Below are 144,179 nucleotides of genomic sequence, written 5' to 3'. Positions count from 1 at the left end.
TGGCCCAGCCAGCAATGCTCACATTCCATGAATGAATTTAAAAGAAAAACACTGTCTACGTCAAGAAATCCAAACTGTGTGTGAGAACGGAAATCTGTGCTGTGTATTATGGGGAAGTTGACCCCCTGAAATTGGCAGATGGTGATGTTCTCACTAACAGGAGTAATCCGATATCCCATTGGGTTGAACACAACTGTGTGCTGTCCTCCTGTGAGACGGACATCTCCCGGTCTCTTGACTGTCCTGCTGCTTCCTGACATGGTTGGATTGGTTGGGAAACCTCAACATTTGAGCTCGAAAATGCCATTTGATTACTGATCAAGCAGAGAGGCATCCGCAAGGATAGAATTCCAGCTGAGTTGCTCACACACAGAAAGTCCCATCGGCTGTCGCATCTTCATGACCTCCTCCTCGGTAGTTTCATGGCCTCCTCTGTTGGGAGACAGGAACCATTCCACATGTGATGCAAAAATCATCACAATATGCAAGAACACCATTGACAGAGGAGATTACAACAACCGGACAACTCCTTAACATCTTTGGAAAGTTCTTCACCAAGGTCATGTTTAAAATACTTCATTTACTTGCAGACTGGAACATATGAACAGGAATGGGCCATTCAGCTCCTCGAGCCTTTCCCGCCATTCAATGAGATCATGGCTGATCTGTGGCCCAACTCCATGTACCTGCATTTGGTCTCTCTCCAGTGTACAGTGAGTTGAGATGATTGCCTGAACCCAGTTCCACAGTGAGAGCCTCTGAATGGTCGCTCACCAGTGTGAACACTTTTCTCTATCATTAGTTCCCTTGGTTTTTTTTAGCATTTCCTGCAGTCCAGACATTCAAAGGATCTCTCATCAGAGTGTTGCAGTAGGTTGGTTAAATTAACATATTCCTTCTCTGTCAGATCCTGATGAGATGTTGGAGTTTCCTGTGATTCCTCACATATCCTATGAAATTGATTTGAAAATAAAAATGGGGTTTGAAAGAACCCTCAAAAACACAAAGGCAGGTTGTGAAATTGAGCTGAATGAATCTGGTCATTTGTGGGGCCGGCTCTGGGAAAAGGGACCATGAAAACTGCTAGATTGTCAAAAAACCCCAACTGGTTCACTCAGGGAAGGGAACCTGCCACCCAGCCTGGATCCACATGTCCCCAGGCCTCTATGGGGAGAGAAAAAGTGAGAGTGAGGGGCGAAAGAGGGAATATCTATTTCTAAAACTAAACCAGAGGTTGACAGAATGTCTGAAACCTCTATCACCTGGAAGGACCAGGGTAGCAAGTGTATGTGAACACCATCACCTCCAGGTTCTTCAACTCACACGTTGTCCTGATTTGTATGATTTTCAATGTTGGATAAACAGAAATTTCTTCTGTTTAAATATTGGGAAGACTGAAGCCATTGTCCTCAATCCCTTCGACAAACTCCACTCCCTAATCATCCACTCCATCTCTTTCCCCGATAACTCTCTGAGGTTCGACATATGGAGCTGAGTCCACAAAAGATCAGCCATGATCTCATTGAATGGTGGAGCAGGCTCGAGGGGCCAGATGGCCTCCTCCTGCTCCTAGTTCTTATGTTCTTATATCATATTTCACCCGAGCCTCTGATCAAATATCACAAAGACCTTCTGTTCCCACTTCAGTGACATCACACAACCTTGCCCCTGCTCCAGTTCATCTACTCGGAAACTCTCATCCATTCATTTGTTAACCCGAGACTTCGCAATTTTAATGTGCTCCCGGCCAGCCTCCCACATTCAACCCCCAATAAACCAGAGATCTTCCCAAACTCTGCTGCCCGTGCACTTATACCGAGTCTTGTTCAACCACCACCACTGTTCTTTTATATTATTTAATGGGATATGGGTTTCTCTGGTTAGCCCAACATTTGTTGCTCATCCCTAATTATTTTTAAATAAATTTAGTGTACCCAATTCATTTTTTCCAATTAAGGGGAAATTTAGCGTGGCCAATCCACCTAACCTGCACATCTTTGGGTTGTGGAGGCGAAACTCACGCAAACACGGGGCGAATGTGCAAAGTCCACACGGACAGTGACCCAGAGCCGGGATCGAACCTGGGACCTCGGCGCCATGAGATTACAGGACTAACCCACTGCGCCACCGTGCTGCCCGCCCATCCCTCATTCCTTGAAACGGTGGCTGCTTTAACTGCTGGAGCCCCTGTGGTGTAGATACTCGGTCTAGTCTACATGCGACTCCAGACACAGAGCAATGTGGCTGACTCTTAATTGCCCTCTGAAATGGTCAAGTAAGTTATTCAGTACAAGAAAAATTAGAGATGGTCAACAAATGATGGCCTTGTCAGCAACCCCACATCCTATGAATAATAAATTTTAAATATCTGGCTGATGTAGAGTCTGTCAAAGGCAGATGAATAATAAATTTTAAAAAGCTGGCTGATGTAGAGTCTGTCAAAGGCACTATATAAATATAAATTGACATTGTTAACTTAAAAATCAATAATTAATAATCTTTATTGTCACAAGTAGGCTTACATTAACACTGCAATGAAGTTACGTGAAAATCCCCTAGTCGCCACATTCCGGCACCTGCTCGGGTACACAAAGGGAAAATTCAGAATGTCCAAATTACCTAACAGCACGTCTTTCGGGACTTGTGGGAGGAAACCGGAGCACCCGGAGGAAACCCACGCAGACACAGGGAGAACGTGCAGACTCCGCACAGACAGTGACCCAAGCAGGAATCGAACCGGGTACTCTGGCACTTTGAAGCAACAGTGTTAACCACTGTGCTACCGTGCCGCCCTTTAACTGTAGACTGTCTGCTTTCTGTGAGAAACACCCAGAATTCCAACGAAGGCTCCAGCCAGAATCACTTATGCCTCTGGTAAGACACCAGTTTGGATGTCTAATTGATATTTAAATTTATTACTTAGATTCAAAACTAAATGTTTAACCCTGAGGTCTGCCTGAAGAATTCACCACTCTAACAAAGACAGGACAATAATTATCAAACCCAATGTCTCCAGGTAAAAGAGCCCAGCTGCCATTTTACAGTTCTTACTCTTCGACCTTTGACTTCTTAGGTCAATATGGGCCATGTCTTGTGAATGTGAATTCTCTGAGGGAATTTGTCAGATTCTTAGCCCAGGTTTTCCTTTTATCTTATATTAAAAACAATAGATATTCACAACACCTTCCCATGGAAGAAATGTAAATGTATCACCCTTGTAATATCCCAATTAGAATATTATAACTTGCAACATGTTGTATATCTTTTTTTAAAAAAAAATTTTGAGTACCCAATTGTAATTTTTTTTCCAATTAAGGGGCAATTTAGTGTGGCCAATCCACCTAACCTGCACATCTTTTGGGTTGTGGGGGTGAAACCCACAGAGACATGGGGAGAATGTGCAAATTCAACACGGACAGTGACCCATGGCCAGGATTCGAACCCGGGTACTCAGCGCCGTAGTCCCAGTGCTATCCACTTCGCCACCATGCTGCCCTAACGTGTTGTATATCTTAACCACAACTGTGATCTTTTTATTCATTTATTTATTTTTTAAAAACATTTTATTAAGGATTTATGATTTTATAACAATAAACAATTCAATTACAAATATACACATAGTTCAGTGCGGAACACATCCCTCCATCTCCCCTTGTTCCCGCCTATTCTAAACACACACAAAATAGCCTAACTCACAGCTGTGATCTTAACAAATGGCGGAGCAGGCTCGAAGGGCCAAATGGCCTAATCCTGTTCCTAAGTCCCATGTTTTCCTATCTTCTAAAATGCAAAACGCACAAGAATCCCTCCAATGTCCATCTCAGGTCACAAGACCATATTGATAACAGGTGAATTCCATGTCCAGGAAACACAGTCCACTGAAGAAGGAATTTTACTGCTGCTGTGTTTTCTGAAAGTTTTCTTCTTACAATAATTATTCTCCAAAGTTCTTTCTGCGAGAGGAGAGTCCTCACTGCTGCTCAGATGTCATTTACAAGTTCAGTTTTTAGAACAGTTCATAGTTCACCTTTTGAACTTTATTTTCTTCCGCGTTGTCGTTTCTCCATTGTTCCAATCCACAGAGAAGATTTCAGTCATTTCCACAGTTAAACTCGTTTCTTCTTGCTCAGTTGTAGGTGGATCATCATTTTTTAGTTCATTTCTCAGACTCAAACTTTCTGAATTCTCTCCTTGAGACAGAAAGTTCAAAATGTCTTAGTTCTGTTCCACCAACTTGTTCCTTCATTGGTCAAAATCTTCTTTAACTATTTTCAGGTTTTTCATGTTCAAGTAAAAAGCTTCCAGATTCGCATTTGGAGCATATGGGATCTTGGGTTTAGAAACAGGGATATTGGGAACAAAAGCAGGGAGATTATTCTGATAGTTTATAAAGCTCTGGTGAGGCTCCAACAGAAAAGTGAGTCCCTTTCTGGTCACCACACTTTAGGAAGGATGTGAGGGTCCTTGAGAGGATGTAGAGGAGATTTACCAGAATGGTTCCAGGGAGGAGGAATTTTATCCAGAAGGTTAGGGTGGAGAAACTGCAGTTATTCAGGTTGGAGCAAAGGAGATTGAGGGGAAAATTGATAGAAGTAAAAGATTACAATGGATTTAAATTAGCTTGACAAAGAAAAGGTGTTCCCATTAGTTAATGGTTTAAGGGATCCAGATTGAAGATTTTAGCAAGAGATGCAGGGGGATGTGAAGGAGAATATTTCACACAGTGAGTGGTATTGAGCTAGAACTAACTGCCTGTGAGAGCGGTGGAAGCAGCACAATAAACAATTTACGAGGACTTCCGGTTGCGGCGATGCACCGCTAAGCCGCACGTTTCGGCACCTCCCGTTTTAACGGACTTTTGGGCTCTTATCGGGAGCCCCAACGGGAACTTTTTTCGGCCAAACCCACTGTGAGGTGATGAAGGAAGGAGTGCCCCCGTGGGTGGATGGAAAGGAGCGGCAGTAGTGGCCAGATTACGGAGGATCCTTTGGAGCAGCGGCAGAGAAGAGAAGGGAGAAGCAAGATGGCGGCCGAGGGAGCCCAGATGGTATGGGGCCCGGAACAGCAGGAGTTCCTCCGACGATGTGTGGAGGAGCTCAAGAAAGAGGTGCTGGCGCCGATGTTACTGGCAATTGAGGGACTAAAGGAAACACAAAAGGTCCAGGCGATGGAGCTCTGTGGAGTGAAGGCAAAGGCAGCCGAGAACGAAGATGAGATACAGGGCCTGGTGGTAAAAATGGAGACGCACGAGGCACTACATAAGAGGTGCATAGAAAGGCTGGAAGCCCTGGAGAACGGCTCGAGGATTAAGAACTTACGGATTTTAGGTCTCCCCGAAGGAACAGAGGGAGCTGATGCTGGGGCGGATGTGAGTACGATGCTCCATACTCTAATGGGAGCTGAGGCCCCAACGGGCCCCCTGGAAGTGAAGGGAGCATTCCGGGTCCTCGTGAGAAGACCAAAGGCAGGGGAAACACCAAGAGCAATGGTGGTGAAGTTCCATCGCTACAGGGACAGAGAGATGGTCCTGAACTGGGCTAAGAAGACACGGAGTAGCAAATGGGAGAACGCGGTGACATGCGTGTATCAAGGAGAGCGAGTTTCAATCGGGCCAAGGCGGTGCTCCATAGGAAGAAAGTCAAATTTGGGATGCTGCAGCTGGCGAGACTATGGGTCACGCATCAGGGCAAACACCACTACTTCGAGACGGCGGAGGAGGCATGGACATTTATTCAGGATGAGAAATTGGACTTGACTTGAGAAATTGATGTCTGGAGGGAGGTAGCGAGGTGGTGGCACAGAAATGTAAAGTGGGGAGAGGGGAGGGCTACTGTATAATAATGTTGGACGGGGAATTTTTCTCCCCCCGATGGGGGGGACACGAAGAAATGTGGGCGCCGGTGGAAAAGGGGACAGAGAAGGGGAATGAGGGAACTGCGCCATTAGGGGCGGGGCCGAGAGGAAAGCGCGGGTATTTTCCCACGCTATGGAAATTATAGCGGGAAAAGGGGCGCAGGAAGGAAGGGAGCCTCACACGCAGGGAGGTCAAAGAATGAACGGGGGAAGCTGAGGTCAGCCAGAGTTAGCTGACATCCGGAAGCAATATGGGGGGAGTAATCAAGCTAGAGGGGGATCTAGCGGGGAGGGGGGGGGGGAGGAGGATCAACTGGGTTGCTGCTGCTGAGGGTAAGGGGGAGCTGATACGAGACAGGGTGGTCGGGATGGGAGGGCGCCGTCTGGGGGACAGACGGGTGCGTGAGACCTGGGTGAGGAGATGGCTTAAAAAAGAGGATGGCTAGTCGAGGGGGGGGGGGGTAAATGGCCCCCCAATTCGGCTGATCACGTGGAATGTGAGAGGTTTAAATGGGCCAATTAAGAGGGCAAGGGTGTTTGCGCATTTAAAGAGACTGAAGGCGGACGTAGTTATGCTCCAGGAGATGCACCTGAAGTTGGAGGATCAGGTTAGATTAAGGAAAGGATGGGTGGGACAGGTATTCCACTCAGGGTTGGACGCGAAAAACAGAGGGGTGGCAATACTGGTGGGGATACGTGTATCGTTCGAAGCTAAGACCATAGTGGGGGATAGTGGGGGCAGATATGTGATGGTGAGTGGCAGATTGCAGGGTGAGGCGGTTGTGCTGGTGAACGTATATGCCCCGAACTGGGATGATGCGGGATTCATGAAGCGAATGCTGGGACGTATCCCGGACCTGGAAGTGGGAAACTTGTTAATGGGGGGGGACTTCAACACAGTGCTGGACCCAGGGCTGGACCGGTCCAGATCCAGGACCAGGAGAAGGCCGGCAGCGGCCAAGGTGCTTAAGGGATTTATGGAACAAATGGGGGGAGTAGATCCGTGGAGATTCGCCAGACCGATGGGTAAAGAGTTTTCCTTTTTCTCCCACGTCCATAAGGTATACTCCTGGATAGACTTTTTTGTTTTGGGTAGGGCACTGATCCCGAAGGTGGCAGGAACGGAGTACTCGGCTATAGCCGTGTCAGATCACGCCCTGCATTGGGTGGATCTGGAACTAGGAGAGGAAAGGGAGCAGCGCCCACTCTGGCGATTAGATATGGGACTACTGGCGGACGAGGGGGTATGCGGAAGGGTGAGGGGATGTATCGAAAGATACCTGAAGGTCAATGACGATGGGGAGGTCCAGGTGGGGGTAGTATGGGAAGCGCTGAAGGCTGTGGTTAGAGGAGAGCTGATTTCCATCAGAGCCCACAAGGGGAAACAAGAGGGTAAAGAAAGAGAGAGATTAGTGGGGGAAATTTTGAGGGTGGATAAGAAGTATGCGGAGGCCCCAGACGAAGGGCTATACAGGGAAAGACGAAGATTACAGACGGAGTTTGACCTGCTGACCACGGGAAAGGCAGAGATACAGTGGAGGAAGGCACAGGGGATACAGTATGAATATGGGGAAAAGGCGAGCCGGCTGCTGGCCCAACAGCTTCAGAAGAGGGGGGCGGCGAGAGAGATCGGAGGAGTTAGGGACGAAATGGGAAAGATAGAGCAGAGAGTAGGGAAAGTGAACGAGGTGTTCAAGACATTTTATGAGAGGCTGTACAAGTCGCAACCCCCGGAGGGGAAAGAAGGAATGATACACTTTTTGGATCAGCTAGAGTTCCCGAGGGTGGAGGGGCAGGAGGTGGCAGGTCTGGGGGCGCAGAGTGAGGTGGATGAGGTGATCAAAGGAATAGGGACCATGCAAGCAGGGAAGGCCCCAGGACCAGACGGGTTCCCGGTGGAATTTTATAGGAAGTATATGGACCTGCTGGCCCCGCTCTTGGCGAGAACCTTTAATGAGGTTATGGCCTCCTCGCTGCCCGAATGACTCCATGATCTAAATGGATCTTGAGCTGCTCCAGTCTCTCCACCTAACTGAACTGAAAGGGGGATATTACCCCCGACAATGTCGGAGGCGACGATATCGCTAATTCTGAAACGAGACAAAGACCCGCTGCAGTGCGGGTCATACAGGCCCATCTCCCTCCTAAATGTAGACGCCAAGCTGCTGGCCAAAGTGATGGCGACAAGGATAGAGGAGTGTGTCCCAGGGGTGGTACATGACGACCAGACAGGGTTTGTAAAGGGGAGACAATTGAATGCCAATGTACGAAGGCTGCTGGGGGTGATGATGATGCCCCCTCCGGAGGGGGAGGCAGAGATAGTGGTGGCGATGGATGCAGAGAAGGCATTCGATAGGGTGGAGTGGGACTATCTGTGGGAGGTGCTGAAGAGATTTGGGTTCGGGGAGGGATTCATTAGATGGGTTAGACTCTTGTACGGGGCCCCGGTGGCAAGCGTCGTTACAAACAGGCAAAGATCGGGATACTTTCGATTACATAGGGGTACAAGACAAGGGTGCCCCCTGTCCCCGTTACTGTTCGCGTTGGCAATTGAACCATTGGCCATAGCGCTGAGGGACTCTAAGAGGTGGAGTGGGGTGCTTAGAGGGGAGAGGAACATCGAGTGGCACTATATGCAGATGATTTACTGCTATATGTGGCGGACCCGGTAGAGGGGATGCCAGAGGTAATGCAGATACTCAGGGAGTTTGGAGAGTTCTCGGGATATAAATTAAATATGGGAAAGAGTGAGCTTTTTGTGATGCACCCCGGGGAACAGCGCAGGGGGATAGATGCTCTGCCGCTGAGGAGAGTGGCAAGGAACTTTCGATACCTGGGGATTCAGGTGGCCAGGAACTGGGGAACCCTACATAAACTTAACCTGACGTGACTGGTAGAGCAGATGGAGGAGGACTTTAAGAGGTGGGATATGGTGCGCCTGTCATTGGCGGGCAGAGTACAGGCGGTTAAAATGGTGGTCCTCCCGAGGTTTCATTTTGTGTTTCAGTGCCTCCCCATCCTGATTACAAAGGCCTTTTTCAAAAAAATAGACAGAAGTATTATGGGCTTTGTGTGGGCGGGAAAGACCCCGAGGGTAAAGAGGGGGTTCCTGCAGCGCAGTAGGAACAGAGGGGGATTGGCACTGCTGAGTCTGAGTGACTACTACTGGGCCGCCAATGTGTCGATGGTCTGTAAGTGGATGAGGGAAGAAGAAGGTGAGGCATGGAAAAAGCTGGAGATGGCGTCCTGTAAGGGAACGAGTCTAAAAGCGCTGGTGACGGCGCCGCTACCGTTCTCCCCGAAAAGGTACACCACAAACCCAGTGGTGGTGGCGACCTTGAAGATCTGGGGGCAGTGGAGATGACACAGGGGAGTGATGGGTGCCTCGGTGTGGTCCCCGATAAGGAATAGCCACAGGTTCGTCCCGGGGAGGATAGATGGGGGATTTCAATGTTGGCAGCGAGCAGGAATTAGGAAGCTGAAGGACCTGTTTGTAGACGGGACGTTTGCAAGTCTGGGAGCATTGGAAGAAAAATATAAGTTGCCACCAGGGAATGCTTTCTGATACATGCAAGTGAGGGCATTTACGAGGCTACAGGTGAGGGAATTTCCGCAGCTCCCGACGCAAGAGATCCAGGATAGAGTGATTTTGGGGGCATGGGTTGGAGAAGGTAAAGTGTCCGAAATATACAGGGAGATGAGAGATGAGGGGGAGGCGATGGTAGAGGAGCTGAAGGGAAAATGGGAAGAGGAGCTGGGGGAAGAGATCGAGGAGGGGCTGTGGGCAGATGCCCTAAGCAGGGTAAATTCTTCGTCCTCGTGTGCCAGGCTTAGCCTGATTCAATTTAAGGTTCTACACAGAGCGCATATGACGGGAGCAAGACTGAGCAGGTGTTTCGGGGTGGAGGATCGATGTGGAAGGTGCTCAGGAAGCTCGGCGAACCACACACACATGTTCTGGTCGTGTCCGACACTGCATGAGTTCTGGGAGGGTGTGGCAAGAGTGATTTCAAAGGTGGTGGGGGTCCAGGTCAAACCAGGCCGGGGGTTAGCTATATTTGGGGTTGCAGAAGAACCGGGAGTGCAGGAGGCGAAAGAGGCCGACGTCTTGGCCTTTGCGTCCCTCGTAGCCCGGCGAAGGATTCTACTTATGTGGAAAGAAGCGAAGCCCCCGGGCGTGGAGGCCTGGAAAAACGACATGGCAGGGTTCATAAGACTGGAACGAATAAAATATGTGTTAAGAGGATCGGCTATGGGGTTCACCAGGCGGTGGCAACCGTTCCTTGACAATCTCGCGGAACGATAATGGAAAAACAGAAAGGACAGCAGCAGCAGGGGGGAGTATTATCCCGTATTTTTGTTTTTTCTTTTTTCATTTGTTGTTAGTTTAATATATTATTTAAATAACGTTTAATGTATATTCCTTTATTAAGTTGTAAAAACGGAAAATTTCTGTTTGAAAAATTTCAATAAAATATATATTTTTAAAAAAAACAATTTACAAATGGAGTTGGATGAGGACCTGAAATAATTGCTGGTCTACAGGGATAGAAGAGGGTAAGGGGACTGACTGGCTATGTCTGCAGAGACCTGTCACAGAGTCGATGGGATGAATGGCCTCCTCGCTGCCCGAATGACTCCATGATCTAAATGGATCTTGAGCTGCTCCAGTCTCTCCACCTAACTGAACAGCCTCTGACCTGAAGTCCTTTCCGTAAATCTCCTCTGCACCCTCTCTAAGATTTTCATCTCATTCACAAAGTGCGGAGACCATATGTGGGATAGAATTGAAAGGCAGTGAGGAAATGGTCACCTTTTTAGAACCAGCCTTAGACTACAATGGGAGCACTGTCAACATTAGTGACCTCTATTTAGAAAAAGGAAACAGAGGCACTGGAGAAAGAGCAACAAAGATTCACAAGAACAATACCAGAACTGACAGCATTTAACCCTCACAGAATCCTTACAGTGCAGAAAGAGGCCATTCGGCCCATTGAGTCTGCACCGACCCTTCGAATGAGCATTCTGCCCATTTACAAGTGACTATCCCTACCTATCCCCGTAATGCCATAACCTAACCTACACAACCCTGGACATTAAGGGGCAATTTAGCATAGCAATCCACCTAACCTTCCCATCTTTGGGCTGTAGGAAGAAACCGGAGCACCCGGAGGAATCCCAAGCAGACATGGGGAGAACGTGCACACTCCACACAGACAGTGACCCAAGCTGGGAATTCGAATCCAGATCCCTGACGCTGTGAGGCAGCAGTGCTAACCACTGTGCTACCATGCTGCCCTATGGCTCGGATTGCTTTTCTCTAGAAGGGAGAAGACTGAAGGGTGACCTTATGGAAGTCTTTAAGATTATGAAAGGGTTCAACATACTAATAGGGATTTCAGTAGAAACCTCTTTATGTAGGAAATGTATTTACTTTAGATCTACCTGTATTGGCAGGAGAAACACTATTTACTATCCAGGATAAAATACATCTACTTCATCAGCTTCTGTAGATCGTTTCCATGGAAATGTATTCTCCCAGGCTCAAAGAGCATCAGCCCACTGAAAGCAGAGTTGTGAGACCGGCCAGTCCAGCAAAAAGAAACCCTCCGACCTCCCACTTCACCCACTGTCAGAATGAACATGGTTCAGTCCTGGATCTGATTAACAGCAGCAAAAACAGCAGAATTCAATCCCTGTGATCACTTGTGAACACGCTGGTGTCTCAGCAGGTGGGATGACTGAGTGAATCCCTTCCCGCACTCAGAGCAGATGAATGGCCTCTCCCCAGAGTGAACCCGCTGGTGTATCTGCAGGTTGGATAGCTGTGTGAATCCTTTCTCACACTTGGAGCAGGTGAATGGTCTCTCTCCAGTGTGAACTCGGTGAGTCAGAAGATGGGATGAATTAGTAAATCCCTTCCCACACTCAGGGCAGGAGAACGGCCGCTCCCCGGTGTGAACTCGCTGGTGCATCAGCAGATGGGATGACCGATTAAATCCCTTCCCACATGTCGAGCAGATGAATGGTCTCTCCCCAGGTGACCCCGTTGGTGCAACAGCAGGCTAAATTAAACACTGAATTATGTCCCACATGTTAAGCAGGGGAATGGTCTCTCCCCACTGTGAACCCTTTGGTGCATCAGCAGGTTGGATGAATCACTGAATCCTCGCACACACTCTGAACAGGTGAATGGCCTCTCCCCGGTGTGAGTTCGCTGATGTGACTGCAGGTGGGATAACTGAGTGAATCCCTTCCCACACTCAGAGCAGAGGAATCGCCTCTCCCTAGTGTGATCCCGCTGGTGCATCAGTAAGTTGGATGATTTTCTGAATCCTTTCTCACATTCAGAGCAGGTGAATGGCCTCTCTCCAGTGTGAACTCGCTTGTGTGTCTGCAGGGAGGATAAAGGAGCGTCTTCCTTCCTACACTCCAAACAAGTGAAAGACCTCTCCCCATTGTGACTGTGTCGATGATTTTCCAGTTGATATGGAAAATTGAATCCTTTACCACAGTCCTCACATTTCCACAGTTTATCCATGATGCGTGTCCACGTGACTCATTTGACAGTCAGTTTCAGCCTTGTCCACACGAAGCACCTGAATGTTCTCACCTCACTGAAGCTGGCGATGTTTTTTCAGGCTGTGTAACTGATTAAAGTTCTTTCACAGTCAGTGCACTGGAACACTCACTCGGGTGTGTATATCTTGCTGCCTTTCCAGTCACACTGATGTTTCCACAGTCAGTGCACTGGAACACTCACTCGGGTGTGTATATCTTGCTGCCTTTCCAGTCACACTGATGTTTCCACAGTCAGTGCACTGGAACACTCACTCGGGTGTGTATATCTTGCTGCCTTTACAGTCACACTGATGTTTCCACAGTCAGTGCACTGGAACACTCACTCGGGTGTGTATATCTTGCTGCCTTTCCAGTCATACTGATGTTTCAAATCTTTGAAGCATACAGAACAGACAAATATTTAACTCTGTAGATTTAAAAGTCAACATTATTCTGATGAATCAAATCTCAGAGCTCCACATGCCATTTGTTTTGAGATTTGTGACTTGAAATCCTCCTCCTCTCCTGATATTCTGTAAAAGGAGTTTACAAAAGTTAGCACTGTCAGTACGGCTCAGAAATTCAGAACTGACAATTCTAGTCTCTGTAGAAAATTAGTCACTTGCTCCCTCCATTCTTACTCTGTTGTGCCAAACATACACCCTCCCAATTCTCCTAAAGGTGCCAATTTATGTTGATTGACAAATCCATGTTCATCGCATCCTATTCAAATGTGTGTAATATACACCACTCATTACTTTGTGAGAGAAATGGTGAGATGTGCAGTGAGCCGGCATGATCTGGAACTGGCTGTCCACGGGTGTGGTGGTAGTAGGGGCAATCGAAGATTTGAAATTGAAATTGAGTGGGCACTTGAAGGAAATAATCTTGCAGAGGAACAGGGACATAGAAGAGGAATAGGATTGATTGGATTGCTCGACAGAGAGTTGACATGGACTCAAGTTGCACTCCTACTCGATGACTGGAAATATATAACATGGCTACAATACTGTGTTACAAGACTAGAAATAATAATGGTTGTATTTTATTATTGAACTGTAAATAACATTTCTGAGAAGGGTTTCTTTGACAGGATTTTCAAATTTGCTGATGACACCACCATAGTGGGTCGGATTTCAAACAATGACGAGACAGAGTACAGGAATGCGATAGAGAATCTGGTGAACTGGTGCGACGACAATAATATCTCCCTCAATGTCAACAAAACAAAGGAGATTGTCATCGACTTGAGGAAGCGTAGTGGAGAACATGCCCCTGTCTACATCAATGGGAACGAAGCAGAAAGGGTCGAGAGCTTCAAGTTTTTAGGTGTCCAGATCACCAACAACCTGTCCTGGTCCCCCATGCCGACACTCTAGTTAAGAAAGCCCATCAATGACTCTACTTTCTCAGAAGACTAAGGAAATTTGGCGTGTCACCTACGACACTCACCAACTTCTACAGAAGCACCATAGAAAGCATTCTTTCTAGTTGTATCACAGCTTGTTACGGATCCTGCTCTGCCCAAGCCCGCAGGAAATTACAAAAGGTCGTGAATGTAGCCCAATCCATCACGCAAACCAGCCTCCCATCCATCGACTCTCCACAATTCCCGCTGCCTCGGACAGGCAGCCAGCATAATTAAGGACCCCACGCACCCCGGACATACTCTCTTCCACCTTCTTCCATCAGGAAAAGATACCAAAGTTTGAAGTCACGTACCAACCGACTCAAGAGCAGCTTCTTCCCTACTGCCGTCAGCCTTTTGAATGGACCTTCCTCATATTAAGTTGATCTTTTCTCTACACCTTGCTATAACTGTAACATTATATTCTGCAGTCTCTCCTTCCTTCCCTATGTACGGTATGCATTGTTGTACAGCATGCAAGAAACAATACTTTTCACTGTATACTAATACAAGACAATAATTAATCAAATCAAATCAAAAAAGTATCATATAACACCAGACATATCTCTGTCCTAGATTATCTTATTGTCTCCTTAAAATCAGCCCTGGGGAAACCATTCGTTTAATTGTGAACATTAGGAAAGAGACCATCCTTTTTATAGATGGGTGAAGCTGAGGGAGAAAAGGATGTCAATATCTTTAAGAGAGAGAGAGACCTTGGCTAACCTTCTCAGAGTCTGCACCCTCCCTGGATTCACTTCCTTTCCCTTCAGTTCCTGCATTTTAACCCCCAGAATGAGAAAATAAATGGAAAGGGGAGAAAATAAAATGTTTTACTCACAGATGTGGCACGGGGGGGGGGGCGGGGTTCAGTCTGTGAGAGGCTCAAACTCGTAGAAGACAAATTCCGCATTCTGATTGGCTGGAGGACCAGAGAAAATTCCGGTCCTCCAAGTGATCCCATTGGTCAGCGCCTCAGCACAAAGGTCAAGGTGGGTGGCAACTCTTCTCCTTTGGACAGGCGCTTTTCAGGCCGTTGGATAGAGCGGTTTCCCCGGTGCGGAGGATTGTGGGATATGCGGCAGCCATTATTCAGGTGGAATCCCAGCTTCGAAACCGGCTCTGGGGGCGCACTGACCCAGCCTGACACAAAGTACAAGTGGGTCGTCACTGGATTTGATTTGATTCCCTTCGGAAACGTTTGTTGACTTCAGATGTAAAGATTTAGATAGCTGGCGGACATATTGACGATGACAATAGGTGACTGCAACTGAACCCGAAATTAGCACCTTGAGAGGAGGAGAATTTGGCAAAAGAAACAGGTGTATAAGAGGATTAACTGGCGCTATTATCAATAGAGAAGATGAGTGTGTGCGGGACAGAGATTTATAGTTTCAGAGCGAGATGGATGTTCAGTGACAAGTAGAATTGTCAGTTCTAAATTTCTATCTTCAAAGAATAATAGAATCTCTACAGTTCAGAAGGAAGCCATTCAGCCCATCGAGTCTGTACCTTTAAAAAAAATAGAGTATTCAAACAGGCGCCTAAGGGATTTTTACAGTAACTTCATTGCAGTGTTAATGTAAGCCTACATGTGACACTAATAATCATTATTATTATTAAAATTTAATATGGGGGAAAAGCAATTTGTTCCCGATAATTGCCAGGGGCAGGAGAGGAGGCGGGGTGTTGCTGTTCCAATTGGTGGGGGTGAGTTTGCACTATCTTGGGATATAGGTGGTGTGGAGTTGGGTCCAGCTGGATAAGTTGAAGGCGGACTTCAAGAGGTGGTATGTGTTGCCCTATCTTTGACAGGATGTGTCCAGACAGTGAAAATGATGTTGCTGCCCAAGCTTCTTTCTATTCGAATTTCAGAACCTCAACATCTTTGTTCCCAAGTCCTTTCTGAGAAAGGTGAATGGGATGATGTGTGGGTGGGGAATGCTCTGCGGGTGAGGAAGGTGTTTCTGGAAAGGGATTTGATGTGGGCGTGGGGGGGGGGGGGCGGGGGTTGGCTTTGTCGAGCCTGTTGAATGACTACTGGCCAATTACTAGGAAATGGGTGTGGGAGGAGGGGTCAGTCTGGGGACTGGATAAGATGCTGTTTGAGGGCACTGTTGTTGGCATCCATGCTGTTCTCGCTGGTCCGTACTCCACAAGACCGGTGGGGTTATCAGCGTTGAGGGTTTGGAACCAGTGCAGGCAACACTTCGGACTGAAAGGCATGTCACTGTGGATGCCAATATGTGAAAACCATAGGTTTGCAGCGCTGGACCCGAGCTTCACATGTGGTGGCAGGTTGGGGATAGAGTACTTCAGGTACTTGCTTCTGGGAAAAACGTTTGCAGGCCTGGAGGAGCTTGAGGAGTTGTATCACTTGCCTAAGGGAAACAGTTTTTGATTATAAATTTAGAGTACCCATTATAAATCTAGAGTACCGAGTGTGCAGGATGTGGGGGCGACGAACCATGTGCATATGTTTTCGGTGTGCCTGAAGTTGAGGGTTTTTTGGATGAAATGTCTGAAATTTTGGGAGCAAGAGTGGCTCCAAGTCCGGAGGTGGCGATATTCAGAGTATCGGAAGATCTGGGAGTTCAGGTGGGGAGAGATGCTTTGGCCTTTGTCTCCCTGATAGCCCAGAGACAAATTTTGTGGAGTTGGCGGGACTAGGAACAGCCAAAGACGAGGGAATGGGTGAGTGACATGGCAGGATTTCTGCACGTGGAAAAGGTTAAGTTTGTCCTACATGGAGTGGAAGGCGGATTCACCCTGAGGAGGAAGCCATGCATCATCTTCTTTAAAGTGAATTAATTGTCGGTGGGGGGGGGGGGGGGGGGGGGGGGTTAGTTAGGGGTGATTTGTTCAGAGGTGTTGGGAAAAAAAGGCAGGCTTGGGGTGGGGGTGTGGGGTGTGTGGGTTGTTAGCTTTGTTACCTGTTGCCGAGGTTTGGCTTTTGTATTTTTGTATATTGGAAAAATGTCTTCAATAAAAATATTTCTGAAAAATAAATTCTTTGCTCTTCAGGTTAAGAAAAATTGTGCAACTCCATCCAATCCTGATCTGAAATGTTATGTGAAATCTTGACCACAAATCGTCCCCTTCTGAGACCAACTATGTTCACACGTATAACAAAGCTGGAGCATGGTTCAGTCCTGGATATGATTAACAACAAAATCCAAGCACAATAGTTATTTGTGAATTCGCTGGTGTTTCAGCAGAGTGGATGAGGTAACAAATCCCTTCCCACAATCAGAGCAGGTGAACGGCCTCTCCCGATTGTGAAATCGCCGGTGTGTCAGCGGGCTGTCTGACTGAGTGAATCCTTTCCCACACATGCAGCAGGTGAACAGCCTCTCCCCAGTGTGAACATTTCACCCCAAGACGAGATTCCAACCACATATCCACATAACCAAGAGCGCTTAATTCCACCACAGTCACATCGCTTAACTCCACTCTTGTCTCAGCTAATCTGCTGCTGACACCTCATTCATTCCTTCTCACATCTGGATTTAACTCTCCGAACACAATCCCTGCTATCCTCCCAAATGTAACCTCCCCGTAATCTTGAGATTATCCATAACTCCACTGCTCGTGTGTTGACTCACACCAAGTGCTGTTTATTCATCACCCCTGTGCTTGCTGGCCTACAAAGGCTTCCAGTCAATAAACAAGTAAATTCCAACATTCGCAGCCATGATTTCCTTCATCCTGTGATCATCCCGATCTCTGTAATCTCCACCACCCACACAATCCTCCAAAATATGTGTTCATCTAATTCCGGCCCCTTCAGTATTCCTGATAATAATCACTCCACCATTGATGGCCGTTCTTTCAGTTGCCTGGGCCCCTTGCTATGGAATTTCCACCTTAAACCTTTCCATCTAATTTACTTTTTCCTTTACGATGCTCCTTACCTCCTACCTCGTTGACCAATGTTTAGATCCCTTGCCCTAATATCTCCTTTTGTGCTCAGTGTCAAATGTTGCCATGCAACATCTCTCTGAAATGCACTGGAACGTTGCATTGCATCGAAAGTGTGTTATAAATAGAAATTAATGTCATTGATTTGGACGTATATAATAATAATCACTGTTTCTTCGTCATCACTGGGTGAATGACCTGTAATTCCTCACCTGACAGTATTGTGGGAGCACCTTCACCACACAGAGTTCAGTGGTTCAAGGTCAAAAATCATCTTCCCCACATGCAACTAGCAATATATTATTTTATGCACGCGGAGACGCACAAAGTAAACATTTCAAGGTTTGAAGAATTACCAATAGGTAATAAAAATGCAAATTTGATTGTCAGAAGCAGAGGACAAATGGACTGCAGTGCAGGATAGAAATTGCCCCCATTCTCTCCTCCTGCTCCATGATCAATGAAGTAAGTTAAAGATAATTTCTCCTGAACAAATCCATTGCTGCATTTCCTTCCTGAAGCCACATTTGTCCACTGGGGCCCGGGACCGGGAGAAAGAAGCAGCTGCCGTTGTGTTGGGTGTTGAGGCGGTGCCGTTAGTTTGTTATTGGGGGTGTTGAGGCCTCCACTGGGTGTTTGTGAAGCCTCCCCTCCCACCCACTGCCCCTAACGCTGCCTCCGCTTATCCGCCCCTTCCCATCTGAAAATGAGACAAACAAGAGCTTGTCCCTCGACATGTGCCGCACTGCGCATGCTCCAGATCACAATGCCCGGGGAGTGATTGACGGACCAATAGGGAGAGGGCACGGGACTGGAAGACCAAGCGGGAACGGCTGGTCCTCCAACCAATCGGAGTTGATGAGGGGTGGGGCCATGGTTTGACTGAAGCATGCGCAGTGCGGGTAATGGCGACGGAGAGAGGCTTTCTCTGGGATCCACAAACGGTGAGAGATTCACCTGAGGAAGGAGCAGCGCTCCGAAAGCTAGTGACATCGAAACAAACCTGTTGGACTTTAACCTGGTGTTGTAAGACTTGGTACTGTGCTCACCCCAGTCCAACGCCGGCATCTCCACATCATGGTGAGAGAAATATCAGTGATGTGGGGAGTCACGGATCTGGCGGCTGGGTGGAGAGGCTTCAGAAACATGTTGTGCAAGCCCACAGCCGGATACACAACTCTGATACATGTCCAAATCAATAACAAGTGTATTTACGCAGCACGCTTCATGCAGTGGATCATTCCAGTGTGTTTCACTGGGATGTTACAAAGCAATATTTAACACGGAGCCACATAAGGAGATATTTGGGCAGATGGCCAAAGGTTTGGTTGAAGAGGTACGTTTTAAGGAGCATCTTATTAAGGAAAGTGATATGGAGAGGTTGTTCAGAGGAAATTCCACATTTTATGACCATCCTCGACTCTCCCTCACCCCCCTCCCTCCCTTCACCCATAGAAACCAGTGCCCTGTGTTGGCCCAGACCGGGTGGCAGGTTCCCTTCCCTGAAGAACATAAACGAACCAGTTTGGTTTTTATGACAATCCAGCAGTTTTCATAGTCACTTTTTCCCAGTGCCGGCCCCACAGATGACCAGATTCATTCAGCTTAATTCAACAACCTACCTTTGTGTTTTTGTGGGTTCTCTCTCACCCCCTATTTTCTGTTTTCAATCAGTTTCACAGGGTGTTCGAAGGATCAGATTTTCAGTCAGGAAATTAAAACTTCACATCAGGTACGCACAGAATTTCTCAACTTGCTGTAACGTGAATATCGGATTTTGAAGATGAAAGAGAATAGCCCCGTTCACAGTGGGGAGAAACCGTACACGTGTTCTGTGTGTGGACGAGGCTTCAGCCAATCATCTGGCCTGGCAAGACACAAGTGCAGCCACACCAGGGAGAAACCATGGAAATGTGAGGACTGTGGGACGGGATGCAGAACCCCATCTGAATTGGAAACTCATCAACGCAGTCACACTGGGGACAAACCATTCATCTGCCCAGAGTGTGGGAAAGGGTTCATTAACTCTTCAAACCTGCTGACACACCAGCGAGTTCACACAGGGATAAGACTGTTTAACTGCTCCGAGTGTGGGAAGCACTTCACTTCTTCATCCACATTGCTGACACACCGGCGGCTTCACAATGGGGAAAGACCTTTTAAATGCTTGGAGTGTGAGAGGTGCTATAAATGTTCCTGGGAACTGAAGTCCCATCAACGCGTTCACAGTGACGAGACCATTCAGATGCTCTCACTGTGGGTCTGGGTTCAAGACATTATCTGACCTCACTGTACACCAGCGAACTCACACTGCAGACAGACCGTTTGCCCGCCCTGACTGTGGGAAGGGATCCACTCGTTCACCCAACTTGCTGGAACACCAGCGGGTTCACACTGGGGAGCGACCGTTCACCTGCTCCGAGTGTGGGAAGGGATTCACTCAGTTGTCTAGCCTTCTGAAGCACAAGCAAGTTCACACTGGGGGGAGGCCATTCATCTGCTCCAAGTGTGGGAAAGGATTCACTCAGTTATGTACCTTGCTGAAACACCAGCAAGTTCACACTAGGGAGAGACCGTTCACTTATTCTGAGCAAGGGGAGGGATTCACTCGGTCCTCCAGCCTAATGATACACCAACAACTTCACACTGGGAAGAAGCCATTTATCTGCTCTGAGTGTGGGAAGGGATTTACACGGTCCTTCCACCTGCAGACACACCAGCGAGTTCACACTGGGGAGAGGCCGTTCAACTGCTCTGGGAAAGGATTTACTCAGTTATCCAGCTTGCTGAGACACCAGCGAATTCATCAAGATGAAAGACCTTTCAAGTGCCCAGAAACCAATGTCTCATCAACACGTTCAAACTGACGAGACCATTCGGGTTGAGAAAACCATCTGAACTCATTGCACACCAGCAGATTTGAACTGGGGAAAGGATGTTAAACTGAGTGTGGAAATGGATTTATCCATTCATCTGCCATGCCCTCGCACCAGTGAATGTGCACTAGGAAGAGAGTCTACCATCCACTCTGAATAAGGGGAAGGATTTGTGTAATTATCCAACCTGCTGAGTCACCAGCGAGTTCGCAAGTAACAAATTTGATTAGGATTTTGCTGCTCCTCGCATCCAGTACTGAACCATATTTGAAGTGGTAAATAACTTATTCACACCAAAGAGTTGAGTCAAGTCAATTTATTGGCAAAAGCTTTTGGGAGACAGCCAGGCACTCTGCAGTGCTCGTGGTCACCTTCTCAATTGTACAACGGCAATTAGCCTCTTTTATACACGTACACTTGGTTAGTTCCTAATTAGCTTGGGGGGGGGGGGGTTACATTAGGCCCCCCTAGCAACAATTAGCTTCCAATCACATAACAATTAGCTTCCAATCACATTCCTCTGAAACCATTCATTATCGAATGCTCGCAACTCCTTGTTCACAATTACAAGGATAACAGGTGTCTCAATCGTTAACGGTCAGTTTGTCAGTTACAGAATTACTCAGCAATTAATCGGAACATTGCAGATGTGTTAGTAGGTCAGTTAGAGAATGACTCGCCACTAACCGTACTTATCAGGTCATTGCAGAATTAGATTGCTGTGATTGTCAGTTACACTATTGCAAGCATAAGCTAGTATCGAGTGACTCAGCAGTCCACATTATTGCAGGCATAAGCTAATACTTAAACATAATAAAATGAAGAGATTAAATGAATAACCTCTAATGTAAATTTCCCTTTACAATATTTCTTGGCTAATATTAATCATCCAGCGCCCTTAAAGGTACTAATATTAAGGATAAATGTCAAATAAATCATCCTTGTGTTAGATGCAATGTAATGTGTTTACAAAATCTCTGACACAAATGTGCTCCTTTTGCCAGTATCTCTCATCCCTTGTCTCCTTGAGAGCATCCGGTCAGCTTCCTCTGCTGTTTCCCTAGCACTGGCCCACTGTGCCACACTGCCTCTAAAGATCCCCCTTAACAGACATCTGACCCCTCTAGATCTCTCCTATATCCCCGCATGCCATCTCACGTCTCATTATGACCATGAGACCCACCTCCTGTTCTAATCCCAGATCTCACAACTTCCCCATGTTTGCTGATACTGTTGATGGTTTGATCTCTCTCCCTCTTCATTTATTGTCCCTCTTGACTTTAAATCATCATTATAACCCATCCTCAAAAAGAATTCCTGATTACTACTGCCCTATTTCTAACCGACCTTTCCTCTCCAAAGTTTTGTCATCTCTGAAATCCATGCCCAGGAATTCTATATTTTGAATTCCCCAGTAAAATCCCTGCCTATGCCACAGCATTGCAACAACTCTTTATCAAAGTAACTTTCCAATGTGACTTTGACAAGGATAAGCAGTTCTTTATTGTTCTTTTTGGCCTGTCTGCACCTTTGACACCATTGACCAAACCATCCTCCTGTAATCTACTGCTGTCACGCTGGGTGCAATGATCCTCTCCAATTTCTTTCTTCTCAATACAGTTGTAGCCAGAGACTCACCTGCAGTAGCTATGATTATGAGTTACATTGTCACAAACTCACTTAGTTGGTCAGAGATCAGGTGTCAGTGCACTTGGAAACAAACATATTCCATAATCACTGTCACTGTATCTCACAAAGTTCTCTTCACCAAGCAGCCCTGCTTGAGAAGATCAACATGAACAGAGTAGAGTGAAGAAGTTAAAATCCACAACCCAAGCTCACAGTGGTAAAAATATCTGACAATACCCATTCAGGTATAAAGCATAGCTGAATGGCTAGCTGGGCCGGTTTAGCTTAGTTGGCTGGACAGCTGGTTCATGATGCAGAGCAAGGTCAACAGTGTGGATGGTAGCACAGTGGTTAGCACAGTTGCTTCACAGCTGCAGGGTCCCAGGTTCGATTCCCGGCTTGGGTCACTGTCTCTGCGGAGTCTGCAAGTTCTCCTCGTGTCTGCGTGGGTTTCCTCCGGTTTCCTCCCACAGTCCAACGATGTGTAGTAGGTTAGTGGATTGACCATGTTAAATTGCTCTTCGTGCCCAAAAAGGTTGGGTGGGGTTACTGGGTTACAGGGATAGGGTGGAGGTGTAGGCTTGGGGAGCATGCTCTTTCCAAGGGCCATGTTGACTCGATGGGCCGAATGGCCTCCTTCTGCACAGTAAGTTCTATGATCTATAATTCTCGTACAGAAGGCCAGCCTTCTCAACCTTGCCCCTCGCCTGAGTTGTGGTGTTGCTCAGGTTACATCACCACCAGTCAGCTCTTCCCCTCAAAGCGGAGAGCACCCGATGGTCATCTGGCACTCTACTGACTTTATTTATAGCCGAACAACAGTGTATTACTACAGCAGAATTATAAAGTCTGCACTGACACTCTGAAAGAGCAGGTAGGAGATGGATCTTGATGATGCTTATTTTACAATCGCTGTCGGCCGAATGTCATCCTCACTTCTCCAGATTCAAAGATTAATTGAGAATCGGGTCTGAATTGGCAGCCAGATTACCCACAGTCCCACGTGCCTCAGAAACCGCTGGTTAGCTCTGTTGCTTCACAGCTCCAGGGTCCCAGGTTTGATTCCCGGCTTGGGTCACTGTCTGCGCGGAGTTTGCACGTTCTCCCCGTGACAGCGTGGGTTTCCTCCGGGTGTTCCGGTTTCCTCCCACAAGTCCTGAAAGACGCGTTGTTAGGTAATTTGGACATTCTGAATTCTCCCTCTTGTGTACCCGAACAGGCGCCGGAATGTGGCGACTGGGGTTTTTTCACAGTAACTTCATTGCAGTGTTAATGTAAGCCTACTTGTGACAATAAAAGGGGGACGGTAACAAAGACAGACACTCACTTTGGTCTTTTCATCAGCACATCTGAGAGTTAAGAATGTGGGACATGATTTGGGGATACCGGTGTGAGTGTGCAGATTTGGTACACGTGAAAAACAGCAAGTGTAAATTCATGTTCAAACGGACTGAAGACCGGGTCCCAAACGCACAGCTACTTGAGACACAGCAGGAGATGACATGGTGAATGTGTCCAAGGGATTGAGACAACATTGTGACATCATCAAGGCATTGACACACACTCCAGAGAGAAACTGACTTTAAAACAACCAATGGAGATGGTGCTTCTACCCAGAATGCAATGGTAATGCTGCTGCACTTTGATACTACTGCTCAGACATTAGACTGTGTCAGCTCTTATTTATACTGAATAAAATCTAACCACTGCCACCAATAAGGGCTATCACTGTGAATCATTTCAGAGTTTGGAAAAGTGGGGGTGTTAAGGGTCAATACAAATTAGGAGTTGACCATTCGGCCCCTTGATCCTGCTCCACCATTCAATGAAATCAGGGCTAATCTGATTGTGGTCTCAACTCCTTTCCTTCCTCCACCCTTTCACTCCCTTGTCAATCAAGAATCGATCAAATTCAGCCTTAAAGCAGATTCAATGGCCCTGCCTCCACCACTCTCTGGGGAAGAAAGATTAACAGACTCACAGCCATCAAGGGAAAAACAATCATCCTGATCGGCATTTTAAATGGGAGACCCCTTATTTGTAAATGGTATCCCCTCGTTCTAGCCTCTGCCACAAGGGGAAACATCCTCTCAGCATTCTCTCTATCAATTCCACTCAGCGTCTCCAACATCATCTCTCATTCTTCTAAACTGCAATGGATACAGGCCCAGCCTGTCAAACCTTTCCTCAGAGGATAACCCCCTCAATCCAGGAATCCGGGGAGTCAACCTTCTCTCTACTGCTTCTAATGCACTTATCTCATTTCTGAAATACGGAGACCCAAACTGTACACCGTGCTCGAAATATGGTCTCACTAAAGACCTTGTACAACTGCAGTAAAACATCCCTACTTTTATATTCCATTTCCTTTGCAATAAACAATAATATTCCATTGACCTTCCTAATCACTTGCTGTACCTGCAGACTAACTTGGGATCGGGCACCCTGATCCCTCTGTAACTCAGAGTTCTGAAATCTCTCTCCATTTAAATAATATTGTTTTATTTAATACTTTCTGCCAAAGTGGACAATTCATATTTTCCAAAGTTATGCTCCATCTGTCATTTTTTTACCCACTCATTTAACCTGTTTGTAGTCCTTTGCAGAGTCCTTAAATCCACTTCACAAATTACTTTCCTACCTGTCTTTGAGGCATCAGAAAATGGAGCCGCCAGGCATTCATTCCTGTTATCCAACACATTCATACAGATTGTAAATGGCTGAGAGCCCAGCACTGATCCTGGTGACATTCCACTTGTCACATCTTACCCACCCAGAAATGACCCATTTATACCTACTGGCTGCTTCCTGTTAGCTAACCAATCCTCTATCCATGCTGATATGTTGACCCCACACCATGAGCTCTTATTTTGTGTAATAACCTTTGATGTGGCACCTTGGGAAATACCTTCTGCAAATCCAGACAAAGCACATCTACACGTTCCCCTTTATTGACATCCCTTGTTACTTCCTCAGAGAACCTTGATAAATTAGTCAATCACGATTGTTTCCCTGAACCCCATTTTCAAACACTGTGTCAAAAGAAAATTCAAATCTCCTCTACCCCTCTGGCTCCTTTGCCAATTACCTTAGAGGGACTCACTTTCTGTTAAAGAGCCTGTCAAACCCTCTCACCCACTTTCCTGAAAGTGAACAGATTTAATCAGTAAATGTCCAACAAATTCAAATATTTTCCTGTTAAAAGATTATTGACGAAACAGGACATGGTTAAAAAAAACTAACAGAAAATTACTTGAGGATCAAAAGACAACCAGAGTAACAGGATGTTCACAATGTTCTGGTCCCAAATGGTTTCCCTTCGGCTCCTCTGTACCCTGTTCCCATGACTCCCCGCTTTGGACACGTGGGCACTGAACCCTGGGGGTCACATCACCATCAGCCCCTGTGACCCTCGCCCCTGAATCCTGATTGGTTGGAGGTGCAGTTCCCAGTCTGTCCTCCAGCACGTTCCTGTCTCTATTAGCGATGCCCATGGCAGTTTCCCAATGCGGCACAGGTCCCGTTATTCGCAGCTAAATTCAGCCCTCAGTTCCATCACCTGGCTGTCACTGACACGAGCAATAGAGAAAGAAAGGTGCCTGAGGCTCAAATATGAAGACAAAACTTGTGGATTTGGACCCCCATAAAGTTCAGCAACTTCTTATAAAAAATTCAAATTCCCAGTCAACAAATTAAAGGATCACACGACGGGACTTCAAGTTTTATGAGTTTTAATACAACAAACAAACAAACTAGAAGCTACTTTAACTTGGAAACCTACACAGTAAACTATAAGATAGAACTTTGCCCTTTTATATAACCTATAATCACACTCCACGATTATAGTTACTCTGTCCTAGAAGTCAAAACTTAATTGTCTCAGAACCTGTCCAAAGTGATGATTCATTCCCGAGGATTTACTTCAGTTCTTCAACCAAGACACTGAGAAACAAAGGGAGAATAGAATAGAATGCGAACTAGCAAAATACATTAAAATGGACTGTTAAAGCTTCTGTGGCTACGTAAAAAGGAAACGTTTGGCTCAGACAAAGGTTTGTCCGTTCCAGATAGAGTCAGGAGAATTTAGAATTAGGAATAGAGATTTCTACAGCCACCTCGTTCAACACTCTGGGACGTAGATCATCAGCTTTTGGGGATTTATTCACTTTCAACCGCATTAATTTCTCCATACGACTTTTTCCCCAATACTAATCTCTGCCAGTCCCTTGGTTATCTGGTGTTTTGGGGACAATTTCTGTATCTTCCTCTGTGAAGACAGGCACACATTGTTTAATTTCTGTGCCATTTCTTCATTCCCCATTACAAACTCTCCTGTCTCTGCCTGGAATGGACCCATATTGGCCTTTGTTAATCTTTTCCTTTTCACATTCCTGGAGAAGCTTTTCCAGTCAGTTTTTATGTTTCTTGCCAGTTTGCTCTCATCAACTTCTTGGTCCTGTTGCTCTTATTAGCCTTAGTTTTATTAGCTCGGATTATGTTACCTTTGCTCACGAGTCGCCAGGTATCTTTCTGATACCGCCACGTGGCTCAAGCTCGAGTTATGATTAATAAGACAGCACACCGCTTAGTAAGATTAAAATCAACGGTCATTTATTATGTACAGCAATAAATACTTACACAATAATCCTACTTTCTATATCACTACCTACCACTACTGGCCAATACTTAACTTTTAGGAATGGCCCACCAGGTCAGGGAAACGAATGGTTCATCGAATTGGGTCTGGCCTGCGGGATTCAAAAGGCTGATACAGGTCGATGGCCAGGAGTCTCTATCGGGTAGCGATCGCTGGAGTCAAACTTACGGTTTCTGATCGATGGTTCATGCGAAGGTTGCGAGCAGGAGAAGAAGGTTCGATCTGAACTTGACCCCTCATTTTATAGGGCCCAGGGGCTTCCCGCCTCTCGGGGCGGACCTTGACCCGGAGTCCCAAGTGATTGGACTTGTTCCCAATCACTGGGTTCGATATGCTCCAATAATGGGCCGATTCCTTGATCGGGGGGTGGTCGTTCACCTGTCTTTGTCTCGGCCATTGCTGGCGCCGAGAGGTCTGGCCCGGTATTCAATTGCTAATATGTTGCAATTGTTCCCGGGGATAGCCGATTAAACTGCAGATGTCTGTGTTGATGTGCTGCTAATGGTCGCAGGTATCGATCTGGGCCGACTTCCCCAGAGCCGAATACGCTATTCTGTCTGCAGCTGTCCGTTTGTGCCCTGTTGGCTGCTTTTCCCATCAGCCTTTTCGGTTAGCCATTTTATATCGGGTTTTGGCCAAATTAATCGGGAATCAGCCATTTTAGGTGGCTACAGTCCCCCTTTGCTGAATTCTAATGGATCTTATGGAATCTTTAACTTTTGTTGTTCTCCACGGTTACATCACTTTTCCTGTTGGATTTTTGTTCCTGAAAGGAATCTATATTTGTTGTGTATATGTGAAATAAGAGTTGCAAAAATCCCAGAGGACCATCGGCTTCTCTCCCCTTTGACAGAGAGAGAGCTGACTGGAGGCGATTTAACCCGAGGGTCAGCACACCTCAGGCAAGGGGCCTGGTTGGGAAGGCGGGGCCTTCATGAATAAACTCAGCCAGTATGGGAGTTGAATCCTCACTGTTGGCCTTGCTCTGCATCACCAACCAGTCGTCCGGCCAACTGAGCTAACCGACCCCCTGACAAATATGTAATAATTCCTTCAATATTAGGTATTCCCTGTACCAATCAGTTTCCCAGCCCACCTCAGACAACTTGCCCCATATAACCTGATAGTTTCCTTCTGTGAGGAACACCCAGATAAATTAAACAAAAGAACCATGTAACCACCAGGGCCCATCTCCATGGTAACGTGGCATGCTTTGGGGGGTTTGAAACAGAAATGGAAACTAAATATCTTCAAACTTCAAAACACCCTTTCACTCTGTGATCCTTGTGCAATTTGAAGCCAGGTATTAGCAACAAGGCTCAAAGAGAATCAGCCCACTGGAGGCAAAGTGGTGAGACCGGCCAGTCCAGCAGAAAGAAACCCTCTGACCATCCCCACTGACCACCTGTCAGAATGAACAAAATGCAGTCCTGGGTGTAGAGCAGAAACAATAACAGCAGAATCCAACCCCTGTAATCGATTGTGAAATTGTTGGTGTCACAGCAAGTCCAATGAAACATGCAATCCCATCTCACATTGAGAAGTGGACGGCCTCTCCGCAGTGTGAACTCGCTGGTGTCTCCGCAGGTTGGATAATTGAGTAAATCCTTTCCCACATTGAGAGCAGGTGACTGGCCTCTCCCCAGTGTGAACTCGCTGGTGTGTCTGCAGGATGGATAAATGTGCAAATCCTTTCCCACACTGAGAGCAGGTGAGTGGCCATTCCCCAGTGTGAACTCGCTGGTGTGTCTGCAGGTGAGATAACTGAGTGAATCCCTTCCCACACTGAGAGCAGGTGAATGGCCTCTCCCCAGTGTGAATTCGCTGGTGTCTCTGCAGGGTGGATGAATTATTGAACCCCTTCCCACACTGAGAGCAGGTGAATGGCCTCTCCCCAGTGTGAACTCGCTGATGTCTCCGCAGGGTGGATAAATGTGCAAATCCTTTCCCACACTGAGAGCAGGTAAAGGGCCTCCCCCCAGTGTGAACTCGCTGGTGTGACTGCAGGTTGGAAACTTGACTAAATCCTTTCCCACACTGAGAGCAGGTGAATGGCTTCTCCCCAGTGTGAAGTCGCTGGTGTGTCTGCAAGGTGGATAACTGAATGAATCCCTTCCCACACTTTGAGCAGGTGAATGGCCTCTCTCCAGTGTGACTGCGTCGATGAATCTCCAGCTGAGATGGGGCTCTGAATCCCTTCCCACAGTCCCCACATTTCCACGGTTTCTCCATGTTTTGGGTCTCCTGACGTCGCTCCAGGCTGGACAATCAGTTGAAGCCTCGTCCACAGATACAACACGAATATGGTCTCCCAGCTGTGAATGTTATGTTTTTAAGGCTGTGTAACTAGTTAAAGCTCTTTCCACAGTCAGTTCACTGGAACACTCTCACTCGGTGTGTGTTGTGTGGGTCTCGGTGCTTTTCCAGTCACACTGATGTTTCCACTGTCAGTTCACTGGAACACCCCCACTCGGGTGTGTGTTGTGTGGGTCTCGGTGCTTTTCCAGTCACACTGATATTTCCACTGTCAGTTCACTGGAACTCTCTCACTCGGGTGTGTTGTGTGGGTCTCGGTGCTTTTCCAATCACACTGAATGTTGAAACGTTTAGCTGACAGTTCGGGGAAACATTTCTCCTTCTAGATTCAAAGGCCGATGATATCCAGGCTCTAAGGAAAGAAGTGACTGTCAGATCGAGACGTGACGTTTGAGACTTCTGTCTGTAATTCCTCCTCGTCTAATATCCTGTAAAAACAATTTCCAAAATTCATCACCGTCAGTACAGGATAGAAACTCAGAACAGACAATTCTAGTTTCTATGTCACATTTTTTCCTCTCTCTTATTCCCCGAAAGCTGTAAATCTCCTGTCCAGGAGATCATAACAAATATGAGCTGCAGTTGGCCATTCGGCCCATCGAACCTGAAACATTCAATGGGATCATTGGCCGAACTACCTCAGCACCGTTTTCCGACACTATCCCCCATATCCTTCGACGTCTACAATATCCAGAAACCTATCAATCTGTGTCTTGAAAATACTTGATGACTGAATCTCCAGAATCCTTGGGGGTAGAGAATTCCAAATCTTCACCACATCGTCGAGTAAAGAAATCCCTTCTCATCTCAGCTTTCTGTCCATTTACCTGCCAGTTCCCCATAACGCTCGACATCCTCATCAATCAGAAATCTATCTGGGGGTGGGGAGGTGTCAGGCATGTGATACGGGTGCGGGAGTAGCTGCTTTTCCGCAGGTTCTGGTGCCACTCACCTATAATCTGACACTTATCCTGATCGCCCGGCACTCATCTACCTAATCCTTGAATTCACATTTGTTATCGTGTCCCTGGAAGACTTCAGGGTTCGGTCTGGTAGGATTATGCTGGGAAAAGTGAAGAAATGCCTTGATAAAACAGCGCAGGTGGATTCAGCAGGAATGGAGCTGCCTTTTCAACATGGCGGCCTGACCCTCAGGAAGTCTCTCGACCCCGCGCTCTCCAGGGCTCTGGGAGGCGGTGAAAATGATGACTGCCGACATTATCCGTGTTACTGACCAGAGGCTGAGTGTGCTGACTCAATATCTGTGAGCTCATGAGGACCAGCTGCAAAACGCCATGAAGAGGCCTGATGATCCGGAGGAGAGAATCCTGAACATTCAGCAAGATGCCTCCTCGACGGAGGAATGAATTGAATCCTTTGAAAACCAGCCGAGTGGCGTGGCGGAGGTCCTGGAGGACTGAGGGTCGGAGAAAGAACATCCGAGTCGTCGGCCTATCAGATGGTCATCATAGAATTTACAGTGTAGGAGGCCACTTGGCCCATCGCGTTTGCACCTTGGAAACAGCACCCCAACCAAGCCCAAATCTCCACCCCATCCCCGTAACCCAGTAACCCCACCGAACCTTTTATTTGGACACTAAGGGCAATTTATCCTGCTAATCCACCTAACCTGCAAATCTTTGGACTGTGGGAGGAAACTGGAGAGCCCAGAGGAAACCCACGCAGACACGGGGAGAATGTGCAGACTCCGCACAGACAGTGACCCAGCCGGGAATCGAACCTGGGACCCTGGAGCTGTGAAGCAACTGTGCTAACCACTGAGCTACCATGCTGCCCATAAATTATGCTATTTTCTGTCCATTTAGTGTGGAGGGTAAGGCTCCCGTTAGGTTCTTCGAGGACCGACTGCCACGTTTTCTCAAGCTGGATGGGAAGCCTGGGCATTTCAAATTAGAAAGGGTGCATCGGTCTTTGAGGCGGAGGGATAGTTTTCATCCCAGGCCTGTAATCATTCACTTCCACAACTTGAGAGAATGTCCTGGAGAGGGAACGGCGAGGTGGCACCTGGCTCCAGGAAGGAGTGAGGATTTACTTCTTCCAGGACTTTTCGGCAGCAACACAAACGAAGCTTCGAGACTTTGATGAAGTTCAATGGCAGCTCAAGGCTGTGGGGAGTGAATTACATCAGGCTTTATCCTGCAACCCGAAAAATGGTATCCAACAACTCCGTCAAGTCGTTCAATAATCCAACTATTGCCTTGGCCTTCATTAAATCCATCTATTGCCTTGCCCTTCATTAAATCCATGAAGGGCCAGGATCTGGAGGGATGGTTTGCAGCTCGGACTAACTCAGGTTCTAATCCGGATTCTTTCCCTGTCATAGTATTGTCTGAATTTCAGAATCACAGAAATACCCATAGGGACAGGAGTAGGCCATTCAGCCCCTCGAGTCTGTCCTGCCATTTAGTGAGATCAGGTTGATCTGTGACCTAACTCCATATCCCTGAATATCTTTGCTGAACAAAACTCTACCTCAGATTTAAACTTAACAACTGATCCAGCTTCACCTACTGTTTGTGGGAGAGAGTTCCAAACCTCTCCCACCCTGTGTGTGAAGAGGTTCTTCCCAACATCTCTCCTGAATGGTCTAGTCCTGATTTTTAGACAATGATCCCAATTTTAGAATCTCCAACAAGTGGAAATAGTTTATCTTTATCTACCCTGTCTTTCCCTGTTGATATCATAAATACTTCAATCAGATCACACCTTAATCTTCTAAATTCTAGCAAAAACAGGTATAATTTGTGTAATCTCTTCTCGTAATTTAACCCCTGTATTCCAGGTATCATGGGGTATCGTCTTAGTAAACCTGTGTTGCACTCCCTCCAAGGCCAAAATATCCTTTCTGAGGTGTGGTGCGCAGACCTGCTCTCAGTTCTCCAAGTGGGGTCTTATATAGCTGCAGCATAACCTCCAAGTCTTTATACTCCAATTCTCCAGATGGGCGGCATGGTTGCACAGTGGTTAGCACAGCTGCCTCGCAGCTCCAAGGTCCCAGGTTCAATTCCGCCCTCGGGTGACTGTCTTGTGTCGAGATTTTACTTTCTCCCCGTGTCTGCATGGGTATCCTCCAGGTGGTCTGGTTTCCTCCCACTGTCCAAAGATGGGCAGGTTAGCTGGATTGGTCATGCTAAATTGCCCCTTAGTATCCAAAAGGTTAGGTGAGGATAGGATGGAGGTGTGGGCTTAGGCAGGGTGCTCTTTCCAAGGGCCAGTGCAGATTCGATGGTCCGAATGGCCTCCTTCTGCATTGTATATTCTCTGATTCTATGTAATTGCCAGCATTCCATTCGCCTTTCTGATTACTTTCTGTCCTTGTTCCTGGCAGTTTCGGGGTCTATGAACCTGAACCCTCCAGGTCTCTTTGCCATCCACTGAACTTAACCTCTTTCCATTCAGAAAGTCCTCTTCTATTCTTTTTTGGTTCAAAACAGATAACCTCACACTCAATTACATTGAGTTCCATTTGCCACAAATTTGCCCATTCAGCTAGTCTGTCAATATCTCCTTGCAATTTTATGCCATCATGTGGGTGTCCATCATGCCATCTAACTTTGCATCATCAGCAACAGTGAAGAGGCCCTTCTGCCCATTGAGTCTGCACCGACAGTCGCAAAACACCTGACCGACCTGATTCCATTTGCCAGCACTTGGCCTTGAATGTTGTGACCTGCCAAGTGTTCACCCAGGTTTTTAACCCACCTCTACCACCCTCCCAGGCAGTGCATTCCAAACCGTCACCACCCTCTGGGTAAAAAGGATTTTACTCAAAATCCCCCTAAACCTGCTGCCCCTCCCCATGAGCTTGTGTCCCCTCGTGACTGACCTTCAACTGAGGGGAACAGCTGCTCCCTATCCAAGCCCCTAATAATCTTGTACACCTCAATCAGCCCCCCCACCACAGTCTTCCTGGCTCCAAGCCTATGGGATAGCCCAGAAAATTGAAAGGAAAATACAGGATAATCCAGGAAACTACAAGCGGTGAACTTTACGTCAGTGGTAGGGAAATTATTGGAGAGGATTCTTCGAGACAGGATTTTCTCCCATTTCAAAGCAAGTGGACGTATTAGCGAGAGGCAGCAGTTTGTGAAAGAGATCACAATCACTAACTTGATTGGGTTTTCGAGAAAGTGACGGAGATGATTGATGAAGGTAGTAAGCCCCTTGGCAGACTGGTACAGAGGGTGAAGTCACACAGGATCAGAGGTGAGCTGATAAGATAGATACAGAACTGGCTCGGTCATAGAAGACTGAGGGTAGCAGTAGAAGGGTGCTTTTCTGAATGGATAGCTATGACTAGTGGTGTTCCGTAGGGAGCAGTGCTGGGACCTGTGTAGTTTGCAGTATATTTAAATGATTTGGAGGAAAACATAATTGGTTTGATTAGTAAGTTTGCAAACGACACAAAGTTGGTGGAATTGCGGATAGTGATGTGGACTGTCAGAGGATTCTGCAGGATATAGATCGGTTGGAGACTTGGGCAGAGAGATGGCAGATGGAGCTTAATCTGGACAAATGTGAGGTAATGCATTTGGAAGGTCTAATACAGATGGGAAATATACAGTAAATGACAGAACCCTTAAGAGTATTGACAGGCTGAGGGATCTAGGTGTACAGGTCACTGAAAGTGGCATCGCAGGTGAAGAAGGTAGTCAAGAAGACATACGGCATGCTTGCCTTCATTGGCCGGGGAATTGAGTTTCAAAATTGACAAGTCATTTTGCAGCTTTATAGAACCTTTACTAGGCCACATTTGGAATATAGTGTTCAATTCTGGTTGCAACACAACCAGAAAGATGTGGAGACTTTGGAGAGGATACAGAAAAGATTTACCAGGATGTTGCTTGGTATGGAGGGTATTAGCTATGAGAATAGGTTGGAGACACTTGGTTTGTTCTCACTGGAACGATGGAAGTTGAGGGGCGACCCGACAGAAGTCTACAAAATTATGAGAGGCATGGACAGAGACGATAGTCAGAAACTTTTTTCCAGGGTGGAAGAGTCAATTCCTGGGAGACACAGGTTTAATGTGTGAGGGGCAAAGTTTAGAGGAGATGTATGAGGGAAGTTTTTTTTCATAGAGTATTGCATAGAACTTACAGTGCAGAAGGAGGCCATTCAGCCCATAGAGTCTGCACCAGCTCTTGAAAAGAGCACCCTACCAAGCCCACACCTCCACCCTATCCCCATAACCCAGTAACCCTACCCAACACTAAGGGCAATTTTGGACATTAAGAGCAATTTAGCATGGCCAATCCACCTAACCTGCACATCTTTGGACTGCGGGACGGAACCGGAACACCCGGACAAAACCCACGCACACACGGGGAGAACGTGCAGACTCCGCACAGACAGTGATCCAACCCGGAAATCGAACCTGGGACCTTGGAGCTGTGAAGCAATCGTGCTAAGCACTATGCTACCGTTTTACACAGAGGGTAGTGGGTGCCTGGATCAAACTGCCAGAGGTGCTGTTGGAGGCAGGACAATAGCGACATCTTGACAAAAACATGAATAGGTTGGAAATAGAGGGATATGGACCCTCGAAGATTAGAAGGGTTTAGGTTAGGTGGGCAGCATGTAGGTGCAGGCTTGGGAAGGCTGAAGGGCCTGTTCCTGTGCTGTTCTTTGTTTGTTCTATCCAAACTCTCTTCATAACTTAAATGTTCCATCCCATGCAACTTCCTCTGCAATGTCTCCAATCACATCCTTCCTATAATGTGGTGAGCAGAAATGCTCACAGTAATGTGCCATATGCCTTTTTCACCACCCTATTAACCTGCCCTTCCACATTCAGAGATCTCTGGACGAACACGTCAAGGTCCCTTTGTTGCTCAGAACTTCCCAGTGTCATGCTGTTCATTGAATACTTCCTGGTCACATTACCCCTTCCAAAGTGTGTCACCTCATTTTTTAGGGTTCAATTCTATTTTGCCACTTTTCTGCCAATTTGACCATCCCGTCTCTATCTTCCTGTTACCCAAGACACTCAACTTTACTGTTAACCACCCGGCCAATCTTTGAGTCATTCGCAAGTCTCCCATGTGGGATCTTGTCAAAGGCTTTATTGAAATACATGTAAACTACATCAACTGCACTACCCCCATCGACACACCTGGTCACATGCTCAAAAAAGTCAATCAAATTTGTTAGGCATGACCTCCCTCTGACAGTGTCATGCTGACTATTCGAAATGAAATGAAATGAAAATCGTTTATTGTCACAAGTAGGCTTCAAATGAAGTTACTGTGAAAAGCCCCTAGTCGCCACATTCCAGCGCCTGTTCGGGGAGGCTGTTACGGGATTTGAACCGTGCTGCAGGCCTGCCTTGGTCTGCTTTCAAAGCCAGCGATTTAGCCCTGTGCTAAACAGCCCCAATCCTGATCAAACCCCCATTCCTGATCAAACCTCTCCAAATGGAGAGAAGAGTGCATCAGAATTTTCTCCAATAGTTTCCCTGCCACTGACACGAGACTCACTAGTCTGCAGTTCCCTGGCTTATCTCTGCAACTTTTCTTCTTTTTTAAATTGAGAGTACCCAATTATTTTTTTTTCAATTAAGGGGCAATTTAGCATGGCCAATCCACCTAACCTGCACATCTTTGGTTTGTGGGGAGAATGTGCAAACTCCACACAGACAGTGACCCAGGGCCGGGATTCGAACCTGGGTCCTCAGCGTTGCAGTCCCAGTGCTATCAACTGCACCACATGCCGCCCCTTCTACCATCTTTCTTAAATAGTAGTACCACATTAGCTGTTCTCGCATCCCCTAGCAACTCTTCCTGTGGCCAGAGAGGAACTAAAACTTTGGGTCAGAGCCGCTGCAATCCCTCCCTCGCCTCCCACAGCATCCTGGGACACAATTCGCCCAGAGTTAGTAATCTAATAATCTTATGTGCAGCACAGTAGCACAGTGGTTAGCACTGTTGCTTCACAGCACCAGGGACATGGGTTTGATTTCCGACTTGGGTCACTGTCTGTGGGGAGTCTGCACATTCTCCCGTGCCTGCGTGGGTTTCCTCCAGGTGCACCGGTTTCTTCCCATAATTCCCGAAAGACATGCTTGTTAGGTGAATCGGACATTCTGAATTCTTCCTCAGTGTACCCGAACAGGCGCCGGAATGTGGCGACTAGGGGCTTTTCACAGTAACTTTATTGTAGTGATAATGTCAGCCTACTTGTGACAATAATAATAAAGATTATTATGAATGGGCCAAATGGCCTCTATCCGTGCTGTAAAGAGGGAATGAATGAGAAGGACTTTCCAGAGAAAGTGCTAATGCCACAACATTCACCAGCTCTAAGGACACACCTTAGTTCCCTTTCCAATCTGAAAGCAGCCTGAGCTGGATTTACATTCCCCTTAATTGATCATTGCTGGGTGATAATCCTGTACTTCCTCACCTCACACCACTGTGACAGCACCTTCACTACACAGACTGCAGCAACTGACCAAACATCACCTTCCCAGTTATTCCTGAAGGCACCGCCTTCCCAACCTGGCCCCTTGTCTGAGGTGTGGTGATCCTCAGGTCACATCACCGCCGGTCAGCTCTCTCCCGGGATCAGGCCCTTGTTCACAGCCGCCATCTTGGGGAAGCAGAGCGCATGCGCCGGCGTCTTGGTGACGTGCCAGTTAGTGGGCGGGGCCTGAAGGTTTCTGTTGTCAGCCGGGTCCTAGTGCCCGTTGAACAAAATGAATATAAAGAGTTTCACCCACGCCCAGGCTGAAGCTGATGTTTGTAGCCTGGAGGCGCCTCTGGATTACGTAGACATTCAGTGTGAGAGGCTGCAGCCTCTGTATAGCTACCTGAAGGGGTTTTCCCAAAGGTTGATTACATTTCGTGGTCCTTTCCAATCCATTGTCACGATGATTGTGTGATATTTTCTTACCTTCAGAGTGATTTTTCTTTATTTTAAATAAATTTCAGCAGCAGGCTTACTGGTGATTTTTTAAAGGAAAGGAGTTTATTTATTGTCACACTATTTCCCTGGATGTTTGAACATCTCAGTCTCTCGTCTCTTTCACACTCACTGACAGGTACACAGAAATTAGGTACAGATCAAGTTGAAGATGTAGACTGCAATCTTTCTATCTCTGTCTTTTTGTTTAACTGATCCTTCAAGAACTAGGAGCAGGAGTAGGCCATATGGCCCCTCGAGCCTGCTCCGCCATTCAATAAGATCATGGCTGATCTTTTGTGGACTCAGCTCCACTTTCCGGCCCGAACACCATAACCCTTAATCCCTTTATTCTTCAAAAAACTATCTATCCTTATCTTAAAAACATTTAATGAAGGAGCCTCAACTGCTTCACTGGGCAACTTTCGTTGGAGTGAAGCGTTTTTAGAAACAAGTAATTCTCAGAGGCTCTGAAACTTCTTGTAGATGAATAGCCTGGAGATTGGTTCTCAGGTGGACTTGGAAGCTGGAATAAGTACTGTAGCCATGTAAAATGGCTGCGTTCCAATTAATCTGGCCAAAACCCAGTTTAAAATGACTAACCCGAAAGACTGCTGGGAAAAGCAGCCAAGAAGACACAAGCAGGCAGCTGCAGACAGGTTTGCAGCTTCAGCTCTGGGAACGTAGCCCAGATCGATGCTCAGGGCTATCAACAGCCCATCAACCCAGGTATCCGCAGTTTCATTCAGGACTGTTTACACCTAATCTATTCAGACATCCACAGTTAAATCGGCTATCCCCGGGAACAATTGCAACATATTAGCAATTGAATACCGGGCCAGACCTGTCGGCGCCTGCAGTGGCCGAAACAAAGACAGGTGAGCGACCAACCCCCGATCGAGGAATCGCCTCACCATTGGACACATCGACCCCAGAGACTGGGGACAGAATCCAATCACTTGGGACTCAGGGTCAAGGGCCGCCCCGGGAGGCGGGAAGCCCCTGGGCCCTATAAAAGTAAAGGTCCAAGTTCAGATCTCTCTCTCTCATCTTCGCCTGCTGGAGACCTTCGCAAGACCAGCCACCGTGTATCGTAAGTTTGAATCCAACGATCGCTATCCGGTAGAGACACCTAGCCACCGACCTGTAGCAGCCTTTTGAATCCCGCGGGCCAGATTTGATTGGACAAGCCATTTGTTTCCCTGACCTGGTGGGCTCTTCCTAAGTTAAGTATTGGCCAGTAGTGATAGGTTTGTTATATAGAAAGTAGTATTAGGGTATTAATATTGCTTGTTGTATATAATAAATGACCGTTGTTTTAATCCTTACTAAACGGTTTGATGTGTTATTAATCATAACCTGAACTTGAACCACGTGGCGGTATCATAAAGATACCTGGCGACTCATGAGCAAAGGTGACCTAAACAGAGCAAATAGACTAAAGCTAGAAAGAGCAACAGTACAGTACTGTGGCTGCACTGAGAGACATTCAGCTCTGCAGGTTCGGCTGGTTCCTGGTGATTCAGATGCTTCTCACACACATTTGCTTTGTTCAGCGTTTATTATGCTGCATCCCTGACAATTGAGTGCAGGGTTAAAATTCTGGGACCCAGAACACACCGATACAATAGCAGTTTACGATGCTCACTCACGCTTATCTCTGTCCCAATTCGAGCTCATTCCCCGGTGTTCAATACGGCACTTGGAGCCCAACAATCCAGAGATTTCATATTCCTCAAATGCTGGTTCATCCTGACACAACGAGACATTTAAGCTTCACAGGTGGCTGCAAAGTTTCCTTATTCAGGTCCGTGTTTAACTAAATATTTGTTGCAGAGTCAAATATCGCCCACAGTTTAATGTCCATAATAATCTGTTAAATTGCAGTCAACTTGGCAGAGTTTGTGGATCTTACAGTCTATAATATCTAGTATGCTTGTGCTGAGCGTGACATCCTGAATCTACTCTTGGGTCTTATTAAAACAGTGCATTGTGGCTGGGTGGGGTGCACTGCACGGTAGCATATATATAAATGATTTGGAGGAAATGTAACTGGTCTGATTAGTAAGTTTGCAGACAACACAAAAGTTGGTGGAATTGCGGATAGCGATGAGGACTGTCAGAGGAGACAACAGGATTTAGATCATTTGGAGACTTGGGCAGAGAGATACTAGATGGAGTTTAATCCGGACAAATGTGAGGTAATGCATTTTGGAAGATCTAATGCAGGTAGGGAATATACAGTGAATGGCAGAACTCTCAAGAGTATTGAAAGTCAGAGAGATCTAGGTGTACAGATCCACAGGTCACTGAAAGGGGCAACACAGGTGGAGAAGGTAGTCAAGAAGGCATACGGCATGCTTGCCTTCATTGGCCGGGGCATTGAGTACAAGAATTGACAAGTGTTGTTGCAGTTGTATAGAACCTTATTTAGAGTATGGGGAAAAGGCAAGCCGGATGCTGGCGCATCAGCTTCGGAAGCGGGATGCAGCTAGGGAGATCGGGGGAGTTAAGGACAGGGGAGGGAGCATGGTGCGGAGTGGGGTTGGCATCAATGGGGTCTTCAGGGACTTCTACGAGGAATTGTACCGGTCCGAGCCCGCACAGGAGGAGGGAGGGATGGGCCGTTTCCTGGACCAATTGAGGTTTCCAAAGGTGGAAGAGGGACTGGTGGCGGGACTGGGGGTCCCGATTGGGCTGGAGGAGCTGATCAAAGGGATAGGAAGCATGCAGGCGGGGAAGGCACCGGGGCCGGACGGTTTCCCAGTCGAGTTCTATAAATAATATATGGACCTGTTGGGCCCGCTGTTAGTTAGGACCTTCAATGAGGCAAGGGAGGGGGGGCTTTACCCCCGACGATGACCCGGGCACTGATCTCCTTGATCCTGAAGCGGGACAAGGATCCCCTGCAATGTGGGTCTTACAGACCGATTTCCTTGCTAAATGTAGATGCTAAGGTGCTGGCGAAGGTCTTAGCCACGAGGATTGAGGATTGTGTGCCGCAGATCATCCACGAAGACCAGACGGAGTTTGTGAAGGGGAGACAGTTGAACGCGAATGTGCGGAGGCTTTTGAACGTTATCATGATGCCGGCGAGGGAGGGGGAGGCGGAGATAGTGGTGGCGATGGACGCGGAGAAAGCCTTCGATAGGGTAGAGTGGGGGTACCTGTGGGAGGTGCTGAAGAGGTTCGGGTTTGGGGAGGGGTTTGTCAGGTGGGTTAGGCTGTTGTATGAGGTCCCGATGGCGAGTGTGGCCACAAATAGGAGGAGGTCCGAGTACTTTCGGTGGCACCGAGGGACGAAACAGGGGTGTCCCCTGTCCCCCCTGCTGTTCGCACTGGCGATTGAACCCCTGGCTATGGCACTGAGAGAGTCGAGGAACTGGAGGGGGTTGGTGCGGGGTGGGGAGGAGCATAGGGTCTCGCTTTATGCGGACGACCTGCTGCTGTATGTGGCGGACCCGGTGGGAGGAATGCCAGAGGTAATGAGGATCCTTAGGGAATTTGGGGACTTTTCGGGGTACAAGCTCAATATGGGGAAGAGCGAGCTGTTCATAGTTCAGCTAGGGGACCAGGAGAGGGGGATTGGCGAGCTCCCACTAAAAAGGGTGGAGAGGAGCTTCAGATATTTGGGGGTCCAGGTGGCCAGGAGCTGGGGGGCCCTGCATAGGCTTAACTTTACAAGGCTGGTGGAGCAAATGGAGGAGGAGTTCAAGTGGTGGGATGTGCTGCCGCTGTCCCTGGCGGGTAGGGTGCAGTCAATCAAAATGACGGTGCTCCCAAGGGTTTTGTTCCTGTTCCAGTGCCTCCCCGTGTTTATCCCGAAGGCTTTTTTCAGGCAGGTTAACAGGAGTATAATGGGGTTTGTGTGGGCGCGAGGGACTCCGAGGGTGAGAAGGGTGTTCCTGGAGCGGAGTAGAGATAGGGGGGGTGGGGGGGGGCTGGCGCTGCCCAACCTCTGTGGGTATTACTGGGCCTCCAATGTGACAATGGTGCGCAAGTGGGTGATGGAGGGGGAGGGGGCTGCATGGAAGAGGCTGGAGACGGCGTCCTGTGTGGGTAGGAGTCTGGGGGCGCTGGCAATGGCACCGCTGCCGCTCCCTCCAAGGAGGTATACCACGAGCCCGGTGGTGGTGGCGGCCCTCAAAATTTGGGGGCAGTGGAGGCGGCATTGGGGGCGAAGTTAGGGCCTCGGCGTGGACCACATTACGGGGGAACCACCGGTTCGCCCCAGGAAGAACAGGTGGAGGGTTTTCGGAGTGGCACAGGGCAGGGATACGAAAGTTGGGGGACCTGTTTTTGGACGGGAAGTTCGCGAGTTTGGGTGAGCTGGAGGAGAAGTACGGGCTCCCCCCGGGGAACACCTTCAGGTACTTACAGGTAAGGGCGTTTGCCAGACGGCAGGTGGTGGAATTCCCACGGCTACTGCCACACACAGTACAGGACAGGGTGCTCTCGGGGGGGGGGGGGGGGGGGGGGGGGGGGAGATCTCGGCAACTTACCAGGTGATGCAGGAGGAGGAGGAGGCCTCAGTGGTGGAGTTGAAAGGTAAGTGGGAGGAGGAGTTGGGAGAGGAGATCGAAGAGGGGACATGGGCAGATGCCCTAGGAAGGGTGAACTCTTCCTCTTCATGCGCGAGGCACAGCCTCATACAGTTTAAGGTGCTGCACAGTGCACACATGACCGGGACAAGGATGAGCAGGTTCTTTGGGGGTGAGGACAGGTGTGTTAGGTGCTCAGGGAGCCCAGCAAATCACACCCATATGTTCTGGACATGCCCAGCGCTGGAGGAATTTTGCAGGGCGTAGAGAGGACAGTGTCGAGGGTGGTAGGATCCAGGGTCAAACCGGGCTGGGGGCTCGCAATATTTGGGGTGGCAGAGGAGCCGGGAGTGCAGCAGGCGAAAGAGGCCGGAATTCTGGCCTTTGCGTCCCTGGTAGCCCGGCGAAGGATTCTCCTTCAGTGGAAAGATACGAGGTCCCCAAGCATGGAATCCTGGATCAGCGATATGGCAGGGTTCATTAAATTAGAGAGGGTGAAATTTGCCTTGAGAGGGTCGGTTCAAGGGTTCTTTAGGCGGTGGCAACCGTTCTTAGACTTTCTGGCAGAACGATAGACATTGGTCAATGGCAGCAGCAGCTCGGAGAGTGGGGTGGGGGGGGGGGGGCGGGGGGTTTACTTTATTTTTGTTTATGTTATTTACACTGGAAGGGTCTGAGGGGGTGTATACACCTGTTGTCTTAAGTCGGGGTGTTAATGTTAATTTATTATTTAGGTACGGGGGGGGGAGGGGTTTGGGGGGTTGCTTTTTTAGATTGTGTTTTGGACTTAACCCTGTTGGGTTCTTTTTTTCTTTCACATTTTGTTATTGATATTTTATGAAAACCTTTAATAAAAATTTTTTTTTTTATAAAAGAACCTTATTTAGGCTGCACTTGGAGTATAGTGTTCAATTCTGGTCGCCACACTACCAGAAGGATGTGGAGGCTTTAGAGAGGGTGCAGAAGAGATTTACCAGGATGTTGGCTCGTATGGAGGGCGTTAGCTATGAGGAGCGGTTGAATAAACTCTGTTTGTTCTCACTGGAACGACAGAGGTTGAGGGGCGACCTGATAGAGGTCTACAAAATTATGAGGGGCATAGACAGAGTGGATAGTCAGAGGCTTTTTCCCAGGGTAGAGGGGTCAATTACTAGGGGGTATAGGTTTAAGGTGCGAGGGGCAAGGTTTGGAGGAGATGTACGAGGCAAGTTTTTTACACAGAGGGTAGTGGGTGCCTGGAATTCGCTGCCGGAGGAGGTAGTGGAAGCAGGGACAATAGTGACATTGAAGAGGCTTGTTGACAAATACATGAAAAGGTTGGGAATAGAGGGATACGGACCCAGAAAGTGTAGAAGATTTCAGTTCAGACAGGCAGCATGGTCGTCACAGGCTTTGAGGGCCGAAGGGCCTGTTCCTGTGCTGTACTTTTCTTTGTTCTTAGTGGTTAGCACCGTTGCTTCACAGTTCGAGGGTTCCAGATTCGATGTCCAGCTAGGGTCACTGTCTGTGCGGATTCTGCATGTTCTCCTTGTGGGTTTCCTCCGGGTGCTCCGGTTTCCTCCCACAAGTCCCGAAAGACGTTCTGTTGGGTGAATTGGGCATTCTGAATTCTCCCTCTCTGTACCCAAACATGCGCCGGAATGTGCTAACTAGGGGCTTTTCATAGTAACTTAATTGCAGTGTTAATGTAAGCCTACTTGGTTGAATAAAAATTATTATTATGGGGGGTTCGGTGGTTACTCTGGCTGCCGACTTCTGTTCCGTGGTCTTGTCTGTTCCCAGTGGCCCTGCAGAGGGAGCATGTGGTATCCACCGGAATGCTTGACACCTTCCACACCCAGTAGATACCTCAGCGGACAGAGTGTTTCAGAGACATTGGGAACAATATTCTGGTTCAGTTAGGAAGGTTCCCGACACTTTTGTTGGGGCTTCTAGATGATTTTGGTCTTTTATTTTGACTGGACCACATGCTTGGGAAAAGCAAGAGAGGAAAGAAGGTTCGATAGAAACTAAAATGATCTGTTTTGAATTTCTATCCTATTCTTACAGTGATCATTTTTGTAAACTTCTTTTTCAGGCATTAGAACGGGAGGATTGGCAGTTGCACAACTCGAACCAAATATAACATCGAGATCTGACAGTCACTCAATTCATTAGGATCTAAATATCACAAACTGTCAATGTGCTTGTCTGTTCTGACTGTGGGAAGAGATTTCAAACATCAGTGTGACTGGAAACGCCCCGAGACACACACCCACCTGAGTGGGAGTGTTCCAGTGAACTGACTGTGGGAAGAGCTTTAACCAGTTACACAGCCTGAAAAATCATCTTGTTTCCTCTTGTGGGAGAGTCTAGGACCAAAGGGCATAATCTCAGAGTAAGGGGTCTCAAATTTAGGACAGAGATGAGGAGACATTTCTTCTCTCAGAGGGCAGTGAATCCGTGGAATTCTTTAGCTGGCATTCTGTCTCTGGAGTTTACCAAAATAAGGCAAAGGCGAAGGTGTCGTTACCCGGATTGGCCGCCTGGTGGCGCAGTGGCGCTTTCACTGGGGCCTTGAGTTCAGAAACATCCCAGACAGGACTGGTGAGAAATATCTGTCTGGGAAAGGGGAGAAAACTGTGTAATCGGGGAAATGGAGCGGTGCCGATGGGCCTGAGAGAAAGGAGTTCAGCAAAGTCTTATTTTCTTCATTTTTCATTCAATATTTATTACAATTTCAGAGAAAATATTACACAAAAGTTTATTTTGATGTTTACAAAAGGGAACATAACGATTGAGGGTCACAGTGAGAACAGAACACATGCCTTCTGAGCTGCCAAATGTATGTACAACTGTAACAGACACCAGAAAGAGAGGACAGGAGCTCAACATAAAGGGAAGGCAACTGTTGTAAATAAGGAACGAGATAAGTTACTTATTTAGACATAACATTGAGAGAAATTATTAGCTACAATTACATTACAGCCAAAATTATCTCGTACATTTCAAACTGAAAAGCAGAAATACTGTCCATGATTGTCTCAGTTACAGATGCAGAATAATTAACTGAGAGGATTTTACTGTGAGAGTCACCAAGAGGAGATATTGTATTTGTGTCACACACAGATCATAATAAACAGCTGAGGAAAATCTACAGCGCCCGAAAGTCAACCGATCACTTGATCTGTAAAAGAGAGAGAAAATGATGAAGCAGATGTTTATGATCTGGGACATTGATGTTAGAGTTTTTAATCAATCAAACATTTAGAGATTTTTGAAACGGCTTCTGTCAGTTTGAAGTGTGAGTGGATTGAATCTTCTCACCTTCACCAGAGTGACTGCAGCGCTGTAGGAAATGCTCAGGAAGAACAGGGTGATGAATGTGGAAGCGGTTGTCCAGATGTTGCCGTTATCATCCTCATTGTCTTCAGTCCAGATGCGCTCTGTGGTATCTACGGGGATAGAGCCGAATAAATATAATTAGCTTGTTTATTAATCCAGGATATATTTTTAATATTCTCGCTTCATTTTCTCCCGCTGTTAATTCATTCTTTAATATATTTGTCATTGCATATCTACTGTTGAGTTTGTGACACTCAGAAATCGATCTCTGTGACTTTTTTCTTCCAATTAAGGGGCAAGTTAGCGTAGCCAATCCACCTACCCTGCACATCTTTGGGTTGTCGGGGTGAGACCCACGGGTCATGGAGAAACTCCACTGGGACAGAGACCCAGGAGCGGGATCAACCCCAGGTCCATGGTGGCGTGAGGCTGCAGTGCTAACCACTATGCCACCGTGCCGCCATTGCCTGCCGTTTGTGTTTGTTCCTTAGCTTTTGTGTCTGTGTAGATGCGAAATTCGTGTTTCTTTACTCTTCTTTTGTGTGTCCCGATGTCTTTATAAGTGTCATTGTGTGTGTTCATGTGTCAGTTAGTATTGATCTCTGTATTTGTGTGTCAGCGTCTGTATGGGAACTTTGTTTATCTTCTGTTAATGTGTATATATGAGTGTTTGATTGTGTGTGTTTGTGTGTTGAAGTCTATGTTTATATATTAATGCCTGTGTTAATATCAGTTTATACTTCCCTTTCCAGTAATAAAAGTGTTAATGTGTCTTTATACGTTCAACATGCATGTCAGTGTCTTAATGTTTGTGTCTGGATAAGTGCGTTTGTGTGTGTTTGTTCATGTGTGTATTTCATCATAGAATCATTATCGTAAAATCCCTACTGTTCCGAACGAGGCCATTCGGCCCATTGAGTCTGCACCGACCCTCCGAAAGAGCATTCTACCTGGACGCATGCCCCTGCCCTGTCCCCAGAACCTCGTAACCCCACCTCACGTTGTGGGCACTAAGGGGTAATATAGCATGGCCAATCCACCTAACCTGCACATCTTTGGACTGTGGGAGGAAACTGGAGCACGCGGTGGAAACAGGAATAGACCCGGGAGAACGTGGAAACTCCACACCGACAATCACCCGAGGCTGGAATTGAACCCGGGTTTATGGCGCTGTGAGGCAGCAGTGCGATTTATGCGTCGATGGTTGTTTCTAACTATCTATTGATGTGTATTGATGACCCCATGTGTATTCATGTGTGTTCGTGTCAATGTGTGTCCGAATCTGCTAATATGGTCCACGTGTGCCCATTAGTGTGTTAATGTGGATTATTGTCTCTGTTTGAATGGAAATATTTCTGTCATCGTAAAATTCTGCTAATGTACATGTTATTGGTTACATTTGTGTTTCATATTCTTCTGTCAGCCTACTTGTCTGGTTTTGTATGTTTGTGTATCTGTGTGGACATGTGGTTGTATATGTCTGTGTACATTTGTGTAGCCGCTTGTGTGTGGATTTGTGTGTGTGGCTGCACGTGTGTATGTGTGTGTATAAACATGTGTCTTTTTGTGTTTATGTGCATGTTTGTGAATTTTTGCGCATGTTTGCGTGTGTTTTTGTGTCAAAATATGTGTGGTTCGTTGTGCGTGGGTGTATATTCATGCATGTGTTTCTATGTGTGTGTCTATGTGTGTGTTTGTGTCTACGCGTGAGCGTGTGTGGGTCTGTGTGCATGTGTGTGTAGTGTTTGTGTCTTAATCTGTCTGTGTGTTTGTATCAGCTGCCTGTCGCTTTGCCAGTTGTGGGTATTATTGATACCGATGTAGAATATGTTGAACTTTCTGCTTATAAATGTGTTTTCTGTGAGTTGCAAGCTGCCATCAGGTGACCGAATGCAAAAATACAAGGAGGTGCCTCAGTAGAGAACAGTGAAAACCCAGGGAGAATTCAATCACCAGTCTGGATTTAGATTATGGGGAATCAGTTTTAGCATACTGATAAGACGAACAAGAGTGCTAAAACAATTATGTTGCACAAATAGATACTTTCAGAACATCTTTGTCATTGTGGCCTTTTAAACCCTTCAGCCAGTAAGCTACATGCCGTCTTGTAATGTCAGTAACTGAGTTCTTAGTCTAGAGAAGGGTTTACTTCCAAACTCCCTGCTTGGGGACTGGGAAGATATTGAGTTAATAATCTCCCTCTCTCTGGTCAGCTCAGCAAATTGCCTTTGGGTTCTCCCTGCTGGAGGTGGAGATAGAGGGAGTTCACTCATCACCTTCCTCCTCTTTTGGTCGGGAATGTGGAGGTAAAATGGGTTAGTATTGCCCCTTTGCTCTCTTTGTTGGGGAAGTGTGGGTACAGTGGATTAAATAATGCCGCTCCACTCATTGTTGGAAGCGGGTGTACAGTGGGTTAACTAATGCCCCTCCCCCTCTCTCTGTTGGGAAAGGGGGCGCACAGTGGATTACCTAACGCCCCTCCCCCTTACTCTGTTGGGTAAGTGGGGAGACAGTGGAATAACTAATGCCTCTCCCCCTCTCTGTTGGGTAAGTGGGGGTGCAGTGGATTGACTAATGCCCCTCCCCCTCTCTTTGTTGGGGAAGTGGGGAGACAGTGGATTAACAATTTCCCTTTCCCCTCTCTTTGACTGGGGATTGTTGGTCCATGTTTCTGTGTGACCCTCAATTCAGTTCCCAGTGGGTGTGATGCAGCAACTTAAAGCTGACATTAATTTTAATGGGATGGACAATGGGAGAAGCAGGAACACCGAGGTCTAAATATGATGGGTTTGTTTGTCTGAAATGGGGAATTGTCCGATTTCTCCTCAGCCGGAGGAAAGTAAATTAATCCTGTAATGAATGAGTTTCATTCTGTCTCTAACCCAGGGTGCATCTGAGCTGGGAGCACTGGTTGTATCAGACCTGGGGCTGAGACCTGTAGAAATCCGGGTCTCATTGAACAGATCTAATATCAGCAAAGTGGAAGCTCCATTAATTAAGCGGCTGTGCATTTAAATCACAATTGGAGGAAAAAGTTTTTATTATTTTTATTTTAGTTCGAAATGCAATTGATAGATTCTCATTGACATGAATTAACGGTGTCCATCAGAGCGAGGGAAATGTTCACAAAACTGGGTTTACCGCTGGATTTATCAACCGTTCTGTTGATGATCTTCAAGGGGATGGCTTCATGTCCCACCACCCAGGAGTAAGAAGCGCCGCTGGCCCACTCCTCCGCTGCAATGGATAACAGGCTGTACATGAAGAAGGAGCTATTGCCGTTCTCCGCCATCACCTCGGTGTTCTTGTAGTTCCCGGGATTCACCGGCTTGTCATTGACGGTCCACTTGACGAAGATCTCTCGGGGGGAGAAACCTCTCACTAAGCAGCTGAGGGAGACGAATCTCTGAGCGGAGACGTCTTCAGCCGAGGGCAGGAGGACAGAGACGGACGGTTCCCGCGGATTGGGATCTTCAGAAAATGTACAATAAATGTCAATAAAATGGGGAATTCTGGAGACATTGGAACCGCGGGTCAGATGTGAGAGAAATGTGTTTTGTGTTGGATTTTAAAGGTTTCCATTTCCCAGTTTGGGATCTGTCCGGTTTCATAGCTCGGAGCTGAGGTGGACACAATAATTTTCGCTGAGAATTTACGGATATTGGATTCGAAAGTTTCAGAAAGTGTACAGCAGGGAAACAGGCCATTCGGCCCGCCTGTTCTGTGCTGGTGTATAAACTCCACTCCAGGCTCCTCCCACCTTACCCCAAGAGGATTGGGAAACTGCCAATGTAACACCCTTATTCAAAAGGGAGGGAATCAAAAACGGGTAACTATAGGCCAGGGACAACAATAGCTGAGCATTTAAGCATACAGAGTGTAATCAAGCTGGTTCTGCCCGGCTTCGTGAAGGGTAAATCATGCCTGACAAATTTATTGCAATTCTTTGAGGTGATAACGAGAAGGCGAGAGAGAGGGGGACCAGTAGATTTAATATACATGAATTTCAAAACTGTGTTTAATAAGTGAATGTACTATTGCCATGGCTGCAGATACAAAAATAGAAAGGCAAGTGGTGAGGATTACAGAATATCTACAGAGGGACAGAGACAGCGTAACTTACTGAGTAAAAACTTGGCAGATGAAACATAATGTAGGAAAATGTGAGGTTAGACACTTTGGTAGGAGGAAGAACATAACGGAATATTATTTAGATGGAGAAAGACTGTAGAAAGCTAAAGTAACGGGGGAATTGGGGGTCCTCGTGCAGAAACCACAGGTTCTGCAGGTAATATGGAGACAAATTGAATGTTGACATTTATTTCAAAGGGAATAGAATATAAACATGGGGAAGTCGAGCTAAAACTATGCAAGGCATTAGTTAGTCTGCACCTGGTATACTTTGAATAGTTTTGGTGCCCTTATCTAAGGAAGACAATTGGTTTTGAAGGCAGTCCAGAGAAGGATCACGAGGTTGATTCCGAGTATGGAGGGATTTTCTTCTGGGGAGAGGTTAAGTAGGCTGGGTTGTACTTATTGGAGTTTAGAGGAATGAAGGCAGCCGAATCGAGACATGAAAGATTCTCAGGGAGCTTCTTAGGAGGTTGTTTTCCCTTGTGGGATTTCTGTTTATTTTTCAATGCCTGCCGATTTTCCTGCCAAAAGCTTTTTTCAAAGAGATTGAGGGAAGGATTACTTTGTTCATATGGGGAGGGAAAGTGGCCAGAGTTAGAAAGGTGCTGCTACAGAGGGGAAGGCAGGCAGGGGGTTTGGGTCTTCCGAACCTGATGTATTACTACTGGGCGGTGAATGTGGAGAAGGTGCGGAGCTGGGTCAGTGGGGTTGATTCCCAGTGGATCAGAACGGACGAATGGAGGACAGTTTGTGCAGTGTGTCAGGATTGAAAGCACTAGCATCAGCGCCGCTCCCGATGGCCCCGGGGAAATACTCAGGGAGTCCCGTAATAATAGCTTAATTGAGAATTTGGAGGCAGTTTTGCCAACACTTCGGGTTGGGGGCAGGGTCAAGGGAAATGCCGATTCAGGGAAACCACAGATTTGAGTCAGGGAAGTGGGATGGAAATTTTCGGAAATGGGTGGCGAAGGGGATTAAGACACCAAAAGATTTGTTTCTTCGGGGTCGGTTTGCAAGTTTGAAGGAGCTGGAAGCGAAGTATGGGCTGGAGCAAGGGGAAATGTTTAGATACATGCTTGTTCGGGATTTTGCCAGAAAGGAGATACAGAGCTTCCCGGTGGAGCAGGTCTCCACATTGCTGGAGGAGGTGCCGATGACAGGGGGACTGGAGAAGGGGGTAGTGTCGGCGGTTTACAGAGCTATTTTGGAAGAGGAGAAGGCACCACTGGAAGGGATCAAAGCAAAGTGGGAGGAAGAGTTGGGCGAGCATATGGAGGAGGGGTTCTGGTGTGAGGTGCTCCGGAGAGTGAATGCCTCCACCTCATGCGTAAGTTTGGGGCTGGTACAGCTGAAGGTGGTATACAGAGCACACCTCACGAGGGCGAGGATGAGCCAATTCTTTGAAGGAGTAGAAGATGTGTGTGAACGTTGCGGGCGGGCGGGGGGAGGGGGGGGGCTGCTAATCATGTTCATATGTTTTGGTCCTGTCCAAAGCTAGAGGATTATTGGAAGGAGGATTTTAGGATAATTTCTAAAGTGGTGCACGTGAAACTGGCCCCTATTCGGGGTGTCAGACCACCCAGGGTTGGAAACGCGTGCGGAGGCAGATGTTGTAGCCTTCGCCTTGTTGCTCGCCCAAAGGCAGATCCTGATAGGTTGGAGAGCAACCACTCCACCCTGTGCCCTGGCGTGACGGGGTACCTATTGGAATTCTTGACTCTTGAGAAGGTTAAGTTTGAAGTGAGGGGAAGGATGAAGGGGTTCTACAATTCATGGGCATTATTCATTATGCACTTTCAAGAAGCAGATAACATAGAACATTAGTTGGGGCGGGTGGGTGGGAGGGTTGGGGGGAGGGTGTGTGTGTGTGTTAATGGCGACTATGGGTGATTCCTAATTCCTTTTTGTCATTTGTTTGTGTGAACATGCGGGCTAATGTTTGGGGTTTGGTGGGAGGATGGGATCGTTGTTATTGATATGGGGATTGACATATTTGTTACTGATTATTGTTTATTGTTGGTGGGTGTAAGTTTGGGAGAAAATGTGAAAAAGGAGGAGAATAAAAAAAATATTTTTAATTTTTTTAATAAACAGTGCCAGTGACTGTGAAAGACCCCTAGACGCTACATTCCGGTGCCTGTTTGGGTACACAGAGGGAGAATTCAGAATGTCCATATTACCTAACAGCACGTTTCGGGACATGTGGGAGGAAACCGGAGCACCCAGAGGAAAACCCACGCAGACACGGGGAGAACGTGCAGACTCCACAGACAGTGACCCAAGCTGGGAATCGAACCTGGGACCCTGGAGCTGTGAAGCAGCAGTGCTATACACTGTGCTACCATGCCTCCGATCCCACCCAGCGACAATGCACTGTTTTAATCAGACCCAAGAGTAGATTCAAGATGTCACGCTCAGCACAAGGATACTAGATATTATAGACTGTAAGATCCACAAACTCTGCCAAGATGGCTGCAACTTAACAGGTTATTATGGACATTAAACTGTGGGCAACATTCGATTCTGTGACCAATATTTAGTTAACACGGATCTGAGTAAGGAAACTTTGCAGCCACCTGTGAAGCTTAAATGTCTCGTTGTGTCAGGATGAACCAGCATTTGAGGAATATGAAATCTCGGGACTGTTGGTCTCCAAGTGTCATATTGAACACAGGAGAATGAGCTCGAATTGGGGCAGAGATAAGCGTGAGTGAGCATCGTAAACTGCTATTGTATCGCGGTGTTCTGGGTCTGAGTTTTAACCCTGCAGTTAATAGTCAGGGATGCAGTATAATAAACCCTGAACAAAGCAAATGTGTGTGTGAGAAGCATCTGAAGTACCAGGAACCAGCTGAAACAGCAGAGCTGAATGTCTCCCACTGCAGCCACAGTACTGTACTTATTCCAGCTTCCAAGGCCACCTGAGAACCAACCTCCTGGCTATTCACCTACAAGAAGCTTCAGAGACTCATGAGAATTATTTGTTTCTAAACACGCTTCACTCCAACTAAAGGACCTGCTCAACAAGAAGACAGTAGACCTGCAGAGATATAAAGACTGCAGTCTCCATTCCATTTTCATCATTACAGCTTCAACTTGATCTGTACCTAATTTCTGTGTATGTGTCAGTGAGTGTGAAAGAGACGAGAGACTGAGATGTTCAAACATCCAGGGAAATTGTGTGACAATAAATAACCATCTTCGGTTTAAAAATCACCAGTAAGCCTGCTGCTGAAATGTATTTTAAATAAAGAAAAATCACCCAGAGGGTAAGAAAATATCACACAAACATCCTGATAATGGAGTGGAAAGGAGCACGAATTATAATCAACCGCTGTATAACCCCTTCAGGTAGCTATACAGAGGCTGCAGCCTCTCACACTGAATGTCTACATGCTCCACGGGCTCCCAGGCCACAAACATCAGCTTCAGCCCAGGCGTGGGAGAAACTTTTTAAAAACAAGTTAACCGGCACTGGGACCCAGCTGGGATCAGAAACCTTGTTCTTCCCCCCCCCCCCCCCCAATAAGCTGTTGCGTCACCAAGACGCCAGCGCATGCGCTCTGTTTCCCCAAGATGGCGGCTGTGAAACAGGGCCTGGTCCCGGGAGAGAGCTGACCGGCGGTGATGTGACCTGAGGATCACCACACCTCAGGCAAGGGGCCAGGTTGGGAAGGCGGTGCCTTCAGGAATAACTGGGAAGGTGATGTTTGGTCAGTTGCTGCAGTCTGTGTAGTGAAGGTGCTGTCACAGTGGTGTGAGGTGAGGAAGTACAGGATTATCACCCAGCAATGATCAATTAAGGGGAATGTAAATCCAGCTCAGGCAGCTTTCAGATTGGAAAGGGAGCTAAGGTGTGTCCTCAGAGCTGGTGGTGAAAGCTGCAGCTGGTGAAAGAGTGGCTAAGGAAAATATTGGTCCTTTAGAGGATGAGAAGGGAGATTTAATAATGGGAGATGAGGAAATGGCTGAGGAACTGAACAGGTTTTTTGGGTCGGTCTTCACAGTGGAAGACACAAATAACATGCCAGTGACTGATGGAAATGAGGCTATGACAGGTGTGGACCTTGAGAGGATTGTTTTCACCAAGGAGGTCGTGATGGGCAAGCTAATGGGGCTAAAGGTAGCCAAGTCTCCTGGACCTGATGGAATGCATCCCAGAGTGCTAAAAGAGATGGCTAGGGAAATTGCAAATGCACTAGTGATAATTTACCAAATTCACTAGACTCTGGGGTGGTCCCGGCGGATTGGAAATTAGCAAATGTGACACCACTGCTTAAAAAAGGAGGTAGGCAGAAAGCAGGTAATTATAGGCCAGTGAGCTTAACTTCGGTAGTAGGGAAGATGCTGGAATCTATCATCAAGGAAGAAATGGCGAGGCATCTGGATGGAAATTGTCCCATTGGGCAGACGCAGCATGGGTTCATAAAGGGCAGGTCGTGCCTAACTAATTTAGTGGAATTGTTTGAGGACATTAACAGCGCGGTAGATAACGGGGAGCCAATGGATGTGGTATATCTGGATTTCCAGAAAGCCTTTGACAAGGTGCCACACAAAAGGTTGTTGCACAAGATAAAGATGCATGGCATTCAGGGGAAAGTAGTAGCATGGATAGAGGATTGGTTAATTAATAGAAAGCAAAGAGTGGGGGTTAATGGGTGTTTCTCTGGTTGGCAATCAGTAGCTAGTGGTGTCCCTCAGGGATCAGTGTTGGGCCCACAACTGTTCACAATTTGCATAGATGATTTGGAGTTGGGGACCAACGGCAATGTGTCTAAGTTTGCAGACGACACTAAGATAAGTGGTAAAGCAAAAAGTGCAGATGATACTGGAAGTCTGCAGAGGGATTTGGATAGGCTAAGTGAATGGGCTAGGGTCTGGCAGATGGAATACAATGTTAACAAATGTGAGGTTATCCATTTTGGTAGGAATAACAGCAAAAGGGATTATTATTTAAATGATAAAATATTAAAACATGCTGCTGTGCAGAGAGACCTGGGTGTGCTAGTGCATGAGTCGCAAAAAGTTGGTTTTCAGGTGCAACAGGTGATTAAGAAGGCAAATGGAATTTTGTCCTTCATTGCTAGAGGGATGGAGTTTAAGACTAGGGCGGTTCTGCTGCAATTGTATAAGGTGTTAGTGTGGCCACACCTAGAGTATTGTGTTCAGTTTTGGTCTCCTTACTTGAGAAAGGACGTACTGGCACTGGAGTGTGTGCAGAGGAGATTCACTAGGTTAATCCCAGAGCTGAAGGGGTTGGATTATGAGGAGAGGTTGAGTAGACTGGGACTGTACTCGTTGGAAGTTAGAAGGATGAGGGGGGATCTTCTAGAAACATATAAGATTATGAAGGGAATAGATAGGATAGGTGCGGGCAGGTTGTTTCCACTGGCGGGTGAAAGCAGAACTAGGGGGTATAGCCTCAAAATAAGGGGAAGTAGATTTAGGACTGAGTTTAGGAGGAACTTCTTCACCCAAAGGGTTGTGAATCTATGGAATTCCTTGCCCAGTGAAGCAGTAGAGGCTCCTTCATTCAATGTTTTTAAGATAAAGATAGATAGTTTTTTTGAAGAATAAAGGGATTAAGGGTTCTGGTGTTCGGGCCGGAAAGTGGAGCTGAGTCCACAAAAGATCAGCCATGATCTCATTGAATGGTGGTGCAGGCTCGAGGTGCCAGAAGGCCTACTCCTGCTCCTAGTTCTTATGTTCTTATGAATGTTGTGGCTTTGGCAGTTTCTCTATAATGTCATTCCCTCGCTCCCTCTACCACCGCTATCTTTAGAGTCAGAGAGTTTTACAGCACGGAAATAGGCCCTTCAGCGCATTCATAATAATCTTTATTATTGTCACAAGTAGGCTGACATTAACACTGCAATTAAGTTATTGTGAAAATCCCCTAGTCACCACACTCCGGCGCCTGTTCGGGCACACTGAATGTCCCATTCCTCCCACAAACACGTCTTTTGGGACTTGTGGAAGTCCTCCAACCACTGGGAGGAGACCGGAGCACCCGGAGGAAACGCACATAGTCACAGGGAGAATGTGCAGACTCTGCACAGACAGACTGGGAATTGAACCTGGGTCCCTGACGCTGTGAAGCAACAGTGTTAGCCACTGTGCTACCGTGGCACCCAACATGGCAGCCAGTCCTCGAATAACCTAACGGGAGCCTTAGCCTCCACATCTTCTGACAGGCCGACGACTCGTATGTTCTTTCTCCGACCCTCGGTCCTCCAAGTCCTCCAGGACCTCCGAAAGCCACTTGGTTGGTCTTCAAAGGATTGCATTTTGACAGAGGCATCTTGCTGAACGTTCAGGATTCTCTCCTCCGCTTCATCAAGTCTCTTTTTTTTTCTTTAAAAAAAATAAATTTAGAGTACTCAGTTCATTTTTTCCAATTAAGGAGCAATTTAGCGTGGTCAATCCACCCACCCTGCACATCTTTGGGTTGTGGATGCAAAACCCACGCAAACACGGGGGGAATGTGCAAACTCCACACGGACAGCGACCCAGAGCTGGGATAGAACCTGGGACCTCGGCGCCGTGAGGCAGCAATGATATCCACTGCGCCACCGTGCTGCCAGTATCATCGAGCCTCTTCATGGTGTTTTGCCGCTGGTCCTCATGAGCTCACAGATATTGAGTCAGCACACTCCGCCTCTGGTCAGTAACATGGATAATGCCGGCAGTCATTATTTTCGCCGCCTCCATGAGAGCTCCGGAGAGCGCGGGGTCGAGAGACCTCCCGAGGGTCAGGCCGCTATGTTGAAAAGGTGGCCCCACCCCCACTGAATACACCTGCGCTGTTTTGTCAACAGATTTCTTCACTTCATTTGGCATAATCTTACCAAACTGAACCCTGACGTCTTCCAGGGACATGATAACAATATTAATTTAAAGATCAGATTATAGGTGAGTGGCCCCAAAACCTGCGGAAAAGCAGCTACTCCCGCACCACAAGCCCGACGCCCCGGCACAGACAGATTTCTGATCGATGAACGTGCCGAGGGTTATGGGGAACTGGCAGGTAAATGGAGAGAAAGCTGAGATGAGGAGGGATTTATTTTCTCGAGGATGTGGTGAAGCTTTGAAATTCTGTACCCCAGACGATTTACAGTGCAGAAGGAGTCCATTCGGCCCGTCGAGTCTGCACCGCCCTTGGAAAGAGCACCCTACTTAAGCCCAAGCTTCCACCCGATCCCCGTAACCCAGTAACACCACCTAACCTTTTTGGACACTAAGGGCAATTTAGCATGGCCAATCGACCTAAGCTGCACATCTTTGGACTGTGGGAGGAAACCGGAGCACCTGGAGGAAACCCACGCACACACGGGGAGAACGTGCAGACTCCGCACAGACAGTGAACCAAGCTGGGAATCGAACCTGGGACCCTGGAGCTGTGAAGCAATTGTGCCAACCACTGTGCTACCCAACTGTGCTAACCATTGTGAAATGAGGGATAATGTGGGGAAACGGTGCTGAGGTAGATCAGCCAATGATCCCATTGAATGGTTCAGGCTCAATGGGCCGAATGGCCGACTGCAGCTCATATTTGTTGTGATCTCCTGGACAGGAAGCTGTGAGCTTGGATCTGTCAATCAGCCTGAATCAGCACCTTCAGGAGAATAGGGAGGGTGAATATTAGATACAGCAGAGTGAGAATAGAGGGAGAGTGTGTGGGATGGAGATTTACAGCTTTTGGGGAATAAGAGAGAGGAAAAAATGTGACATAGAAACTAGAATTGTCTGTTCTGAGTTTCTATCCTGTACTGACAGTGATGAATTTTGTAAATTGTTTTTACAGGATATTAGATGAGGAGGAATTACAGACCGATATCTCAGGCATTTCATCTCGATCTGACAGAGTCACCGATTCCCTGGAACATGAATATCATCAGCCTTTGAACCTAGAAGGAGAAATGTTTGTCCGAACTGTCAGCTAAAGATATCAAACATCAGTGTGACTGGAAAAGCCCCGAGACCCACACAACACACACCCGAGTGAGAGTGTTCCAGTGAACTGACTGTGGAAAGAGCTTCAACCAGTTACACAGCCTGAAAAACATAACAATATTCAGAGTGGGGAGAGACCGTACACGTGTTGTGTCTCTGGACGAGGCTTCAACTGATTGTCCCGCCTAGAGAGACACAAAGAGACCCAAAACATGGAGAAACCGTGGAAATGTGGGGACTGTGGGAAGGGATACAAAGCCCCATCAAAGGTGGAAACTCATCGACGTAGTCACACTGGAGAGAGGCCGTTCACCTGCTCTCTGTGTGGGAAGGGATTCAGTGATTCATCCACCCTGCGGACACACCAGCGAGTTCACACTGGGGAGAGGCCATTCACCTGCTCTCAGTGTGGGAAAGGATTTACTCGAGTATCCAAACTACAGACACATCAGCGAGTTCACACTGGGGAGAGGCCGTTCACCTGCTCTCAGTGTGGGAAAGGATTCACTCAGTTATCCGACCTGGGGACACACCAGCGAGTTCACACTGGGGAGAGGCCGTTCTCCTGCTCTCAGTGTGGGAAAGGATTTACTCGAGTATCCAAACTACAGACACACCAGCGAGTTCACACTGGGGAGAGGCCATTCACCTGCTCTCAGTGTGGGAAGGGATTCAGTGATTCATCCAACCTGCAGTCACACCACCGGGTTCACACTGGGGAGAGGCCATTCACCTGCCGTCAGTGTGGGAAGGGATTTACTCAATTATCCACCATGCAGAGACACCAGCGAGTTCACACTGGGGAGAGGCCATTCGCCTGCTCCCAATGTGGGAAGGGATTTATTGATTCATCCAACCTGCGGACACACCAGCGAGTTCACACTGGGGAGAGGCCATTCACATGCTCCCAATGTGGGAAGGGATTTATTGATTCATCCAACCTGCGGAAACATCAGCGAGTTCACACTGGGGAGAGGCCATCCACGTGCTCTTAGTGTGGGAAAGGATTTACTCAATTACCTCAACTGCGGAGACACCAGGGAGTTCACACTCAGAGCAGCCGTCTCGAAGGTCAACCCACGGAAAGCCACTGGCCCGGATGGGGTACCTGGATGAGCACTTCAACCGCTCTTTACTTCAACCTCTCTTTCTATGTCTCTATGTCTCTCTCTTTACAATAATCTGAGGTCCCTACCTGCTTCAAGAAGACGACCATCATCCGTGTACCACAACAAAGCAAAGCAGCGTGCCGAAATGACTATTGTCCAGTGGCTCTGACATCCATCATGATGAAGTGCTTCGAAAGGTTAGTCATGGCACGAATCAACTCCAGCCTCCCGGATTGCCTTGATCCACGACAGTTCGCCTACCGCTACAACAGGTCCACAGCAGGCGCCATCTCCATGGCCCTGCACTCTACCCTGGAACACCTAGATAACAAAGGCACCTATGTCAGACTCCTATTTATCGACTACAGCTCAGCCTTCAACACCATAATTCCTACAAAACTCATCTTCAAACTTCATAGTCTTGGCCTCGGCTCCTCCCTCTGCAACTGGATCCTGAACTTTCTAACCCACAGGCCACAATCAGTAAGATAGGAAACAACACCTCCTCCACGATCATCCTCAATACAAGGCTGTGTCCTCAGCCCCCTACTATACTCCTTATACACCGATGACTGTGTGGATAAATTCCCCACCAACTCGATTTTCAAATTTGCTGATGACACCACCGTAGTGGGTCAGATTTCAAACAATGACGAGACAGAGTACAGGAATGAGATAGAGAATCTGCTGAACTGGTGCGATGACAATAATCTCTCTCTCAGTGTCAACAAAACAAATTAGATTGTCATCGACTTCAGGAAGCGTAGTGGAGAACTTGCCCCTCTCTACATCAATGGGAATGAAATAGAAAGGGTCGAGAGCTTCAAGTTTTTAGGTGTACAGATCACCAGCAACCTGTCCTGGTCTGCCATGCCGACACTCTAGTTAAGAAAGCCCATCAACGACTCTACTTTCTCAGAAGACTAAGGAAATTTGGCATGTCAGCTACGACTCTCACCAACTTCTACAGATGCACCATAGAAAGCATTCTTTCTGGTTGTATCACAGCTTGGTATGGAGTCTGCTCTGCCCAACACCGCAGGAAACTACAAAAGTTCGTGAATGTAGCCCAGTCCATCACGCAAACCAGCCTCCCATCCATTGACTCTATCTATAATTCCCGCTGCCTCGGAAAGGCAGCCAGCATAATTAAGGACCCCACGCACCCCGGACATACTCTCTTCCCCCTTCTTCCGTCAGGAAAAAGAGACCAAAGTTTGAGGTCACGTACCAAACGACTCAGGAACAGCTTCTTTCCTACTGCCATCAGACTTTTGAATGGACCTACCTCGTATTAAGTTGATCTTTTCTCTACACCTTGCTATAACTGTAACATTATATTCTGCAGTCTCTCCTTCCTTCCCTATGTACGGTATGCATTGTTTGTACAGCATGCAAGAAGCAATATGTTTCACTGTATACTAATACATGTGACAATAATAAATCAAAAACTGGGGAGAGGCCATTCACCTGCTCTCAGTGTGGGAAAGGATTTACTCAATTATCCACCCTGCGGAGACACCAGCGAGTTCACACTGTAGAGAGGCCGTTCACCTGCTCTCAGTGTGGGAAAGGATTTACTCGAGTAGTCAACCTGCAGTCACACCAGCGAGTTCACACTGGGGAGACACCGTCCACCTGCTCTCGGTGTAGGAAGAGTTTCACTCGGTTATCTCACCTGCAGTCACACCAGTGAGTTCACACTGAGGAGACGCCGTCCACCTCTCAATGTGAGACGGGATTGCATGTTTCATCGCACCAGCTGTGACACCAACAATTTTACAATTGGTTACAGGGGTTGGATTCTGCTGTTATTGTTTCTGCTCTACATCCAGGACGATAGTTTGTTCATTCTGACAGGTGGTCAGTGGGGATGGGCGGAGGGTTTCTTTCTGCTGGACTGACCGGTCTCACCACTTTGCCTCCAGTGGGCTGATGCTCTTTGAGCCTTGTTGCTAATAACTGGCTTCAAATTGCACAAGGATCACAGAGTGAAAGGGCGTTTGGAAGTTTGAAGATATTTAGTTTCCATTTCTGTATCAAACCCCTCAAAGCATGCCACGTTTCCATGGAGAAACACCCTGGTGGTTACAAGGTTCTTTTGTTTAATTTATCTTAGGTTTCTTCTGTGAGGAACACCATCAGGATACGAGGGGCAATTTGTCTGAGGTGGACTGGGAATCTGATCGGTACAGGGAATACCTAATATTTAAGGAATTATTACATATTTACCAGAGGGTCGGTTAGCTCAGTTGGCTGGACGGCTGGTTCGTGATGCAGAGCAAGGCCAACAGTGAGGATTCAACTCCCGTACTGGCTGAGTTTATTCATGAAGGCCCCACCTTCTCAACCAGGCCCCTCGCCTGAGGTGTGCTGACCCTCCGGTTAAATCACCCCCAGACAGCTCTCTCTTTGTCAAAGGGGAGAGCAGCCTATGGACCTCTGGAAAAGAAACCTCGGGAGGACCACCATTTTAATCGACTGTACTCTGCCCGCTAGCGAGAGTGGCAACATGTCCCATCGTTTGAAGTCCTCCTCCATCTGCTCCACCAACCGCGTTAAATTAAGTTTATGCAGGGCCCCCCAACTCCTAGCTATTTGGATCCCCAAGTACGGAAAGCTCCTTTCTGCCCTCCTCAACGGTAGATTGTCTATCACTCTTCCCTGGTCCCCAGGATGCACCACGAAGAGCTCACTTTTCCCTACATTGAGCTTATAGCCCGAAAAGTCCCCAAACTCCCTTAGAATCTGCATGACCTCCACCAGCCCCTCCATTGGATCCGCCACATGCAGCAACAGGTCGTCTGCATGCAGCGACACTCGATGCTCCTCTCCCCCTCGGACCACCCCCCTCCATTTCCTGGACTCCCTGAATGCCATGGCCAAAGGTTCAATTGCTAATGCAAACAACAAGGGGCACCCCGCCACGTCCCTCGATACAGCCGAAAATACTCCGACCTCCGCCGATTCGTAACCACACTTGCCACCGGGGCTCTGTAAAGGAGCTTAACCCAACTGATAAACCCAAACCCCCGCAACACTTCCCAGAGATACTCCCACTCTACTCGGTGAAAGGCCTTCTCCGCGTACACAGCTGCCACTATCTCCACCTCTCCCTCTGCCGATGGCATCATTATCACGTTTAGGAGCCTCCGCACATTGGTGTTTAGCTGCCTGCCCTTTACAAATCCCGTATGGTCCTCGTGAGTCACCCCCCGGGCCACACTCCTCGATCCTTGTAGCCAGCACTTTTGCCAGCAACGTAGCATCCACGTTGAGGAGCGAGATCGGCCTGTACGACCCACATTGCAGTGGGTCCTTATCACGCTTCAGGATCAAAGAGATCATCGCCTCCGACATTGTCAGGGGCAGGGTCCCCCCCTCCCTTGCCTCATTGAAAGTCCTCACCAGCAATGGGGCTAACAGGTCTATGTACTTCCTATAGAACTCAACCGGGAACCCATCCGGTCCCAGGGCCTTCCCTGCCTGCATGCTCCCCAGTCCTTTAACCAGCTCCTCTACCCCAATTGGCGCCCCCGAACCAGCCACCTCCTGCTGCTCCACCCTCGGGAACCTCAGTTGGTCCAAGAATCGTTGCATCCCCTCTTCCCCCGCTGGGGGCTGGGATCTGTACAGCTCCTCATGGAAGGCCTTGAATGACCCATTTACTGTCACCGCACTCTGCACCGTAGTTCCCCTTCCATCCATCTCCCTCGCTGCCATCCTCTTGCGGAGCTGGTGTGCCAGCATCCGGCTCGCCTTCTCCCCATACTCATACGTCCCCCCCTGTGCTTTCCTCCACTGTGCCTCTGCCGTCCCTGTGGTCAACAGGTCGAACTCCGTCTGGAGACTTCGCCTCTCCCCGAGTAGTCCCTCTTCAGGGGCTTCTGCATATCTCCTGTCCACTCTTAAAATCTCCCCCACCAACCTCTCCCTTTCCCTGCCCTCTCTCTTCTCCCTATGAGCCCTGATGGAGATTAACTCTCCCCTGACCACCACCTTCAGCGCCTCCCATACTACTCCCACCTGCACCTCCCCGTTGTCATTGGCCTCCAAATATCTTTCAGTGCACCCCCGCACCCCTCCTCATCTGCCAGCAGTCCCACATCCAACCGCCACAACGGGCGTTGGTCCCTCTCCTCTCCCAACTCCAGTTCCACCCAGTGCGGGGCGTGGTCTGAAATGGCAATGGCCGAATACTCCGTTCCCTCCACTTTCGGGATCAGCGCCCTACCCAGAACAAAAAAAATCTATCCGGGAGTAGGCTTTGTGGACGTGGGAGGAAAAAGAAGATTCTCTGGCCAGAGGCCTGGCAAATCTCCACAGATCCACTCCCCCCATCTTGTCCATAAACCCCCTAAGCACCTTGGCCGCAGCCGACCTCTTTCCGGTCCTAGATCTGCCTGAGAAACTCCTGCTGATCCGGCCCCCATACTGCTCGATCTCCGCCCTCCGCCATCTTGTTTTTTCCCCCTCATTTCTGCCGCTGCTCCAAAGCCACTTTTTCCCCCGCTCCACTTCTGGTCCCCTCCATACACGACGGAAGGGGGACCTTGCTCTCACCTTCCCACACGGGAATCGGTCGAAAAATTTCTGTTGGGGCTCCTCTGGAGAGCCCAAAAGTCCGTTCTAGCGGGAGCCACCGGAATGTGCGGCTTAGCTCTGCATCGCCGCAACCGGAAGTTCTCGGATGGATAGATTCTCGATAAGCAAGGGGGTGAAAGGTATTGAGGACGGCAGGAATGTGGAGTTGAGGTTAAAATTATTGAATGATGGAGCAGGCTCGAGGGGCCGACTCCTAGTTTGTGTGTACGGAGCAGGCTCGAGGGGCCGACTCCTAGTTTGTATGCAAGGAGCAGGGTTGAGGGGCCGAGTGGCCTGCTCCTAGTTTGTATGGAAGCATGCAAATACAGCAGGCGGTAAAGAAGGCAAATGGTTTGTTGGCCTTCATAGTAAGAGGATTCGAGTCGAGGAGCAGGGATGTCTTGCTGCAAGATTGGTGGAGTAGTGGATGAGGTGGAGGGCTGTTGTAGGCTGCAAAGTGACATTGATGTGATGCAGATTTGGGCCGCAAAATGGCAGATGGAGTTTAACCCTGATAAGTGCGAGGTGATTCATTTTGGTAGGATAAATTTGAATGCGGATTACAGGGCAACGGCAGGGTTCGGAGGAATGTGGAGGTACAGAGAGATCTTGGGGTTCATGTCCACAGATCTCTGAAGGTTGCCACTCATGTGGATAGAGCCGTGAAAGAAGGCCTATAGTGTGTTAGCGTTTATTAACAGGGGGCTTGTGTTTAAGAGCCGTGGGGGTATGCTGCGACTGTACAGGACCCTGGTGAGACCACATTTAGAGTATTGTGTGCAGTTCTGGTCACCTCACTATAGGAAGGATGTGGAAGCATTGGGAAGGGAGCAAAGGAGATTTACCAGGATGCTGCCTGGTTTGGAGTGTAGGTCTTATGAGGAAAGGTTGAGGGAGCTAGGGCTTTTCTCTTTGGATAGAGGTTAATAGAGGTTTATAAGATGATGAGGGGGATAGATAGAATGGACGTTCAGAGACTATTTCCTCGGGTGGATGTAGCCGTTACAAGGGGGCTTAACTATAAGATTCGGGGTGGGAGTTAATGGAGGGATGTTTGAGGTAGGTTCTTTGCTCAGAGAGTGGTTAGAGTGTGGAATGGACTGCCTTCTGTGATAGTGGAGTCAGAAACTTCAGGAACTTTCAAGCGGTTATTGGCACATCGAGCACACCGAATGACAGGGAGTGGGATAGCTTGATCTTGGTTTTGGACAAGGCGCGGCACAACATCGAGGGGCGAAGGACCTGTTCTGTGCTGTACTGTTCTATGTTCTATTGTGTGTAGTATTGGTGTCCTTATCCGAGGAAAGATGATCTTGCTAAAGGGGAAGTGCTGCAAAGTTTGGCCAGACTGATTCCTGGAATGGGAGGGACTGACGTATGAGAGACTGAATCAGTTAGGATTGTATTCACTGCAGTTCAGAAGAACGAGGGGGAACCTCATAGAAACCAATAGAATGTGGGCTGCACGATGGTGCAGTGGTTAGCACGGTTGCCTCACATCACCAAGGACATAAGTTCAATCCCAGGTCAATGTCCATGTAAAGTTTGCGCATTCTCCCGGAGTCTGTGTGGGTCTCACCCCCACAACCCAAAGATGTGCAGGGTAGGTAGATTGGCCACGCTAAAATTACCCCTTAAATGGGAAAAAAAAGAATTGGATACTCTAAATTTATATTAAGAAAAAGAAACCTATAAAATTCTAACAGGGCGAGACAGAGTAGATTCGGCAAGGATGTTCCCGATGGTGGGTGTGTCCAGAAGCCGGGGTCACAGTCTGAGTATGCGCGATAGCAAGGACAGCATGGTAGCACAAGTGGCTAGCACTGTGCCTTCACATTGCCAAGGTCCCAGGTTCGATTCCCCGCTGAGTCACTGTCTGTGTGGAGTCTGCACGTTCTCCCCGTGTCTGCGTGGGTTTCCTCCGGGTGCTCCAGTTTCCTCCCAGTCCAAAGATGTGCAGGTTAGGTGGATTTCCCTTAGTGTCCAAAAAGTTTAGGAGGGGTTATTGGGTTAGGGGGATAGGGTGGAAGTGAGGACTTAAGTGAGTCGGTACAGACTTGTTGGGCCGAATGGCCTCCTTCTGCACTGTATGTTCTATGTTCTATGATAGACCATTTAGGACAGAGGTGAGGAGGAATCTCTTCACCCAGAGAATGGTGAGCCGATGGAATTCATTGCCACAGGAAGTGATTGAGACCAAAACATTTCATGTTTTCAAGAAGCAGTTAGATACAGCACTTAGGATGAAGATGATCAAAGGATATGGAGGGAAAGCGGGGTTAGGCAATTGAGCCTAATCTGCTTATATCGTAATGAATAGTGGAGCAGGCTCGAAGGGCCAAATGGCCTCCTGCTCCTATTTTCTATGTTGCTCCGTATCTATGCAAGCAAATGGTACAGGAGTTATGAGGAAGAATGTTTTTACACAGCCAGTGGCAATTACCTAAACCTTGCTGCCTATGACGGAGTTTGGAAATTGACACCAATGAATGATTTTTTAAAAATTGGATAGAAACCCGAGGGAAATAAAGCTGTTAGGATACAGAGATAGAGGAGAATGAGACTGACTGGATTGCTCCAGATAATAATAGTAATCTTTATTAGTATCACAAGTAGGCTTACATTAACACTGCAATGAAGTTCCTGTGAAAAGCCCCGTGTTGCCACCCTCTCCGGCCTTGCACCCTCTGTCCCTTCGGGAAAGCCCACAATTCTCAGATTGTGCCGTCTCGAGCGGTTCTCCAAGTCCTCGAGCTTTGCTCGGAGTCCTCTGTTGACCTCCACCACCCTCCGCAGCTCGTCCCCCATCGAGGTGAGCTGATCGATGTGCTGCGACACGGCCTCCTCCACTTCCTTCATCTTCTCGCCTTGCTCTCTCACCTCAGCCGGTGTCTTTGCCACAGCTATCCTCACCGGGGTGATTGCCTACTCCACCAATTACTTCAATGCGACCGCCGTCTCCTTCCTCAAACTGCCTCACAAACTGCTGAGGCGCTGACCCACCATGCGGTCCGGCATCCGCCATTTTGTCAGTACTTCTGCTCATCTTCTCATTCAACGGCGAGCCCGCGTTTCCAACCATTCTCAACGCTGCTTTTCGCATCCTTTAGCGGCTTATTCTTTTTCTTTTTTTCCCCCACCTTCTTTCCTTCTTCAATCCTTTTTTTTTTTAAATAGAAAAAACAAAAAACATTTCTTCCATCAAAAAAAAGGGAGAAAAATGTTTTTTTCACCAAATTTCTTTAAAACATCTTTCCCTTCTTTTTTGTATTCCTCCAGAATTTCCCTGGGACCGGGCTTCAGTCTTCTTACCACATTCTAGGCGGGACATCCGATGTGGGACATCTCACCTACATCACGCCCTGGCTTCGGGCCTGCCGCCTCGGCCTGTTTGGCTCCGCCCCCGCTGCTCCTTTCAAATTTTCAGGTCCGGCTTTCAGGTTGTCCCGCTCCTCCTCCACGTGCAGCCGCTCCGCCGAACCCACCGGGGCCAGTCTCCGCCCCCCCCCCACCCTCCGGCTCTGTGAAACGGAGCTTTGATGCTTGGGCGAGGGAGGCAGGGCCGACCCCAGAGAAGTTAATTTTTTTTTAAAACAGCGGCGAACCCCCCAAAAAGGACCGCGATATCGTGGACCAGCAGGAGCTTCTCCTCATCGTGGCCGCTCCGCTCACGAATGCCACCGGAAGTCAATTTATTAGACTTTTAGCCAGAATATTAGCTCCTGTAAGTTGTTATCAGCAGAAAGAGACTCAACTGAACATGGTTCAGTCCTGAATGTGAGTGACAGCAAAATCCAATCACTGTGGTTACTTGTGGCCTCGTTTGTGTCTCCGCAGGTTGGATGAATCACTGAATCCTTTCCCACACTCTGAGCAGGTGAATGGTCTCTCCCCAGTGTGAACTCGCTGGTGTCTCAGCAGGTGGGATGACTGAGTGAATCCCTTCCCACACTTGGAGCAGATGAATGGCCTCTCCTCAGTGTGAATTCGGTGATGTACAGTGAGGTCAGATGATCGTCTGAACCCAGTCCCGCAGTGAGAGCACCTGAACGGTCTCTCGTCAGTATGAACACGTTGATGGCTCATCAGTTGCCCAGAACTTTTATAGCATTTCCCACAGTCTAGACACCTAAACGGTTTCTCATCAGTGTGAACTCGCTGGTGACTCAGCAAGTGGGCTGAAATAGTAAATCCCTTCCCACACTCTGAGCAGGTGAATGGTCTCTCCCCAGTGTGAACACGCTGGTGTCTATACAGAGTGGATGACTGAGTGAATCCCTTCCCACACTTGGAGCAGGTGAATGGTCTCTCCCCAGTGTGAATTTGCTGGTGTTTCCGTAAGGCCGATGAATCACTGAATCCCTTCCCACACTTGGAGCAGGCGAATGGTCTCGCCCCAGTGTGAACTCGCTGGTGTCCATACAGAGTGGATGACTGAGTGAATCCCTTCCCACACTTGGAGCAGGTGAATGGTCTCTCCCCAGTGTGAATTTGCTGGTGTTTCCGTAAGGCCGATGAATCACTGAATCCCTTCCCACACTTGGAGCAGGCGAATGGTCTCGCCCCAGTGTGAACTCGCTGGTGTCTATACAGAGTGGATGACTGAGCGAATCCCTTCCCACACTTGGAGCAGGTGAATGGTCTCTCCCCAGTGTGAACGCGTCGGTGAGTTTCCAGGTGGGATGGGGATGTGAATCCTTTCCCACAATCTGCACATTTCCATGCTTTCTCCTCAGTGCGACTGCATTTGTGGCTTGTGAGGTCTGATAGATCGAGTCCTCGTCCACACAAACAGTACGTTTTTTCTCCACTATGGACGATGCTTTTTCCTTCCATGTTCAAAATCCGCTGATATTCAGGATATGATAAATTGAAGACTCTGTCAGATCCTGATGTGATGCTTGGTTTGAGTTTACGGACTTTGAAGCCTCCCCTTCAAACACCCTGCGAAACTGATTCAAAACAGAAAATAGGGAGTGAGAGAGAACCCACAAAAACACAAAGGCAGGTTGTGAAATTGAGCTGAATGAATCTGGTCATTTGTGGGGCCGGCACTGGGAAAAAGTGACATGAAAACTGCTGGATTGTTGTAAAAACCCAACTGGCCTCTTTGGGAGGAGAGAGAAAGAGGTGAAGAGGGATTTTGTACATCTACAAGACAGATTAAAGAGAATAGATGGCAAAGCAAACTCGATCTTGAGCATCAGAAACAATAATATTGATACCAAAACAATGCTTCTGGTGGCACAATGGTTAGCACTGCTTCCTCACAGTGCCAGGGACCCGGGTTCAATTCCGGCCTTGGTGACTGTGTGTCTGGAGTTTGCACTTTCTCCCAGTGTCTGTGTGGTTTCCACCCGGTGCTCAGGTTTCCTCCAACAGTCCAAAGAAGGGAAAGTTAGGTGGATTGGCCTTGATAAATTGCCCTTTAGTGTCCAGGGATGTGCAGGTTAGGTGGGGCTATGGGGTTACAGGGAAAGGGTAGGGGTGTGGGCCTAGGCAGGGGGCCCTTTCAGAGAATCGGTGCAGACTTGATGGGCCAAATGGCCTCCTTCTGCACAGCAGGAATTCTATGGTTCTAATTCTATTCTTTGGATCTTTATAAAGCTCTGGTCACCACTCTTCAGGAAGAAAGTGAAGGTTCTTGGAGAAGGTGCAGAGGAGATTTACCAGAATGGTTCCAGCAAAGTAGGTTGAGGGGAGATTTGATTCAGGGACACAAGATTATGCCAGGTTTCCATCGGGTGGACAAAGAAACTGTTTCCATTCACTGATCGTGATATTCATTTTCTAATGAACCGAGTGACTCTGTCAGATCGCGATGTGACATTTGGTTTGTGTTTCCCGTCTGTTAAAACTCCACTTCCATGGTCCTATAAATTTACAGAAACCTCACTGTCAGTTTCAGATAAATATTCACAACATTCTCTCCTCGCCAACTTTGATTAAACATATTCCTGGAGGTTTGATCACATGACCCCCCCCCCCCATCCTCCAGTCATTAATCTGTCAACACATCCATCCTTGTGACACTGCCTTCCTCGGCCAATGGGGAAGCAAAAGGATTCATTACCTTACAGGACAGTTACTATCCTAATGATTTTCCAGGCATCCAGGTATGAACCTCGCCAACGCAGGGAGCGGAGTTGGTGTGAACTCGGAGAGGAGGAGTTTCGGAACAGTAAATATAAATAACTTACCTCGGGAATTCACGGCCTAGTCGGCAGGGAGCGGAGTTGGTGCGAATCCGGGGAGGAGCAGCTTCGGAACAGTCAGTATAAATAACCTTGGGGATTAATGGCCTAGTCGGCAGGGAGCAGAGTTGATGTGAATCCGAGGAGGATTAGCTTTGGAACAGTAAGCTGGTTTAGCACACTGGGCTAAATCGCTGGCTTTGAAAGCAGACCAAGGCAGGCCAGCAGCACGGTTCAATTCCGAACAGGCGCCGGAATGTGGCGACTTTCATTTAATTTCATTTTCAATAACTTACCTCGGAGATTCACGGCCTAGATGGCAGGGAGCGGAGTTGGGGCAAATCCGAGGAGGATCCTTCGGAACAGTAAGTATAATTTTTTTTTTAAATTTAAAGTACCCAATTCATTTTTCCAATTAAGTGGCAATTTAGCGTGGCCAATCCACCTACCCTGCACATCTTTTTGGGTTGTGTGGGCAAAACCGACACAAACACGGGGAGAATGTGCAAACTCCACACGGTCAGTGAGCTAGAGCCGGGATCGAACCTGGGACCTCAGTACCGTGAGACTGCAGTGCTACTCACTGCGCCACCGTGCTGCCATCAGTAAGTATAAATAACTTACCTGTTGGGTATCTGGACTGGGGGCAAAAACTGAAACGTGACATCAGAGTAATTAACTAAGTTGGGGACTTAGTGACTAGGAGATTAGTAACTAGGAGATTGCTGAATGTTATCTATATCAACGATTTGGATGAGAATGTACAAGGCATGATCATTAAGTTTGCAGATGACTACTGGTATTGTAGACAGTGAGGAAGGTTATCAAAAATTGCAGCTGGATCTTGATCAGCTGGGGAAGTGGGCCGAGAAATGGCAAATGGAGTTCAATACAGTAAGTGTGAGGAGTTGAATTGCGGAAAGTCGGAAAGTCACAGTGAATGGTAGGGCCTGAGGGAATATTGTGGAATAGAGGAACCTTGGACTTCAGGTGCACGGATCTCTAAAGGTGTGATATACACTTCCTCCTTCACAGGTATATAGGGCAGTGAAGATGACTTTTGGCCTTCATCAGTCAGGACATTGAGTACAGAAGTTGGGAAGTTATGTTGCAGTTGTCCAGGACGTTGGTAAGGTCGCACCGGGAGTATGGCTGCTTTGCTATAGGAGAGTCAAACGTTGTTATTAAACTGGAGAAAGCGCAGACGAGATTTGAAAAAAAAAAATGAAAATTGCTTATTGTCACGAGTAGGTTTCAACGAAGTTACTGTGAAAAGCCCCTAGTCGTCACATTCCGGCGCCTATTCGGGGAGGCTGGTACGGGAATTGAACCGTGCTGCTGGCCTGCGTTGGTCTGCTTTAAAAGCCAGTGATTTAGCCCAGTGTGCTAAACCAGCTCACAAGGATGGTGCCAGGACTCGAGACTGAGTTATCAGGAGAGATTGGACAGGCCAGGACCTTTTTCTTTGGAGCGTAGGACACTGAGGGGTGATCTTCTAGAGGTGTATGAGATCATGAGAGGCATGGATAGGATGAATGCTCTCAGTCTTTTTATCAGGGTTGGGGAATTGAGAACTAAAAGACTTTGGTCTAAGTTCAGAGGGGAAAGAATTCATGGGAACCTAAGGAGCAACGGTTTTACACAGAGGATGGTACGGATGTGGAATGAGCTGAAGGAGGAAGTGGTTGAGGCAGGGACATTGGCAACATTGAAAAGGCATTAGGACAGATACATGGATAGGAAAGGTTCAGAGGTATATGGGCCAAAAGCATGCAAACTGGGTTGGCTTAGATGGACCTTTTGGTTGGCATGGGCCAGTTTGGGGCAAAGGGCCTGTTTCCGTGCTGTAGGTTCTATCCATGAACCCCAAGTCTCTTTGGACACCCACTGTACTTAACCTCTTTCCATTTAGAAAGTACTCAGCTCTCACCGTTATTGGTTCAAACTAGATAACCTCACACTTGTTTACATTGCCACAATCTTGGCCATTCACCTTGTCTGTCAATATCTGTCAATAGGGGCTGGTTTAGCACTGTGGGCTAAATAGCTGGCTTGTAATGCAGAACAATGCCAGCAGCGAGGTTCAATTCCTGCAGCGGACTCCCCAAACAGCCACCGGAATGTGATGACTGGGGGCTTTTCAGAGTAACTTCATTGAAGCCTACTTGAGACAATAAGCGATTATTATTATTAATATTATCATTATCTTCTTACAGTTTTATGCTGTCATCAATGCTGTCTACGATGCCACCGAACTTTGTATTATCAGCAAAAGTGCAGAAGAGGCACTTCTGTCCGTCGAGTTTTCACCAACACATCAAAACCTGACCCACCTACCTAATCCCATTTGCCAGCACTTGGCCCATAGCCCTGAATGTTATGACGTGCCAGTCTTCATCCAGGTACTTTTAAGAGGATGTGAGGCAACCCGTCTCTACCACCCTCCTCAGCAGTGCATTCCAGACCCTCACCACCCTCTGGGTAAAAATGTTTTTCCTCAAGATATGTGTCAATAAATCTAATATAATCTAACCCCACTCTCTGCTGTCCGTTGGTTAGCCAATCCTCAATCCAAGCTAATATATTACCTCTAAACCTCGTGGGATCTTACCTTGTTTATTACCTTTTGTGTGACACCTTATCAACTGTATTCTGGAAGTCCAAATACATCTACAGGACCCCCATTATCCACCTGGCCTGTTACATCTTCCAAGAACTCCAACGAGTCAAACACTTCACCAAACCAGGCTGACTGATGGATTGCGGTTTGACTTTCCAAATGTCCAGTTACTACTTCCTCAATAATGGATTCCAGCAGTTTCCCAACAACAGGCTTTAAACTAACTAGTTTCCGACATTCTGCCTTTTTGAACAGGAGCGGTGCCATTAGTCTTTTTCTCCAATGCAGTGACATTGTCACTGGGTCAGTGTCTCCCCCCTGGTCTCTGTGAGGTTGTTTGTGGAGAGAAGCCGGAAGCGGCGGATAGTGAGAGTGGAGAATGTTCATTGTTACACATTCGGCTCTGGGGCCGGACTGCGGTTTGTAAACCCCGCCCCCCCGACACTGACCCCTCACAATGCGCGGGGTGATTGACGGCAGCACCGAACCAATAGGCGAAGGGTGGGCACGTCCGGAGGACCAACTGGTCCTCCAACCAATCAGCGTGAATGATGAGGCGGGACTGGGCTGAGTGAAGCATGCGCAATGTGATTAATGGTGACAGCAAAAGGTTCTTTCTCGGATCTACAATCCGGGGATGACGGGACGGAGGGAGAGATGAATCAGGAGGGTCGGTAGGAAAATTCGAGTACATGTTAGATAGACCAAAAATCCGGAAAAATAACCTGAAGGTACCTGGGGATCTGAGCGGGAGCTGCAGCTTTCTCACAAACAAGATTTTGCGGCCGCCATCTTTATTTGGTACTGGCAGCGGCGCGCATGCGCCATCGGGATCCTTATTTGGTTCACTAGCGGCAGTGCGCACGCGCACCCACCATCTTTATCGGGGCACGAGCAGAAGAGCGCAGGCTCAGTCGCCATCATTGTTGGGGGCAACATTTTCGAAATGTTCCTTCATGACAGAATGTCCAGCAAACTGCTTCACTCTGAGTTACAAATTCCTATTTATGGGGCAGAATATATGTCCAGGGCAGTGACAATAATTCGAATTTATATGGTGACTTGAACAGAATAAAACTTTGAAGACTTTCAGAGAAACATTACAAAGTAACAATTGCTGCAGGAAAGGATGTCCCGAAGCGTGGTACATTGGCGAGACCATGCAGACGCTGCGACAACGAATGAACGGACATCGCGCAACAATCACCAGGCAGGAATGTTCCCTTCCAGTCGGGGAACACTTCAGCAGTCAAGGGCATTCAGCCTCTGATCTCCGGGTAAGCGTTCTCCAAGGCGGCCTTCAGGACCCGCGACAACGCAGAATCGCCGAGCAGAAACTTATAGCCAAGTTCCGCACACATGAGTGCGGCCTCAACCGGGACCTGGGATTCATGTCGCATTACATTCATCCCCCACCATCTGGCCTGCAAAATCCTACCAACTGTCCTGGCTTGATACAATTCACACCTCTTTAACCTGGGGTTACCCCATCTCTGGATCTGTAAAGATTTAATCACCTGCCAATGCTCGCATTCCTAGCATTGTTTGGCATCTTTGAATTTGTCTATATATGTGTTTCTGGAACAGACCTCTGCATTCACCTGAGGAAGGAGCAGCGCTCCGAAAGCTAGTGACATCGAAACAAACCTGTTGGACTTTAACCTGGTGTTGTAAGACTTCGTACTGTGCTCACCCCAGTCCAACGCCGGCATCTCCACATCAAAGTAACAATTGACACTGAGCCACAAGAGGAGATATTAGATTTTAAGGACAATCTTAATGGAGGAAAGTGAATCGGAGAGTTTTAAGGAGGAAATTCCAGAAATAGAGGCCCTGGAAACTAAGTAATGGTTGAGAGATTAAAATCAGGAATGCTCACGTGGCTGGAATTAAATGAGTGCAGAGATCCCAAAGGGGTGTGTGTGGAGGAGATTACAGTGATCAGGATGGTCATTACCTTGGAGTAAAACAATGAGAAATTTAAACTTTTTGTGCCTTTTAAAAGGAAGCATTTGCAGATTGGTGGGCACAGGGGCTGGTGTGAGTAAGCACTTGGGTAGCCGAGTTTTGGATGGGATGGAGGGGGTTGTTTAATGTTAGAGTCCAGCTGCGAGTGCGTTGGAATAATCTGGTTGAGAGGTAACAGAAGAATGGATGATGGTTTCTGCAGCAGATGGACAGAGACTAAGGTGGAGTCGAGCTATGTTCCTGAGGTGGAAGTCTGCAATCTTGGTGATGATGTGGATCTGTGGTCACGAGCTCATCTGGGGGTGAAATAGTTCACCATGGTTGTGAACAGTCTGCTTCAGCCTCAGACATTTGACAGGGATGGAATTTGTAACAAGAGAGTGGAGTTTGTAGCGGGGTTGAAAGGGAATGGGTTCAGTCTTGTCAATATTTAAATGGAGGAAAGTTCTGCTCATCCAGCCCTGGATGTTGGACGAGTTTGGACAGTGTGCGTCTTGGAAAGGAACTTGCAGGTGGTGATGTTAACATACATCTGCTGTCCTGCTCCATCCAGGTGGTGGAGGTTAAGTGTTTAGGAGATTCTGTCAAATTGTGATTCAGTTGTTGGTCCATTGCTTGCTGTTACCCTCACTCCTTTCTCACTCTCTCCCTTTCCGTCAATCTTTTTGATTCTCTCTCTCCCCCACTACTCACTCTCTTTCTCTCTCACTCTGTTTCTCACATAAAATTCGAGTCCAGAGGGTTGTGGATGATACTAATCATTATTGTCACAAGTAGGCTTACATTAACACTGCAATGAAGTTACTGTGACCATCGATGAATATATTTAAGGCTCAGATGGTGAGATGTTTGGTCTCAGGAAGTCAAAGGACATAGAGAGCTAATGGGAAAGTGGAATTGAAGATGGAGGTCAGCCACAATCGTGTTCAAGGCAGAGCAGGTTCGACGGACCAAATGGTCTACTTCTGCTCCTATTTCTTGTGTTTGTGCAGAGGCCCGAATCTAGTTAACTTTTCACAACAGGTTCAACAGTTTTCGTGGTCACTTTTTCCCAGTGCCGGCCCCACAAGTTACCAGATTCATTCAGCTCAATTTCACAACATGCCTTTGTGTTTTTGTGGGTTCTCTCTCACTCCCTATTTTCAGTTTTAAATCAGTTTCACAGGGTATTAGCAGGGAAGGATGTGCAATTGGGAAACTCCAACCAAGCACCACATCAAAATCTGACAGTCGTGGAACTGATCGTAACCTGAAAATCATCAGATTTTGAACATGGAAGGAAAAAGCACAGTTCACAGTGGGGAGAAACCATACAAGTGTTCTGTGAGTTGTCAAAACACAAGCGCAGTCACAGCAGGGAGAAACCATGGAAATGTGGGGACTGTGTCAAGGCGTTCAATTACCCATCTGACCTGGCAACCCATCGACACATTCACACTGGGGAGAAGCCTGTCACCTGCCCCGAGTGTGGGCGTGGATTCACTCAGTCATACACTCAGTCATACAGCCTGTTGATGCACCAGCGAGTTCACACTGGGGAAAGGCCTTTCACCTGCCCCGAGTGTAGGAAGGGATTCACTCATTCATCCCAACTGCTGACACACCAGCAGATTCACAATGATGAGAGACCTTTTAAATGCAGAAAATGCGGGAAGTGCTTTAAAAGTTCTCGGGTTCAGATGTCCCATCAAAGAGTTCACACTGACGAGAGACCGTTTAAATGCTGCCACTAGGTGACATCATCCAAAACTGTTAGTTTTCACATGTCCACTGACAACACCCAGCTCTACCTCACCCCCATCCCTCCCCATTCCTCCACTGTTACTAAATTATCAAACTGCTTGTCCCACATCCGGTACTGGATGAGCTGAAATTTCCCCCAATTAAAAATTGGGAAGACCAAAGCCATTGTCTTCAGTCACCATTAGAAATTCCGTTCCCTAACTCCCGAGTCCATCCCTCTCCCTGGGAACTGTCTGAGGCTGAACCACACTCTGCACAATCTCCGTGTCAGATTTGACCCAAAGGTGAGTTTCTGACCCCATATCCACACCATCACTAATACCAGATATTTCAATCTCCATAATGTCACCTGTGTCCATTCCCACCCCAGCTGCTGCTGAAACCTCATCCATGCCCCTGTTACCTTTAGACTTGATTCCAATACATTCCTGTCCAGCCTCACATTCACCCCACATGGAAATGGGAGATCATCCAAAACTCTGCTGACTGTGTGTTTTCTCACACCAAGTCCTGTTCACCATCACCCCTGTGCTCACTGACCTACACTGGCTCTGACTGAGCAATGCCTCCATTATAAAATTTGCATTCATGTTGTCAAATCCCTCTATGGCCATGAACACCATCAGCCTTTAAACATGGAAGCAAAGAGCCCTGTTCAATGTGGAGAGAAACAGTTCACGTGTTCTGAATGTAGATGATGTTTTAGCCGATGACCTAACCTTTCGAACGATATGTAGTCTCGCTGGGAGAAGCTTTGGAAATCTGGGGACTGTGGAATAGATGTAATCAGACCTGGAGATTCATCGACCTGTTCACACTGAGGAGCGACCGTTAATGTTCTCCGTGTGTGGGAAGGGATTCACTCAGTTCACCAACCTCACTTCATCAGGGTCAATCTGTACTGGACTGTTACCAAGTGCAATGTATCTTTCCTGAGGTTTGGTGCCCAGTACGGAACACAGTTCATGCAGCAAGTGAGGAAAAGACAGCAGGAATTTTTCTAATCTGTGATTTACAAGGACACATACTCCGGTTCCCAGCAGTTACGTTTCTTCAGTAATTTCCTCATTCTCCCTAAACTACCCTGCCTGTTAATTCTGTTATTTCTGATAGTTCCACTACTGTAACTATAAACATCACAAATTAGAATTCAATCCGTTGCAAGGGCAGCACGATGTCACAGTGGTTAGCACTGCTGCTTACGGCACTGAGGTCCCAGGTCCGATCCTGGCCCTGGGTCACTGTCTGTGTGGACTTTACATATTCTCCCTGTGTTTGGTGGGTCTCATCCCCAAAACCCAAAGATGTGCAGGGTAGGTGAATTGACGATGCTAAATTGCCCCTTAATTGAAAAAAAAATTGGGTACTCTAAATTTAGTTTTAAATTTTTAAAATCTGTTCCATGATTCACTCTGGTTTAAGTTTATGTTGAGGTTAATAACAGACAAACTCTGTCCTCCTCCCCCCCCCCCCCCTATCTGATTAGAGTTTCCAATGAGTCGATTCTGTGGAATGGAATGTCTTGTCAGCATTTCCACGGTGACCTGTCTGCAGTGAAGGAATGTCTTATCAGCGTTTCCACGGTGACCTGTCTGCAGTGAAGCGCCTGCTTGAGTTTCTAACTCAGACTAAACTTCTCTCTCCCATAACACGCATTATCCCATAACACGCATTATATCAGACATTGGATGTCATAATGTATTTCAGCCATGTTATGTTAATATCTCCAAAACCCTAAAAGGAGTTCAGATACACAAATGTTTAAATGTGGGAGGACAAGTTGATAAAGTGTTTAAAAAACACATGGGATCCAAGGTTTTATAATTCTGGGTGTGGAATACAAAATGACAGAGGTCATTTAAATCTGTACAAATCACTGGTTTGGCTGCAGTTTAGAATATTAGATCAGGTTTTGGGGATCTTACACCAGGAAGGATGTCAAGGCCATGGGAAGGGTGCAGAAGAGATTCACTGAAATGATGCAGGGAGGAGAGGCTTCAGTTACCAGGAGAGATTAGAGAAACTGGGGCTCTTTTCATTCGAACAGAGGCTGACAGGTGATCAAAGGGAGGGGGGTTCGATTCCGGCCTTGGGTGACTGTGTAGAGTTTGCACTTCCTCCCCACGTCTGCGTGAGTTCCTTCCGGGTGCTCCAGTTTCCTCCCACAGTCCAAAGACGCACAGGTTAGGTGGATTGGCCATTCTAAAAGATTTCCCCTGAGTGTCCAAAGGTTAGGTGGGGTTACGGGGATAGGGTGGAGGAGTGGTCCTGAGTGGGGTGCCGGTTTGAAGGGTTAGTGCAGACTCGATGGGCCGAATGGCCTCCTTCTGCACTGTAGGGATTCTATGAAACAGAAAAATACTTGGATGAAATATAAAGAAATGGTGCAACAGAGTTCAGCACTCTCGCTGTCCCTCTGGAACTGTGCGGGGGGGGGGGGGGGGGGGGTGATGGTGTCTCTGATCTCTGAATGAAATGTTATTTTTAAAGTGAAGGGTGTCTGTACTGGAAAATCTGAGTACCACGTGCCAGCTTGAACCATTCTCCAATCAGTTCCAGCACAGCTCCCTCTACATTGCCCCATGAAACACTCCCAAGGCTGATACAAAATGATGTTAGATACAGAGTAAATCTCCCTCGATGCTGTCCCCATCAAACACTCCCACAATAGGTATAGCACAAGGTTAGACACAGAGGAAATCCCCTTACACACCGTCCCCATCAAACACTCTCGGACAGGTACAACACGGGGTTTGATACAGAGTAAAGCTCCAGTTACCCTCGGTTATCAAACACTGCCAGAGCAGATACACAGGCAGGTTAGCAAAACCATCCCTGGATGCCACGGCTAGGAGAGACAGAATGGAAGGTATTGGGAGCTGGGACTGTTAAAATTTGGTTTGGGGATTGCAGATTACCCACAACATGGAGTGGGGGAATGGGTTTAGATCAAGCTTAAAGTGCATCCAGGTAGATAAATCCCCGGAAACTGGTGAAATGTATCCCAGGAAATTGTGGGAGGCTAGGATGGAAATTGCGGGTTCCCTAGTAGAGATATTGAATCGTCGATAGCCACAGGTGAGGTGCCTGAAGATTGGAAGGTACCAAATGTTATGCCTTTGTTTAAGAAAGGCCAGAGGGAAAAGCCTGGGAATTACAGACAGGTGAGCCTCACGTTTGTGGTGGATAAGTTGTTAGAAGGCATTCTGAGAGAGGATCAACAGGCATTTAGAAAGACGAGGACTGATTAGGGACAGCCAACGTTGCTTTGCAAGTGGAAAATCATGAATCACAAATTTGATTGGGTTTTTTGAAGGGGGAACCAAGAAGGTAGATGAGGGCAGTGCAGTTGATACTGTCGACAAGGACTTTAGCGAGGCCTTTGATAAGGTACTGCATGGTAGGTTGTTGCACAAGGTTAAATCTCACGGGACCCAGGGCGAGGTAGCCAATTGGATACAAAATTGGCTTGACGCCAGAAGACAAAGAGTGGTTGTAGAGGGTTGTCTTTCAAACTGGAGGCCTGTGACCAGCGGTGTGCCTCAGGGATCAGTGCTGGGTCCACTGTTATTTATATTAATTATTTGGATGAGAATGTAGGAGGCAGGTCAGTACATTTGCAGATGACACCATGATTGGTGGCACAGTGGACAGTGAAGGTTATCCAGTGGACAGTGAAGGTTATTTAGGATTGCAACGGGACCTGAATCAATTGGGTCAGTGGGCCAATGAATGGCAGATGGAGTTTAATTTAGATAAGTAGGAGGTGATGCATTTTGTTAGATCAATTCGGGGCAAGACCTACTCAATTCATGGTCGGGAGTTGGGGAGAGTTATAGAACAAAAAGATCTAGGAGTACAGGTTCATAGCTCCTTGAAAGTGGAGTCACAGGTGGTGAAGAAGGCATTTAGCATACTTGGTTTCATTGGTCAGAACATTGAATATAGGAGTTGTGATGTCTTGCTGAAGTTGGACAAGACATTAGTAAGGCCACACACGGAGTACTGTGTACAGTTCTGGTCACCATATTATAGAAAAGATATTATTAAACCAGAAAGAGTGCAGAAGAGATTTACGAGGATGCTACCAGGACTTGATGGTTTGAGTTATAAGGAGAGGCTGGATAGACTAGGACATCCTTCTTGTCCTGTGCACAGGACCCTGGCTCTGACCTAACTAGTCCTGCCCTGCCCTTTATCATGTAATCCTTTGCCTTGTTTTCCCTCCAGATTTTTCCTCACTATCAAGTGTCTAATCATTTTTTGTGTCATAGGTTAACTTCTTATTGATGTTCCTACATTTACTTTCCAATCAATGATATAAACCAGGAATGAAGGATCCAGTACCGAATCCTTTGAAACCTGTACTGGAAACAGCCCTTTGATTTTCTCTATTCTTTATGGGATGTGAGTCTCAGGGGCAAACCAGCTTGGCTGCCCATTCCTAATTGACCTTAAACTGAGTGGCTTGCTGGGCAATTTCAGAGGGCAGTTCAGAGTTAAACACATTGCAATGGGTTGGCCAGACCAGGTAATGATGGCAGATTTCCTTCCCAGAGGCAACCACGGGGTGGTTTTTACAACAATCAACAATAATTTAATGTTCACACAGGGACTAGCTTTTAATTCCAGATTTATTCATTGAATTTGTTTCTTCCAGCTGCCATGGTGGAATTTGATCCATGTCCACAGAATGATAGCCAAGGCTTCTGAATTACTTGTCCTGTGATATTACCACAGTGTCACCATCTTCCAGTCACATAAAAACACCCAACAATCGTCAATTAGCACTTCCTGCCATTGAGGCAATTTTAAATCCAACTCATAACTTTCTCTTGGATCTCATGATCTTTTAGTTTTCTGCCCAGTTTGCCATATGGCACCGTGTAGATGTAGATTGTTTCCAGTTCTGAGACAATCCAAAATTTGGGGTCAGAAATGCATGAAAGTCACAGATAAATCTCATGGGAAATAAGGAGAAATGTGTTTACTCCGAGCGATTAGAATGTGGAACTCACTACCACAGGATGTGGTTGTGGCAAAAAGCTGAGATCCTTTCAAAAGGAAACTAGATGAATGCATGAGAGAGAAAGGAATAGAAAGAGAGACTGAAAGACTGAGCTGAGTAGATGGGATGGGAGGAGAAACGTGTGGAGTACCAACACCCGCAGAAGCCAGTTGGGACAAGTGGCCTGTTTCTGTTCTGTGTATTCTCTGTAATTCCTCTAAACTTTTACAGGGTATTAGAAGATGAGAATTTACTGGCAGCGATCTGAAATGAATTATCAGGAACATTCAGAGTGACTCTCTTCATCAGGACCTGAATGTGGAAGGAGAAATGTTTGTCTGTTCTGTCTGTGGGAAAGATTTCAAAAATCAGTGACTGGAAAAGCACTGAGATACCCACACAGCCAAGTGAGAGTGTTCCAGTGAACTGAACTGACTGTGGAAAGAGCTTCAACCAGTTACACTGCTTGACAAAACATCACACCATTCACAGCAGGGAGAAATGTACACGTGTTCTGTGTGTGGACGAAGCTTCAACTGATCATTTAACCTAGAGAGACACAACAACACCGACACCATGGAGAAACCGTGGAAATGTGGGGACTGTGGGAAGGGATTCAGTTACCCGTACCAGCTGGAAATTCATCGACGCAGTCACACTGGAGAGAGGTCATTCACCTGCTGTGTGTGTGGGAAGGGATTTGCGGAGTTATCCAAGCTCCCTATCCACATGCGAGTTCACACCGGGGAGAAGCCATTCCCCTGCTTGGTGTGTGGGAAGGAATTTGCACAATTATCCAGCCTGCTGATACATCGGCGTGTTCATACTGATAAGAGACCTTTTAAATGTTCTGAGTGTGAGAAGAGTTTGAAAAGCAGAGGTGAGGTGCTGACACACCAGCGCAGCCACACGGGAGAGAGGCCATTCACCTGCTCCATGTGTGGGAAGGGATTCAGTCAGCCATCCACCCTGCGGATACATCAGAGAGCTGACACTGGTGAAAAACCGTTCAGTTGCTCTATGTGTGGGAAGAGATTCACTCAGGCATCCAGTCTGGTGGAGCACCAAAGAGTTCACAGTGGGGAGAGGCCGTTCATCTGCTCTGTGTGCGGGAAGGGATTTACTCATTCATTCAACCTACTGAGACAGCAGCGAGTTCACACTGGGGAGAGGTCATTCATCTGTTCTGTGTGTGGGAAGGGATTCACTCGTTCATCCAACTTTGTGACACACCAGCGAGTTCAGAAGTGAGAGCAGGGGCTTGTTTCACTGTTGTTAATCACATCCAAATTGAAACATGTTTGTTCAGATAATTGAAGTTTGTTTTCCTGATTTTCATAGCCCAATAACTGAGCTGGTGTTTAATGTTTTCGATAAATGTCAAATTTGCTTCCAACACATTTTTGTAGATTTTTGTCTTTCCCTCCTGAGTGTTTAGAATCACCTGTCTGAAGCTCAAAGGACAATCGGAGGTAGAATCATGTGGCAGGAACAGAACTTCAGCCTGGACACAGTCCTTCAGGCTCCCACTGAGAGAATCACCGCTTTCTCATCTCTCTTCAGTGACAGTAAAGTCCCCACGTAGGTTAATCTTGTCAGATTTATGACTCAAACTAAATACAAATTCTCCAACTGCTGTTGTGGGATTGGAACTCACATCTCCAGAGCATTTTGTTTAGCTTCCGCATTACTAATCCAATAACGTAACCACTCGGCTATCGTACCTTTCTTTATTTGGAGATCTGTTGTATAATCATAGCAGCAGTTAACAGGCTCCGCTGAGATCCTCTTAATTTAATAATAATAATCTTTATTCTCACAAGTAAGCTTACATTAACTCTGCAATGAAGTTACTGTGAAAATCCCCTAGTCGCCACATTCTGGAGCCTGTTCGGGTACACTGAGGGAGAATTCACAAGTTACCTAAAAGCACGTCTTTCAGGTCTTGTGGGAGGAAACTGGAGCACCCGGAGGGAACCCACGCAGACACTGAGAATTCGCAGACTCCACACAAATAGTGACCCAAGCCGGAATCGAACCTGGGACCCTGCGCTGTGAAGCAACAGTGCTAATCACTGTGCTACCATGCCACTCAGAGATTTAACCTCAACCCCACATTCCTGTCCCCCCCGAATAGCCTTTCACCCCCGTGTTGATTAAGAATCTCTCTAGCTCTGCCTTAAAAAATATTCAGAGATTATTGTTTCTGCTGCCTTTTGAGGATGAGTTCCAGAGATTCATGACCGTCTGAGAGAAACAAATTTTTCTAATCTCTGTAATAAATAAGCTACCTCCTTATTTTCAAACCCTGACCCCGAGTTCTAGATTCTCCGACACGAGGAAACATCCTCTCCACATCCACACTTTCAACGGCCCTCGGGATCTTAAAGGTTTCAATCAAGTTGCCTCTTACTCTTCTGAACTCTAGTAGATAACTTCCTCAACCTTTCCTCATAAGATGAGCCACCCTTTCCAGGTATTAGTCCAGTAAACTTTCTCAGAACTGCTTCTGATGCATTTACATATTTCCTTAAATAAGTAGACCAATACTGTACATAGTACTCCAGATGTGGCCTCACCAATTTGTTGTACAACTGAAGCATAATCTCCCTACTTTTGTAATCAATTCCCCTCACAATAAATGATGAAATTCAATGAGCTTTCCTATTCACTTGCTGTACTTCTATACCAGCCGTTTGTGATTCACACACAAGGACACCCAAATCCTTATGCACCCTAGAGCTTTTCAACTTCTCATCATGTAGATAAAAGCGTTTTTCAAATTCTTCCTGCCAAGCTGATCAATTTCACATTTTCTCAAATTATACTCCATTTGCCTGAGCTTTGCCCACTCACTTCACCTATCTATGTCCCTTTGTAGCCTCCTTATGTCCTTTTCACAATTTACTTTCCTCCCTATCTTTCTGTCATCAGCAAATTTAGCAACCATACCTTCAATCTCTTAAGTCTTTACCTAAATTATAATAAGTTGAGACCCTAGCACTGATCCCTGTTGCACACCACTTGTCACAACCTGTCAACTAGAAAAAGACCCATTCGCACCAACTCTGCTTCCTGATAGCTAGCCAATCTGCAATACATACCAATATGTTACGGCCTACACCATGAGCTTTTATTTCACACAATAACCTTTGATGTGGCACCTTATCAAATGCCTCCTGTAAATCTAAATACAGTGCATCCACCAGTTCCCCTTTATCCACAGTACATATAACTCCTGCAAAGAACTCCAATAAATTGGTTTCACATAATTTTCCTTTCACAAAACCATCTTGACTCTGCCTGATTGAATTTTTCCAAGTTTCCTGCTGTAACATATTTAGTAATGGCTTCTAACATTTTCACTCTGACAGATTTTTAGCTAACTGGCCTATAGTTCCTTGCTTCTGTCTCCCTTTTTGAATAAATTAGTTACATTTGCTATCTTGCAATCTAATGGGACCTTCCTCCAATCTCGGGAATATTGGAAAATTAAAACCAGTGCAATAACTATCTGATTAGTGACTTCTTTCAAGTCTTTACGGTGAGGTCTATCTGGACCAGGGGACTTTTAAGCCCACAGACCCAATAATTTGCCCAATACCACTTGCTTGGTTATTGTAATTTTGACGCGTTCCTCCCACCCTTCCATTTCATGATTTGCAGCTATTTCTGCAATATTACTTGTTCCTCAATTGTGAAGGTAGATGTAAAATACATGTTTAATTCATCCGCCATCGCCCTACTTTCCATTCCCCAGATGCACTTTCTAAAGCACCAATGTTCACTTTGTTAATTATTTTCTTATTTAAATATCTATAGAATTCCTATTGTCCATCTTTATATTTCTGGCTAACTTTCTCTCATACTCTAGTTTCTCCTTCCTTATAAATAGTTTCATCACTTTTTATGTTCTTTATATTCTTTCCAATCTTCTGACCTGCCACTTGTCTTTGTGCAAATATGTGCTTTTTCTTTCAGTTCAATATTGTCTTTAACTCCATTAGTGAACCACAGATGATGGGCCCTACCCTTGGAATTTTCTTTTTCATTTGAATGTGGCTATTCGGTATATTCTCAAATATCCTTTTGAATGTCTGCCACTAAACATCTGTTGATCCATCCCTTAAGCACATTTGCCAGTTCACTCTCACTAGCTCCAACTTCATGCCCTCAGAATTGCTCTTAATCAAGTTCAAAATACTCGTCTTGGACAAACTCTTCTCTCCCTGAAACTGAATGTAAAACTCAATCATGGGGTGGCATGGTGGTTAATAATAATAATCTTTCTTATCACAAGTAGGCTTACATTAACACTGCAATGAAGTTACTGTGAAAATCCCTGAGTTGCCACATTCTGCCGCCTGTTCGGGTACACAGAGGGAGAATTCAGAATGTTTAATTCACCTAACAAGCACTTCTTTCGGGACTTGGTGGAGGAAATAGGAGCACTCAGAGGAAACCCATACAGACACAGTGAGAATGTGCAGACTCTGCACAGACAGGTGACCAAAACCGGGATTCGAACCCGGGTGCTACCATGCTGCCGTGCGCTGCTGTTTCACGGTGCTGAGGACCCGGGTTTGATTCCGGACCCGGGTCTCATGTGGAGTTTGTACTTCTCCCCGTGTCTGCATGGGTCTCACCCCCACAACCCAAAATGATGTGCAGGAGAGTTGAATCCGATATGCTAAATTGCTCCTTAATTGAAAAAAAGAATACCCTCAATCCATGAGGGTATCAATTAATCCTATCTCATTGCACAATATCAGGTCTAGTATAGCCTGTCCTTTGGTTGGTTTCAGAATGTGCTGTTCTAGGAAACTATCCTGAAAACATTGTATAATCTCCTCATCTAAGGTACTTTTGCCATCTGATTTTTCCAATTTATATGTAGATTAAAATCTCCCTTGATTATTGCTGTACTTTTCTGACAAGCTCACATTATTTCTTCTTTTATACCCTGTCCTATTGCGTAGCTACAATTTGGAAGCATCACTCCCACAAGGAACATCGACCTTTATAATTTCTCACCTTGGCCCAAACTGCTTCTACATCCTGGTTTTCTGAATTTAGGTAATCCCTCTCTAATGTGCTAATAGCATCCTTAATAAACAGAGCCACCCTTCCATCTATTCCTAGCTTCTTATCATTCCTAAATCTCACCTCCCCTTCAATATTCAGGTCCCAAGCTATGTGATCCTGTAGCCATGTCTCTGTAATAGCTATCAGATCACACTTACTGCAAATAGGATTTAGTATCAGTTCATTCATTTTGGTTTGAATGCTACGTCCATTCAGACACAGAGCCTTAACTGTTGTCCTTTTATCATTTTTGTAGCATAAACATAGAATTTACGATGCAGAAGGAGGCCATTCGGCGTATCGAGTCTTTGCCGGCCCTCGGAAAGAGTACCCTACTTAAGCCCACACCTCCACCCCATCCCCATAAGCCCTCCTACCCTTTTTGGACACTAAAGGCAATTTAGCATGGCCAATCCATCTAACCTGCACATCTTTGGATTGTGGGAGGAAACCAGAGCACCCGGAGGAAACCCACGCAGACACGGGGAGAACGTGCAGACTCCACACAGACAGTGACCCAAGCCAGGAATCGAGCCTGGGACCCTGGAGCTATGAGGCAACTGTGCTAACCACTATGCAGTCGTGCCACTCATAGCATCTTGCCTTATCTGCTGAATCACTCTTAGATCTGTCCCTTGCTGTCACGGTCTGTTTACCATTTCCTATATTAGTACTTGTCTCTTGTCTTGTCTCTACCTTGGTGTGTGCTACCATTGGCCTCCGCTTTGTCAGTCAGACTCAGCCATGGGCAGTGGCTGTGCTGCTCCCCATAGTTGAAATGCTGGCAGCTCATTCTGTAGGATCACAAGCTCAGAATAACCACTTTTTAATGTACTAGAGGGCAATCAGCGACTCGGACTGAACCCAAACACATTCATACTGGTGAGAGGCTGTTCACCTGCTCTGTGTGAGAAGAGATTCAATTTGTCAACTCACAAACTGACCTGCCAATGCACAAGTGACTGCAAGGATTTGATTCTGCTGTTATTGCTGCTGACAATGCAGCATGCTTGCCTTCATCAGCCGGGGCAATGAGTACAGAAGTTGGAAAATCATGTTGCAGCTATATAAAATCTTGGTTAGCCCGCATTTGGAATATTGCGTGCAGTTCTGGTCACCATATTATCAGAAGGACGTGGAATCTTTGGAGAGAGTGCAAAGCAGGTTCACCAGAATGTTGCCTGATCTCGAGGGTGTTGGCAATGAGGAGAGGTTGAATAAACTAGGTTTGTTTTCACTGGAAAGACAGAGGCTGAGGGGAGACCTGATGGAGGTCTACAAAATTATGAGAGGCATCGACAGGATGGATAGTTGGAGGTTTTTTCTCAGGGTGCGGTGTCAATTACAAATGGGGCACAGGTTCAAGGTGAGAGGGGGAAGTTTAAGGGAGATGTGCGGGCTAAGCTTTTTACGAAGAGAGCGGTGGGTGCCTGGAACATGCTGTCAGAGGATTTGGTGGAAGCAGGCACATTAGCAACATTTAAGAGGCTTCTGGATGGGTACATGAATAGGCAGGAATTAGAGGGATAGGGTCCGAGTCAGGGCAGAAGGTTTTTTTTTTTAGTTAGGGCATCATGATCAGCACAGGCTTGGCGGCCGAAGGGCCTGTTCCTGTGCAGTGTGTTACTTTGTTCTTTGTAATCACATCTAGGACTGAATCATTTTCATTCTGACAATTCGCCTTTGCTTCTGTTGATAATCCCCATAACTGTTTTGAACCTCGTGTCTTTCCTACCTGATTGTTTAACTTCAACTATCTGGAGCTCAGAAAGGATAATCTGGGGAGGATCATACAGCAATAACTGAGCTTCAGGCTGGACAGTTCTTCACGGTCACACAGAGAGACGAACATGCACTTTGGTCTTTCTCATCTCTCTTCACTAACAGTGTGCGTTAACATAAAATAAATGTTTCCCGGCTTCTCTCTCTTTCCCAGCTCTTCGATATGGAACTGAAGACTCTTTTACAACTGTGCTCAGAGGCAGGAAGAAGAACAGAAAATGTCAGAAACAGGCTGTCAAATCAGGAGATTGGTGGACAACTGATTTGGTCCAGATGGAAAATAAAACGACGAAAGATAAATTGGTAACCAGGGTTTCACAATAATTGAACTCTGAAGAAGCCAGACGAACTCAAAACATTCCTTCAGTTTCTCTGGTCTTTTCCAGAATTTCCTATTTTTAATTCAAATTACTCACTTGACTGGTGAACAGAGGATCTTGCCCGTGATTTGTTACAGAACTCGCTGCTCCCTTAATCCTCTGACCTCTGAGTTCTCTTCCTGTTGGCTTCCAGGACAATCGATCAACAGTCGCCAACATTACACGTCAGATAAAGTTCAGGGGTTTGGAGGATGAAACAAAATGAGGCCTTGACTTATAACATTTTATTTTTCAATGACACACGATGTTTCTCTCTATGAATGGGTGAATCCACGAAAGCTCCACCCCCTGGAGCCTGCTTCCCGGAGCATGCGCGGCTGCAGGAAGCTGAGACGGGCATTAGCGCAGACTCAGTAACACCGAATATAAACAAATAGGGACCTCTAATGGCGGGGATTTTACCCAGCCTTCCCAGCGATGGTGAATGCCCTCTATCAGCTGGAGATCTGAACGCATGCGCGGTTCCTCCAGTGTTCCGAGCATACGCAGGCTCTGATGGTGATGGAGAGACGTCTGTTTGTCGCTCGGCAGCCGGTAAGAGGCAATAGCAGCGGCGGGAGGGGATTCTGCGACTGCGTAGTTCGGAAGAGATTTCATTAACACCCGGTGTAGGCGGCAAACCCCAAATAACAACCTGCAGCTCCCGCGTTTGAGGCGTCGGTGCTTTCCCCGGGACAGGCCCAGGTTAACGGCCGCCATCTTTTTCCAGCGGGGAGCAGAGCGCAGGCGCGGGTTTCTTGGTGACGTAACAATGAAGGGCAGGACGCTGGGAAGTGGAGGGTCAGAGGGAGCTTGTCCACAGATCCTGAGGCAGCAGCACAGGGACATCAGCTGCTTCAGAAGGCAGATGGGATACTTGTCTTTATTAGCCAAGATGTGGAGATGCCGGCGTTGGACTGTCTTGGTGTGTTGGGTAAGCTGGGTCTGCGAGGACTGTGTTTACTGCAGCAATGAGAGAGACAGGCTTCCAACACTTGAAGACATGCAACTCGATTTTATTGAACTCTTAGATATCATCCATACGTTAACTGTGGGTTGACACTATGCTGACTTGACTGGAGACCTGAGACTAACCTGACCAGACTATCTTACTACCACATGGTGTATGTTCTAGTTGCTGCTCACGGCTCTGACTGTCTCAAAGGCTGGATCCCCAGAAAGCGGGAAAGCTAGTGCCCTCTAGCTTTATAGTGCTCGTGTCCTGTCTGGTGATTGGCTGCTGTGTTCTGTGTGTTCACTGGTCATCCTGTGTGTCAATCACTGCCTGTCTGTGCACCATCATATACCTGTGTGTATATTGTGACAAGTCTCACAACACCAGGTTAAAGTCCAACAGGTTTGTTTCGAATCACTAGCTTTCGGAGCACAGCTCCTTCATCAGGGGAGTCCCGATTAGCCGAAGCATAGAATGATGTGGAGATGCCGGCGTTGGACTGGGGTGAGCACAGTAAGAAGTCTTAATATAGACAAATTCAAAGATGCAAGACAATGCTCAGAATGCGAGCATTTGCAGTTAATTAAGTGTTTACAGATCGAGAGATAGGGGTAACCCCAGGTTAAAGAGGTGTGGATTGTCTCAAGCCAGGACAGTTGGTAAGATTTTGCAAGCCCAGGCCAGATGGTGGGGAGTGAATGTAATACGACATGAATCCCAGGTCCTGGTTCTTGATTAATAAGGGGCTCTTGGGTTATGGGGAGAAGACAGGAGAATGGGGGGGGTGGGGTGAGAAGACAGGAGAATGGGGATGAGAAAAATATCAGCCATGATTGCATCGCGGAGCAGACTTGTTGGGTCGAGTAGCCTAATCCTGCTCCTATGTCTTGTGGTCTTGATATGGAATAGCATGCATGACTTTGGACCAAGTCCTAAAACTGGCATTAGAATAGATGGTGTTTGATGGTCAGCACAGTCACAATGGGCGTCTTTTTGTGCTGTAAAACTCTATGGTTTCAGTGCAGGAAGGAGCAAAAAATGCAGGATGGGGTTTTAAAACTTCGGTGCAACAAGTGAGGAAGAAATGGTCCACAGAAACTAGAATTGTCCGTTCTGAATTTCTGTCTGTACTGACGTGATGATTTTTGTGAAATCCTGATTTGTCTCAGAACTAAAAGGATTCTAACTTCAGGGTGACTACCTCCTTCTGTGCTGTGACTTTGTCTCATTCTATTCTTTTATAACAGGATCTGGAAGCATTCACTCCGGAGTGAAAGAGTCCAGTATATTGACTGTGGAAAGAGGTTTCTCTGGTTGCAAAGCCGGACAGTGGAGAGAAAACAAACACGTGTTGGGTGTGTGGACGAAGCTTCAACTGATCATCCAACCCAGAGAGGCACCAGGACATCGGCACCATGGAGAAACCGTGGAAATGTGGGGACTGTGGGAAGGGATTTAATTACCCATCCCGACTGGAAGTCCATCGACGCAGTCACACTGTGGCTGGCACGATGGAGAAACCATGGAAATGTGAGGAATGTGGGAAGGGATTCAATTATCCATCCTTGCTGGAACTTCACCGACGCAGTCACACGGGAGAGAAACCCTGGAAATGTGAGGACTGTGGGAAAGGATTCAATTATCCATCCCTGCTGGAAATTCACCAACGCAGTCACACGGGAGAGAAACCCTGGAAATGTGAGGAATGTGGGAAAGGATTCAATCATGCCTCCTTGTTGGAAAACCATCGACGCAGTCTTACTGGGGAGACAATATGGAAATGTGAGAAATGTGGGAAAGGTTTCAATTATCCATCCCTGCTGGAATACCATCACTGCAGCCACACTGGGGGAGGGACCATGGAGAAACTGTGGAAATGTGAGGACTGTGGCAAAGGATTTAATTTCACATGTCTGCTGGAAATCCATCGACGCAGTCACACTCGGGAGAAGCCATTCACCTGTTCTGAATGTGGGAAGGGATTTAATAAGTCAACCACCCTGCTGAGACACCAGCGAAATCACACTGAGGAGAAGTCCTTCAGCTGCACTGACTGTGGAAAGAGTTTCAGGCAGTTAACCAACCTCACTGCACACCAACGGGTTCACACCGGGGAGAGACCATTCAGCTGCCTCGTGTGTGGGAAGAGATTTACTGAGTCCTCCACCCTGCTGATACACCAACGCACTCACACTGGGGAGAAGCCATTCAGCTGCACTTACTGTGGAAAGAGGTTTAGTCAGTCTTCCGACCTCACTAGACACCAGCGAATTCACACTGGAGAGACACCATTCATCTGCTCCGTGTGTGGGAAGAGATTCACTCATTCATCTGGCCTCTGGTCACACCGGCGAGTTCACACCGAGGAGAAACCATTCAGCTGCACCTCCTGTGGAAAGAGATTCAGGCAGCCTTCTGTCCTCACTGCACATCAACGCATTCACACTGGGGAGAGACCGTTCATCTGCTCTGTCTGTGGGAAAGGATTCACTCATTCATCCGGCCTTTGGTCACACCGGCGAGTTCACACTGAGGAGAAGCCATTCAGCTGCACTATCTGTGGAAAGAGCTTCAGACATTCTTCCGTCCTCACTGCACACCAACGCACTCACACTGGGGAGAGACCATTCACCTGCTCCCAGTGTGGGAAGGGATTCACTCAATGCTCTCACCTGCTGACACACCAGCGAGTTCACACTGGGGATAGACCGTTCACCTGCTCGGTGAGTGGGAAGGGATTCACTCAGTCACAACACCTACTGTCACATCAGCAAGTTCACAAGTGACAGCAGTCGTTGAATTCTGCTGTAACTGCTGCTGTTAATTACGTCAATAATTGGTCATCTGAGTCTATTTGGTTTGTTTCTGCTGATATTAAGAATAACTGACTGGAGTTTAATATTCTGGACAAGCCACTGATTTTGAGGATCACAGTCCCCCTTTTTAAAAGCACCATCTGTGAATTTTCCGCTTAATTCAAGAACCCATGTCACGAGTAGGCTTCAATAAAGTTACTGTGAAAAGCCCCTAGTCGCCACATTCCGGCGCCTGTTCGGGGAGGCTGGTACGGGAATCGAACCATGCTGCTGGCCTGTCTTGGTCTGCTTTAAAAGCCAGCGATTTGGCCAATGTGCTAAACCAGCCCCTGGGAAGTGGTAGCACAGGCAGTACTGCTTATAATTCATTCACGAAAGGTGTAGTGTCAGAGGACTGGTGGATCACTAATGTAATTCCTGTATTTAAGAAGGGGACAGACCATGCCCAGGGATGGTACACCAGTCAGCTTCACATCAGCAAATAATACAATCCTGACTAAAATAGAGAATATAAGAACATCTAGAAAAAATAAATATAACAATGAACAGTCAGTGTGGATTTCAGAAGGGAAAATCTTGCCTGACCAATCTTCTTGAATGTTTTGATGTGATAACAGAGAGCATAGACAATGGTAATGCAGTCAATGTTATTTATCTGGATTTTCAAAAGGCCATTGATAAGATTACCTACGGGAGAATAATGGACATGGTTTGAGAATGTGTTGGGACAAATGATAGACTGGATTGCCAGCTGGCTTCAAGACAGAAAGGAGAGAGTGGGAGTAAAGGGGAGTTATTCAGAGTGACAGAAGGTGGGAAGTGATGTTCCACAAGGATCAGTGCTGGGACCATGGCTGTTCACAATTTCCATTCACCACTTGGACTTTGAAATCCAATACACAATCTCTAAACTGGGAAGATAGAATCGAGGAGAACTGCAATAAATTACACGAGGACATTTCAAAACTTGCTGAATAGACAAATAATTGACAACTGAAGTAGAACATGGAAAAATGTGAGGTTGTGCATTTTGGTAGGAATAGGGAGGTCACTTACGTGGAAGTTGTGAGTGTTGATGTTGGAGAGAAACAGAGGTCTCCGAGCAATAAAGAAATTAAACCAAGCACGGAGCGTTAATGTCGGAGGGTTAGAAATAAAAAGAAGGAAGTTATGATAATCCTTTGGGACCTTGGTTACACCGTACGTAGAGTACAGGCTGTGGTTCTGTCCAGCCTACATCTTAGGCAACCTTCCATCTTGTGAGATGACAGTTTGCATCTTAAGGTTTCAGCTCTGTTTTAACCATTGCCTGGGATAGTTCAGGAGCCTTTCTGTGGCAAGACAAAACCTGACACATTTGCTGCAGATGAAGACATTGGGCTGAGAAGGTGCTGGATTTTCTGGATCCTCTCCTCAGCAAACTGAACTTTCCATTTCTCTGGTCCCCACATTATAAGATGGAGACACTGGAGAGGGAACAGAGAAGATTCACAAGGATGATACCAGAAATGTGTGAGCTTATAAATCAGGAAAGTATTGAGAGGCAGGTCCTCTTTACTCCTGGTAAATGAAGACTGAGGGGGTGACCAAATGGAGGTGTATAAAATGATGAAAGGTTTTGATAGCGAGGATTCACAGAGAATGTTTCCTCTTGTGGGGAAGAGCAAAACCAGAGACCACGATATACGATAGTCATCAAGAAACCCAATAGGAAATTCAGAAAACACTTTCACCCAGAGAATGGTGAGAATGAGCTCAAACTGGAGGCCTGTGACCAGTGGTGTGCCTCAGGGATCAGTGCTGGGTCCATTGTTATTTGTTACTAATAATGATTTGATGAGAATGTAGGAGGCACTGTTAGTACATTTGTAGATGACACCAAGATTGGTGGCATAGTGAACAGTGAAGAAGGTTATCTAGGATTGCATTGGGATCTTGATCAATTGGGATAGTGGGTAGATGAATGGCGGATGGAGTTTAATTTAGATGAATGTGTGGTGATGCATTTTGGTAGATCGAATCGGGGCAGGACCTACTCAGTTAATGGTAGAGAATTGGGGAGAGTTATGGAACAAAGAGATCTAAGAGTACCGGCTCATAGCTCCTTGAAAGTGGAGTCATGGGTGGACAAGATGGTGAAGAAGGCATTCAGCATTCTTGGTTTCATTGGTCAGAACATTGAATACAGGAGTTGGGACGTCTTGCTGAAGTTGTACAAGACATTAGTAAGGCCACCTTGGAGCACTGTCTACAGTTCTGGTCCTATTATAGAAAGGATATTATTAAAATTGAAAGAGCGCAGAAATGATTTACTCAGATGCTACCAGGGCTTGATGGTTTGAGTTAAGAGGAGAGGCTGGATAGACTGGGACTCTTTTCCCTGGAGTGTCAGAGGCTTAGGGGTGAACTTATGTAGGTCTATAAAATAATGAGGGACATTAAGGTCAATATCTTTTCCCAAAGATAGGGGAGTTTAAAACTAGAGGGCATAGGTTGAAGGTGAGAGGGGAGAGATACAAAAGGGTCCGGAGGGGCAATTCTTTCACAGGGAGGGTGGTGAGTGTCTGGAATGTGCTGCCAGAGGTAGTAGTAGAGGTGGATATAATTTTGTCTTTTAAAAAACATTTAGACAGTTATATGGGTAATATGGGCATCGAGGTATATGGACCAAATGCAGACAATTGGAACTCTCTTGGGGGTAAGAATTGGGTGGCATGGACAAGTTAGGCCGAAAGGCCTGTTTCCATGCTGTAAACTTCTATTACTCTATCAAAGGGAGTGGGTGAAGCGAATAGTATCCATGTATTTATAGGGAGGCTGGACAACGTGTATGTATGGGAGAAGCAAAGTTGGGAGGAGGCTCAAATAGAACTCAAACACCAGTACAAACTGGGTGGGCCGAATGGCCAGTCTCTGTACTGTATATCCTGTGTATCCCATTCAAGGTTGAAACTGATCATCCATCCTGGAAAGACACAAGGATAGCTGCAACAGGGAGAAACTTAGAAATTTTGTGACTGTAGGAAAGGATTCAGTTCTCCATACCAGCTGGGAACTCATTGACACATAGAACATAGAAAATACAGCACAGAACAGGCCCTTCGGCCCACGATGTTGTGCCGAACCTTTGTCCTAGATTAATCATAGATTATCATTGAATTTACAGTGCAGAAGGAGGCCATTCGGCCCTTTGAGTCTGCACCGGCTCTTGGAAAGAGCACCCTACCCAAACTCAACACCTCCACCCAACACCAAGGGCAATTTGGACATTAAGGGCAATTTATCATTGGCCAATTCACCTAACCCGCACATCTTTGGACTGTGGGAGGAAACCGGAGCACCCGGAGGAAACCCACGCAGACACGGGGAGGATGTGCAGACTCCGCACAGACAATGACCCAATCCGGAATCGAACCTGGGACCATGGAGCTGTGAAGCAATTGTGCTATGCACAATGCTACCGTGCTGCCCTTAAGAACAAATAAATCTACACTATATCATTTTACCGTAATCCATGTACCTATCCAATAGCTGCTTGAAGGTCCCTAATGTTTCCGACTCAACTGCTTCCACAGGCAGTGCATTCCATGCCCCCACTACTCTCTGGGTAAAGAACCTACCTCTGATATCCCTCTTATATCTTCCACCTTTCACCTTAAATTTATGTCCCCTTGTAATGGTGTGTTCCACCCGGGGAAAAAGTCTCTGACTGTCTACTCTATCTATTCCCCTGATCATCTTATAAACCTCTATCAAGTCGCCCCTCATCCTTCTCCGCTCTAATGAGACACCGCCACACCAGGGAGAGACCGTTCACCTGCTCGGTGTGCGTGGGAAGAAATTCACTGAATTGTCCAGCTTCCAGAAACACCAGCATATTTAAGTGTCCGCACTGTGTGAAAACTTTTAAAGCGATAAATATCTGATGAAATACCAACTCACACAGGAGAGAAACCATTCATTGCACTGTGTAGGAAGGGATTCACTCAGTCACTTAACCTGCTGACACACCAGCGAGTTCCCAACTGGCTGTATTGGGTGGCCACCAGCATCGCTGGTCATCGGCACATTGCTGATGTGGGAGCTCCCAGGCCTTCTGCATTGCAACAGTGACTCACCTTCAACAGCATTTCATTTTATAAAGGTTTTGGGACTTCCTGAGGTTCAATATATATATTTTTTCAATGTCACCTGATGTACTTCACAAAAATCACACTGTTTCAGATGTAAAATGTTCAGAGACAGGGAAAGGAGTGTGAGTGGACACAACTTCCTCCAATATCGGAGGTTAGGCTTTGTCCTCTGTACTGTCGCTGAACACTGGAACATTTGTTTTGTGTGGATTTCCTTTTTTTTTTAGTCCTGGGGGTGGGGGGTGAGGGGGGGGGGGTTGCTGATTGGAGTTTACAGCCGTTTCAGGGCAGTTAAAAGTCGACCACATAGCTTTAGGTCGGAAGTCGCATGTAGGCCAGACCAGGGTTTTTACGACAATTCATGTTAATTTCATGGTCACCATTATTGAGGATTTTATTAATGGAATTTAAATTCCACCAATCCATATTGGGATTTAAGCCTATGTTCCAGAATATTTATCTGGGCCTCTGGACTACTAGTCCAGTGACATAATCACTACCCCTCCATCTCTCTGTATCCTAACTCACAGTTAGTCCCATTCACTGATCTACATTGGTTCACGGTCCAACAATGCATCGATTTTTTTTTTACAATTCTCAGATTTTTTTTCAAATCCCTGCCTGATGTCGTTCCTCCCTCTCTATGTAACCACCTCCAGCCCGCCATCCCACCCAGATCGTTCTGCTCCTCCAACTCTGGACCTCACAGATCCCCGATTTTCATCACTCTCAAGTTTGATAAGGTGGGTCTTCATGAATAACCTCAGCAGGCACGGGAATTGAACCCACGCTGTTGGCGACGCTCCACAGCACGAACCAGCCAACTGAGTTGACTGACACCTAATCCTCAAATAATCCCGACTGTTTGTTCTGAAGGAATCCATTTCAGTAACAAATGTTGAAATGTTTGCTCCACACCCACAGGGTTTCATCTGTTTAAAGCCACAAACAGAAAAGTCCAGTTTTCTCCTGGGGTTTGAGACAAATCAGCTTCATAATGATGCAGAGTTTCAGCCAATTAGAGGGTCCGGGATCAGCCCCGCCCCTCATTCACTCCGATTAGTTGGAGGACCAATCGCCATATTCGCTCCTCCAGACCCGCTATTGGTCCGGAGTTGCCGTCAATCATTCCCCGGGCATTGTGAGCTGTCAGTGGGTGGGGCGGGTTCAGTGGATCAGAGTCCAGGATCTTTCCGGCCGCCTTTGGAACCCAACTCAGAAATAGCTCAACAATCTATTGTTTCAAGAAATCAACTTGCTGGAGTGGAGACACAGGTGAACATTGGTAAGTAAATGTGTTGCATTTCAAACAAGGAAACGTGGGAGTGAGAGCAGTTCTTGACGGGCCATATTTCACACATTGATGGAAACGTGGGCGAGCAGTTCTTAAAGATACAGACACAATTTTCAATCGTCATGGTTAAAAGGACCTCGTTTTCTTTACATGGTGCGTCGCATCAGGTGAGGTCAACTCCAGATTCCGATATCAGAGCCCCAGCATCAATTGGCTGGAGAATTGAGCTTTTGTAATACTGAGCACTTGGACAAGAGGCTGGAGTAGAACTAGTGACCAGTGAATGTAGAACTGAACCCAGTCAGAGTCAGCATTTAATTTTTCTGGAAAGAGTTCAGAAGAAATTCACCAGGATGTTGCCTGGGCTGGAGCGGTTCAGGGTGGCTGGATAGGCTGGGATTGATTTCTTTGGAGCAAAGAAAGCTGAAGGGGAACATAGTATCATAGAATTCACAGTGCAGAAGTAGGCCATTCGGCCCATCGAGTCGGCCCTTGGAAAGAGCACGCTGTAAAAGTCTGACAATGATACCGTGAAGAAGGAGAGAAAGGATCCAGGAAGCCCTGGTGAAACAGTTTGTGCAGTTTGATTCAGGATAAAAACAGGAACAGTGTTCAAAAACAACTGATAAGGAGGAAATAAGTCAAATCCCACAGGTCGGATATAGAGTAATGTGTTCAAAAACAAAACTGCATTGACTGAAGCCATTGGAAAAACAAACAGGACATGTCTGAACATACAGGAAATTGGTTCAGGGGCTGCAGCTAGTTTAACAATCTCAGGAAGTGGATTGATACACAGAGCAGTCTCTCTGATTGACAAGAAACTCAGCTCCTGAGTTTGCTCTATTCAGCAAGACCCAAATAAAAATACAATATTGCAGAATTGTAAGAATCATAGTACAGTAAAAAAAATGGTCATTCGGCCCATCGATTCTGTACTATCTCTTTAGAAAACCAATCCAGTTTGTCCAATTTTCCCATTTCCCAGCATTTGTTGCTGCTTTGAGTTTTTAATCTAATTCCCTTTTGATGGTTATTATTGAATCTGTATCCACCACCCGATCTGGCTGTGTATTCGAAATTCTAACAAAATTCTGCCCTTCTTTGGATTATTTCTCCTCATTCTTCCACCCAGGGTAGATCACCTCCCAATTTGCTGTGTTGAATTTCATCTGCGGTGAGCTCACCCATTCAACCATTCTGCTTCTGTCCTACTCAAATCTCTCACGCTCTTCCTCACTGTTTCCGATGCTTTCAACTTTTGTGTCTTCTAAAAATATTCATATAGTTCCTGTAACCTCTAATCCCAGTCAGAAGGACGGCATGGTGGGACAGTGGTTAGCATGATTGCCTCACAGAGCCAGGGATCCGGCTTCAATTCAGGCTTTGGTTGACTCCCCGTGTCTGCATGGGTTTCCTCTGGGTGCTCGGTTTCCTCCCACAGTCCAAAAATGAGCAGGTTAGGTGGATTGACCATGTTAAATTGCTCCTTCGTGTCCAAAAATATGCAGGTTAGATGGGGTTACAGGGGTAGGGTGGGGAAGAGGGCTTAGGTAGGGTGCTCCTTCAAAGGATCAGTGCAGACTCAATGGACTGAATGGCCTCATTCTGCATTGTAAGGTTTCTATGGATATTGATTTTATGGAAGTCAGTGATATAGAATCAAAAAGAGCAGTGATCCTGATACTTAACCATAGCAAGGTCCACTGTATCCTTTACTCCTTCATGAAAAACAACCATTCACCACAGCTCTGATTTCATCCCATGGCTTATTTTGTATCCATGCTTCTGCTGACAATTTAATCCTGTGGGCTTCAAGTTTGCTACATACTTAATAAATGGTACTTGATCTAATATTCACATACACAACATAAACTGCAATAAAAACAGAAAATGCTGGAAAGGTATAGCAGGTCTAGATTCACCTGTGGAGAGAGAAACAGAGTTAACGTTTTGAATCCGTCTGACTCTTCTTCAGAATGACAATGCTATCATCCAGTCTCTCTGTTGACATAATCCAAAAACGCAATCAAGATTTTTTTCAACAAGGGGCAGCACGGTGGTGCACTGGTTAGCACTGCTGCCTCATGGCGCCAAGGTCCGAGGTTCAATTCCGGCCCTGGGTCACTGTCCGTGTGGAGTTTGCACATTCTCCCCGTGTTTGCATGGGTTTCGCACCCACAATCCAAAGGTGTGCAGGGTAGGTGGATTGGCCATGCTAAATTGTCCCTTAATTGGAAAAAATAAATTGGGTACTCTAGATTTAAAAATAATTTTTCAAAATAATTTTTTTTAAAAAAATATATATTTTATTGAAATTTTTTTCCCTGAGCAACATTTTTCCAGCTTACAAAACAAGCGAAACGATAACAGTAACAAAACAGAAATTTTTAACAATAATAATAATTTCAAGTAACAAAACCTCGTACTCTATTGACCTATACTCAACTGAGCCTCCTCTCCCCCCCCCCTCCCCCCCCCCCCCCCCCCCCGCCCTGGGTTGCTGCTGCTGGTCATCCATCTTCCCTCTAACGTTCCCCTAGGTAGTCGAGAAATGGCTGACACCGCCTGGTGAACCCTTGAGCCGATCCTCTCAGGGCAAACTTTATCTGCTCCAGTTTAACAAACCCCGCCATATTGTTTACCCAGGCCTCCAGTCTGGGGGGTTTCGCCTCCTTCCACATGAGTAGGATCCTGCGCCGGGCTACGAGGGACGCAAAGGCCACGACATCGGCCTCTTTCGCCTCCTGCACTCCCGGCTCTTCCGCAACTCCAAATAGAGCTAACCCCCAGCCTGGTTTGACCCGGGCCTTCACCACCTGCAAAATCACTCCCGTCACTCCCTTCCAATACCCTTCCAGTGCCGGGCACGCCCAAAACATATGTGCGTGGTTTGCCGGGCTCCCGCCACACCTCCCACATTTGTCCTCCACTCCAAAGAACCTGCTCAATCTTGCCCCCGTTATGTGTGCTCTATGTAGCACCTTAAATTGAATCAGGCTAAGCCTGGCGCATGAGGAAGAGGAATTTACCCTGCTTAGGGCATCAGCCCACATACCCTCCTCTATCTTCTCCCCTAATTCTTCTTCCCGCTTTCTTTTTAGTTCGCCCACCGACTCCTCCCCCTCTTCCCTCATCTCACTATAAATCTCTGACACCTTGCCCTCTCCGACCCACACCCCTGAAAGCACCCTGTCCTGTATCCCCTGTGTCGGGAGCCGCGGAAATTCCCTCACCTGTTGTCTAGTAAACGCCCTCACCTGCATATATCTCAAGAAATTCCCCCGGGGTAACTTATACTTTTCCTCCAGTGTTCCAAGCTCGCAAAAGTCCCATCTATGAATAAATCTCCCACCTTCCTAATTCCCAACTGGTACCAGCTTTGAAATCCTCCATCCATTCTTCCTGGGGCGAACCTATGGCTGTTCCTGATAGGGGACCCCACCAGGGCTCCCCACACCCCTCTCTGTCGCCTCCACTGTCCCCATATGTTCAGTGTTGCCGCCACCACCGGGTTCGTGGTGTACTTTTTCGGTGAGAACGGTAGCGGCGCCGTCACCAGCGCCTCTAGACTCGTCCCTTTACAGGACCTTCTCTCCAGCCTTTTCCACGCCGCTCCCTCACCCTCCGTCATCCATCTACGTATCATTGCCACATTGGCAGCCCAATAATAATCTCCCAAGTTCGGTACTGCCAATCCTCCTCTGTCCCTACTGCGCTGAAGGAACCCCCTCCTTACTCTCGGAACTTTCCCTGCCCACACAAAGCTCGTAATGCTCCTATCTATTTTATTAAAAAAGGTCCTGGTGATTAAAATAGGGAGACATTGAAATACAAATAAGAACCTCGGGAGGACCATCCTCTTAATTGCTTGCACCCTGCCCGCCAGCGATAAAGGCTGCATGTCCCACCTCTTAAAGTCCTCCTCCATTTGTTCTACCAGCCGTGTCAGATTAAGTCTGTGCAAGGTTCCCCAGCTCCTAGCGATCTGAATCCCCAAGTATCGGAAGTTTCTTTCCACTTTCCTTAGCGGTAAGCCTTCTATCTCTCTACTCTGGTCCCCTGGATGTATCACATATAATTCACTCTTCCCCATGTTTAACCTATACCCCGAAAATTCCCCGAACCTCCTCAAGATTCGCATAACCTCTATCATCCCCCCCCCCCGCTGGGTCCGACACGTATAGCAATAGGTCATCCGCGTATAACGAGACTCGGTGTTCTTCTCCCCCTCTAGTCACCCCTCTCCATTTCCTGGAGTCTCTCAGCGCCATGGCCAGAGGTTCAATTGCCAGCGCAAACAACAATGGAGACAGCGGGCATCCCTGTCTTGTTACCCTATATAATCGGAAATACTCCGATCTATGTCGACCTGTAACTATGCTTGCCGTCAGTGCCCTATAAAGTAGTCTAACCCAGCGAATAAATCCGTTCCCAAACCCAAACCTCCTTAACACTTCCCATAAATACTCCCACTCCACCCTATCAAATGCCTTCTCTGCGTCCATTGCCGCCACGATCTCTGCCTCCCCCTCCACTGAGGGCATCATTATCACCCCTAATAGCCGTCGCACGTTAACATTCAATTGTCTCCCTTTTACGAACCCTGTCTGGTCTTCGTGCACCACCCCTGGGACACAGTCCTCTATCCTCGATGCCAGCACCTTTACTAGCAGTTTGGCGTCCATGTTCAATAGTGAAATAGGTCTATAGGACCCACACTGCATCGGATCTTTGTCCCTCTTCAAAATTAGCGATATCGTCGCCTCCGACATTGTCGGGGGTAGTGTTCCCCCTTCCCTGGCCTCATTGAACGTCCTCGGCAACAACGGGGCCAACAAGTCCACATATTTTCTGTAGAATTCCACCGGGAACCCGTCCGGCCCCGGGGCCTTCCCTGCTTGCATGCTTCCCAGTCCCTTAATAACCTCGTCCACCTCAATCGGCGCCCCCAGGCCTGCCACCGCCTGCTCCTCCACTTTCGGGAACCTCAACTGGTCCAGGAACTGCTGCATCCCCTCCTCTCCCTCTGGGGGCTGAGACCTATACAGTTCTTCATAAAAGGTCTTAAACACCTCATTTATCTTTCCTGCCCTTCGCACAGTGTCTCCCCTTTCATCCGTAATTCCTCCTATCTCCCTCGCTGCTGCCCTCTTTCGCAGTTGGTGCGCCAACAGGCGACTAGCCTTTTCCCCATATTCATACCTCCTCCCCTGTGCCTTCCTCCACAGTACCTCCGCCTTTCTGGTGGTCAGAAGGTCAAACTCGGTCAGGAGTCGTCTCCTCTCCCTCTACAGCTCCTCCTCCGGGGTCTCTGCAAATTCCCTGTCCACCCTTAAAATCTCCCCCAGTAATCTATCCCTTTCCTTGGCCTCTGTTTTCCTTTTGTGGGCCCCAATAGAAATCAGCTCTCCTCTGACCACCGCTTTTAGTGCTTCCCAGACCACTCCCACAGGGACCTCGCCGTCGTCATTGACCTCCAGGTATCTCTCGATACACCCCCTCACTCTTGCACACACTCCCTCATCCGCCATCAGTCCCACATCTAATCGCCAGAGTGTTCTCTGCTCCCTATCCTCTCCTACTTCCAGGTCCACCCAATGTGGGGCATGATCCGAAACCGCTATGGCTGAACCGCTATGGCTGAGTATTCAGCTTCTTCCACCCTAGAGATCAACGACCTTCCTAAAACAAAAAAATCTATCCGGGAGTACACTTTATGGACGTGGGAGAAGAAGGAATACTCCCTAGCCCTGGGTCTAAGAAATCGCCATGGATCCACTCCCCCCATTTGGTCCATAAACCCCTTAAGTACCTTGGCCGCTGCCGGCCTTCTTCCAGTCCTTGAGCTGGATCTATCTAGCCCCGGGTCCAGCACCGTATTGAAGTCCCCTCCTAAAATCAAATTTCCTGCCTCCAGGTCCGGAATTCGCCCCAGCATCCATCTCATGAACCCCGCATCGTCCCAATTTGGGGCATACACATTAACCAACACGACCTCCATTCCCTCCAGCCTACCACTCACCATTACATATCTACCTCCACTATCTGCTACGATGTTCTTTGCTTCAAATGCTACCCGTTTCCCCACCAAAATGGCCACCACTCTGTTCTTTGCGTCCAGTCCTGAGTGGAACACCTGTCCCACCCATCCTTTCCTTAGCCTAACTTGGTCCGCCACCATTAGGTGCGTCTCTTGGAGCATAACCATGTCTGCCCTTAGTCCTTTCAAATGCGCGAGCGCTCGGGCCCTTTTTATTGGTCCATTCAGGCCTCTCACGTTCCATGTGATCAGCCTCACTGGGGGGCTACCTACCCCCCTCCCGTGTCGACTAGCCATTTCCTTCTCTAGGCCAGTCCCATATCCCGCCTCCGCGCTCCCGCTCGCTCCCCCAGCGTCGCATTCCGCCCCCGACCACCCTCTCTTTAACCATTTCCTTTTGGATTTCCGCAGCAGCAACTCAGTTGTGTCCCCCCCCCCCCCCCCCCCGCTAGATCCCTATCTAGCTTGATTGCTCCCCCCATATCAAAATAACTATTTAAATGGAAATAAGGATTGTGTGATCCACTGTAGTCCTTTGGGTCGTGGGAGTGGGCCTTTCCTGATTCCCTCTCCTCACATACCTGTCTGCACCTCTTTGGATGTGAGCTATACTGAGTTACAAAAGGCACTTTGGTATTTCTTGCCTCTCTTCACTTTCAATAAGATGTGGAATAAACCTGAGGTGTGTAAGAAACATTTTCCAAGCACTGGAAATGTGGGGACTATGGAAATGGATTTAATTATCCATCTAACCTGGAAATTATTTGGTGTATTCACACTAGGGAGAGGCCGTTCACCTACTCCGTCTGTGGGAAGGATTCACTCTATAATCCGACCTTCTGAAACACCAGAGAGTTCATCTGGAGAAAGTCCTTTCAACTGTGTTGAATATGGGGAGCAATTTAATGCACGTTTTGTCACAGCAGTGAGTTGACACTGAGAAGAGAGTGGTCCAGCTTTCCGTCAGCTGTTATTGGAAGAAGCTGCTCACACGCAGCACCGCCCCTCATTCACTCCGATTGGCAGGAGGACCGGAAACACCAGTTTGGTCCTCTGGTCCCGCCCCTTTTCCTGTCAATCACTCCCGGGCAGAGTGAACCGAGCATGCGCAGGCAATGGCAGCATTTGGTATGAGTTCTCGAGCGAGCGGGTTTAAAATGGAGATTGTCCGAAGACCGAGTGCAAAATAAAATCGTCAACATGACTATCAAACCATGAATATTGGCTTCCGGTGACGGCGGGCGGGAGGCGGCCGCACAATGGAGGGCTCCCATTCGGCAACGGCATTTTCGGGGCTTTAAGCCCGGTCCCATGGTCCGCGGAGGCGGCAGAAGCAGGGAGGAGGCACGGAGGAGGCACTGAGAAGACACAGGAGGAAAAAAAGAACAAAGAAAAATGTCGAGGGTGAGCAAGAAAACGGCCGGACAAAAAACAACTGGAGGTCCGTCGGGGAGTGGAAAGGTCACCAGGAAAAATGGAGGCTGGAGCATCAGGGAAGGCCGCACTGCTTACGGCTGAAGAAATAACCAAGGTGATGGCTGCGGAATTTGAAAAGCAGTTGGCGCAGATTGCGAAATGCATGGAGACGGTGAGGAAGGAGATGAGGGAGGTCTTGAGTGTGCTGGTGGAGGAGGCGGTTTCCCCGGTGAGGACGGAGGTGGCGAGCGCAGTGGCGGAGGTGCGAGAGCAAGGGGAGGCGCTGAAGGAAGTGGAGGAGACGTTATTGCAGCACGGTGATCAACTTGCCTCGATGGGGAAAGAGATGCGGAAGGTGATGGATACTAACAAGGATCTGCGAGGAAAAATGGAAGACCTGGAAAACAGATCCAGGCGACAGAATTTGAGGATTGTGGGGCTGCCCGAAGGAGTTGAAGGACCGAAGCCGACTGAGTATTTTGCCGCGATGCTGGCAAAACTATTGGGGGAGGGGGAGGATCCCTCCCGATATGAACTGGATCGGGCTCATCGGTTGTTGAGGCCTGTACCAAAGGCGAGTGAGCCGCCAAGGGCAGTGACTCTGTGCTTCCGTAGGTACAGGGTGAAGGAGAAGGTCCTGAGCTGGGCCAAGCAGAAGCAGGTGGTGCAGTGTGCTGGAGCTGTTATACATGTATACCAGGACTTTACGGTGGAGCTGGCAAGGAGGCGGGCTGCCTTCAACCGGATGAAGAGGGCACTGTACATTAGCACAGTGCGGTGCGGCATTGTATATCCAGCGAAGCTGAGGGTGACTTACAAGCTCAGGGACTTTTATTTTGGAACGGCGGAAGCAGCGGAGGAGTTTGCGAAAGCAGAAGGACTGTGGCAGAACTGACAAATTGGGGAATGGCCATGTGCCGATGTAACCTCATGATTGTATTTTCTTCTTTTTTGTATCACTGCGCGCGGGTGTAGAGATTAAAGGAGCCAATGTATATATTTGGACAAGGGAAGGGACGGGACTTTCACTCGAAATGAGAGTTCTTTGGGGTGTAGGTGGATAGGCGGGGTTTGTGTGCTAAAAGGGGATCTTTGGGCTTTCCTAGGGCTGGGCAAGTGGGAAAGGGACCCGGGCGGGGCCTCCACGATGGCCGGTTTAAGCCGGCCAGTGAACAGGAGTGAGGTGGGGGGAGGGCAGCGGCCATCGGAGCCTGGCAGAACAGGGTACGAGTGGTCTAGCCGGGGTGGAAAGTTGGAGGGAAGGAACCGAGGTTGGGAGGAGGAGTTTTACAAGAGGCAGTGGACGGGAGGACTGGAGACCTGCGGTGGTGGGGGGAGGGGGGCTGTGTAAGATTAAGGGTGACTATGGGTAATCCCTGATTCCCTTTTGCCATTTGTTTATGTAAACATGCGGGTTGAGGTTTGGGGGTTGGTGGGTAGATGGGATTGTTGTTATTATAGGGACTGACATATCTCGCTGATTATTGTTTATTGTTGTTGGATGTAAATGTGGGAGAAAATGTGAAAAAGGAGGAGAATAAAAAAAATTTCAAACAAAACCATGAATATTATTTCCCGCATCAATCTCGACTCCCTGGTTTCATCCCTGGCGTCCGGGTCCGTCTCTCGCATGCGCAGTGTGGAGCTCACTCAGGGAGCGTCTGTAAAAATGAAGGCAAATGATAAATGGGGAAAAGTGGGATCTGTGAAAATGGTGATGGTCAGGAAATAGCTGCAAATTAAGGAAATAATGATTGAGCATAGAGTTTAAAAAGGAAGGGATATGCTAATGACTAATTAGTGTTCGTAAAAACTCATTGGGAATCCAGGTTCGAATTCCTACCACGGTGGACAGTGGAACCTGAATTTAACAAAAAATCTGTAATTATAAGTCCAATGCTGAAATATGAAACCATTATCGTAAAACCCATCTTTCACTAATGTCCTTTAGGGAAGGCCCTGGTCTGGCCTACATGTGACTCCAGACCCACAGCAATGTGGTTGTTCTTGCCCTCTGAAATGGCCGAGGAAGCCATTCAGTTCAAGGGCCTTTAGGAATTGGCAATAAATACTGGCCCAGCCAGCGATGCCCACATACCACATATGAATTTTAAAAAGTCACAGAATACTCCAACACAAGGAGGCCATTTGGCCTATTAGGTCTGTGCCAGCTCTTTAATGGAGAAATCCAATTTGTCCTATTTCCCCCATCATTTTTGTAAAACCAGAAGAACACAGGAATTGGGAGCAGGAACAGACCATTTGAACCCTTGAGCCTGTTTGCCATTCAATTAATTCAAGGCTGACCCGATTATGGCCCCAACTCCACTTTCTTGTCTGTCCCCATTACACGTCCCGTACCAGCCTCCCCAAACAGGTGCCGGAATGTGGCGACTAGGGGATTTTCACAGTAACTTCATTTGAAGCCTACTTGTGACAATAAGCAATTTTCATTTTCACTCCCTTGTCGATCAAAAATCTATATAAATCAGCACTAAATATTCTTTTATTCATTCACAGGAGGTGGGCTTCACTGCTTTGCCAACAGTCATTGCTCAACTGTAATTGCTCTTGAGAAGTTGGTCCGACTGCCTGGATGAGAACGGCTGCTCGGTGGGGAGCACGGGGGATGATTTTGAGTCCATCTGTAGCGAGGCGGTGGTTTCCCTCATGCCCGACACCAAGTCGCCCCTCATCTCCTGAGGGGAACACTGGGAGTTTCTATATGCCAACCTTAGTCGCCGAAACCGAATGCAGCTAGATCTCGACCGGTGGTTGGACATAATAATAAGCTTTATTGTCACAAGCAGGCTGACATTAACACTGCAATGAAGTTACTGTGAAAAGCCCCAAGTCGCCAAATTATGGCACCTGTTCGGGTACACCGAGGGAGAATTCATAATGTCCAATTCACCTAACAGGACGTCTTTCAGGACTTGTGGGAAGAAACTGAAGCACCCGGAGGAAACCCACGCAGACGCAGGGAGAACGTGCTGACTCTGCACAGACAATGACCCAAGCTGGGAATCAAACCTGGGACCCTGGCACGGTGAAGCAACAGTGCTAACCACTGTGCAACTGTGGCACTGCTCATTAAGTCTTCCCGCACCTACGTTAAAGAGGTGGGAGACACGAACATGACTGAGCAGCGTTGGCTGAAATCTTTCCTCACTGGACTCCTGAGGGAGAGTTGGGGCCCGCGCTCCTCTGCTCTCTCTGAACACTAGAAACGTAAAGGTAGCACTTTACTGCTGACATGGAGGTGACATAGTCAACCACAACATCAAAGGCAGCAGGGACATGCCCTGCAGGTTCCAGAACTTTTTGGTCCTCCGGGACAGGAAGTATGCGGCGTGCTTCCTGCAGGAAACCCACACTGCTCTGGGAGATGAAGCCACATGGCTCCTGGAGTGGTGAGATGTGTCTACATGAGTCACCTAACCTCACATTTAGGCAAAGTGGCTCTATTTTTGACCCCACATTTTCAGCGGAGATCTTTGGGGTCAAGGGGCCAGTGCCCGACCTGACGGTCCATGAGGGGGCTGAGGTACTTCATCTTGTGAATGCCTATGCTCCCCAGGCTGGACAGCAGAAGACGACTTTCTTCGAACAAGTGTCCACTCATCTTGGCACCATTGCTGTGGAAAAGTGCATCATCCTGGGGGTGGAATTTTAATTGCACCCTCGGAACAAAGGACTGCCTCGTACCCAGTGCAGCTCTCGCGCGGTGGTGAAGTTAAGGAACCTGCTCGGGTTCTTTGACTTGGTGGATGTCTGGTGGACTATCCATCCTGACTCCAGCATCTGCAATTTAATGAGGCCTGGGGTCGGAGCATCCAGAATCGACTGCCTCTACATTTCAAGGGCGTATCTGCCCCATGTCCCGATGGCATCTGTGCAGCAGGTGCTTGCAGAGATTTGTGGGAGGACCTGCCGCAGGTCGACCCAGAGGGTGCCGGGAGACTTTCTACCCCTATGAGCCTTGGGGAACTGACCGGCACCCTCAACAGTATCCAGGGGCAAAACCTGGGGTGTATGGGCTGACCGTTGAGTTCTTCAGGGCGTTCTGGGATGTCCTGGGGAGTGACTATGCGGCGATCCTGGGGAAAGGTATCACGACCGGGAAGATGCTCCTCTCATGGCCTGCAGACACCATTACCCTGCTGCCAAAAAAGGGGGATCTCCACCATCTTAAGAACTGGTGTCCGGTCTCCCTCCTCAGCACGGATTACAAGATCTTCGCCAAGGCGATGTGTTTGTGCCTTGGCACTGTGCTGGACCACATGATCCACCCTGACCAGTTCTACACGGTCCCGGGCCGCACGATCCATAGCAACATCCATCTGGTCCAGGACCTGGTCCATCATTCCCAGAGGGCTGGTTTGTCGAGCACCTTCCTGCCCCTTGATCAGGAGAAGGCGTTCAACAGGGAGGATCACGAATATTTATGCAGGACTCTGCAAGCATTCGGGTTCGGGACACATTTTGTCGCCGGGATCCGACTTCTGTCGCAGAGTGTCTCGTTAAGGTCAATGGGTCCCTGTCAGCGCCCCTTCACTTTGGGGGAGGAGTGCGTCAAAACTGCCCCTTGCCTGGTCAACTCTATTCTATTTACGTGGAGCCTTTCCTGCGCCTCATGCGGAGGAGGTTGTCGATGCTGCTTCTGCGCAGGCCGGGCATTGGGGTGGTCCTCTCGGTTTACCCTGATGACGTGCTCCTCATGTTCACTGATCCTGCTGACCTGCGGAGGATGCAAGAGTGCCAGGCTGTGTACTCCGCCGTGTCCTCTGCCAGGATAAACTGTGCCAAATGTTCCGGACTCCTGGTCACTCTGTGGCAGACGGACCCCCTCCCAGAGGAGCTCAGGCCTTTCACCTGGAGCAGGCCCAGCCTCCTCTACTTGCGAGTACATCTTTGCCCGGCTGAGGAATCCTGGCAGGCTAACTGGCAGGAGCTGGCGGCCAAGGTCATGCTCGCAGGAAACATTGGACAGGACTGCTCTGAGTGCTGTCTTACAGGGGTCGAGTTCTCGTCATAAACCAGCTGATAGCCTTCATGTTGTGGTACCGGCTGGTCACTTCGACCCCTCCCTCTGACTTTGTCACAAAGCTCCAGACAATGCTTGTAGAGTTCTTCTGGGACAAGGGACTGCACTGGGTCGCTGCTGAGATTCTGAGTCTCCCACGTAGGGAGGGCGGCCAGGTGCTGTTGTGCCTTCGCACCCAGGTGGTGACCTTCCGCCTTCAGACTCTGCAGCGTTACCTTTACTTTGAGTCCCCTCCACGATGGTGTGTCCTAGCGATGCATTTCTTCTGCCATGTGCACGGCCTGAATTATGACATGCAGCTCCTGTTCATAGATCTGCAGGGTCTTCGTTACCCTCCGCTGGCGCTGCCCGTCTTTTACCAGGACCTGCTCTGCTCAGGAATCCGCACCTCCACCAATACCATTTCGAGCGGCTGGCGGAGGGACGAGCTGTGGCTGCTGGGCTAACCAGGATCTTGGACGTGCTGGGTGGCGGAAGAATGGGCTGGTTGACACCCCATGAGTTAGCACAATGTGTGGCGGTGGACATCCGGCTTGTGGCCAATGCCATCCGAGATCTCAAAACGGTGGTGCTCGGATCCGCTGGCACTTGCGGTTTGGAGGACGCACAGTTGAATGGTGGTATCCCGTCTGGGCGAATCCCTGCCTGGACAGAATTCCACATTGGCCCCAGGCCCCGAAGCCTCCCTCGATGGACCGAATGGCCGACTGCAGCTCATATTTGTTTTGATCTCCTGGACAGGAAGCTGAGCTTGGATCTGCCAATCAGCCTGAATCAGCACCTTCAGGAGAATAGGGAGGGTGAATATTAGATACAGCAGAGTGAGAATGGAGGGAGATTGTGTGGGATGGAGATTTACAGCTTTTGGGTATGAAGAAAGAAAATAATGTTCCATAGAAATGGGAATTGTCTGTTCTGAGTTTCTATCCTGTACTGACAGTGATGAATTTTGTAAATTGTTTTTACAGGATATTAGACGAGGTGGAATTATAGACAAATCTCAATCATCACGTCTCGATCTGACAGTCACTCCCTTCCTTGGAACCTGAATATCATCGGCCTTTGAATCTAGAAGGAGAAAGATAACCCAAACTGTCAGCTAAAGATTTCAAACATCAGCGTGACTGGAAAAGCACCGAGACCCACACAACGCACACCCGAGTGAGAGTGTTCCAGTGAACTGACTGTGGACAGTTCCTTAACCAGTTCCACAGCCTGAAAAACATCACAATATACTCAGCGGGAAAAGACTATACCTGTGTTGTGTCTGTGGAAGTGGCTTCAACTGATTGTCCAGCCTGGAGCGACACGAGGGGACCCAAAGCATGGAGAAACCGTGGAAATGTGAGGACTGTGGGAAGGGATTCAGAGTCCCATCAGAGCTGGAAACTCATCGACGCAGTTACACTGGGGAGAGGCCGTTTACCTGCTCCCAGTGTGGGAAGGGATTCACACGGTTATCCAGCCTGCAGAAACATCAGAGAGTTCACACTGGGGAGAAGCCATTCACCTGCCCTGTGTGTGGGAAGAGATTCACTCGGTTATCTCACCTGCATTCACATCAGCGAGTTCACACTGGGGAGTGGCCATTCACCTGCCCTCAGTGTGGGAAGGGATTCACTTGGTTATCCAGTCTGCAGTCACACCAGCGAGTTCACACTGGGGCGAGGCCATTCAACTGCTCTCAGTGTGGGAAGGGCTTCACTCAGTTATCCAATCTGCAGACACACCAGCGAGTTCACACTGGGGAGAGGCCATTCACCTGCTCTCAGTGTGGGAAGGGATTCACTCAGTTATCCAACCTGCAATCACACCAGCGAGTTCACACTGGGGAGAGGACATTCACCTGTTCTCAGTGTGGGAAAGGATTTGCTGAATTATCCAGCCTGCAGTCAGACCAGCGGGCTCACACTGGGGAGAGGCCATTCACCTGCTCTCAGTGTGGGAAGGGATTCACTCAGTTATCTAACCTGCAGACACACCAGAGAATTCACACTGGGGAGAGGCCATTCACCTGCTCTCAGTGTGGGAAAGGATTTACTCAATTATCCACCCTGCGGAGACACCAGCGAGTTCACACTGTAGAGAGGCCGTTCACCTGCTCTCAGTGTGGAAGGGGATTCACTCGGTTATCCAACCTGCAGAGACACCAGCGAGTTCACATTGGGGAGAGGCCATTCACCTGCTCTCAATGTGAGACGGTATTGCATGTTTCATCGCACCTGCTGTGACACCAACAATTTCACAATTGATTACAGGATTCTGCTGTTATTGTTTCTGCTCCACATCCAGGACTGCATTTTGTTCATTCTGACAGGTGGTCAGTGGGGATGGGCGGAGGGTTTTCTTCTGCTGGACTGGCCGGTCTCACCACTTTGCCTCCAATGGGCTGATGCTCTTTGAGCCTTGTTGCTAATACTTTGCTTCAAATTGCACAAGGGTGTTTGGAAGATTGAAGATATTTAGTTTCCATTTCTGTTTGGAAAACCACAAAACATGCCACGTTGCCATGGAGATGGACCCTGGTGGTTACATGGTTCTTTTGTTTAATTTATCTGTGTGTTCCTCACAGAAGAAAACTCAGGGTATGAAGGGCAAGTAGTCTGAGGTGGACTGGGAATCTGATTGGTGCAGGGAATACCGAATATTTAAGGAATTATTTCATACTTATCAGGAGGTCGGTTAGCTCAGTTGTCTGGACGAGTGGTTCATGATGCAGAGCAAAGCCAACACCATGGATTCAACTCCCGTACTGGCTGAGGTTATTCAAGAAGGTGCCACCTTCTCAACCAGGCCCCTCGTCTGAGGTGTGCTGACCCTCGGGTTAAATCACCTCCAGTCAGCTCTCTCTCTGTCAAAGGGGAGAGCAGCCTATGGTCCTCTGGGATTTTTGAGACTTTTGTTTCACATATAAACAACAAATATAGATTTCTTTAAGGAATAAAAATCCATCAGGAAAAGTGATGCAAACTTGGCTAACAAGAAAAGTTAAAGATCCCATTAGATCAATGGAAAAGCTCATAACATGGTCAAAATATTAGTAAATCTGAGGATTAGGAACTTGCTTTAGAATTCAGCAAAGGGGGACCAATAAATTGATAAAGAGAAATAGAATATGAGAGAAAACTGGGGAGAAACTTAAAAACCGACTGGAAAAGCTTCTACAGGAATGTGAAAAGGAAAAGATTAGCAAAGTCCAAAGTGGGTCCATTCCAGGCAGAGACAGGAGAGTTTGTAATGGGGAGTAAGGAAATGGCAGAGAAACTAACCAATGTGTATCTGTCTTCACAGAGGAAGATGCAAACATTTCCACAAAACACGAGTGAACCTAGGGACTCGTGAGCACGCGGGACAGGAAAAGATGAGAATTAGTGAAAAAGTAGCACTGGAGAAATTAATGGGGTTGAAATTGAAGGATAAATCCCCAAAAGCTGATGATCTACATCCCAGAGTGTTGAACGAGGTGGCTGTAGAGATCTCTATTCCTCATTCTAAATTCTCCTGACTCTATCTGGAATGGACAAACATTTCCTTTTTACGTACCGATAGAACCTTTTATAGTCCATTTGTATGTGTTTTGCTAGTTCACAATCATATTCTATTCTCCCTCGCTGTCTCAGTATCTTGGTCCTCTGCTATATTCTGAAATCCTCCCAATCCTCAAGTTTTTTCCTATTTCTGATAACTTTATCGGCCTTTTCTTTCAATCTTATCCAAAACCACTTCCTCTGGTAGTGATGGTTTTTTGACCTTTTGAGGTTCTTGTGCCTTAAGGGCTGGTTTTGCACAGTTGGCTAAGACAGCTGGCTTGTAATGCAGAATAAGACCAGCAGCGCAGGTTTAATTCCTGTTCCAGCCTCCCCGAACAGGTGCCGGAATGTGGCGACCAGGGGCTTTTCACAGTAACTTCATTGAAGCCTACTTGTGACAATGAGTGATTATTATTATTATTGAAGGAATGTAAAGTGTGAAATAATTATTGAAAGTCTATCCATTGCCTGTGGACTGTCACACCTTTTAATGTATTTACCCCCCAATCCACCTCAGCTAATTTGTCCCTTCGACCTTCAAAATTTCCTTCAAACTTAATATCCTGGCTTCAGATTGGAATACCTCATATTCAATATTCTGATCACTCATCCCTAAAGGTTGTTTTCAGCGTGATTATCAATTAGCCCTTTATCGTTGCATAATATTAGATCTACAAGAGCCTGTTCTCTAGTTGGTTCCACAACTTACTGCTGTAGATAACTGTCCCTAACACACTCCAGAAACTTGTCCAGCATTAGTGCCCATTAGGTTAACCGAGTCTACATGCAGATTGAAGTCACCCAATAATGTTTTACCCATGCTACAAGCTTCTCTCATCTCCGATCAATACCATATCCCACACAACCCCTGCTGTTTGGTGTCCGAAACAGTTCTTACCAATGTTTCCTGCCCCATGCTGTTTCTTGGCTCCACCCAAACATATTCCACATTTTGTATTCCTGATCTGAGATCCACCCTTACTAATGTTCTGATGCCGTCCCTTATTATCCGAGCAACATCACCTCACCTCCTTTTCCTTTTTGCCTGCATCATCAACAAACTAAGCGACCATACCTTTGGTCCTGTCATCAAAGTCATTGATATGAATTGTGAAACGTTGAGTCTCCAGCACTGATCCCTGTGACACACCGCTCATTACATCTTGCCAACCAGAAAATGGCCTATTTGTGCCTACTCTCGGTTTTCTGGCAGCTGGCTAATCTTTCCCTGTGAAAGACCGTTCTGGGATTAAAGGCTGCCAGACTGTGAAAAGAAAAGAACGGAAGTGAATCCTCAGAAATGACTCATTACATTGGACTGGTTCTGAGTTAATCAATTTCGACTTGCAGGGCAGAGTAACTATAATCGTGCAGTGCTACTTTAGATTGTGTAACTTTGGTACGGTAGCACAGTGGTTAGTACTGGAGCTTCACAGCGCCAGGGTCCCAGGTTCAATTCCCACTTGGGCCACTGTTGTACAGAGTCTGCACGTTCTCCCCGTGTCACAGTGGGTTTCCTCCAGGTGGTCTGGTTTCCTCCCACATGTCCCGAAAGATGTGCTTGTTAGATGAATTTGGCATCCTGAATTCTCCCTCTGGGTACCCGAACAGGCGCCGGACGTGGCAGCTAGGGGATTTTCACAGTAACTTCATTGCAGTGTTAATGTAAGCCTACCTGTGACAATAATAAAGATTATTATTATTTAAAAAGAGCAAAGTTCTGTGCGCAGGATAAAGTAGCTTCTAATTTGTTTGTTGCATTAAAAGTCATAAAACGTGAAGTCCCGTCGTGTGATCCTTTAATTTGTTGACTGGGAATTCGATTTTTTTTCAAGAAGTTGCTGACCTTTATGGAGGTCCTAATCCACAAATTCTGACTTCCCTCATGCACTTTTCTGTCTCTGTTGCTCGTGTCAATGACAGCCCGGTGATGGAGCTGAGGACTGAATTTAGCTGAGAATAAAGGGGCCTGTTCACTAATAGAGACAGGAAGGTGTTGGAGGCCTGACTGGCAAATGGACCTCCAACTAATCAGGGGTGGAGGGTGACAGGGGCTGATGGTGATGTGACTGCCAGGTTTCATTGCTCCTGTGTCCAAAGCGGGGAGTTAGAGAAACAGGGTACAGAGGAGCTGAAGGAAAACAATTTGGGACCAGAACATTGTGAACATCCTTTTACTCTGGTTGTCTTTGATCCTCAAACAATTCTCTGTTAGTTTTTTTAACCATGTTCTGTTTCATCAATAAACTTTCAACCAGAAAATACATTAATTTGCTGGACTTGTCCTGGGGTAGAGAAGATTTGATTTTTCTTTTGATGCATAGTTTGAAAATGAAGTTCAGGGAATCAATCGTGACTAATTTATCAAGGTTCTTTGAGGAGGTAACAAGGGATGTCAATAAAGGAAAACCTGTAGATGTGCTTTATTTGGATTTCCAGAAGGTATGTCCCAAGGTGCAACATCAAAGCTTATTACACAAAATAAGAGCTCATTGTGTGGGGGGCAACATATCAGCATGGATAGAGGATTGGTTAGCTAACAGGAAGCAGCCAGCAGGTATAAATGGGTAATTTCTGGGTGGGTAAGATGTGACAAGTGGAATATCACCAGGATCAATGCTGGGCTCCCAACCATTTACAATCAACATGAATGTGTTAGGATGACGGGATTGAATGTATGACTCGGGTAGAGAAGTAATATGTGAAGTAGATTTAAGGAGGCTGCAAAAGTCGAGAGAGAGTCACCCAAGGCCGGAATCGCACCCGGATCCCAAGTGCTGTGAGGCAACAGTGCTAACCACTGTGCTCCCGTGCCACCCCTTCAACTGTCCCTTTATTGTCACTGGGTCAAACTCCTGGAATTCCCTCAGGAACAGCACAGTAGGTGTATCTATACCACACGGACTCCAGCGATTCAAGAAGGCAGCTCACCACCTTCTCAAGGACAATTAGGGATGGGCAATAAATGTTGGCCTTGCCACATCCCATGAAAGAATAAATAACAAATTCCTACCTTGGAGGTGAAACTATGTTCCTGTCAGGGGGCGGGGCTTGAAGCACCGAGTGGGCGGGGCTTGGATCGCCTTCAGACTCCCTCAGCAATGACCGCACAGGTGCACTGAAATGAAATGAAAATGAAAATCGCTTATTGTCGCGAGTAGGCTTCATATGAAGTTACTGTGAAAAGCCCCTAGTCGCCGCATTCCGGCGCCTATTCGGGGAGGCTGGTACGGGCTGGTACTGCAGCATATCGCCCTCAGCAAGATGGCAGCCGTTAACCTGGGCCTTTCATCGGAGAACCGCATTGAAGGGACAGTTGAAGGGGCGGCACGGGAAGACAGTGGTTGTTTGCAAATGCGGATCGGTAGCTTTTCATTCTGGGCCTACACCGGGTGTTTATGAAGCCTCACAAACCACCCGCCAGTACTATCGCTCCCCGCTCGCCTGCAGTTTCTAATTCTGTCAGAAGTCTTACAACACCAGGTTAAAGTCTAACAGGCTTGTTTCGAATCACTAGCTTTCGGAGCGCAGCTCCTTCCTCAGGTGAAGGAACAGTGCTCTGAAAGCTAGTGATTCAAAGCAAACCTGTTGGACTTTAACCTGGTGTTGTAAGACTTCTTATTGCGCCCACCCCAGTCCAACGCCGGCATCTCCACATCATATATAATTCTGAACTGCGAAGAATTTCACCCCAAGAACATCGCTCCAGTATCGGCACTGCGCATGCTCCAGATTACAATACCCGGGGAGTGATTGACGGCAGCTCAGGACCAATGGGAAGAGGGGGGCGAGACTGGAGAACCAAGCAGGAGCAGCTGGTCCTCCAACCAATGAGAGTGAATGAGGGACGGGGCTGAGCCCAGAACTCCCTTATTGGCTGAAACTCTGCATCATTTCGAAAGCTGATTTGTCTCAAACTCCAGGAGAAAACTGGACCTTTCTGTTTGTGGCTTTAACCCTGTGGGTGTGGAGCAAACATTTCAACATTTGTTACTGAAATGTGGCAACATGATGAAATAATGCTGATTTAAAGGAATAATTCGGCAGACAGGGAATGTCACCATGAGAACAAGGAGTCCCTGATTTCAGTTGGTGAACGAGCAGAAGGGTCAGGACAAGTTAGGGAGAAGGTTAATAATGTCATCATTTAGAACAACACAGACTATAAAGGAACATAAGAACTAGGAGCAGGAGTAGGCCATTTGGCCCTTCGAGCCTGCTCCGCCATTCAATGAGATCATGGCTGATCTTTTGTGGACTCAGTTCCACTTTCCCATCCAAACACCATAACCCTTTATTCCTCAAAAAACTATCTACCTTTATCTTGAAAACATTTAATGAAGGAGCCTCATTATCAACTGGTGTGTGGAGAGATCATGTTCACTGTAGATCTGTCAGCACAGAAACCGCACTGTGCTTCTGGATACACTCATGCTGCAGGTAGATGAATCTTTTAAACATGACCCTAGTGAAGGTCTTCCTGGTGATGCTAAGGAGTGAGACATCCCTGTAGTTGCTGCAATTTCCTCTGTCACTGCTGTTTTTATAATTTGTGATGATTTTAGCATCATGCACATGGAATGATTCCAGCCTCCCAACCGGGAAGGAGGTCGTGAAGGTGTGACAGTCGATGGGACTTTGTGTTTGAGCAGTTCAGCTGGAATTCCATCCTTGCCGGGCACCTTTCTACTTGTTGAGCAATCAATGGCCTTGTCCAACTTCACCATAACTGGAAGCTGCAGGAGCGTCAGAAAGAGACTGGGATATGTCTACAGCTGACAGTCATGTTCAACCTCGCGGGACATCTGTTCACATCCGTCAGGATGTCACCATCTGGGATTTCAGGGGAACGACTTTGGTGATGGTCAGACCCATTTTTGCTTCAATGACAGGTTAATCTCTGCTGAGTGGCTCTCAAACCAGTCTGTGTTGTGCGCTCCATCTTTATCGTAGAATCCTGTAGGATCTTTCCAATGCAGAAAGAGGCCATTTGGCCCATCGAGTCTGCAGTGACCCTGTGAAAGAGCACTCAACCTCGGCCCACTCCCCCGCTCTATCCCCCTAACCCTGGCTGCTGCTGCTGTGTCAGAAATGATTGAACTCAGTGACTTCCAAGTTTCATCAATATCAATATTGATTGATGAAGTTTTTATTGATGTGCCTGTGAAATATTTCACAGTTTAGTTTAATGCTCCTTGATAATGTAATTTCACAATGGACATGTTACTGTGAGGAATGTGTGAGTAGCAATTGTCAGCAAGGATTAATCAGCACTTTCTAATTGGAGAGGTTAATCAGTGGAACCTTTCAAACTCTGAATTGTAGATTTTGGATCAAACATCAATTTAGGATTGAAGTAAAAGTTCAGAATTGTCTTGTTCCTGTTCAGAGTTCCTGAATGAAGCTTCACCTTCCGCGGGACTCCTGACACCTGGAGCTTCTCAACTCCACTTCCCTCTCCCCCCCGCGCCCCCCCCCCCCCCCACCCAAGCCCGCGCCCCTCCCCCTCCCCCTCCCTTCCTCCGCACCCCCGTCCCCGTCCCCGCCCCTTTCTTGTTTGAAAAGCAACGGCCGCCGCGCGAGGGAGTGCGCGCGCCGCCGGCCAGCATCAGCTCAACAGCGAGGCCAAGCTTTCCTCAAACTCTCCCACAATCCCCCGCGCAGCCTCCTCGAGACAGCATGGCCCGGGCCCGGGCCAAGGGCAAGGAGGCAGGTGGAGACTGGAAGAAATTCCTCTGGGATTCCGAAATAAAAAAGCACTTTTTAGGCAGGACCGGCAGTCGTTGGCTCAAGATATTCTGGTTCTTCTTGATCTTTTATGGCTGCCTCTCTGGGATCTTCATTGGAACCATTCAAGCGCTGCTGCTCACGATTAGTCCATTTGAACCCAAACACCAAGACAGAGTTGCACCCCCAGGACTATCACAAACGCTGTATTTGTTCAAAACAGAAAGTTCCTTTAGTATGTCAGACCCAAACTCCTACGAAAGTTTTGCGAAAAGTTTGGACACGTTCTTGGATCTTTACAATGACTCCAGTCAGGGTGGCGACACTCCTTTTGAGAACTGTGAAGAGATTCCTCCAGCCTACATTCATGCAGGCCCACTGGATGATTCAGGACAGAAGAGAGCGTGCAGATTTTACAGGACGTGGTTTAAGACTTGCTCTGGATTAAATGATCCTAATTACGGTTATGCTGAAAACCCCGCATTGTTCCGAAGCTCAACAGGATTCTTAACTTTTATCCCGGGCCTCCAAAGAATTCCACCGAACTTGCAGAAGAGTGGCAAATCAATTATAATCCGTTTATTATTCCCATTCATTGTGCAGCAAAGAAAGAAGACTGAGATAAAGTTGGACCTGTGAAATAGTTTTCATAGAATTTACAGTGCAGAAGGAGGCCATTCGGCCCATCGAGTCTGCACCAGCTCTTGGAAAGAGCACCCTACCCAAGGTTCACACCTCCACCCTATCCCCATAACCCAGTAAGCCCACCCAACACTACGGGCAATTTATCATGGCCAATCCACCTAACCTGCACATCTTTGGACTTGGAGGATTCAGTGGCTTTCCTTTGCAGTACTACCCATACATGGCAAGCGTCTGCAGGAAAAATACCTTCAGTTCTTTGTTGCTATTCAGTTTATAAACGTCAAACAGAATACGGAAGTGCGCATTGAGTGCAAAGTGTATGGTGAAAATATTAACTATAGTGACAAGGACCGCTTTGGGGCTGGTTTAGCACAGGGCTAAATCGCTGGCTTTGAAAGCAGGCCAGCAGCATGGTTCAATTCCCGTGCCAGCCTCCCCGAACAGGCGCCGGAATGTGGCGACTAGGGGCTTTTCACTGTAACTTCATTTGAAGTCTACTTGTGACAAAAACGATTTTCATTTCCGGGACGTTTTGAAGTAAAATTTGAGATCACGAGCTGATAACTGCATAATACAATTTGCCCCTTTATTTCAAATTAGTCTAGAACAAACTGTCGTATATATGGGACTTACACTTAATCTATATGCTTTACACTAGCTTTCTGCATTTACCTAGGTACGAATCATAAAAGTAATAGTAGTACATATTTATTCCACTGTAAATGATAATACTTGAGCTATGGGTATGCCCATTACTGTAAATTATAATTCCACTAATGTGTAGCAGTGTTTGTGTTCTTGGGTATTGCTGCCTTGTGCCTTGTGTGAGTTTGAGTGTACATTACTGTAGAGCATTCACAGGTCCTTCAAATTATGTTGCCGTTTTTAAGCACACTTTGCTTTCCCAGTTGTAAATACTCTGAAAATTGCCATGGTATTTGATTTTGTTTCTGTTATGCCCATGCGTATGAATATACTGAACTCTGAAGTTTGTGTCGGGGAGGGAGGAAAAGTTGCATTTTTGGGGGGCAATGTTAAGTGTAGGGTGATGGGTTTTATTACGCTTCCTTTTAGGTCTGTTTAATCTTCAATCCGTGTTGAGATCTGGGTCTGGCTATCAAGCTATTGTGATTAGTTATTAAAGTTGTTTGCTGGAACCATCACATGGTGGTGTCTAGAAATGTTTTAAACCATTTTCATGGAAGATTTTATATTTATGCAGTTGTAAAATCTTTTGCAAAGTGTAATTATAAAAGATACCAAAGTCACTGGTAAAATCATCTTTATTTTAAACCAATGCAGTAGGATGGCGTTCATGGTGTGCAATGTAACATCTGTAAACTTGTTGAGGGATCAATACTCCACCCGATTTAAAGCATCAACAAATAAAACTCATGAACCTAAAAAAGAGAGTTGGTGACTAAAGGAGAATATCACAGATGGTGCTTTTAAAATGGGTCGTTGTAGCTCTGAAAATCAGTGACATCTGAAAGTATTTAACTGTAGCCAGTTATAGGGCTTGTTAACATCAGCAGATATTGTCAGACCATCAATCCTGGATTTGATTAACAGCAGCACAAACAACAAAATCCAATCCCTGCAGGCACTTGACAACTTGCTGATGTATCAGCTCATACCATGACTGAGTGAATCCCTTCCCACAGCGTCGATGTTGATCTCGGCCCTTTGTGAACCTTCTCCTTAGTGTGACTTTGTTGGTGTCTTAACAGGCTGGATGACTGAGTGAAGGTAGCAAAGTTCAGGAGAAACTATTTCTCCCAAAGGGCTGAATCTGTGGACTTCACTGCCCCAGAGTGCGGTGGATGCTGGGACAGTGAGTAAATTTCAAGAGGAGTTAGACAGATTTTTAATTGGTAATGGGTTGAAGGGTTATGGAGAATGGGAAGGATGGTGGAATTACGGCCAGGATAAGATTAGACATGATTGAATGGCGGAGCAGATTCGATTGGCCAAATGGCCTAATTCTGCTCCTATATCTTATGAACTTAACAACACTTCCCTTGGAGGACTTCTGGTGACGGCGGGCGGGAGGCAGCCGCACAATGGAGAGCCCCCGCTCGGGAACGGCAATTTCGGGGCTTTAAGTCCGGTCCCAGGTTCCGCGGAGGCGGCAGAAGAAGGGAGAAGGCACGGAGGAGGCACCGAGAAGACACAGGAGGGAAAAAAAACCCAGCGCAAAATGTCGAGGGTGAGCAAAAAAACGGCCGAAAAAAAAACAGCTGGAGGTCCGTCGGGGAGTGGAAAGGTCACCGCGGGGTCACCAGGAAAAATGGAGGCTGGAGCACCAGGGAAGGCCGCACTGCTTACGGCTGAAGAAATAACCAAGGTGATGGCTGCGGAATTTGAAAAGCAGTTGGCGCAGATTGCGAAATGCATGGAGACGGTGAGGAAGGAGATGAGGGAGGTCTTGTGTGTGCTGGTGGAGGAGGCGGTTTCCCCGGTGAGGATGGAGGTGGCGAGCGCAGTGGCGGAGGTGCGAGAGCAAGGGGAGGTGCTGAAGGAAGTGAAGGAGACGTTTTTGCAGCACGGTGATCAACTTGCCTCGATGGGGAAAGAGATGTGGAAGGTGATGGATACTAACAAGGATCTGCGAGGAAAAATGGAAGACCTGGAAAATAGATCCAGGTGACAGAACTTGAGGATTGTGGGGCTGCCCGAAGGAGTTGAAGGACCGAAGCCGACTGAGTATTTTGCCGCAATGCTGGCAAAACTACTGCGGGAGGGGGAGGACCCCTCCCGATATGAACTGGATCAGGCTCATCGGTCGTGGAGGCCTGTACCAAAGGCGAGTGAGCCGCCAAGGGCAGTGACTCTGTGCTTCCGTAGGTAAAGGGTGAAGGAGAAGGTCCTGAGCTGGGCCAAGCAGAAGCGGGTGGTGCAGTGGGCTGGAGCTGGTATACGTGTATACCAGGACTTTACGGTGGAGCTGGCAAGGAGGCGGGCTGTCTTCAACCGGGTGAACAGGGACTGTACATTAGCAAGGTGCGGTGCGGCATTGTATATCCAGCGAAGCTGAGGGTGACTTACAAGCTCAGGGACTTTTATTTTGGAACGGCGGAAGCAGCGGAGGAGTTTGCAAAAGCAGAAGGACTGTGGCAGAACTGACAAATTGAGGGATGGCCATGTGCCGATGTAACCTCATGACTGTATTTTCTTCTTTTTTGTATCACTGCGCGCGGGTGTAGAGATTAAAGGAGCCAAGGTGGTATATATTTGGACAAGGGAAGGGACGGGACTTTCACTCAAAATGAGAGTTCTTTGGGGTGTAGGTGGATAGGCGGGGTTTGTGTGCTAAAAGGGGATCTTTGGGCTTTCCTGGGGCCGGGCAAGTGGGAAAGGGACCCGGGCGGGGGCCTCCACACTGGCCGGTTTGTGCCGGCCAGTGAACGGGAGTGAGGTGGGGGGAGGGGCTGCGGCCATCGGAGCCTGGCAGAACAGGGTCCGAGTGGTCTAGCCGGGGTGGAAAGTTGGGGGGGAAGAAACCGAGGGTAGGGGGAGGAGTTTTACAAGAGGCAGTGGACGGGAGGAGCTGGAGACCTGGGGTGGGAGGGGGGGGAGAGCTGTGTAAGATTAAGGGTGGCTACAGGTAATCCCTGATTTATTTTTGTCATTTGTTTTTGTAAACATGCGGGTTGAGGTTTGGGGGTTGGTGGGTAGATGGGATCATTGTTATTATGGGGACTGACATATCTCGCTGATTATTGTTTATTGTTTTTTTTTTGTAAATATTTTATTGAAAATTTTTGGTCAACCAACACAGTACATTGTGCATCCTTTACACAATATTATAACAACACAAATAACAATGACCTATTTTATAAACAAAAAATGAATGAATCAATAATAAATAACAAAAATGAAAACTAACCCTAATTGGCAACTGCCTTATCACAAGTAACACTCTCCAAAAATATAATTTAACAGTCCAATATATAATTATCTGTAGCAACGACCTATACATATTATACAGAATATATTAACAACCCTGAGAGTCCTTCTGGTTCCTCCCGCCCCCCCCCCCCCCGCCCGATCCTGGGCTGCTGCTGCTGCCTTTTTTTTTCCATTCCATCTATCTTTCTGCGAGGTATTCGACGAACGGTTGCCACCGCCTGGTGAACCCTTGAGCCGACCCCCTTAGGACGAACTTAATCCGCTCTAGCTTTATAAACCCCGCCATGTCATTTATCCAGGTCTCCACCCCCGGGTGCTTGGCTTCTTTCCACATTAGCAATATCCTGCGCCGGGCTACTAGGGACGCAAAGGCCAAAACATCGGCCTCTCTCGCCTCCTGCACTCCCGGCTCTTGTGCAACCCCAAATATAGCCAACCCCCAGCTTGGTTCGACCCGGACCCCTACTACTTTTGAAAGCACCTTTGTCACCCCCATCCAAAACCCCTGTAGTGTCGGGCATGACCAAAACATATGGGTATGATTCGCTGGGCTTCTCGAGCACCTCGCACACCTATCCTCCACCCCAAAAAATTTACTGAGCCGTGCTCCAGTCATATGCGCCCTGTGTAATACCTTAAACTGAATCAGGCTTAGCCTGGCACACGAGGACGACGAGTTTACCCTGCTCAGGGCATCTGCCCACAGCCCCTCCTCGATCTCCTCCCCCAGCTCTTCTTCCCATTTCCCTTTTAGTTCATCTACCATAGTCTCCCCTTCGTCCCTCATTTCACTATATATATCTGACACCTTACCATCCCCCACCCATGTCTTTGAGATCACTCTGTCCTGCACCTCTTGTGTCGGGAGCTGCGGGAATTCCCTCACCTGTTGCCTCACAAAAGCCCTCAGTTGCATATACCTGAATGCATTCCCTTGGGGCAACCCATATTTCTCGGTCAGCGCTCCCAGACTCGCAAACTTCCCATCCACAAACAGATCTTTCAGTTGCGTTATTCCTGCTCTTTGCCACATTCCATATCCCCCATCCATTCCCCCCGGGGCAAACCTATGGTTGTTTCTTATCGGGGACCCCCCCAAGGCTCCAGTCTTTCCCCTATGCCGTCTCCACTGTCCCCAAATCTTCAGTGTAGCCACCACCACCGGGCTTGTGGTGTAGTTCCTCGGTGAGAACGGCAATGGGGCTGTCACCATAGCCTGTAGGCTAGTCCCCCTACAGGACGCCCTCTCTAATCTCTTCCACGCCGCTCCCTCCTCCTCTCCCATCCACTTACTCACCATTGAAATATTAGCGGCCCAATAATACTCACTGAGGCTCGGTAGTGCCAGCCCCCCCCCCTATCCCTGCTACGCTGTAAGAATCCCTTCCTCACTCTCGGGGTCTTCCCGGCCCACACAAAACCCATGATGCTCTTTTCAATCCTTTTAAAAAAAGCCTTTGTGATCACTACCGGGAGGCACTGAAACACAAAGAGGAATCTCGGGAGGACCACCATCTTAACCGCCTGCACCCTCCCTGCCAGTGACAGGGATACCATATCCCATCTCTTGAAATCCTCCTCCATTTGTTCCACCAACCGCGTTAAATTTAATCTATGCAATGTGCCCCAATTCTTGGCTATCTGGATCCCCAGGTAACGAAAGTCCCTTGTTACCTTCCTCAACGGTAGGTCCTCTATTTCTCTACTCTGCTCCCCTGGATGCACCACAAACAACTCACTTTTCCCCATGTTCAATTTATACCCTGAAAAATCCCCAAACTCCCCAAGTATCCGCATTATTTCTGGCATCCCCTCCGCCGGGTCTGCCACGTATAGTAGCAAATCGTCCGCATACAAAGATACCCGGTGTTCTTCTCCTCCTCTATGTACTCCCCTCCACTTCTTGGAACCCCTCAACGCTATTGCCAGGGGCTCAATCGCCAGTGCAAACAATAATGGGGACAGAGGGCATCCCTGCCTTGTCCCTCTATGGAGCCGAAAATATGCAGATCCCCGTCCATTCGTGACCACGCTCGCCATTGGGGCCCTATACAACAGCTGCACCCATCTAACATACCCCTCTCCAAAACCAAATCTCCTCAACACCTCCCACAAATAATCCCACTCCACTCTATCAAATGCTTTCTCGGCATCCATCGCCACTACTATCTCAGTTTCCCCCTCTGGTGGGGCCATCATCATTACCCCTAACAGCCTCCGTATATTCGTGTTCAGCTGTCTCCCCTTCACAAACCCAGTTTGGTCCTCGTGGACCACCCCCGGGACACATTCCTCTATTCTCATTGCCATTACCTTGGCCAGGGTCTTGGCATCTACATTTAGGAGGGAAATAGGTCTATAGGACCCGCATTGTAGCGGGTCCTTTTCCTTCTTTAAGAGAAGCGATATCGTTGCTTCAGACATAGTCGGGGGCAGTTGTCCCCTTTCCTTTGCCTCATTAAAGGACCTCGTCAATACCGGGGCAAGCAAGTCCACATATTTTCTATAGAATTCGACTGGGAATCCATCCAGTCCCGGGGCCTTTCCCGCCTGCATGCTCCTAATTCCTTTCACCACTTCTTCTACCTCGATCTGTGCTCCCAGTCCCACCCTTTCCTGCTCTTCCACCTTGGGAAATTCCAGCCGATCCAAGAAGCCCATCATTCTCTCCCTCCCATCCGGGGGTTGAGCTTCATATAATTTTTTATAAAATGTCTTGAACACTCCATTCACTCTCTCCGCTCCCCGCTCCATCTCTCCTTCCTCATCCCTCACTCCCCCTATTTCCCTCGCTGCTCCCCTTTTCCTCAATTGGTGTGCCAGCAACCTGCTCGCCTTCTCCCCATATTTGTACTGTACACCCTGTGCCTTCCTCCATTGTGCCTCTGCAGTGCCCGTAGTCAGCAAGTCAAATTCTACATGTAGCCTTTGCCTTTCCCTGTACAGTCCCTCCTCCAGTGCTTCCGCATATTGTCTGTCCACCCTCAAAAGTTCTTGCAGCAACCGCTCCCGTTCCTTACACTCCTGCTTCCCTTTATGTGCCCTTATTGATATCAGCTCCCCTCTAACCACCGCCTTCAACGCCTCCCAGACCACTCCCACCTGGACCTCCCCATTATCATTGAGTTCCAAGTACTTTTCAATGCACCCCCTCACCCTTAGGCACACCCCCTCATCTGCCATTAGTCCCATGTCCATTCTCCAGGGTGGGCGCCCTCCTGTTTCCTCCCCTATCTCCAAGTCTACCCAGTGTGGAGCGTGATCCGAAATGGCTATAGCCGTATACTCCGTTCCCCTCACCTTCGGGATCAACGCCCTTCCCAGCACAAAAAAGTCTGTTCGCGAGTAGACTTTATGGACATAGGAGAAAAACGAGAACTCCTTACTCCTAGGTCTGCTAAATCTCCACGGGTCTACACCTCCCATCTGCTCCATAAATTCTTTAAGTACCTTGGCTGCTGCCGGCCTCCTTCCAGTCCTGGACTTCGACCTATCCAGCCCTGGTTCCAACACCGTATTAAAATCTCCCCCCATTATCAACTTTCCCATCTCTAGGTCCAGAATGCGTCCTAGCATCCGCCTCATAAAATTGGCATCATCCCAGTTCGGGGCATATACGTTTACCAAAACCACCGTCTCCCCCTGTAGTTTGCCACTCACCATCACGTATCTGCCCCCGTTATCCGCCACTATAGTCGTTGCCTCGAACATTACCCGCTTCCCCACTAATATAGCCACCCCCCTGTTTTTCGCATCTCGCCCCGAATGGAACACCTGCCCCACCCATCCTTTGCGTAGCCTAACCTGGTCTATCAGTTTCAGGTGCGTTTCCTGTAACATAACCACATCTGCCTTAAGTTTCTTACGGTGTGCGAGTACCCGTGCCCTCTTTATCGGCCCGTTCAGCCCTCTCACGTTCCACGTGATCAGCCGGGTTGGGGGGCGTCCTACCCCCCCTTGTCGATTAGCCATCACCTTTTTCCAGCTCCTCACCCGGTTCCCACGCAGTTGTATCTCCCCCAGGCGGTGCCCCCCCCCGCCCATCCCCTCCCATACCAGCTCCCCCCTCTCCCCAGCAGCAGCAACCCAGTAATTCCCCCCTCCCACCCCCCCCCCCGCTAGATCCCCCGCTAGCGTAATTACTCCCCCCATGTTGCTCCCAGAAGTCAGCAAACTCTGGCCGACCTCGGCTTCCCCCCGTGACCTCGGCTCGCACCGTGCGACGCCCCCTCCTTCCTGCTTCTCTATTCCCGCCATGATTATCATAGCGCGGGAACCAAGCCCGCGCTTCTCCCTTGGCCCCGCCCCCAATGGCCAACACCCCATCTCCTCCACCTCCCCTCCTCCCCCATCACCACCTGTGGGAGAGAGAAAAGTTACCACATCGCAGGATTAGTACATAAAACTCCTCTTTCCCCCCTTTTTAGCCCCCCTATTTGCCCCCCACATTCGCCCCACCACGCTGTTCAAACGTTCTTTTTAATAACCCGCTCATTCCAGTTTTTCTTCCACAATAAAAGTCCACGCTTCATCCGCCGTCTCAAAGTAGTGGTGCCTCCCTCGATATGTGACCCACAGTCTTGCCGGTTGCAGCATTCCAAATGTTATCTTCTTTTTATGAAGCACCGCTTTGGCCCGATTAAAGCTCGCCCTCCTTCTCGCCACCTCTGCACTCCAGTCTTGATAAACGCGGATCACCGCGTTCTCCCATTTACTGCTCCGAGTTTTCTTTGCCCACCTAAGGACCATTTCTCTATCCTTAAAACGGAGGAATCTCACTACTATGGCTCTGGGAATTTCTCCTGCTCTCGGTCCTCACGCCATCACTCGGTATGCTCCCTCCACCTCCAACGGACCCGCCGGGGCCTCCGCTCCCATTAACGAGTGCAGCATCGTGCTCACATATGCCCCGACGTCCGCTCCCTCCACACCTTCAGGAAGACCAAGAATCCTCAGGTTGTTCCTCCTTGCGTTGTTCTCCAGTGCCTCCAACCTTTCCACACATCGTTTCTGATGTGCCTCCTGCGTCTCCGTCTTCACCACCAGGCCCTGTATGTCGTCCTCATTCTCGGCTGCCTTTGCCTTCACGACCCGAAGCTCCCGCTCCTGGGTCTTTTGTTCCTCCTTTAGCCCTTCGATCGCCTGTAGTATCGGGGCAAACAGCTCTTTCTTCATTTCCTTTTTGAGCTCTTCCACACAGCATTTCAAGAACTCTTGTTGTTCAGGGCCCCATGTTAAACTGCCACCTTCCGACGCCATCTTGGTTTTTGCTTGCCTTCCTTGCCGCTGTTCTAAAGGATCCACTGCAATCCGGCCACTTTCTCCTCCTTTTTCCATTCGTATCCAGGGGGGATTCCCTTCTGGTTTAGCGCACAGTGTTTTTAGCCGTCAAAATTGCCGTTGGGGCTCCTATCAAGAGCCCAACAGTCCGTTTCACCGGGAGCTGCCGAAACGTGCGCCTCAGCTGGTCATCGCTGCACCCGGAAGTCCATTATTGTTTATTGTTGATGGATGTAAATGTGGGAGAAAATGTGAAAATGGAGGAGAATTTTAAAATTTTTTTTTAAAAAAAACACTTCCCTTGGAACAACATGAAGTGTCTGCTGCTTTCCAGATCCCTTCCTTTCAACTCACTTTTCAATTCGACTGCTTTGCATTATTCTCAACTCCAGAGAGAACAGACTCATCCCACAGAACCTCTCCTCCAAGGACAACTGCCTGATCTCAGGAATCAATCCAGTGAAACTTAGCTCCTCACTGGCATTGAGCGAATAGAGAGAAGAAAGAGCAGAAAGGGGAAAAGCACTAGAGACACAGATAGGGAGAATGTAAGAGTGAAGGAGACTGAGCCAAATATAGAAACAAAGAGAGACAGAATGGGGTAGACATTAAAAGCAGCAGATACATTTCACCATTCCATATAATTGCTAACTTAGATTAACAGACAGAAAGAAGGAAAAAATACTTAGATTTAAACAGTGCCAGCAGAGAGTCAGGAAAAAGAGAGGGGCTGGGGAGGAAAGAACAAATGATCTTATGATGGGATTGATAAATGGAGTGATTAAATGACAAAGAGGATGATGGTACCGGGCAATATTGTAATAATGAGAGAAGTAAAAAAACTAATAGACCAAGAAAAGAACCAAAAGACAGGTCCGAATTTAAAATTATACCAGACGAACCACTATCAACATCTAATGTCTGAAAGATTGAATGATGGTTACGATCTGAAATTGTTGAAATGAATGTGCCTGATCAACAGATGAGTTCTCTGACCTACCATTCAGCTTCATTGGAACAGTGCAGGACATCCAGGGTACAGAGGTCAGACTAGGAGTGGAGCAGAGAATTCAAATGAATGCTCAGAATCACATTCATGGACTGAATGGTGATGTTCCACAAAGCAATCACAAAATCTGAATTTAGTTTCAGAATAATGCAAAGCAGTCGAATTGAAAAGTGAGTTGAAAGGAAGGGATCTGGAAAGCAGTAGACACTTCATGTTGTTCCAAGGGAAGTGAGGTCTGGTTGTGTCGATAAGTTCATAAGATATAGGAGCAGAATTAGGCCATTTGGCCAATCGAATCTGCTCCGCCATTCAATCATGTCTGATATTATCCTGGCCGTAATTCCACTGTCCTAAACTGTGTGGAGATCACATAGTGAGCAGCAAGTGAACATAACTAAATTGCAAGAAGTACAAGTATGTCCCGCGTCATCTGGAAAGTGTATTTTGGGATTTGAAATCCCTCTCTGGGCTGGAAACTCATGTGTAAATCTCACTGTAAAAAGATTGTTCACCAGTTGAAAGTGGAAAAGAGTTCACTCGGTCATGCCATTTACTGACTTGGCTACACAGTCACACTGGAGAGAGACCACTCAGATACATAATGTGTATGAGAGGGATTTACTCGGTTTCCCTACTCATTAACACTCCAGCTTTAAAGGTTCGAAAGGCTCTGATCCACAATTGCTGAATTCTTATTGGCAAGACAGAGTTTAAATATTCGGTGTATGGGGGAAATTCACTTGTTCACCCCACCTGCTGAGGCGCCAGTGAGTACATATCGAACTATTGGGGTTTATTCTGCAGTTAATTACACTGAGGACAGGACTATGCTTCCTGAGAAATTGGTTGATGCATCAATTAGTTTAATCATTTTACATGTTAACCCTATAGCTGCGATCATAATCAGACATGAAATACAATTTTCGTCAAACAATATCACCTTTCAATGGCGGGGGTGGTACCCAGCATTCCTGGCGAAAGAGAATATGCCCTATCATCAATAGCAGATGTGTGCACATGCGCAGCGGATGTTGGTGAATAGAGCATGCGCCGTGCGTGTTCAGCCTGATCATGCGCAGTTTGGGTGCTGGAGCTGCAGGGACGCGGCGGAGTGGATGCACAGGCTTCAGAAACACCCAGTGGAGGAGGCCTCGAACCCAGAACAAGAAGCTCCCCGTCCCCAATTTGCACCGACCCCGGTGGTAATTGCAGAACCTCTGTAACTGGGGAGATGGGGGTAATTCCAGTGGATCAGAGACCCAGGCCAATGGCCTGGGGCTCAAATCCCACCCTGGAGTTGGGGAAGTTTAAATTAAATTAATAAAGGGGGAGGAATCTGGAACATAAATCCACTTTCAGTAGGAATGACCATTACAGCTATCATCAATTGTAAACTGATGGGAACCTGCTGTCCTTCCCTAGTCTGGCCTACATGAGATTCAGACTCTCAACAGCCCTCTGACAAGGGTAATAAGGGGTCAGAAACAAATCCAATGAAACCCACATCCCATAAAATAACAAAGGAAAAATTGATGGACTTGGGTTAATGACAGTCATCTTCCTCGGGGGGCAGGACATGTGCAGGGTCATCACTGTCCCTGTGCGGTGGCACAGTGGTTAGCACCGCAGTCTCACAACACTGGGAACACGGGTTTGATTCCGACTTTGGGTGACTGCGGGGAGTTTGCACCTTCTCCCATTGTCTGTGTGTCAGGCTTGCCTCCTGGTGCTCTGGTTTAGTCCCACAGTCCAAAGGTGTGCAGGTTCGGTGGATTGGCATCCCTCAGTTGCCCCTTCATGTCTGAAGGTCCAGTGGTGTTATGGGAATAGCGTGAGGGAGTGGGTCCTGTCGGGTGTTCTTTCGGAGGGTCAATACAGACTCTGGGCTGAATGGCCTCCTGCACTGTAGGGTTTCTATGAAATATATATGTAAATGTTCTGAATTGCTATCCTGGACTGACAGCAATGGATTTTGGAACTCCTTTTATAGGGTGTAACACCGCTAACTCAAACCAAAATTTTTTTTGTCTCTGTTGAATTTTTAACCTTCGACATTGTGTTCACAGGATGTTGGAAAAGCAGGAGATGAAGGCAGGAAACTCAAACCAAACATCACATCAGGATCTGACGCGATTGCCTAAATTATTGTAATCTGAATATCATTTAATCTTGAACATGGAAGGAGAAAGCAATGGAGAGAAACCGTCCACGTGTTCTGTGTGTGGACGAGGATTCAGCCGATCATCTGGCCTCTTGAGACATAAATGCAAACATGCTGGGGAGAAACCATGGAAATGTGGGGACTGTGGGAAGATGTACAGATACCCATCTGAGCTGAAAACTCATCAACACAATCACAATGGAGAGAGACCGTTCACCTGCTCCGACTGTGGGAAGGGATTCACCACCTCATCCATCTTGCTGACACACCAGCGAGTTCACACTGGGGAGAGACCATTCACCTGCACCAAGTGTGGGAAGGGGTTCATCTGTTCATCCCACCTATTGAAACACCAATGGGTTCACACTGGGGAGAGACCGTTTAGCTGCCAGGAGTGTGGGAAAGGATTCACTACCTCATCCATCCTGCTGACACACCAACGGGTTCACACTGGAGAGAAACCATTCACATGCTCCGAGTGTGGGAAGGGATTCCCTACCTCGTCTATCCTGCTGAAACACCAGCGAGTTCACACAGGGGAGAGGCCATTCACCTGTTCGGATTGTGGAAAGGGATTCACTGATTCATCCGACCTGCTGAAACACCAGCGAATTCATAATGGCGAGAGGCCATTCATCTACTCTGTGTGTGGGAAGGGATTTGCTCAGTCAAAGACCCTGCGAAAACACCAGCGAGGTCACACCGGGGAGAGACCGTTCACCTGCTCTGAGTGTGGGAAAGGATTCACTCAGTCATTCATCTTGTTGAAACACCAGCGTGTTCACACTGGGGAGAGGCCATTCATCTGCTCTGCGTGAGGTCAAATACCCTGCGAAAACACCAGTGAGGTCACACCGGGGAGAGACCGTTCACCTGCTCTGAGTGTGGGAAAGGATCCACTCAGTCATTCACCTTATTGAAACATCAGCGAGTTCACACTGGGGAGAGGCCATTCACCTGTGCCAGTGTGGGAAGGGATTTACTGATTCATCCACCCTGCTGAGACATCAGCGAGTTCACACTGGGGAGAGACCGTTCACCTGCTCCAAATGTGGGATGGGATTCACTCAGTCATCGCACCTGCTGAAACACCAGCGGGTTCACCAATGACTGAAGTGATTGGAATTTGCTGTTAATCACATCCAGGACCGAATCATTTTTATTGGCATCCGTTTCTGCTGAGGTTAATAGACCCCAGCACAGTTGTAGGACATGTTATCGATAAAAGTTTTAAAAAACAACTTTGTGTTGAGCAGTTTGGTGAATGTTTTTACTGTCTCTAATACAAATTAGTTCCTTTTGAATGCTCTCACCCTCCCCAGTCTCCTCCATCTTCATCACTAACAACAAGTGTGAGGGGCTCTTGGAGCTTCTTTGTAACTAAAATTGTGACAATCTGATCCGCTGCCTCTGCTGCTTCCCTCCCTCCTACTAGCCCACCGGCACACTGACTCTTAATTTCCCCCTTCTCTGAGTCCTGAACTCCCATCTTCCTCCATCCAGCCCCCACACACACACACCAGTGAGTTCATACTGCAGAGAGAGGGTTTAAATGCTGAGACTGTGACAGGAGCTGTAAAACCCACATTCACTGATGGTTCACCAGCGCATTCACTCCCGTTCCACTCCATTCATCTGCTCTCAGTGCAGGGAGAAGTTCAGCCGATTGTCTATCCTGCAGCAACACCAGTGAGTTCACACCGGGGAGAGGTCATAGATTATCATAGATAGATTATCATAGAATTTACAGTGCAGAAGGAGGCCATTCGGCCCATCGAGTCTGCACCGGCTCTTGGAAAGAGCACCCTACCCAAGGTCAACACCTGCCCCCTATCCCCGTAACCCAGTAACCCCACCCAACACTAAGGGCAATTTTGGACACTAAGGGCAATTTATCATGGCCAATCCACCTAACCTGCTCCATGTGTGGGGAGGGACTCACTGAGTCATTCAACCTGTTAACACACCAGCAGGTTCATACTGTCGGAAGCTATTTAAAATGTGTTTTAACATTTCTCTGGAGCTGATGTCCCATCAGTGGGTTCACACTGACAAGAGACCATTCAGGATCTCACAGTGGGACTCATTCAGGTGATCATGTGGACTCAGTGTACACCAGCGCAATCATACTGGGCAGAGACTGTGCATCTATTCCATGTGTGGGAAGAGATTCGCTCAGTCATCCCACCTCAACACACGTCCACTTGTCCACACTTTTCAAAGTTCTGAGTTTGAGCAGAGATTTAAAAGCAAAACGGATCTGCTGACAGACAAACACATTCACACGAATAAGAGGCTGTTCACCCGCTGTGTGTGTGGCAAGAGATTCACTTGGTCATCTCACCCACTGAGACACCAGTGAATTCATGGTGATTACAGGGGTTGGATTCTGCTGTTAATCACATCCAGGACTGTCATTCTGACTTTTGAAGTTTGTTTCTGCTGATGTTAATAATTCCAGTAACTGGAATGGAGTTTAATTTCTGGATCAATGTCAAATAAATCAGCTTTGTTTAAACCTGTTGTACATTTTGTCTTTCCCACCTGCGTGGTTAACATCACCTGTCTGGAGCTCAGAAAGGACAATCTGGGGGAGGATCATACGGCAGGAACAGAACTTCAGGCTGACAATTTACTGACAATCAGACCCATGCAGAATCTCTGGCTGTATTTGTTCAGAAGCTGCTTCTCAGCTTGTGGATGGATATGTTTATTGTCAGGTGCACCAAGGTACAGTGAAAATTATTTTTCTGCGAGCAGCTCAAACAGATCTTTTAGTACTTGAAAAAAAAAGAAAATACAAAATAGGGCAACACAAGGTTCACACAAGGTTTCAGCACACCTTCCAAACCAAAACTCAACTAAACTCCTTTTCTGCAAAATGCCTTGTCCCTTAGCTCCTCCCATTAATTACATCATCTTACCAAGCTGAAACCTAATTAACTCCACAGGGAACCCCCTTAATCCAAATAAAACTCCATTAGCCCAAGCATTTTACGATGCCTTAATTACACCTCTGGCTCCCAAAACCTTTCAAACCAGGATTCTTTAAAAACACTACTGCAGCAGTCTCTCTCTCTCTCTCTCACACACACACACACACTAAGCCAGTCGGTTAACCCTGCAGCAGTCACACACACTAACCCAGATCATTAACCCTGCAGCAGTCACTCACACACTAACCAGACCTTTAACCCTGCAGCAGTCGTACACACACACTAACCCAGACCTTTAACCCTGTAGCAGTCACACACACACTAACCTATGCCTTTAACCCTTACTGCACCAAATACCAATAATACAATATATCTGAAATCCCTCCATTCATCACAAGGCTCATTGTCCCAAATGTCTAATTAATGTATAGAAATCCTGTAGACTTCGCACTGGGACTGGCACCACTCAAAACTGCTGGTTTATGTTTTCATGGTGGCGGCAAAAGCTTGGAACACAGTTAATGAAAAGGATACAAAGTGACACACAGCCTTAAACTAATACAGAAATTACAAAGTCATTTTCGATATAAAATTTATCACCAGTGTTTATAAAATCAGTGCATAAAGGTGATCAGAGTGTAACTGTTGAGAGAGCAAAATACAGCATGACATTCAATGAGTAAGTAATAGGAGTAAAAATAACTAAAGAACTATGAAAACTGATTGAACTTAAATTCTTTAAGTTCACAAACCAAAGGTGGTTACATAGTGTGACAGAAAGTGACTGCTTCTTTCCAGAAACCACAAGTTAAAGGTTAAACTAATTTCAGACACAAGGTTGAAGGTTTGAAACCTCACAGTTTTCTTCACACAACAGGGCCTGGAACCAAAGTATAACTGTTAATTATCAATGCTGGAGATTTTTTTTGTAATAAATATTTTTATTCCCCTATTTCTTCACACACTCTCCCAAATTTACACCCACCAACAATAAATAATAATCAGTAACAAATACTGTTACTGATTGGTGTTGCAAGGGAAATTTGCATACCTCCGTCGTGGTCACCCTAATTTGAAGGTGTACCTGAGCGAAAGACCCTAGCTTTTCGAGTGAAGACAAGCATCCAGCAGAGGGCAGTAGAGCGGAGTTGCTGATTGCTAGGGAAATTTGCATACCTCCGTCGTGGTCACCCTAATTTGAAGGTAGTTTGTGGAGGAACTGTTGGCAAGTGACACTTAAACCTGAAACACTTCTTCAGTGTTTCCCTCCCTACCCCCTCCTCTAACCAAAAAAAAACAACCGCTGTAAAGATCAAGAGGAAGGCTCGAGGTCAGGTAGAAGTAGAAAGAAGTTGAACCGTGATGCCACAGCCTGCAGGTAAGGGATTGGCTGGTGACTGGTAAGTAGTTTTTCTTTTATATTCCCTCAGGTGTTATCGTGCAGGGCGCAGAGGTTGCTGAGTGAGTGCTTGCAGAGAAGGGGAGTGAATAACAGGTAAGCTCTTTCTTTCTTTTTTTTTAACTAGGGGGATGGCAGGGAAGGTAGTGCAATGTTCCTCCTGCAGAATGTTTGAGGTGAGGGACGCCGACAGTGTCCCTGCTGATTTCATCTGTGGGAAGTGCACCCATCTCCAGCTCCTCAGAAACCGCATTAGGGAACTGGAGCTGGAGCTGGATGAACTTCGGATCATTCGGGAGGCAGAGGTGGTCATAGATAGAAGCTTCAGGGATGTAGTTACTCCGAAGAATAAAGATAGATGGGTGATGGTGAGAGGGGCTGGGAGGAAGCAGTCAGTACAGGGATTCCCTGTGGTCATTCCCCTTAGTAACAAGTATACTACTTTGGATACTGTTTGGGGGGGGGGGGGGGGTACTTACCAGGGGTAAGCCATGGGGTGCAGGTCTCTGGCACAGAGTCTGTCCCTGTTTCTTAGAAGGGAAGGGGGGAGAGGAGTAGAGCATTAGTCATTGGAGACTCCATAGTTAGGGGGATAGATAGGAGATTCTGTGGGAACGAGAGAGACTCACAGTTGGTGTGTTGCCTCACAGGTGCCAGGGTGCATGATGTCTCGGATCGTGTTTTCGGGATCCTTAAGGGGGAGGGGGAGCAGCCCCAAGTCGTGGTCCACATAGGTACCAACGACATAGGTAGGAAAAGGGATAGGGATGTAAGGCAGGAATTCAGGGAGCTAGGGTGGAAACTTAGATCTAGGACAAACAGAGTTATTATCTCTGGGTTGTTACCCGTGCCACGTGATAGCGAGATGAGGAATAGGGAAAGAGAGGAGTTGAACGCGTGGCTACAGGGATGGTGCAGGAGGGAGGGTTTCAGATTTCTGGATAACTGGGGCTCATTCTGGGGTCGGTGGGACCTCTACAAACGGGGTCGTCTACACCTGGACCAGAGGGGTACCAATAACCTGGGGTGGTAATTTGCTAATGCTCTTCGGGAGGGTTTAAACTAGTTCAGCAGGGGTTTGGGAACCTGAATTGTAGCTCCAGTATACAGGAGGTTGAGAGTAGTGAGGTCATGAGTAAGGTTTTAAAGTTGCAGGAGTGTACCGGCAGGCAGGAAGGTGGTTTAAAGTGTGTCTTCTTCAATGCCAGGAGCATCCGGAATAAGGTGGGTGAACTTGCGGCATGGGTTGGTACCTGGGACTTCGATGATGTGACCATTTCGGAGACATGGATAGAGCAGGGACAGGAATGGTTGTTGCAGGTGCCGGGGTTTAGATATTTCAGTAAGCTCAGGGATGGTGGTAAAAGAGGGGGAGGGGTGGCATTGTTAGTCAAGGACAGTATTACGGTGGCAGAAAGGACGTTTGATGAGGACTCGTCAATTGAGGTAGTATGGGCTGAGGTTAGAAACAGGAAAGGAGAGGTCACCCTGTTAGGGGTTTTCTATAGTTCTCCGAAAAGTTCCAGAGATGTAGAGGAAAGGATTGCAAAGATGATTCTGGATAGGAGCGAAAGCAACAGGGTAGTTGTTATGGGGGACTTTAACTTTCCAAATATTGACTGGAAACGCTATAGTTCGAGTACTTTAGATGGGTCCGTTTTTGTCCAATGTGTGCAGGAGGGTTTCCTGACACAGTATGTAGATAGACCAATGAGAGGCGAGGCCGTATTGGATTTGGTACTAGGTAATGAACCAGGACAGGTGTTAGATTTGGAGGTAGGTGAGCACTTTGGTGAGTGACCACAACTCGATTACGTTTACTTTAGTGATGGAAAGGGATAGGTATATCCCGCAGGGCAAGAGTTATATCTGGGGGGAAGGCAATTATGATGCGATAAGGCAAGACTTAGGATGCATCCGATGGAGAGGAAAACTGCAGGGGATGGGCACAATGGAAATGTGGAGCTTGTTCAAGGAACAGCTACTGCGTGTCCTTGATAAGTATGTGCCTGTCAGGCAGGGAGGAAGTGGTCGAGCAAGGGAACCATGGTTTACTAAGGCAGTCGAAACACTTGTCAAGAGGAAGAAGGAGGCTTATGTAAAGATGAGACATGAAGGTTCAGTAACGGTGCTCGAGAGTTACAAGTTAGCTAGGAAGGACCTAAAGAGAGAGCTAAGAAGAGCCAGGAGGGGACATGAGAAGTCTTTGGCAGATAGGATCAAGGATAACCTTAAAGCTTTCTATTGATATGTCAGGAATAAAAGAATGACTAGGGTAAGAGTAGGGCCAGTCAAGGACAGTAGTGGGAAGTTGTGCTTGGAGTCCGAGGAGATAGGAGAGGTGCTAAATGAATATTTTTCGTCAGTATTCACACAGGAAAAAGACAATGTTGTCGGGGAGAATACTGAGATTCAGGCTACTAGACTAGAAGGGCTTGAGGTTCATAAGGAGGATGTGTTAACAATTCTGGAAAGGATGAAAATAGATAAGTCCCCTGGGCCGGATGGGATTTATCCTAGGATTCATTGGGAAGCTAGGGAGGAGATTGCTGAGCCTTTGGCTTTGATCTTTAAGTCATCTTTGTCAACAGGAATAGTGCCAGAAGACTGGAGGATAGCAAATGTTGTCCCCTTGTTCAAGAAGGGGTGTAGAGACAACCCCGGTAACTATAGACAATGAGCCTTACTTCTGTCGTGGGCAAAATCTTGGAAAGGTTTAGAAGAGTTGGGTGTAGAATCATCTGGAAAGGAATAATTTGATTAGACATAGTCAACACGGTTTAGTGAAGGGTAGGTCGTGCCTCACAAACCTTATTGAGTTCTTTGAGAAGGTGACCAAACAGGTGGATGAGGGTAAAGCAGTTGATGTGGTGTATATGGATTTCAGTAAAGCGTTTGATAAGGTTCCCCACGGTAGGCTACTGTAGAAAATATGGAAGCATGGGATTCAGGGTGATTTAGCAGTTTGGATCAGAAATTGGCTAGCTGGAAGAAGACAAAGGGTGGCGGTTGATGGGAAGTGTTCAGACTGGAGTCCAGTTACTAGTGGTGTACCACAAGGAGCTGTTTTGGGGCCACTGCTGTTTGTTTGTCATTTTTATAAATGACCTGGAGGAGGGCGTAGAAGGATGGGTGAGTAAATTTGCAGGTGGCACTAAAGTCGGTGGAGTTGTGGACAGTGCGGAAGGATGTTACAAGTTACAGAGGGACAGAGTAGCTGCAGCGCTGGGCTGAGAGGTGGCAAATGGAGTTTAATGCAGAAAAAAGTGAGGTGATTCATTTTGGAAGGAATAACAGGAAGACAGACTACTGGGCTAATGGTAAGATTCTTGGCAGTGTGGATGAGCAGAGAGATCTCGGTGTCCATGTACATAGATCCCTGAAAGTTACCACTCAGGTCGAGAGGGTTGTTAAGAAGGCGTACGGTGTGTTAGCTTTTATTGGTAGAACGATTGAGTTTCGGAGCCATGAGGTCATGTTGCAGCTGTACAAAACTCTGGTGCGGCCGCATTTAGAGTATTGCGTGCAATTCTGGTCAACCCATTATAGGAAGGATGTGGAAGCATTGGAAAGGGTGCAGAGGAGATTTACCAGAATGTTGCCTGGTATGGAGGGAAGATCTTATGTGGAAAGGCTGAGGGACTTGAGGCTGTTTTCGTTAGAGAGAAGGTTAAGAGATGACTTAATTGAGGCGTACAAGATGATCAGAGGATTGGATAGGGTGGACAGTGAGAGCCTTTTTCCTCAGATGGTGATGGTTAGCACGAGGGGACATAGCTGGGTAAATACACCGACATCGAATACCCTAATTAAAGACTCGTGTTCTTTCTTCCTGCAATGTGGATATTGCGGGTAAATCGAGAAATTAATAAAACTAGGAACCAGGTTATACAGAAATCCATGTGCACAGACCCGTCATGGGCAGCACAAGTGAATAGCACTGTGGCTTCACAGCCCCAGGGTTACAGGTTCAATTCCCCACTGGGTCACTGTCCGTGCGGAGTCTGCACATTCTCCCCGTGTGTGCGTGGGTTTCCTTCGGGTGCTCTGGTTTCCTCCCACAGTCCAAAGACGTGCAGGTTAGGTGAACTGGCCATGATAAATTGCCCTTAGTGACCAAAAAGGTTGGGAGGGGTTATTGGGTTACGATAATAGAGGGGAAGTGAGAGCTTAAGTGGGTCAGTGCAGACTCGATGGGCCGAATGGCCTCCTATGATTATCCATCAGAAAGATGGAGTAGGAATTGGTGGAGAATTTCAAATTCCCAAACGTTTTCCAAGGCAGCAGCTCCAGTCAAATGTAAACTCAGAGAGTGGGGTGACTAAGTTAAGTATTTGAGTTCAGTATTTCAGTGAAACATTTTGGTGGCACAGTGGTTAGCACTGTTGTCTCACAGTGGTTAGCACTATTGTCTCACAGTGGTTAGCACTATTGTCTCACAGTGGTTAGCATTGTTGTCTCAGTGGTTAGCATTGTTGTCACAGTGGTTAGCATTGTTGTCACAGTGGTTAGCATTGTTGTCACAGTGGTTAGCACTGTTGTCTCACAGTGGTTAGCACTATTGTCTCACAGTGGTTAGCACTATTGTCTCACAGTGGCTAGCATTGTTGTCTCACAGTCGTTAGCATTGTTGTCACAGTGGTTAGCATTGTTGTCTCACAGTGGTTAGCATTGTTGTCTCTCAGTGGTTAGCATTGTTGTCTCACAGTGGTAAGCATTGTTATCGCACAGTGGTTAGCATTGTTGTCTCTCAGTGGTTAGCATTGTTGTCTCAGTGGTTAGCACTGTTGTCTCACAGTGGTTAGCATTGTTGTCTCAGTGGTTAGCATTGTTGTCTCTCAGTGGTTAGCATTGTTGTCTCACAATGGTTAGCATTGTTGCCTCTCAGTGGTTAGTATTTTTGCCTCACAGTGGTTAGCACTGTTGCCTCACAGTGGTTAGCACTGTTGCCTCACAGTGCCAGAGACTCAAATTCAATTCTGGCCTTGGTTAACTGTGTGGAGATCGCACTTTCTCCCCATGTCTGTTTTTCCTCTTTCGTTTTCCTCCCACAGTTCAAAGATGTGTAGGTTAGGTGGATTGGCAATGCAAAATTGCCCCTTAATATCCACAAACGTTGGGTGGCACGGTGCTTTGCACTGTTTCCTCACAGCGGCAGATACTCGAGTTCAATTCTGGCCTTAGGTGTGGAGATCGCACTTTCTCCGGTTGGGTGCTCCGGTTTTCTCCCAAAGTCCAAAGATGTGCAGGTTCGGTGGATTGGCTATGCTAAATTGCCCCTTAGTGTCCTGCCTTCTCCCCATTAACCCTGAACCCTTATTAATCAAGAAGTCCACTTTTCGGGTGACATGGTGGCGCAGTGGCTTCACGGCGCCAAGGACTCAGGTTTGATCCCACCCCCAGGTCACTGTCCGTGTGGAGTCTGCACATTCTCCCCATGTCTGCATGGGTTTCACCCCCACAACCCAAACATGTGCAGGGTTGGTGGATTGGTCATGCTAAATTGCCCCTTAATTGGAGAACATTAGGAAAAAGAGATATCCTCTTATTAATCAAGAACACCAGTTTTGTGCTTGCGGTGCTGTTACAGTTCTCTCCTAGAACATGAGAATGAGGAGTAGGCAATTTAGCCTCTCGAGCCTGCTCCCCCATTCAATACGATCATGGCTGGTCTTATCATAGCCTCATCTCCACTGTCCTGCCTGTTCACCATAACCCGTCAACCCATTACTGATTAAAAGTCTGGAGGGCAACACGGTGGTGCAATGGTTAGCACTGCTGCTTCACGACGCCGAGGACCCGGGTTTAGTCCCAGTCCAGGGTCACTGTCCATGTGGAATTTGCACATTCTCCCCATGTCTGTGTGGGTCTCACCCCCACAACCCAAAACTGCAGGGTAGGTGGACCGGTCATGGTAAATTGCCCGTTAATTGGGAATTTTAAAAAAAGTCTGTCTACCTCCTCCTTAAATATATTGACTGTCCCAGCACCCACCACATTCTTCAATAGCGAAGTCCACAGATTTACAACCCTTTGAGAAGTAGTTTCTCCTCATCTCTATTTGAAATTTGCAATCCCTATCTTGAGACAATGACCTCTCGTTCTACAATGCCCCACAAGAGGAAGCGTCTGCTCCACGTCTACTTTATCCATACCTTTTATCAGGTACCTGCTGCTATTGTCTCTCTTGATGATAGAGGTCATGGGTTTGGAAAGTGCTGTCTAAGGAGCCTTGGTGAACTGCTATAGTGCAACTTGTAGACAGTACACATGGCTGCCACTGTTTGCCAGTGATAGAGGGATTGAATATTTGTGAATGGGGTGCCAATCTAATGGGCTTGTTTTTACTGGATGGTGCGAGCTTCTTGAATATTGTTGGAGCTACACTCATTCAGTCAAGTGGAGAGTACTCCATCACACTCCTGACTTGTGGCTTTTCGATGGTGGACTGGCCTTGCGGAGCCAGGAGGTGAATTACTCGTTGCAGGATTCCTCGCCTAAGAGCTGCTCTGGTAGCCACAGTATTTATATATTTCAATTGTTTTATTCATTTATGGGATATGGATGTCGCTAGTTGGGCCAACATTTATTGCCCATCCCGAGTTGCCCTTCAGAAGATGGTGGTGAGTTGCCTTCTTCAACCGCTAGTCCAGTTCAGTTTCTGTTCAATGGTAACCCCCAGGATGTTGATAGTATGGGACTCAGTGATGGTAATGCCTTTAAATGTTCAGGGGGTGATCAGAAGATCCTCTCTTGTTGGAAATGGTCATTGCCTGGCAGTTGTGTGGCACGATATTGCCCAGGTTGCTGCATTTGGATATGAACTGCTTCAGTGTCTGAGGAGTCATGAGTGGTGCTGAACATCCCCACTTCTGACCTTATGATGGAAGGAAGGTCATTCATGAAGCAGCTGAAGATGGTTAGATGTTCGACAGGACCCCGAGGAGCCCCTGCAGTGATGTCCTGAAACTGAGATGACTGACCTCCAACAACCACAACCATCATCCTTTGTGCCAGGTTTGACTCCAACTAGCGGAGAGTTTACCCGATTCCCATTGACACCAATTTTGCTGGGACTCCCTGATGCCACACTTGGTCAAATACTGCCATGGTGTCAATAAGTCACTCTCAGATAACCTTTGGAATTCAGCTCTTTCGTCTATGTTTGAACCAAGGATGTAGTGAGGTCAGGAGCTGAGTGGCCCTGGCAGAACCCAAACTTGTTGAGTAAGTGCCGCTTGATGGCACTGTTGAAGATCCCGCCATCACTTCACTGATGATTAAAAGAAGACTGATGAGGCAGTAATGGGCTGAGTTTGATTGGAAATTTTCCACACTGCTGGGTATACAGTAATTTACAAAGATTCAGGATAGCTTCCTTGCATTTGTACTCCAGGTCTACATTAATAAACAGGGGAACCGCAATAGCTTTTTTCTAAAAGCTTGATCAACTCACCTCGTCATAATAAATCAATTGTGTACATTTACCCCCTGGTATTGTTGATGCTACACTCTGTTTAAAATTGCACCGTTTAGTTTATACAGCCTCTCCTCAGTCTTCCTTCCAAATCTACCATTGCCTGTGCCTTGGTGTCAATAACAGTCCCTCTCAGATCACCTTTGGGATTTTCTGATGGTGTGAAAGTTGCAAAATGAACATGGGAACTTTCTTTCTCTTTTACAGCTGATTTAAAGTTGTAGATTGTGTTACAAAAATTAAATTGGGATTGATATTCAAAGTTAATGTTTTTACTGCAGAAAAAACTTCAGCTGTGAGTCAGTGAATGAAGAGGAAAGATCCTAGTCAGCGGTTCACTGCAGGCCCGACAGCCCAATCAGCTCCACTCTCAGCTCTGGAGAGCTCAACTCCACACACAGTCCACCGGGGAGTTCTCCTGGTCCAGTGGGACCAACTTTCATGATTTAACTGACACCACCAATAACACTGTTACAATCCCAGTTGCTCTGATAACTGGATGTGAAGTGCCAGAATGGAATCCTGGTTCAAAAGACCGGAACATTTTTTAATCAAACGTGGATGAAGAGTCACTGGAACTCCGGTAATTAGTTTGAAAAATATTCACAAGGTGGATGTAGGTGAACAGAGAGCTGGAGAATCTTTCAAGTCCGTGCATGAACTTCTGTTCAATCGATATTTACAACATATTTTATTTTGTATTTACACCATGTCAATAATTTAGAATTGTGATGGATGATCTGCAGGTGGGGAGGATGAATCTGAGTCGATGGTTATCACATTTTACTGGAAATGTTTTACTTTTATTTGTGATGACTGCTCAAGGGTTTGTGTCACTGATTGTGATCATT

The 144,179-nt window shown here is 47.4% G+C and overlaps 4 protein-coding genes and 1 gene segment (V, D, J or C); 3 read left to right on the top strand and 2 right to left on the bottom strand.

Moving 5' to 3' along the window:
• Positions 1 to 44,480: 44,480 nt before the first annotated feature.
• Positions 44,481 to 87,749, bottom strand: LOC140419496 (Ig heavy chain C region, membrane-bound form-like). The segment is given in 5 exon segments: positions 44,481 to 44,851; positions 44,992 to 45,119; positions 48,151 to 48,480; positions 58,292 to 58,526; positions 87,606 to 87,749. Coding segments are annotated over 3 exon segments (288 nt in total).
• LOC140422682 (uncharacterized) lies at positions 66,597 to 67,677 on the bottom strand. Its single transcript, XM_072507652.1, has one exon. The coding sequence runs from the start codon at positions 67,623 to 67,625 to the stop codon at positions 66,597 to 66,599; it is 1,029 nt and encodes a 342-aa protein (XP_072363753.1). The 5' UTR covers positions 67,626 to 67,677.
• LOC140419494 (uncharacterized) lies at positions 87,621 to 92,442 on the top strand. Its single transcript, XM_072503373.1, has 2 exons — positions 87,621 to 88,103; positions 89,751 to 92,442. Exon 2 carries the CDS (start codon positions 89,919 to 89,921, stop codon positions 91,287 to 91,289), a length of 1,371 nt encoding a protein of 456 aa, XP_072359474.1. The 5' UTR covers positions 87,621 to 88,103; positions 89,751 to 89,918; the 3' UTR covers positions 91,290 to 92,442.
• Positions 92,443 to 95,757: 3,315 nt separating this feature from the next.
• Positions 95,758 to 114,563, top strand: LOC140419495 (uncharacterized). The gene is made up of 2 exons (XM_072503374.1): positions 95,758 to 96,737; positions 110,221 to 114,563. The coding sequence occupies exon 2, from the start codon at positions 110,578 to 110,580 to the stop codon at positions 111,481 to 111,483; it is 906 nt and encodes a 301-aa protein (XP_072359475.1). The 5' UTR covers positions 95,758 to 96,737; positions 110,221 to 110,577; the 3' UTR covers positions 111,484 to 114,563.
• Positions 114,564 to 118,432: 3,869 nt separating this feature from the next.
• LOC140422681 (sodium/potassium-transporting ATPase subunit beta-1-like) lies at positions 118,433 to 120,422 on the top strand. Its single transcript, XM_072507651.1, has one exon. It carries the CDS (start codon positions 118,462 to 118,464, stop codon positions 119,146 to 119,148), a length of 687 nt encoding a protein of 228 aa, XP_072363752.1. The 5' UTR covers positions 118,433 to 118,461; the 3' UTR covers positions 119,149 to 120,422.
• The last annotated feature ends 23,757 nt before the right edge of the window (positions 120,423 to 144,179 follow it).

The sequence above is a fragment of the Scyliorhinus torazame genome, chromosome 5 (assembly GCF_047496885.1).
Source record: "Scyliorhinus torazame isolate Kashiwa2021f chromosome 5, sScyTor2.1, whole genome shotgun sequence".
Classification (NCBI taxonomy): domain Eukaryota; kingdom Metazoa; phylum Chordata; class Chondrichthyes; order Carcharhiniformes; family Scyliorhinidae; genus Scyliorhinus; species Scyliorhinus torazame.
This window is presented reverse-complemented; position numbering and strand designations above follow the sequence as displayed.

Excerpts from the sequence above, each read along its gene's own strand:
- LOC140419494 (XM_072503373.1), top strand. The coding sequence starts at position 89,919 with ATGGAGAAACCGTGGAAATGTGGGGACTGTGGGAAGGGATTTAATTAC.
- LOC140422682 (XM_072507652.1), bottom strand. The coding sequence starts at position 67,625 with ATGGAAGGAAAAAGCATCGTCCATAGTGGAGAAAAAACGTACTGTTTG.
- LOC140419495 (XM_072503374.1), top strand. The coding sequence starts at position 110,578 with ATGGAGAAACCGTGGAAATGTGAGGACTGTGGGAAGGGATTCAGAGTC.
- LOC140422681 (XM_072507651.1), top strand. The coding sequence starts at position 118,462 with ATGGCCCGGGCCCGGGCCAAGGGCAAGGAGGCAGGTGGAGACTGGAAG.